The following is a 139,406-nucleotide window of genomic DNA, read 5'->3' as shown; positions in this document are numbered from 1 at the left end:
GAGGAAATATATTAATTGTATATACATACATATATAAAATATTTTTTTGATAAATTAAATAATGAAATAAATTACATTTAAAGAAATTTAATTGTATATATATTAATTAGAGAGAGAGTGGTGAGTGGTGAGTCGGGGATAGAGAGGGGTGGATATGATGATGATCAAATAAAAGTATCGATTCTTTTTCTAAATTGAGGAAGGAAGAAACTAGAAAGTGGGGTTCACCATTAAATTTCTAAGCAAAACGCCAATCCAAAAATAGCGACATTAAAATCAGCTCAGAGCTCAAGTTTTGCTATTGTCAGAAATTAAGCTCATGCATTATTTTATATAAATGATGTCATATTTTCATTTTTTATGCATATATAGTAAGATAATTAGCCAATTCAACTACCAAAGTAAAAAATATAATATTATGCTACTATTAACTATCGAACTAGCTGGACACCGCTAGGGGTGGGAAGATAGGGTTCGGATATCGGGTACCCGATTATTCGACCCGAAAAAATCGGGTATAGGTGTACCCGATACCTGAAAAATTAGGGTATCGGATCAGGTTCGGGTATTAGGGTGGTCAAAAAATCGGGTATCGGGTATCAGGTATACCCGAATACCCGAATTTATTATTATTATTATTATTATTATTATTATTATTATTATTATATATATATATATATATATTTTATTTTATTAATTATATTATTTAAAGTTAATTACTAATTACCTTTGACTTTGACTTGAGTCTTTGAGAATCAAGTCCAGACCCTCACGCCCCAGCCCTAGACTTCCGCCCCCCACTCCCACAGCCCACTCCCTGGCCCTCCCGCGTCCAGCTCCCTCCCGCCTCCGGCCTACTGCCCAGGCCCAGCGGCGCACCGGCGCCCCTCGCCCGCCCACCGTCGCCCTCCTGCGCCTCCACTCGGCCTCCTCCCTGTTCGGTTGTCCCTCCGCGCGCCTCCCCCTTCTCGTCGCCGTTTTCCATCAAATCCACCCACAGGCGACGGCGCGCCGCACCGCGCAGCAACCAGCATCACTCCAGGCGACACCGCCTCCGAGCTCCGACAGCAGAGCAAGTATGCTTCTTCTTCTTCTTCTTCTCCTTCTTCTTCTTCTTTTGTTTTTTGTTTTTACAGACCTCAAGCACCGGCCTTTCCTGCTCCGAATGGAAATTGGAACAATGAGTTTCCACAATACCAGCAACAAAATGCAAACCTTCTTGCTGGGCTGCCGCCAAGGTTTTCAGCAGTGCACACAAACAATTGGAAATTACCATTTTGACTGGGTAATTTAGGGTACCCGAGTCGGGTATTAGGGTACCCGATTAAGAAATCGGGTTCGGGTCGGGTATTAGTTTCCGACTTTATTCGGGGTCGGGTACCCGATTTTTTCGGGTAGGGTACCCGATCCCGACCCGATTCCCAGCCCTAGACACCTCAATGATCATATATATATGTTACTAATATTTTATGAGTTTTTTTTTTTTGAAAAATATGTAATTCACAGAGTAAATATATATAGTTATATAGAATATAGTTATTTTCTGGCATTAAAAAAATATTATTAAGGTCTCTCTTAGTAATATATCTAGCTAGTTTGTTCTTAGAGATTTTAGCGGTGAGTGTGTTCGAATCTAAGTAGTAAAGTGTTGTGGGAGACATTAGATAAAAAGTAAACGCTAAATGATCTTAATACTAAGAAGTTTGTAGTTAACCGTTGCATGAACTACAAGATGGTGGATTCAAGACCCGTCATCAATCAATTATAAGAGTTTCACCTCATATTGCACGATGTCCTTGTCGAAGGACATATGGTGTCAGGTTATTTCATGGTGTCAGTCGTGAGTGGTAAGTGGGACTTCAACCTCATGCACAAACAAAAGATGATGACGTTCGAGAATCTGATCGTCAAGCTACGCATCGAGTCGACGGTGAGGAGGAAAGATTCCAAGAGGAATGGCCAAATTGAGGCTAAGGCAAACTTGTTGGAGAAAGATGGCCCATCCAACTCCGACAAGCGTGGACGTCCAAATGCAAAAGACAAAGGCAAGGGCAAAGCACCGACCCGAAAGTATGATAACGATTGCTACAACTGTGGTAAATCAGGCCACTTGACGAAGGACTATCGTAAGCCAAAGAAGAAGAAAGCAAAGTGAGGCACCAATGTCGTCAAGAAGGACTTCGGCGAGTGGGACCAAGATGACTTGGTGGAGGTTATCATTGAGGAAGTCAACCTCGTTGAAAATTAAGGTGCTTAATTCTTCTATACGGGCGCAGTTGTGCACATGTGCTTCGATAAATAAGCGCTTCTCAATGTATAAGCCCGTTGAGGGGAAGAAGCTCAACATGGGCAATCAAGCTTCATCGGAGGTTGCCGCAATTGGTGGTGTGGTGCTTAAAATGTCATCCAGCAAACAAATAACCTTAAAGCATGTGCTGCATGTCTCGGACATCCGCAAGAACTTAATCCCGAGGTTCTATACTAGTTAATAAGGTTTTTAGTCTAGTGCTTAAGTTCGAGAAATTTGTATTGACCAAATTTGGAAAGTACCTTGGAGGAGTTTTCTCATTAATGGGCTTTGCAAACTCAATGTTCAGCTCGTGAGGCGTGTAATCGGAAAACCTATGAATGAGAATGCATTGTATTCATCTTACTTGATTAAGTGTTCCGATTTATGGCATTGTAAACTATGACATGTAAATTTAAATGCTATAAAAAGATTAGTAAACATGGATTTAATAAAATTAAACGAATTTAACACTCAAAATAAATGTTAAACTTGTGTTGATTCAATTTTGTGCTCACAGTCAGCCTCCTCAATCCAACGTTGTTGTCACCACCGGATAAAACTCGCTTGAGCCCTATATTATTCGAGAAAGTGACGAATGTTCCATACATTCTGTCCAGAGCACCAACTACCATTGAAAACATCAATGCTAAAAACCACCAGACATTGATGTAACAAAAATCAACGGATTAAAAGAAAACGATAAATGACACGAAGATTTACGTGGTTCGATCGTGAGATCTACATCCACGAGTGGGTTTTGGAGGTTTTTCACTATACGTGAGAGTTTACATTTTACAAGTTGGTGAATGAATAGAAGATTGTCACTAATCTAATAACCAAACTCCTATTTATAAGCATTAAAGTAAACCTAAGGCCCTTAGGCCCATCAATTCAAGTAGATAGGTTCAAACCCGTATTACATTAGTCTTTGTCTCCGAGATGAATAGTCAGTGCTGGGAGCCAAGGTTGGACTATCCGAGTCGAAGTAGAGACGAATCGTCGAGGCTGGGAGCCAAGGCGAGAACATGGTTAAGCTACTAAGATAATTATCGATTAAAAAAGTTAGCCATGTCAAGTCAGCGCTGCACCAAATATTCAAGATAACAATAACAATAACATTGAATAATAATAATAATAATTAAAAGAAATATTCCAGCACTGTTAAGCACAGCGCTAGTGCATAATTTTGTCCTAATCAATATTTATGGTTCAGATCTAAGATCTACCAAAAAAAATATGTAACGAACTGAGTTAATAAATTCTACGAATAAGTCAATAAAAATGTGCGAACAAATCAATTATAACACACAAACAGTCGTATTAAATTAATGTGGTAAAATTTCGCCCCATTGAGAATATTCAAACCCAGGATCAAATATTGTTCATGTATTTTATTATTAACTTGTTCGTTAATCTCAATTCACCCAAATAATCCCAGCAATAGGATTTGAATATTTCACATTAAAATTTAATCTTTCTTTCACTTTAAGGATCATTTTCAGTTGATTCATTATATATATATATATATATAGGGGCGCGGTCCAGTGAGACCCCCTATTTTTCGTGTAACATGAGTACAATGAATAAGACATATAATACTAATGAACAAAACGTATATCTAATGAACAAGATGTATATACTGATGAAAAATAAAAATTAAAAAATTCGTAATGAATAAGACATATATATTGATGAACAGAGCCGTATATACTGATGAACAATGCAGTATATACTGATGAATAACAAAATTTAAAATATTCTGCTCCCTCCAGGATTCGAATCTTGCGAAAAAAAAATCACCCTCCAGATACAATATCAGCCATAGAATTGATAAAATAAACGCACCAGATCGTGCCCTAGATCTCACTAAAATTAGGGGGTCTCATTGGAGCGGCCCCTATATATATATATATATATATATATATATATATATATATATAGGGAGAGGTTCAAATAAGAACCACTAATAAAATAAGAACAGAGAACCATTTTAAGCCATTCGATCATCAAGATCTACGGTGGATGCATCATCTTGGTGGATGGATGTAGATGCTGGGTTCGAATCCTGAAGGGAGCAAAAAAATTATTTTTTTTGGATGCATTAAATTTAATAGCGGATGCATTAATTTGTATAGCAGATGCAGTAATTTTATTGGTTCTTATGTTCTCACGATAATTGTGGTTCTCACTATAACCGCACCCTATATATATATATATATAGGGGAGGGATCCATGGAGAATCCCTTCAATCCGACGGTTTAAACAAAATAAATATCTAAATCTTAAATGTATTTATCAAAATCCGAAATTACATTTTATTTCCAATTAAGGGTATTGATCAAGTAAATTGGCAATAGTTGAAAAATGGTATACCTAAAAAAACTCCTCATTCACCCACTTTCACTCCCCCATTGCCGACTCTTTCTCTCTCTCTAATCTATCATTCTATTTCTTCTTCGGTGGACGGCGAGAACTTGACGCCTGAGTCGTAGAAGAGGACCATGGCCACAGTCGGCGCGGAGGGAGGCGTCTTCGGCCTTGCAGGTGAAGGAGGTCGGGGTCTGCTCGCACATCTCAAAAAATCAGACGCAGCCATGGCGCAACGCCAGCTTGGTGGCGGCGTGGATCTGGTACAGTAATTAGTTGACTCAGTTTGTTCTTCAACGTTTTTCAGCCGCTATTCGAACTATTTTTTCGATTGGACAGAGCAGGAAGCCGACACCAAGATCTGCTACAGTAATTAGTTGATTCTATGGAAATCGTTCGTAGATTTGTGCATGGTTTGCCATTTTCTTAGTTTGAATTTCTCCTTCTATTTGTTTCTAATTTCGTTGGTTCTAGTATTTGTCTTTCAATGTTCAAGGATTTATCATTTTTCTGTAATTCATTTGTTTGCAGAGGATCTTCATTCTGCATTTTCTGTTATTGTGTATTCATATGCAATTTGCTCCTACCGAAGTGGGGATGAATTGTATTATGTTAATATGAAGTATTGGATTTGTATAATATTTATTTTTTATTCAGAAAATTTGTATTTTTATTCGGCATCTTATAGTGACATGTTCACTATAATATACATAGCTATACTGTATTCATTGTATTAGTTAATTTATTCAGTTTCTTGTTTTACTTATTCAATTAATGACACAGTGGTATTTGATGAATTTTCAATATTATTCACTATAATTTTAGTGAATAATACAATTAGCTTATGTGTTATTCAGTATATATATATTGTAGTTTATTTGTTAAATTTATATATTTATTCAGTATAATATATAATTGTATTTGCAAAATTTATTATACATCATTTTGCACCAAAATATATATATATATATATATATATATATTATTATCAGGATATTATTTCATTTTATAAGATTAATCTTACTGAATGCATCTGTATTAACATATGATATTTATAAACTGAATAAACTATTAATGTTTGAGAATAAAGTGAAAAATATACTACTAAATATGTTACAAAATATGAAATACAAACTCTGCTGAATGGACATTTAACTGATCTGAATAATATAAAATATTGCATTTATAAACTGAATAAACTTTCAAGTTATGCGAATAATGTGAACAATCTACTGAATATGTTTCAAAACGTGAACTAAACTGAAATAATAATATAATTTACAGAAAAATGATACAAAAAAATGATTAAACTAAATATTTTCGAATAAATATTATAAAATTATGAGTATTATATTAATGAAGTCTGAACATTGATATGATAGAGAATTATGAAGAAAAAAAAAACATAAATAACGTAAAACATATTGGGAATAGGAATAGGGATGGTGTGATATTTTATGGATTAATTACCATGCTCAAACGTAATAAAGGAAAATATAATTTGATATACAGATTGGACACTAAAAAAAAGTCAACGAAAAAAAGGGTACAAAATAAAGTATAAAAAAATACCAAAATCATGAGGATACATGTACATGATAAGTTTCCAAAATAATTTGATTATAGTTGCCTTAATTGCAGAAGTGATCGGTTATAAAAAAAATAGAATATTACTAATATGTCCTTATGCATATAATCAAATGAATGGATTGAAATACATCATGAACCGTTAGATTGGAAAAATCAATGCTCCCTATTTATTCTCTATTCTCTCTACATTTAGCATTCTTTTTTGATCCCTTCCCTATATATATATATATATATATATATCCATCTTGGTTGAATTATTTCTCTAATGAATATATATATTTCGTATCCTTAATTTAGATTAGACACATTAATTAATAACATGATACATGTACATATGTAGTACACATAATTTTAGTTGGAACATCTTAATCAACTCATGTTTAACATTCTTATATCATGATTACCAATCACCCTCTTGGGATGAAGTTGAACCAACGAAGTAAGTTGGTGCACATTAATGGCATCATAAATTTATGTAACAGATGTGTTAATCCCCCACCCCACCTCACCCCACCCAACCCCCTCTCTCTCCAAATATATATGTATTCAAGATGATCACATCTCCCACATCTCACGCTTCTCTCTCTACCAAAAATAAAGGCAACTTAGTAGGCAGCCATTTTAGTTGTTGATGGCTAGAAGAGAGAGAAACTACTGCTTCCTCACCGCCATTGCAGCACTCAGCTTGCTGCTGCACACCAACATAGCAAGTGGTATTAATGAAGAAGAAGAAGCAGATAGAATCGTAGCTCTTCCCGGCCAGCCCAAGGTCGGATTTCAGCAGTTTTCCGGCTACGTCACCGTCAACGCCGCCGCCGGCCGCGCCCTCTTCTACTGGCTCACGGAGGCTGTTCAAAACCCCTCATCAAAGCCACTTGTTGTTTGGCTCAATGGAGGTACCTTCTCTCTCTCTCTCTCTCTCATCACACACCAAGGCTTGCATGGAGAGTGTGAGATTAATCAATAATTAATCATGCATTTAAGAAGGTAGGCCAACTTTTTGTGCGTGCTTTTTACTCTTAATTACTGTAGGGTTGCATGTATTACATTTTTTTTTTTGAGGCGAAAGAAAAGCTTGTATTATTGTAAATCAGAGAGAGCAATATCTTGAAGCCAGGTTGGAAATCCCCACTTCCACATGTATTACATTTTTAATTACTCTTTTTCTTTTAAAAAAAATAGTAGTAATAAATTTAGCTGACAAATTGGTTGAGGATTTGAAGAAAATCAAAGAAATCTTAGCTCTCTTTTCTTTTCGCATTCATGGTAAACTACCAAATCTTTTGTATGTTCTCTTCATATTTCACTGACATTTAAGTTTGACTGGAATTATTTGATTTATATATATAATATTTGTGTCATCGAAAACAAGCATGAAATTTAGGGTGATATAATAGATTCAAAGTTGTCCTTAACCGATCTATTTATTATGGTTTTTTTAAAAATGTTTCATTGGATAGTTTTATCTCATTTTTTTTTCTAGTTCGGTGCATTATATTAATTGATCGTTTTAATATATACTAAAAATACCAGATAAAACAAATAATGCAGTGAATTCGGGAAAAACAAAGACTACATTAATTTATTTGACTTCAAAGCTAGATTTAACTTTTAAAAGGGGAAAAAAAAACAATTTTTTGCATGGAGTAAAATTTAATTAGAGTGAATAAATAAGGTGGAAAAGTCTTCATTTATTGGTGTCATCTGCCTATTACAGTTCTGCAGAATATTAAATTTGTCAGCATGCTTCCTGCACCAGGAAAGGATTAGGTTAGGTCATTCATAATTCATAGTAATTCATAAAACACACTCTCACACACACACACACACAGATACTAAAGTGACATTTTGCTAAAAACTTGGGATTTTTTAGAGTAATGAAATTTTTTAATTTGCTATAAGTTTGGACTCTTTTAGCAAAGTTGGTGTGCAAAATATTGGCCACAGAATAAGGATGGAACTATTTAGTTATCATGACCTAATTCGTGCAAACAGCAATTCAGATTTTTAGGTGCTTCACTAGCCTAGGCTACTGTTTAAATTTATTCCTATTCTCTATGGCTAGTGTTATTTTGAGCGAAAATTTAAAACTCATACTATAATCATAGCTCTCCCTTTTTTTCCCAGCAAAACCGACACTAAATTTTCTACTAATAAACAACTAGAAAAAATAATAGTATGATGTCTTTTTTTTTTCTTTTTTTTTTCACTTTTGCCTGAAATCTCAAAGAAACAAAGTGCTAGATCTTGAAAAAAAATTATCACATATTTTTTCTATAGTTGTAAAACTTAGGGTATGTCTATTTAAAACAAAAAATTAGTAAATTTTTGCAATTAATCCTTTATACGATCCCAATTAAGTCCCAACGTACACTAGATACATATGAATATATTATAAGTTAGGTAATTTTGATTACAAAAATATATGTAAAAAATTAATGAATCCATTAAGGGTGCATTTGCTTTGATGGAAAATGAGATAAAAATTATATTTTCACTCTTTTTCTACCATTTTTCGAGCAGCTCATTTTCACTCATTTTATCTCCATCGTTAATGGTGTGAAAATATCTCTAGTAAACACATGATAAAAAGGGAGGAAAATATACTATTTTTAATATTTTCTTATCTATCATTTTCCAATGAAAATTTTACGACCAAAGTAAATACACCCTAACCGGTAAGCTTGGTGTTGTATGTAGGGGTGTAAATGAGCCGAGTCGAGTCGAGTATTGACATACTCGAGCTCGAGCTCGGTCTATATGTATCAAGCTCGAGCTCGAGCTCGACTCGCTCGAGTTTGAGATTTTTGAGCTCGAGCTCGACTCGATTGCATATTCGATGAGCTCGAGCTCGACTCGGTCCGGCTCGATTATTGAATCTTAATCGAACTCGAGCTCGTTTAGGCTCGGTGAGCTCGAGCTCGTTTAAGCTCGTCTCATACATGCTTCAACAAATTGTATATATTATGAGCTATATTAGTAATTAAGCTATAATATAGGGATAAAATCGTAATTTGTTTGAAAGCTCGATTAGGCTCGCGAGCCTAACGAGTCGAGTATGATGAAACTCGAACTCGGGCTCGACACCTAGTCGAGTAGCTCGAGCTCGAGCTCGACTCGACTTATACCGAGTCGATTTCGCGTAATTTTCGAGTCGATCTCGAGTAGCTCGCGAGCTAGCTCGACTCACTTACACCCCTAGTTGTATGTTGAAAAGGTCCGGGATGTTCTTCGGTGGGGTACGGTGCGTCGGAGGAAATCGGACCGTTCAGAATCAGCAAAACTTCATCCGGTTTATATCTCAACAAGTTTTCATGGAACAACTTAGCAAACCTACTCTTTTTAGAAACTCCAGCTGGCGTCGGTTTCTCTTACACCAACAGATCCTCCGACCTCTTCGACACCGGCGACCGCCGCACTGGTGATTAAATTACTCTAATTAACAACAACATATTACATATGCATGCTATAATTAATGCTGAGAAATTAAATGAATTTGAATTTGAGTGCAGCCAAGGATTCGTTGCAATTTCTGGTGCGGTGGCTGGATCGCTTCCCCCGCTACAAGAATCGCGAGATTTATTTGAGCGGCGAGAGCTACGCCGGCCACTACGTTCCTCAATTGGCTAAACAAATCGTCGACTACAACGCCAACACTAACCACAAGATTAATCTCAAGGGTTTTATGGTATGATTTATATATTCAATTTCGTAGTTAATTAACTAAGAATTCTAATTAAACTACTTGATTAAATTAATCGAAAATGAACTAATTAATCTCAGGTGGGAAACGCGGTGACCGACAACCACTACGACAACCTGGGCACGGTGAATTACTGGTGGAGCCACGCCATGATCTCCGACAAGACCTACCGGCAGCTGATGAGCACGTGCGACTTCCAGCGGCAGAAGGAATCCAACGAGTGCGAGTCGCTCTACTACTACGCTATGGATCAGGAATTCGGCAACATCGATCAGTACAACATCTACGCGCCGCCCTGCTCCAACAATTCCGACTCCGCCTCCGCCACCCGCCGCGCCATGCGTCTGCCGCACCGCCCTCTCTCGGTAATTCTAATTTAAGTACTCTCTCCTTCCATGAAAATTGTGATTTTATTGTATCGGGACGTCTCTGAAAAATTGCGACATTTCCTTATCTAGAAATGATCTCACAAGCTTTCGCTCTCATTATTCACAAAAAGGTGTTGGGCCCAATCTCCACTCAAACAGTATATTTTTTCTTAAAATTCATATCATTTTATTTGGGTCACCGTTTTTAGGAACGGAGATAGAGTATTATTTTTACAATAATGAAAAAAAATAGTAAGTAATTAAGAAGTAAATTAATGAATTTGTCAGGGTTTGGTCGGACAGCTGTCGGGATACGACCCGTGCACGGAGAAATATGCTGAAATTTACTATAATAGGGCCGACGTGCAAAAGGCTCTTCATGCAAACATAAGTGGCCGGATTCCCTATAGATGGACTGCTTGCAGGTGAAGTAATTAATTTTCTACTACTTTAATTACTGTATTTTTTATTCATGATTTTTTTTATTTCAATTAATATCCAAATAATTGTTGCAGCGAGACTTTGAATCGCAATTGGAATGACTCGGATGCCTCAATTCTCCCCATATACAGACAACTAATTGCAGCTGGATTGAGAATTTGGGTGTTTAGGTATAATTTTTTAAAAATACAAAATTTTAATTTTAAATCAATTTTCAAATTGAATAGTAATTTTGTGATTAGAATAAAATTAAAAATTTATTTATAAATTATACTATTTTTTTTCTTTATCTTTTTTTTTTCTTTCTACAATTGTGAAATTTGGTTAATTATAAAATATTTTATATATACACATATCAAATTAAAAATTACATTAAAAACTTTAATTTTTTTTTATATATATTTTATGGAAATATCGGATTTAAAATATGAAAGTTATAATTATTTAAATATTAAAAATATTCTCTCTTCTCTCATCTTCTTTTTGAATAAATTTATCATTCACTTTTTTTCTTTTAATTTATTTTATTTTCTTATTTTTTTATGTTTTTATAATATCAATTTTTATTATTATAAATTCTTCTTTATTTTTTTTCTATATTTAATTAAAATTATATATTTTTTATATCAACTACATATATTTATTATATATATATAAAGAAATATAACTTGTAATATACGGGTGCAAATGCTAGTTTCTAATAAAAATCAAAGAATATATATTTTTTAGTTGATGAATTTGATTTATTTTGAATTGGTATTTTGTGTTGTAGCGGGGATGTGGACTCGGTTGTGCCAGTGACTGCAACAAGATATTCGTTAGCACAACTTAAGTTAGACACCAAAATCCCTTGGTACCCTTGGTATGTCAAGAAACAGGTGAGTAACAAATTGAAATTTTATTTGATGAAACATAGATATTGGAGTAAATTTATGTGAAATATTATTATTATTATTGAATTAGGTGGGAGGGTGGAGTGAAGTGTACAAAGGGGTCACTTTTGCAACCGTGCGAGGGGCCGGCCACGAAGTGCCCATGTTCAAACCGCGAGCTGCCCTTCAGTTATTCGGATCTTTTTTGCAGGGGAAGCCCCTCCCTAAATCCTAATTTTCATTTTCGCCCCTCTCTCCTTTTCTTTGGCAAAATTTGCCTACCTGTGTTGTGTGTTCAATACTTCTAGAATCTTCGTCTTCATTTAGGTCTTATTTTTCTCAGTTTTTTTTTCCCTTTCGTTCATCAATTTCAAACTCGAATTTATGAACCATCAATTTGTCATGTGCTGTCAAGCACTAAAATCGAATTTATAGACCGTCAAAAATCGCTCACACACCTAAATTATGGTGACCAATTCACAGAATTCTTTGAGTTAAATTGTACCATTTCGTCCTTTTTTCTACTGTGTTTGCTTTTGAATGATCCAAACTTTTAGGGCGCCTTTACTTCGGTTGTAAAAATTTTATTGAAAAATGGCAGATAAAAAAAAAAAAATAAGAAAATGCTATCTTTTTATTTTTATCATATGTTTATTAAAGATGAAAAGATGAGAAAATATTTTCACACTCCTACCTTAGGAAGAGAAAATGAGTGAAAAGGTGTTGTCCCATAAAATATTCCACTCTGTTCGGATCGGAATGCGCTCTCTTTGGTTGTAAATTTATCATGGAAAAATGAAGGATAAACAAAATTTCACCCTTTAAATCCTTATTTTCTTTTCCCACATTTCCTACTTGATCCTTACTCATTCCTCATTTACACTACAAAGGAGGGATAATATTATCCCTCCTTTGTAGTGTTATCCCTCATTTGTAGTGTAAATGAGGAATGAGTAAGAGTCAAGTAGGAAATGTGGGAAAAGAAATGAAGGATTTAAAGGGTGAAATTTTGTTTATCCTTCATTTTCTCATGATAAATTTACAACCAAAGAAAACACACCCTAATAGTAAATATGTGAAAATGATGAAAATAGGAATGGAAAAATATACATTTTCTCCCATTTTTCATCAAAGTAAACGCACCTTACTAGTTCTACAATTACTTTTTTTTCTTGATATGTATACATTATGTTCAATCATTGTCTTTGAGATAATCACTCGTATTGAACTGTGAATTTAGAAATCCTAATTTCAAACGATTTCGAGGAGCTTGAATTCTAAGCTAAAAGCTTCGTGAGCTTGAATTATATATACAGTATGATTTGTTTTCACGTCTATTTAGTCTTATCTATTATCAATCAATTGGGATGTGGGAGGCGGCGCTTATCTTCCTCTCAATGATTAGGTTTAAGTAGTATCATCTCTTTAGATAATATGTAGTATTTGGATCATATATTGTGTATGCGTGAATTCTTTAGATTGTGTTATGTGACATCACATATTTTTATTTTAATTATTTTAGATAAACAACAAATTAGTAGTAATTTAGAAATTTTCTTAATCTATTATCCTATGGTTCATCTTCATGCTCTCTGTCGCCGGAATTGTTCCAAATGGTCGCCAATGGCGCGCTAGGTTCTAGCCCTCGTTGTCACTCTAATGGCGAGGGTGCTAGACAAGGACGCCATTATTTTACTTCTTCTAGTCACCACTATCGCTGAAGTTGTTGTTCAAAATCGTCGTCGGTAGCGTATTAGGCCCTGCCCCACCCCTAGCTACACGTCTCTCATTTTCATGTATCTCATTCAAAATCCAACCAAATAAATGCCTACGATAATTTCTATCATTTTTAAGTTTTAACTCATATTCAACGGAATAAGTGAGAATACAAATATCTTAATAATGATGATAAAAAAAAAAAAAAACTATATCATATAGTAATTAAATGCACGCTTAGAGAATTCTACGTGCATATATGTATCTAGATATAGCTACCAACAAGAGTTTTATATTGCTTTCATACATGGACGTTGCTTCTAGAAAACTGCAACTAATAGGTGATAGTTACGTTCATTTTAAAAAATTATTAGGAGACGACCAATTCTGCTGACATTCCATTAATTAATTTCCTCCCTTTTTAACCATCTCATGTTGTTAGTGAATAACTAATCAGCTTTCCATATCGGATAATTAACTTGGTACGTTAATCACGTTTTGGGCTTGTTTATTAGGGGCAGATATCATAAGATTTTGTTTTTGATTTAAAAGAGAAATTTTATTGTGAACACGAACATGAAATATAGAGATGATCCTTGACAAATAACTGGGGTTCGCTCCAAACTTGAAGTGCATCAACATCTCTCGCAGATCTCGCTAATTAAACAATGAGTTAATTAATTTTAATTCCTCCCAACATGTTTCAACTTCGTTCCTGATAGTGATTTTAATTAGCTCTGATCATTTAATTTGCAGCTCAAAGCAAGAGCTCCGAACTCTATGATACCCACCTCTCTTGAGCTAATTATCACATCGTGTTCTACGCTGAGGAGGAACATTTAAATAAACATATATAAACACTAAAGTAGTGAATTAACACAAGAGAATTTGATGGTCTAGTTTGGTGAACCACTTACATCTGGAGGACCTGACTCGGAGAAAACACTTCATTATCTGGAGATAAGTTACAAAACGCCCTACACAATTAGACTCGTCCCCTTATTAGGCCTAATAACTTTTCAAACCTCCACTCACGATGAAATGCTAGAAATGAATGCGCGTGCACAACACCTTAGGCATGAGCCACTTTCACCACCTAACCCCTAAATAAACAAAGAGTCTGCAACTCTTTTACAAATTGCGCTCAATACTATTTCAGCACAACATATGCTATCTATATAATGACAAACTATTATTGAGTATAGAACATACTATACCAGAGGATTTGACATATTCATACGAATTATCATGAAATTATTATTGCAAAACGAATTAATAATTTGAAAATTAAGTAGCCTATTTAATTTGACATACAAAAGATAAGAAAGTAGCCACATTGTATCAGCATTTATTACGCTTATCTCAACAAGGTCCAGTCCATGTCTTTCTTGACGTATTCCTATACTTCAAAATTTTAATGTGCCATCTTTTTCTTTAAATTTTGATTTTAATGTCATCGATCATAATCCGAAAGATCTTGAAGATCTCATGATCTTGGATCGACTTTTTTGCCTTTATAAGAATGAATGCATTTGGATTTAATTCGAAGTTCGAATTAATTTGGTTGATTTATATTAATGATTGCCAGAGGCGGACCGAGAGTAGGGTGGTGGCCAGTTGTACCCCAAATTTTTTTCTTTTTTTAAATAGTATTATGTATATTATATATTAAAATATTTTATAATGAGTGTTCTGTAACCCCAAAAAACTGCATTTTCTTTTGCTTGAGGCTTCAGTTCTTACTTTTGGGTTTTGGTTTTTTCTTATTCAATTCAATTTTAAAAAGATTGCATGTATATATTATGTGTTTAATTTTTTTTTTTAAACTAATAAACAGATTTGAGAGAGGACAAGATTCCGAAGATTAAGAAAAAAGGAAAGAAATGACTGCCTACCATAACTTGAGACTTGAGATTTTGAGCTTCGAGTTAGGAAAAACAATACTCTTTTTATTTTAATTTGTCGTACTTCAAATTCAAAATCTTAAATTTGCCACTGATTGCATGGTTTGCGAATACTGGAGAAATTAATAAAGTAGTCGTGCTTTTTTCTATTTTCAGTTTCTAAATAAAATAGCAATTAAATTGTTGTTATACTATTAAAATTTCCATTGACTTGACTTCAAGTTGGATTAATTGAAGACTTATTACAGTACCTGAAATTTGGTCAAATATTTAAAAGCCAGCCAGCCAACCAACATTGAGAAATAGTAATCAACTAATTAATTAATTACCCTTGTAGCTAGGAGACATTCATGACCACTTGCTATTAAGAAATCAGCCATTTAATTTCATAAATAAATTAGTCTCGACTTTAATTGGTCCATTTTCAGAATTTGATAATTTCAAGCAACAAACTTGTGATAATTTGATTTGTCTTTTCGAGTCATATTTGGCAACTTTAATTAAAAACTACAACCACTTTGGAAAATCACCATTGTCTTTTCTTGCTATTTGGGGAAAGTGAAAAATATTCAATCGTGGATGCTTCTTGATATATATTCGTTAAAACCTGACATTTTTTTCTCCAATAAAGAGAGGAATATTATTTATAAATTCAGCCAAAATACATAATTTTGAGTATTGCTAGGAAGGATCGGATGAAAAGTCTGGTGGCGAGGGGCTTGTAGCCTTTGTATCCTAATTCCTAATACTCATATTTAATACACATATTTAATGTATTTATAGCTATTAAAGCGACATTAATTTTTTGAGAAATATCAATTGTAAGTTGTAACAATAACAAAAACATTCATAAATTGTGTGTGACTACCTAGCATGACGTTCGAGTGTTTGGCTGAGCTTATAAATCCTTTAATTAAAATAATTTATAAATTATTTAAGAGCTTATAAGCTCATTCAAAATGTTCGATAAAATAAATTTTTAAATAGCTTATAAGTTCTGAAAGTAAATTTCAAGAGTTTATAAACTCCCCAAAAAATAAATTTATCTATTCTAACTTATTTTTTCAAAACCTTATATTTAACAAATATTCTATAGATATTAATCAACTAGTATAATTTATTACTTTCATCATATATCCTATCAAATTTATCTCTTTACGATTTTTTCTCTCTAACAAAATTTTTCTTTTTCTAACTTATAAGCTCAGTTATCCAAAAATACTTTAACAACTTCTTTATTTTATATACTTCAAGAACTTATAATTTTTTTTAAATAAGTTTAGCCAACACCCTCATAGAACTAACTTCGAGGCACTGAAGCATGTGTTACAAACGGTCGACTGAATACAAAATCAAACTTAATTAGAAAAAACATACTAATGACTAAATAATTCAAAATTAAAATCAAACCGAATCAAAATTAGTTAAGTTTAAAAACTCCAAATCAAATGAAGCAAATGTTTTTCTAAGACATTTGAATCTAGTTTGATTTTGTAGCAGCCGACCAAATTTATTATGTGTGTAACACACAACATAGCCATAGACCTCCTCCATTGAATAAACCTCCTCCAGTTCCCATTTCAAAGCTAGTATTTTTATGGTGATAATAATTATCTTGAAATATATGCACACAGACAAGATTCAACGAATCCAAGATCCACATGCGTATTTGTAGGAAATGTCAGTTGAGGTTAAATACATAAACTAGAAAGTTCTAACCCAATCATCGATTCACTCGACTGTAAAACTCTAACTAATCTCGCTGTAAACCATTGTCTCTATCTCAAAATCTCTGCCGAGAAAAGCCAAACAAACTTTAGCCACCAAGAATTGAAATTGACTTTTTTCTTTTTCTTGAATCAAGTTGCACTCCCCTTTTAAATATAGTTTCCACGAAGAAGGGGACAGTCAAAAACAACTCAAAAGGCCAGGAAACAGTGGCCACGAGGAAGCTGCAGATAATTGTAAAGTATAGTATTCAACAACAAAGATTTTGGGGTTATTTTGCCTTTTTCAGCTTCAGATTTAATACAACGGAGATCCATTGATTAGCCACTAATTACTGCCCTTTTCAGCTTCATCGATTGTTTAGCCGTAAAGGGTCAGCCGGCTCTCTCTCTCTCTCCTAAAGCTGCTGCAAGATTCATCCTTTGAGACTTGAGTTGTTTGCTTTTCTTGTTTCTTGCTGGAAAGATTTTGTGAGAATCTTGGGCTTCTTATTTGGGAACATATTTGAGGTAGTACATATATATGTTGCTACTTTGTTAAAAATTTGATCTTTGTGAATATTTGCAGCCAGCTTTTTGTATGCTGTGGGGTGGGAGTTGTAGATCCTTATGATTGTTGCATAGTTTCCTGTAATTTCAGGATCCATGCTGAATTGGATTTTGTAATTTTTGGGTGAAATTTTTGGGATTGGATATTTTTGGGGGTATTATTGTCATCAAAATAACTTTATTGATTGGAATGAGAGTATTGGTGGTGGAGACTTGATTGGTTGTTTGTAGCATCAAAAACAGTGGTGGGATTTGTGTGATTTCTTTTAGGGTTGTTGTTTTGTTATGAGAGATTGCTCAGTTACAACAACAACAAAAACGATGATGGAAGCAGAAGAGGACTTGATTGCTGCGGCGCAGCTAATCATGAGAGCATTGGAATCAAACATGAAGCTGAGTGATGATGCTAGAAAAGTTTTGGCAAATCTTGGCTCACAGTTGAGCAGCATAGCTAGAGCTAGCGAGAGCCGGGATGAGGAGTTCGAGGAGGAGGAGGAGGAAGAGGAAGAGGGGATTAGTGAGATCGAGCAGCAGCTCGATAAGATTCAAGATAAGGTCATGAGTTGGGAGAATGATCAGTCTACTATGATATGGGATTGTAGCAATGAAGAAGCTTATGATTATGTGAGAGCTGTTGATGAAGCTCGAAGGTTGGTTGAGGTTTTGGAGAAGAGGAGCTCGAGTAATAGTGGCAGTGACGACGATGTTTCGCTGCGCAGGGCTCACGACATTCTTCAGACAGCAATGGCTAGACTGGAGGAGGAGTTCAAGCACTTGCTGGTGCAGAACAGGCAGCCCTTTGAGCCGGAGCACATGTCGTTTCGTTCCACTGAGGACGATCTGATTGAGGCCGGCTCTGTGATCTCGTCCGGGGATGATTCCCTCGAGGATGTTAGGGATAGCATGGGCCGGCCCTCGGAGGAGTACGCGGTGGAGCTGGTGAATCAGGATGTGGTGCAAGACTTGAAGAGCATTGCTGGTTTGATGTTCGACTCCGGTTATGGGAGGGAATGCTCTCAAGTGTTTGTGAATGTGCAGAAGGATGCCCTAGATGACTGCCTCTTCATTCTTGAAGTGGAGAAGCTGAGCATTGAGGATGTGCTGAGGATGGAGTGGAACGCGTTGAACTCGAAGATCCGGCGGTGGATCCGGGTGATGAAGGTGTTCGTGCGCGTCTACCTCGCCAGCGAGAAGCTGCTCACGGATCAGATATTCGGGTCCGTGAGCTCTGTCTGCTTCGCGGACTCGTCAAAGTCCGCGATGCTGCAGCTTCTCAACTTCGGCGAGGCCATATCCATCGGGCCGCACCAGCCGGAGAAGCTGATCCGGATCCTCGACATGTACGAGGTGCTCGCGGATCTCACGCCGGACATAATGGCCCTGTACTCGGACGAGGCAGGGGGGTCCTGCGTTAGGGCCGAGTGCCGGGACGTGCTGGAGAGGCTGGGGGAGTGCGCGAAGACGACCTTCGTCGAGTTTGAGAACGCCGTGGCGTCCAACGTGTCGAGCAACGCCTTCCCCGGCGGCGGGGTCCACCCCCTCACGAGATACGTGATGAACTACATCAAGGCCCTGATGGACTACAGGGGAACCCTAGACAATGTGTTGAGGGAGAGGGGGGACGATGATCCGGCTCCGGCCCCGGCCTCCCCCGACACCAGTCCATCCGGTGAGGAGGAGGATGGAGCCTCGTGCGCCTCCTCCGCCATGGCCGTGCATTTCAGGTCGCTGATCTCGATTCTCGAAGCCAACCTCGACGGCAAGGCCAAGCTGTACAAGGAGGAGTCGCTCCAACACCTCTTCTTGATGAACAACATCCACTACATGGCCGAGAAGGTGAAAGGATCCGATCTCCGCACCGTGCTGGGCGACGATTGGATCCGAAAACACAACTGGAAGTTCCAGCAGCACGCGATGAACTACGAGAGGGCGACGTGGAGCTTGATTCTCGCCCTGTTGAGGGAGGAGGGCTTCCAAAACCCGGGCGCCAACTCCGTGTCATCGAGGACTCTCAAGGAGAGGCTGCAGAGCTTCTACGTCTCGTTCGAGGAGGTCTACAAGAGCCAGACGGGGTGGTCGATCCCGGACCCTCAGCTCCGGGACGACCTCCGGATCTCGACGTCCCTCAAGGTCATCCAAGCTTACCGGACTTATGTGGGAAGACATAGCAATCACATCAGTGAGAAACACATCAAATACAGTGCTGATGACTTGGAGGATTACCTTATGGATCTCTTTGAAGGATCACAAAAATCTTTGCATGGAAGCCATAGGACAAGATGATGTAACATAATTTTTTCTTTTGCTTTTGAGTTTGGTGGAATCCATATATCTAAGAGTTTTGTGTCTCTCATTTTACAAGAGATGGATTGTTTTGTTGTTACCTACTTTTTTGTGATACGAGGTTGCAGTTTTGGATAGTGGCTTTGATTGATTTTTCAGAATTTTGTTCTGTATTGAATGTTTTGAGATTCATTTCTTGAGAGGTTTTTGATGTTATCACAATTGCCATTTTATTTGTATGTGTTGGTATTGTAAAATGAACTTCGCAGAAAAATCTTATGTTTGCAATTGGATTATACTCCGTCCAGAAAAAATAGTCAATTTTTTGACATTTTGGACGTCCACAAAAATTAGTCTATTTTCACTTTTGGCAACTTTCTATCATATGGTGGGCCTTATCTCCACTCACAATGCATTTAATTATCATTATTAATATTACCTTTTTAGTGGGATTTTTTTGGGTAAATATCATCAAAACTCCTGAATTATACTCACTTTATAAAAAATACCCTGAAACTTTTGAAATGTTATCTAAACCCTCAAACTATCAGGTTTTTATCAAATATATCCTGCATCTATTTTTCGGTTATTAGAAACGTGATGTGGCTCGCCGGATGCCACGATGTAATTTATATTCTATTTTTTTAAATGACATGGAAAAAATGACTTCGTTACGTACCATATTCTATCGTATTTATCCATAATTCTAGGTTATTAGCGTAAATTTCAAACACGATAGCAGTGAATTTTAAATTTCAGAGTGGATTTTTTAAATTGATATGGTACGAAACGACGTTGTTTTTGCCATTGCATTTTTAAAAAATAGAATATAAATTATATTGTGGCATCCGACGAGCCATATCACGTTTTTGGTGATCGAAAAATATATGCGAGATATATTTGATAAAAATCTGATAGTTAGAAGGTTTAGAGGATATTTTGAAAGTTTCAGGGTATTTTTGATAAAACGGGTATATTTCAAGGGTTTTCATGATATTTACCCATTTTTTTGCACTCAAAATAAACTCAATCATTTTCATTAAAATTCGTATTTGTAGTATTATTTTTCTGTAGACGGATGAAATAATTTTGTAAATATCTATCACACTATTATTTCACGAGTAAACGAGCCCTAAATATACAAGGTGATATTTAGAACATCACCAACGCTTGCACCCATAGTGGGTGCAATAGAAGGGGTCCCACTTCTATTGCACCCACTCCAACAATGATATTGCACTCACTTGGGTGCAATAGATTTTATTTTATTTTTGAATTAGTTTTATTCTAGTTTTCATTTTAAATTTACAATAATTGATAAATTAAAATTTCATTGAATTAAAATTCAAATCCTACATTGATTGAAATAAAGTTGCAATACAAGAAATTAAAATCCTAAATTACTTAAATTAAAACAAACATAAAATAAAAAATCCTAAAAATCTACGGGATGTTGTTTCGTTGTTTGATCTCCGCCACCTTGCACATGTGAAACGCCAATTCGTCGGGATTCATTTGAGAGGTGTCCCGGCTCATCAACATACTATCGGCGAGGTCACGTTGAACTTGGGAGAACGTTTCCATTGCATTCACCATATTCGCCATGTACCCGAGAGCTTTTTGGTTATCCTCCGACGTCTCTTCGGCCTTTTTCTTGCCTTTCCGTTTGTCTCTCTTGGCCGCCTTTTGCCCTTGGGGTCGGGTGGAGATACTCGCGTCGCTAGAAGTCGTTGTGGGAAGACCGTCGGACCCCTTTGATCGTTTGTCCGAATGGACATCGGAGTGAACATCCTCGCTGAGACTTGCAAATTTCTTGGGACTCGCGCAAGATCTTCCATGCATGCGAATACCGGAACGAAACACGGTACTCGGCTAGCCACATTGCCTCTGCTTGCTCCAGGATTTGACCATCACTCATGCCTGATTTCCATTCATCGTGACATTTTTTGTGCATGGCCTCAAACCTCTTCGAATCCTTCGCCACCTGTTGAAAGTGAGATTTGATTTGCGTGACGTCGCGTGAAATAGATGCTCGGGGCTTTTCAGCGTTGTATTGGGTGCAGAGGGCGCCCCAAAACTTCGCCCCTTTTTGGTCGACACCCACCACAGAGTCGTGGGTGTGCTCGCAATACAAACGGCAAATTAGCACCGTTTCTGGCGGATAATAGTTGCTACGTTTGGCCGCCGGCATAGAAGCAATCTCCTCCACGTCGGGCTCGGGGTCGGCAACGGCGGCAAAGCGGGGGTTCAAATTGGTGGCCGCCGCTTGAAAGGCATTCGATTCTTGCGTGAACGGCGAGAATCCTTGCCTGGAAGCATTTGATTCGCCGGGGGATGGATTTTGAGGGTGTTCACGCCAATAGTTGCTCCAATCGCCTTCCATTGCTATTTGTTGAAATAATGTAGAAGATGAAGAAGAAAATGAGGAGAATGATGAATGTTTGAGGATGAAGAAGAAAATGAGGTATTTGTAGATGTATATATAGAGGTGCTATAGAATTTAAAAAAAAAAAAAAAGCCAACGGGAAAAAAAAACGGATAGAAAAAACGGCTACTGCCGATTTTAAATTTTGTTTTTTAATTTTCCTTTTTTTTTTTTGGTTTGAAAAGGGGCGCGTGTAAACACGCCCCCTCCTTCGCTCCCACAAACGCCGAGTGCGATCCATCGCCCCCCCTCACACCCGGGTGCAGCAACGGCGCTGGGTGCGATAGGCCGGGTTCGATCCGGTCTTCGCACCCAGCGTCGGTGATGCTCTTAGTGTGATTATTATTTTGATTTTGTAAAGTTCATTCTCTTCTTTTAGTTCCTATATACTCCCAAAAATTATTAGTGCTGTGAATTTATTTATTTTTGAGGCATTTTCTAAATTTGTTACTCCAATTTTGTGTATGATTCCATTAAAATTCAGGCCACAAAAATCAAATGAAGCAAATATCTCTCTGTCCACACCGCCACCTATCTAAAAAAATAAAAATCTCTACTGCATTTCTTCAAATGAGATTTTTAAGGTTGAAATCTCATCGTACTTCAATTCTCAACCAAAAAAATAAAAAGAGAAAACGAAATTGGATGCTTATTTCAAAATGCTACTCACTTCATTAACTATGATCCACAAATAAGATTTTGTTAATTAATAATGGTATCGGAGTATATTTTCTTAACTGAAAAATTAACATTTACTTTGAATATATACATATTTTTACAAAACTTTTTTTTCTAAACGAGATAAACATTTGAAAAATTAAACTTTCAAGAGTCGAGAGCATATGTTGACTAATCGAACGGCCAAATCCAAACGGCATATTCTATCTGTGTACACTCACCCACACACGATTACCGCTCTCCAAGTCTAAAACCCTTGCGATTTGCGAAGGCTCAGAAATCCCAACACACTCGAAGCTGTTCTTCATTTTTCTGTGTCTCTCTCCTGGTAAAACCCTAAACCCCCTTTTCATGTTTTTTTTTCTTCTCATTTTGCCGTCTTTTTATGATTCATTGACGATTTGCGTCTCGATTCTTCGTTTCTTTTGCGGACGACGTTTTAGGGTTTACGGATTTTGTAAGATTTTTTTCTGATCATTAAAAATTGGGAGTTTTGAAAATTGCCAATCTGGGGCTATTTTTATTGCATTTCATGTTTTACATGTGTGGTAAATTTAGGATTTTGTAAGTGGAGTGCATTTTTATGCAATTTTCTTTGCTATGGCAGTGTGTGCATGTATTGTAGACTAGTTTTAAGAATACTGTATTTTTACGGTTAGTTTTGGAATTTTTTTTGCATCTTTTGGACAGTGAGTTATAAACACAATAAAACAAGACATGCTTCTTGGTCTCTCCCTTTTTCTTCTTCTTTTTGTTCCTGAAAAAGAACCCAAATCTATTCTGTATAAACTTGAAATACAGTTTAAGTTGGATATTCAACTCTAGATTGCCTGAGTAAGGAACCCAATGACTAATTTTCTAGTACTTGAGGAGATTTAATTTCAATGTATTTGGTAAGTCGAAGAAAATGGTATGATTATATGAAATTGTGAAGGTACTTTTGTTGATTGACTCACTGTCCACTCTGTTAATGATGTCTTCTATTAAATCATGCTGTTCCGCCAATGCAGAGTATATAACATTAACCCAAAAAAAAAACATAAGTTTTCTTTTGGTCACACTTCTTAGCGAATAGCTAAAAATGAGCATATATTTCATATGTCCGCCAATGCAGTGTTCTTTTGTTTACTTATTCTTTTCTGTTCCTGTTCTTCCTTTTGTTAGGTTCAACCATGGCATTTCTGAACAGAGTGGGTAATATTCTAAAACAAACTGTCAGCAAGCATGCTAGTTCACAATTTCTGGCTCCGAATGCCTCGATTTTTCAGGCAATGAGGAGCATGTCGTCTTCTGCAAAGCTCTTTGTTGGAGGTACAATAATCGTATTTTCTATGATGAACTTATTTCATGTCTTCTTTTACAAAATATCATTATATCATTGCAGGCCTCTCGTATAGCACGGATGAGGTGAGTTTGAGGGAAGCATTTTCCCAGTATGGAGAAGTGGTTGAAGGTACTGTCTTCCTAGTAATCTTGATTTACATATTTCTTTTACTTGGTAGATTATTATGAATATTTTGTGAAATTACTAAATAAGAAGACTTGTGGTGGTGATTAGTATTGATTAAAAAAATGTCAATAGAATGTAATCTCAGTGCGATAGACTCATGTGTTTTTATTGGATGCAGAAGCTCTTACGGTGTGGCATGACATCTTAGCATTTTTTTTCTTCCAAAAATTCAACTTGTGTTAATCCTTTTTGTTTACTATTGCAGCTAGAGTTATTTTGGACCGTGAGACTGGTAGATCTCGAGGATTCGGCTTTATTACCTTCACTTCAACTGAGGCTGCGAGTAGTGCTATCCAGGCATTTGACGGCCAGGTACTTAGTTATGTTTGAGTTTTTTTAACCTTTCACTAAGATATATTGCATTCTCAATAATTCTTAGTAGTTATCTGCATTGAATTAATGGTAACATTTTTTTACTAGAAAGTTGATAGCTATATTTAGTTTGATGAAGATTTTTACCTTCACATTATTTTTAGTAAGTGATATTTCTTATATCAGTTTTCTAGCTGCTACTCCTTATATACTAGTAAAGCACTCGTGTGGATATTGAGAAACATTTCCGAATATCTTTTCTGTAATTTTCTTTTTAAAAAATTTTCTCTACCATTTGGAAAACTTAGTCCAAGCATATCTGTAGTTTAGAGAATCCAGTCTTCTGGAAATATTTACCACTTCTCACTTCACTATATACTATTTATTATTTATTTTGTTCATGGGTCTTTTTTATACAACAGTTATTAAGTACATGATATTTCTTACATTTGTTTTAAATGTATATTATCAGCTTGTGTAATTAGTTATGTCTCATATCATCTTTAAATTTTTGATGAATTAAAACTAGCTTGGACTCGAAAGTCTCTTACTTATTGAATACAAATTATAGTTCTTTGAAATCTTTGGTTATTTTTCAGATCTCGTGATTAATATTAACCCTTTTATAATGAAATGATATTTTTGTGACTGATCAGGTTGGAAAAGTGTTATAGATACACTGTTCTAAAAACTTGACTTCGGATTGTAGAGTTCAACACATGCGCTCACAAAATATGGTTGGAAATCTTTTAGGCGCTGCTCTAGCATGAGATTAGTTTTTTCCTGGAAATTCACTCTAAAGATAAATCTATGTTTTAACTTTTCAAGATCTTAAAAAAATAAATTGTAATATCAAATGATTTAGTTGTCCTTAACATCAACTATGCCTAAGGGTTGTTTTGGTTCTACATGTGTTCAAGAAGCTGGATGTAATATTTATAAGTTCAGGAGTAACATGGATAAACTTGAGCAAATTTGATTTTATGTGCATGGATTTGTGATTTCTGATGGTGAACTTTTCAGGATCTACATGGGCGAAGGGTTAGGGTGAATTATGCTACTGAAAAACCTCGTGGTGGTGGTTTTGGAGGTGGCGGTGGTTTTGGAGGTGGATATGGTGCTGGTGGTGGGGGTTATGGTTCTGCCGGTGGGGGTTATGGAGGTGGGGGATATGGAGGTGGGGGATATGGTTCTGGTGGTGGGGGTTATGGAGGTGGACAGGGTGGTAACTATGGGGGCGGAGGTGGATATGGTGGTGGCAACCAATATCCGAGTCAAGGTGGTGGATTTGGTGGTTCTGGTAACTACCCTAGTGGAGGAGAAGGTGCCTTTGGTGGTGGTGGCGACGCTGTACAAGCTGATGGAAACTACAGCTCTAGTGGACAAACTGGCTTTTCTTCCTACTCAAATCTTGGGACACCTGGAGGGATTGGTGAAAGCTCCGGAGCAGTGGGTGGTCAAACGGAAGCTGGAGATGAAGGTTTTGGGGCGGACAGTTTTGATAAGGATGAGGGTGAGGAGCCCAGTGATTATGCCAACACCAGGAACTGAAGACAGCCACCAATAATTGTAAGAGTTGTCTCGAAATGTGAAAATAAGTTGGAAATTTTCTCTTTCTTGTGTCCCCAGTATTTGGGTGCTATCATATTCTCGTTCATCCCCATTCTGTCAGACTCGTTGCAAGATGTTTCATGACATTTTTTAGTTTTGAGTGCTTTATTATTTTTCTGAAGGTGTAGGTCTTTGTTCTCATCTTGAGGAGATGTCTTCTTCAGTTATACTATCTTATATTTTCAGATGATGTCAAGAATGATTTTTAGCATATGTAATTGGCCCCCCATGGATGTCTATATTTTCGGATAAAGGGAACCAGCTTGCTTATCGCTTTGACAGCTATGGATTAAGAGAGTCTTGAGTTTAGATTTGTAAGATTGTATTTTTCCAGATAAAATTATAAATATTGAGACATCTACATATGATTCCTCATCACAAGATGATTTCACTCAAATATTTCTACTATGATTTCTGTTCGGTTTATATAGTGAAATGGAGATGAGCTGTGAACAGCAGATAGCATCGATGTTTCTATTCATTGCTCAATTCAATTCCGTTAATTTATTTTACAAAATTATACGGAACTTGGTGCATTTCTCTATGAAATAGTATTCATTTTATTTTCTCTTAAACTAACAAAAATGGTAAAAGCTGTCCAAAAAAAAAAGATTCTATTCATTGCTCAATTCAATTCCGTTAATTTATTTTACAAAATTATACGGAACTTGGTGCATTTCTCTATGAAATAGTATTCATTTTATTTTCTCTTAAACTAACAAAAATGGTAAAAGCTGTCCAAAAAAAAAAGATATTGATACAAGGCACTTTTACTAAAAAAAACAAACAAAATAGCGTCTCTGCAGATTATCCGTAAGGCCGAAGTCTATTTTCTCGTTACGAGATGCTTCTATAATTTGTACATTTAAAAAGATAAATATGTAGAGAGGCCAAAACAAGACAAAATCGCACTAAAGAGACAGCATCTTAACAAGACTGTGGCAACCTCAAACACCGAGTTTCACAAGATTTTCTGCTGAGGGCAAGGCAAGGATGCGAACCATCATACTTCAAACAGCCCAGAAAGGTTTTGGGTTGGCCGAGGAACTAGAACATTTATCGAACGGCTCTCGGGCCGTCTCTCCCAGATCTTCATTATCGTCGTCATCGTCATCTCCATATTCCATTAACTTGATTAGAGTATCTAACATAGCATAATGTTTCCAGTAAGAAAAATAATAAAAACATATGTAGTGAAAGAAATACAATCTTGGAAATATTATAACAGGATAACTAAACTGATAAAGGCAAAAGCCAATATAAGTTACCTGGCACAATATAAGGTTTTGATCTGTGGGTCCCATTGTTATTTACATGCACTTTTGGTGTTGAGTCGAACTTTGGTGGGGGAGGAGGAGGCAGTGAACGCTTAGGAGGAGGAGGAGGCATTTGAGAAGATGAAGGCTTGACAAACTTCTTAGCATCTTGAACAACTGAAATATCTCTTACACCTACATGTGAAGTTAGTTCACGTGGCATGGGAAATTCGGATCCCTGCATATTCTTCTGGGAAAGCATATAACAAATCCCTCAAGTTAGCAAATATATGGCGCCATAAATTGCATATGTAATTAGCACAAAACAATGCAAGTAGTGCTCAGAATTTCTGCCTCTAAAATATGAATATGAATATGAATATGAATATAGGGAACAGGAAAAATCACTTCTAAACTAACGAAGGAAGGAACTCACTATATGCACACAATAAAAAGATATAAATGAGGACATGTAATGGAAATCATGCCAATGCCCAGTTGGAGAGGTGCGGGTTTGAGACAAGTAAGATGGCTTTCTGCTAAGGACCTAACTTGGTGACGAAAGGCCTAGAAGAAAGACCAGCACCATCCTGGCTTACTATTTACTTATGGTTCAATTTCTGCAGCTTCTACTTAAATAAAAAATAAAAAATAAGTACGCAGCATCGAGATCTAGGCCACCCCGAAAGCCTTCCACAGTATCCGCTCTTCCGAGCATCATCCTCATCCCCTTGCTCTTCTCTCTGTAACCTCAATCTTAACTGTGTTTCTGTATCATTTATTTCATAACCTCTTCAAGCTAGATGGATATGGTATGTACAGGGCTTTGATTGGTCTGGCTCTCAGCAATGAAACACAAGGATAACATCCTGGAATTCAAGGATGTTCCAAGGGTCTGGTTCCTTGAGGAAGTTTTTCTACCCTGGATACTCCAAGCTTGGTTTTCCAACATGAAGTAAAGCCAGAGAACCCCGCTTCAAGATATGTTATTTATGGATAGTTTTATTTCCAAGCAACTACAGAAAATGATATAGAACTTAACTTCCAATATGATTTTCGTAAACTGTTGCTGGAAGCTGTGAAGCTGAGCATTTTGCTCATATATACCATAAATAGATAAATGAAGCAATAAAGCAGAATTTTGACCAGCACCAGAAAGACGCAATGGAACAGCAAGAAACTATCTCATGCCATGTGAATATAGCACCCTGTGAAACATATACAAATGTCCAGTATAGAGGTCCAGTATCAGCTTGTTAGCTTCATAGAAGATCAGTGAAAATACCTGGAACAAGAAGCAATAAACATTAGAAGAAAATAATACTCATTCGGGGCCACATTCAAGAATAAGTTAAGTTTTATTCCAAATCCTGTATTTACATATTTGACTTGAAAGTCGAGAGTTGAGACACAACACACAATCTAGAAAAGCTACCGACCAAAGACAGTGGTGGAATGTAAATACAGTGATTGATATTATCAAATTATTACATTATAGCTTTCGACAAGTATATGCCGTTTATTATCCCTATATTACCCTAATTTGCAGAGAAAGAGATACCTGGTTTAGATTTGCAGCAGGCAACTCCTGAAACTTTCGTCTTTGGGAACGCTTATCATTTGCAAGGGAGGGCACCTCACTCTGTGGGTGTGTGTCTGTGCTTGCTGTTGTGATAGCAGGAGAAATTGTAGCTGTAACTGGAGAAGTCGACTGCCTAAGGGCAAAAGCAACTTGTTGCAAAGGCGTCACCTGGGGATATATTCCACCATAACCGATATAGCTTGTTCCAGTTGCCAACCCGTGAGGATAACAAGTGTTTGCTTGAGGTAGTGCAGAATTTGGCAGTCCAGATTGAGATACTGGACCCTGAGAGGCAACAATGCTCAAACCAGGAGTAGTTGACATGAAAGCAGGTATATCATTGACTTTTAATGCATTTCCAGGACTGTTGATCCCAGCTTGCAATTGAGGTGGAGGTGGAACAGCACCATACACCTTACATGAAGATATCCTTTTATCATAGAAACCATGACAAGCCAATTAGTAATTGTCAACAATCACAATGAAAAATACTCTTCCAGTTATTTTTTCATAATCTTCAACAATATAAATAAGAGGCACACTTTGGTGTATCTGTCCTAATTAAATCCTAATTGAGGATTAATAAACCCTAGTTGGGGATTGAAAAACCCTAATTCAGGAGTGATGAACCCTAATTGGAGCGGATGCGTCATTGCCTAAAAGTAAAATACTCTTCTTCCAGTTGATTTTTCATAACATTCAGGATTTACAGGATGCACATGTAACATGGTTTGTGTGATACTTATCTATGTACCAGAGACCCAACAGTACTGAACCTTTCTATGTTTATTAATTTTTCTGTTTTGTGTGTGTGTGTGTTGGGGGGGGGGGGGGGCGTTTATATATGAAAAATTTGTGAATCAACAATGATAAGCATGAATGAAGGATATAAATGAAGCTTAATTTCATCTTGACATGGAACAAGGCACTGCAGACACTAGCAATATCTCAGACACGACCAAATGGAGGAGGAGATTGTAGACAGCTGCGCAAAATGTATGTCTGATAAAAACTTATGCAGCTGGAATCTTATATACAAGCATCACTTGAATCTGATTACCTAGACGAACCAAACTCGGCACAAATTGTATCCAAAAGATTTTCTGCCAAGAGCTTAGCACGTTCAAAACTTTTTGCATCACTGCTTGACAAGAACAAATGTAATGGTTGTTGCATTTCTGCGGGCAGGGAAAAACATAAGAACGATTACCAATGGACTTGGAAATGGTAATAGAAATGCCAACAAATTAGATTACAATAAAAACCTTCAGTCTGCCCATTTTCAGCAAACCCAGAACGCTGTCCTCTTAGTGAGACAGTTGCTCCTGTTTCATTCGTAATGTGGTTTACATACTGGTCCTGCATATACAAAACCCAACCAGCAGCAACAAAAAAGAATCTCTCCAGATTTGATGGAGATGTCAGAGAAAGCTTCAGACATTAGAATCTTTTATTTTGAAAAAACAAGTCATTGAACAAATCTAGCTAAAAACATGCATGCGATGTAGCAGCGCTATATGCATAACTGCTTAAGAGATCGAGGCACAAAACAATCCAATATAACCATACACGAAGCACAGACACACACAAATATATATTAAACCTAATTATAACCCCCCCCCCCCCCAAAAAAAAAAATGTAGACAAAAACCCCTTGCTTGGAAGTTGAATAATTAGGTAATTACCAGAAGAGGAAACAAACAAGAGACGGAAGATTGAGGAAACTGGAAATTACTGTTGAACATTTTCCACAAACAAATGACATCATCCATTTTCCTCTAACTGTGTTAGGGGAACTGACTGCTAACACTTACTTACAGAAGAAGAAAAAGGGGGAAAAACATAAAGAATGGAGGAAAACAAACAAAGAGACTAAATAAAACATAGAAGATTAGACAAAGAAAATCAGTGTAAATGAATGAATGAAAATCTCACATTTGGGCCACGGATACGAGAAGCAATGTCCACTGATGGGTCTACCTCAAATCCCAAAAAGATACAGGTACTTAATAAATGATCAACCTGACACACAGTAATCATTAAGTCAGCCACAGGATTCTAAACCATAGAGCTCGCATATCACTGAGAAGCAGACTTACCTTAACTCCACTGTTTAATGTTGGCTGTTTAAGCATTTCTTCCACCATGGCAGCGGCATAATCAACTGCTTTAATTCGTTCTGCTGTTGTTTCTAACTGAAGCCACATTATATAACATGTCATCATAAAAGTACACCGAAAGGAAGAGAGAACAGGAAATCAAGTATTTGAAAGAAGGGCAATGCTTAACAATCACTAGTGATGCTGACAAATCTAGAGCAAGTTACCACAAATCTAGAGCAAGTTACCCAAAATGTCATAAGAGATCAGGTCTAATGGTTGCACTTGAAATCAAGGATGAGATTTGTTTAATAAGATAAACTTACTTCAGTATTTAGGAATTCATAGATTAATTAACTTCATGTTAAGAAACAGATCTTCAATGAACATAGTCTTACAAATAGCATTGGCGAAAAGCTTATACAAAGTGTTCATAACTCCGAGCCAAATGGGGATTCAGGAAGCATGTTAAGTATTCTAACAATACCAGACCCTCACATAGCTTATAAGGTCCTTGGTCCTCCAACCAATAAGATATAGACTTGATAAAAAAACTAACCATGTGCAAATGAAAATAGTTCAGCCTAATAATAATTAGGCTTTAAAAGCAGAATATCAATTTATAGGGCCGAATGGTGAGCAATTCTTTAGTTAGTTTGATGATTAGCACGCAGTGACAGCCAATTTGACAATGTCTCCAAAATAAAATGTGAAGCTTGTATGGAACTGACAGTGTCATCCCAAGAAACTGACATGTGGCGTATCTCCAACTTCTAGAACCAAATTCCTCTAGTATTCGAGATAATTGATGCAAAAATGAAAACATTTTGGTGTCCAGGATTTTTCTTGCGCTGATCAAAACCGTTCAGATATGATTTCGTGACAGCACCAAAACTTCATCACTTATCTTATCTTCAATGAATTCATAGATCATGCAAAAAACTGAAGTACTTACATGTGAGGCTGCAGAAATGTGGAGATATAAAGGTCTCTCACCATCAGGTGGTGCATTTGGAGGATGATATTTCCCCCTATATTCAATCCAAAAATGAATCATACAGAATAGGCAAAGTAAATGAAAATAGAATTACTTGTAGGCCTATTTACCGAGTGATTACGACAGCCCCCGTGCTCTTCTGAATCTGAAAATTGTATATAAATTATCAACTCCCAATCAAGAAAAAAACAATCATGTGCATCTTTAAATCCTGTTAATTGTTTAATGTGTTGTTCTTCAGATGTCCTAGGTTACTAAACCAAAACATTGATAGTTACCTCTTCCTGAGTTTGGCGCTTTGTAAGCTTGTACCGAACAGCCGAGTCAGCATCATTTATGACAATTTCTCTTGCTATTAGTTCATCTTGGATCTTCGGCTATAATGAAGAAGCCATACTATTGTGAGCAATCATGCCACATCCAATGGAACTCCAGATATATAGCATGAAATATTTCAAGCAAATGACAACAAAATAATGAGTTTGTTTTACAAAAACAATTAGTTGAAACGAAAAATGGATGAGAATGAGAAACAACAAGAGTTCTGTCGCGCTTGCAAGGACCACTAACATAATGTCTTCACGAAAACTTAACATAAACTTACTTGGACTAGCTTTTGGACGATGGCAGCAGCATGTTGCTGTAAAGGCACCTGAATAACTTGTAGTGGGTTGGCGTTAGAAGTGGAAAAAGGGATTGCAATAGGAGCACCAGCCACTATGGAGACAGCAGGCATGGGCAAATATCCCATGTTTGCCAGTGGAAATATCCCTGGAACTGCTACACCACCAGAAAGCAATGATTCGTCAGGCTGATCCCACTTTCTCTTTTTTCTACAAAACAACCGACTATTGTTAAAACCTCAGCTGCGCTATTGTGTATATTTATTACCGTGGATACAAATACAATCTTATGTTTGTAGGTTAATCAATGGCCTATTACTGGGATAAGAATATTCTATGAAATCATAACCTCAAACGAGGTACAAAACCAAGAAATACTCAACAGAGTGGAAATTCCATCTTATAGATTTCATCAAGTTTACAATGTCCCACTCTAGAGAAATTCCCCCCCACGAAATGCTCTTTCAGATCTTAAAATTCTAAAATATGAATATAATGCACAAATAACATAAACATCTCTCTCGGATGAGTTAACTGTGAATATAATGCACAAATGCACAAATAACATAAACATCTTAAAATTCTAAAATATGAATATAATGCACAAAATTCTTAATCACCAAATTTTGGTGCTGGGACAACGAACTTCTTAGAAATCAATTGAACCAGATAGCATAAGTAAAAAAAATCTTAACTTCTTCTTGTTGATTCATTAGGGCTTCCAATCTATTTGCTCGATCCCCACAACGGAACGAAATGCAATATATATTTTGAAGAAAGTGCTATAAGAGTCAAAATCCAAACAAAGGAATGTACATGCATATATAGCTGTCAGTATATGATGAGCAAATTAGGTCCACGGACCAAAAAAAAATCAAAACGCCGGACCTTTGTTTGGTCACTGATGAATCAGATTCCGCTGATGATGAAACCCTAGGGCAACTGTCTTCCGTCATTGATTTAATCCGTTACCTTCTTCCACAATTTTTCGCCATAATAGATTGTGTTGTTTCCGTTTTAGATTGAAATTGCGCGATAATTAGTCTGTACCAATCTGCGTCAGTGTGCGGGCTTTATGAGCTTGCAGAAAGAAGAACCTGAACGATACTACCCGAGTATTCGTATGGTTTGAATCTTTGCCCAATTCGAAAACGACTTTTAAAACTTCGAATTTTGAAGAAAAATAAATCAGTGTTATTCGAGAATTCGAATATAAAAAATTTATGATCAAATTCGATTGGAACAAAAAAAAATCCAAAGATAACAAAATCAGAATAGTATAATATATTATTATATTTATAAGAATAAATATTCGATTTTGTCTCATCGTATTAACGTTTTAACAAAAATGTCGGATAAGTGCATACAAAAGTACCCATCGTTTCAAAGTTTAGTAATTTATGTCCCGAGAAAAAATTCCGACATCTGAAAACTTATGTAGAACATCGAAATTTCACATTCGCAATTTACGTGTGACACATTCATCACACCAATAAAATATGTCACATAAGTTGCGAATGTGGAATTTCGGCATTCCGCGTCAATTTTCAGATGTCGAATTTAAAAATGATTGCATAAGTAAATCGACACTGTTTTGATGAAATGGTGGCACGTCAATTGCCAAATTAGATTCAATTTAGAATTTTGTTTAATTTTTTGTATTCAACAAATCAAAATCTTATATTTTTTTCAATATAGTTTCATTTTTTATATTTCTATTTCCCAATAAATATGGTTTTCACTCCAACTCCAAACCATTTAAAATTATTTAAAATAAAAATTAATTCTATTAGTTCGAAAACTTAAATTACTCTTTTAAGCGAAGATTAGCTGAGAGCTTAAAAGTGGAACTCCCTCTTTTTAAAAATCTCAAATTTATAGCGCCATTAGCCACAGCTCATCTCTCTCATTCAAAAACCCTATAGCAAAAACCTCTCGCCGGTTTCCGATTCCTTTATCGTCGGCGATGGCGGTCGTTTCCAAGCCGCCGGCGAGCTTCGCCGTCACCCCGCACAAGCTCTCCATTTGCATATTGGTTCAAGTTTACGCGCCGCCTTCTCAAATTTCCATCCCCTTCCCTTTCTCCTCAGTTTCGCAGCACAATCGTCTCGGAATTTTCCTCAGATCCCTCACCAAGGTTTGATCCGCGTCGAAAATATTACCATTGTTATTGTAATAACATTTTGATCAGCAAACTGGCAGTTCAATCGATTTCGTTTTGTATTATGTAGGACTGTGGTGGCATTTTCGAGCCTACGTTGGATGAGTTGATTGCTCAGCTGAAGGAGATTGGTGGCTTGCTCAATCACTGGTTGAGTGACCACTTAATGAGGAGGCTCTCGTCGCTGGCCTCACCGGATGACTTGTTTAATTTATTTGCTGATTTAAGAGGTAGCTCTTGCTTTCTTCTCTTGATAAAAGTTGAACTGAGATTTTGAATCAGCGGTGCAAGTTTGATGCACAATGTATGTAGTTATCATCAAATGCTGAAGCTCGTGCAGCATTTGCTTTGTTTTAGATGGTTGTAGCTGGGTATATGACACATTTGATAGTGTTTCCGTAGAAACAAATCAGAAAGTGCTTTTGATTAGTGTTTCCCCCCCCCCCCCCCATAATCATCAGGGATCATTGGGGGCTCGGACTCTAATGTTATGGATGATGATCAAATTATGCTGGATCCTAACAGTATCATTGGCATGTTTATACGACGTTGCTTGCTTACCTTTAATCAGATGTCATTCGAGGTAATTATATGCAGCATTCCATCTATTGAACGATGTTTTACTTCGGAAGTGATCTATCCAAAATTATTTTCTCGTTTCAGGGTATTTGCCATCTCTTAACAAGTATAGGGTCATATTGCAAGGAATCCTTCTCAGGGTACCCACCACCTTACGAGTCATCACATATGGATGAGTCCACTAGTTATCCAAATGCCCCATCAGAATATGAGAATATGGACATGGAGAATTTTTACGAGAAATCTCGTGAAGACTTTGAAGAAAGTAAAACGGAGATTGGAAGAATCCCTTTCTACGGACAGTCATCAAAGACATATTCTGAATTTAGTGATGGTATTCTTGTGAGAGATCTATGATTTTTTTAGTATGGTTTTATCATGGATCCTATGAGAATGAACCCTTTGGATGTTTTAAACTTCATATCACTTTTGCAAACTTCTATTGTCACTGTTGATTTGATAAATATCTCCTCATTGAGCCAATATAATACCTCCACATTTGAACTCAAGCTTAATTTCCACCTGCTTTTCAGTATTTCAACTTTCAAACTTTCAACAGTTTTTACATTATATAAGATGATACTTGTCGTATCTTATGATTAGCACTGTTTTTGGTGATTCAGTTTAGGTTCTAGATACATGTTTCAGATTATACTTCATTTGAACTCTCTAAAAGTCCATGCTGTGAGCTTTGACATCTTGATTTTACTGGTCACAGATTGTGGTATCTCTTCGAGCCACAGGCTGGAACATATCGATAAGAATGCAGAAGTTAAGTCTTGTGTATTGTCTTTAACTGATATGTCAAGGGATATTGGCTCTGTTAGTGGGACTTTCCTGCACACAAATTGGCAGGTACAAGGTTACCTATCAGAGCAAGCCAATGTTATTGAAAAGTAAGTGTTTTTTATTTTATTTTATTCTCTTTTATATAGTTTAGATGTATCAAGATACTGCAGAATATTTGGAGCTAGTGAAGCTGGATAAACTATATATCCATTTCTAAAAAAAAAAGTGAGTTGGATGTGAAGACGTGGAAAGATAAGTTGGGTGACAAATTGATGTAATCCAAAATCCTTTAAATTGATGAGCCCAAACCAAACACGGAACGAGTTCCAGTCCACAAACAAAATCTTAATAAAAAAAATTATACAATATGTAAAATTAATTATTTCCATAATAGTTTACGAGATATTAAATTCAGAATAAATATATGATTTTTTTTAAATGGTTAAAATGAACTAATCATGAGCTTATTTTCCCATATTTGAATTCCTTAAAAAAAAATGATTTATCCCCACCCCACCACGAACTGTATTAAAAATACATTTTGAACGTGTGCGTATATTAATGGTTAAGGTCAAAGGTCTTAAGTTCAAGTCCATGTGGCGTGGCCTTTTTATTTAATATTGTTAATTTATTTTTTAAAAAAATACATTTTGGACCACTGTACTTGCAATAAAACCAATTTTGTACCCTGCATCATTTTGAAAAAGGCCAACTTTTTTGTGGCCTTCTTTAAATCTAAATTACATAGTTAAATATGAGCGGAAGAACAGTCTAGAATTGATGTTCAAATCAACATATTGAAGGGACAAGATATATATCTCTAGTCGAGCTCAGACAATCTAACGAGTCAAGATCAACAGAAAGTCGAAAACGCAAAAAGACTAGATAAAATCATCCCTGAATAAGTAACTCTAGTCCCCATATTGTACAAAATTTATTAGTGTCCCGCACGGAACCTACAAGCGCATCTTTGTGATTGAAGACGTCTTTTCTTAATTAAAAGATAAATATAAAAATTAATAGAAAATTATTAATATATACTCCCTCCGTCCCTGAAGTAAGTTCCTATTTTTCCTTTTTGAGACGTCCCCCAAATAAGTTCATCTTTCTTTCTTTTTATTTTTGGACAGCTACCCCACCACTAATGATACTTTATTTAATCTTACTCTTCACTTTTTCACTACTCTCAATACTAATTATAACACTTTTTCACTTTTTCATCACTCCTAATACTAATTATAACACATTTTTCTCCACTATCAATACACTTTACCACTTTTTCTTAAAACCTGTGTCGTCCCCAAAGAGGAACTTATTTCAGGGACAGAGAGAGTATATATATATATATATATATATATATATAGTGGAATGATCAAGTGTAAACTCTATCTTACGGTGAAAACTAGATCCTATGAACAAACACATAAAATACGTGAACAAGTGATAATCAAGTTGTGATCACTATATATATATATATATAAAGTGAAGGAAAGGAACCACCAGAATTATGTGGAAAAAGACTTATCAAAATTGATGCATTAAATGTGAATTAAGTTTAAAATACAAGGGAAAGTTTTCAAAAAAGAAAAAAGACTACAATTTTCGAGAAACGATGTGCTTAAGATGCACACTGTACACTAAAAACAGAGTCATAGAAATATAGAACTAAATATGACATTGTCCAGTGAGACCAATACTACTACTATTGATACACACAACAGGAATAGTTAATATGCAGCAAAGGTTTATTTCATTTATACATATATATATATAGGGGCGCGCTCCAGTGAGACCCCCTATTTTTCGTGTAACATGAGTACAATGAATAAGACATATAATACTAATGAACAAAACGCATATCTAATGAACAAGATGTATATACTGATGAAAAATAAAATTTAAAAAATTCGTAATGAATAAGACATATATACTGATGAACAGGGCCGTATATACTGATGAACAATGCAGTATATACTGATGAATAACAAAATTTAAAATATTCTGCTCCCTCTAGGATTCGAACCCTGCGAAAAAAAATCACCCTCCAAATACAATATCAGCCATAGGATTGATAAAATAAACGCACCAGATCGTGCCCTAGATCTCATTAAAATTAGGGGGTCTCATTGGAGCGGCCCCCTATATATATATATATATATATATATATATATATATATATAAATATATACGCACATCAGTAATCTGATTAAAACTTACTGAAGAGAGAATCGTCCATTTCTTCTGGATTCTCAAATGCAGTAATGTGCTTCCTAAACGAAGACGCGGCTTCTTCCCTGTCATCAAACCGCCCGAGCTTGTCGTATACAATGGCCATCAAGTAGAAAGCTTCTGATGCTAATTCATGATACTGTGAAGAAGCAAATATCATCTTAGTAGTCGAAAAATATTGGTATTTCAATATCATCTTCTTCAGCGCAGGTGCTTGAAGCATGGACATGTTGTCATAGTTTTGCAGTGAGAAAACAGAACCATTCCCACACGATCTCGTGATTAAAAGTTGTATGGGAAATAAAGAAGCACTAGACATCTTCAACAGGCGTATACGGACAAGATACACGGAACAATTCAGGAGATTAACTAACCTCCAATAGTTGAAGTTCTTCCGAAGCTTGTGTTAAAGGTTCTAGCACCATCTCTGGATTGTCTGAAACTATTGAAAGAAATAAAAAGTTCTCAAACAATTTACTCCATCCGCGAGGTACAACAAACCCTGATTCACTTGAAGATGGAAGAGAATAAAGGAAGGATATAGCAGTAAAATACCTTAAAAGTCTGGGTCAGCCAAATAGCATTTTGCTTCCACAATAAGTGCCCGAGAACGTAGCTCCAAACCACCATGTCCAAGAAGCATGGGGAAACAGCTATGTAAAAGGCCACGCCACATGGACTTGAACTTAAGACCTTTGACCTTAAGCATTAATATACGCACACGTTCAAAATGTATTTTTAATATAGTTCGTGGTGGGGTGGGGGTAAATCATTTTTGTTTAGGAATTCAAATATGGGAAAATAAGCTCATGATTAGCTCATTTTAACCATTTAAAAAAAAAATCATATATTTATTCTGAATTTAATATCTCGTAAACTATTATGGAAATAATTAATTTTACATATTGTATAATTTTTTTTATTAAGATTTTGTTTGTGGACTGGAACTCGTTCCGTGTTTGGTTTGGGCTCATCAATTTAAAGGATTTTGGATTACATCAATTTGTCACCCAACTTATCTTTCCACGTCTTCACATCCAACTCACTTTTTTTTTTTTTACTTTTTAATCTTAATCTTTTTTCTTCTCGAAATGATTTCTCATTTCGAATTTTTATGGACAATTAGTACGCCATTGGTGCGATTCACAAAGGTAATTGACTAGAAGTCATGTTATAGTTAGTAAATTTGTCATTTGTTTTTTGAATTAAAACTCACGATAAGTCTCAAATTTGCCATTTTTATAGCAAGCTAGATTTTCTGCTTAAGATATATATCGACTTTGAATAGGTTTTCTGTTTCCACTTTATCCTATAACCACGAGTAAATAATCTATAAATAACTATTTTGCTATATGAGTAGTAGGGCTGGGAATCGGGTCGGGTTCGGGTACCCTACCCAAAAAAATCGGGTACCCGAACCCGAAAATCCCCTAAATCCTATACCCGACCCCGACCCCGAAAACGAAATCGGGTACCCTAATACCCGACTCGGGTACCCGAGTCGGGTATTCGGGTACCCTAATACCCGATAGTTTTTAGGGCGATGAATTCAGCAAATTCAAATGAATTCAAATGACAGCAAATTCATATGGTACCCTAATACCCAAATTCATATGACAGCAAATTCAGCAAATGAGTTCAAATGACAGCAAATTCAAATGACAGAAAATTTGTATTTAAAAAAAAAAAAAAAGAAGAAGAAGAAGAAGATTCGAAGAAGAAGAAGAAGAAGAAGAGAAGGCTGGGCGGCATGGCTCCTCGCCGGCGACTGACTCTGGTCTGGGCGATGACGGGCGGCGAGGGGCGCCGACTCAGCGGAGACGGAAGACCGGGAGGGATTTATTCCCTGGAGTGGGGGCGGCGGCAGCAGGGGAGGGATTACTTAGGGCTGAGATTGGGACTTCAATTACAGCAGGGGAGCGATGACGGGCTGGCGAGGAGCGAGGGGCGACGGCGAGTGGGGCGGCCGGAAGGGAAGGCCGGGCGGGGAATTGAAGGGAAATAGGGAAACTGGGAAAGGAAGGAGAAAGACGGGAAATAGGGAAAGGAAGGAATTAGGGGAATTGAAGAATCGGCTATTTAATTATATAATTTATTATACATTTAATTAGGGGAAATAATTATATAATTTAAATACATTTAATTAAAAAATCGGGTATTTCCGGTATACCCGATACCCGATCGGGTATACCCGATACCCGATTTTTTAACACCCTAAATACCCGAACCCGACCCCTAATTTATCGGGTATAGGGTACCCGATACCCGATTTTTTCGGGTCGGGTATCGGGTACCCGATTACCCGATCCCGAAATTCCCACCCCTAATGAGTAGTGGCAAAACGGGAAATTCCGTTGCTATAAATAAACAGAAAGAAACGAACACGTATATAAACCCATTAACATAAAAATATTTGTGGCTATCAGCTGCATTCATATGACAAGTATACGTCTCTCTCTCTCCTCATTTCTCTCTCTAAAAGCTCCACCTCTCCGCCGCCGCCACCACCACCGCAGACTCACTCTCACTCTAAAACTCGAAGCATCTAGCTCCTCCACCCAAACAATGGGCCAAGAATCTGCCGCCACCATCGCCGTGGAGCCCGCTGTGGTGCACGGCCGATTCAAGCCGGCGGCGCGCAAGAATTTGGTCGTCCGGGCCAACCCCAGGTCCGACCACTTCCCCGTCCACCGTTTCCACCACGTGGAGTTCTGGTGCGGCGACGCCACCAACGCCGCCCGCCGCTTCTCGTGGGGCCTCGGCATGCCCCTCGCCGCGAAATCCGACCTCTCCACCGGCAACTCCGCCCACGCCTCCTACCTCCTCCGCTCCGGCGAGCTCTCCTTCCTCTTCACCGCCCCTTACTCCCCCTCCATCGCCGACCCCTCCTCCGCCTCCATCCCCACCTTCGCCCCCTCCGCCCACCTCGCCTTCACCTCCTCCCACGGGCTCGCCGTCCGCGCCGTCGCAATTCAGGTCGACTCCGCCTCCTCCGCCTACGCCGCCTCCGTTGCTCGCGGCGCCATTCCCGTGTCCCCGCCGGCCCTCCTCTCCGACGGCAAGACCTCCATCGCCGAGGTGCACTTGTACGGCGACTCCGTTCTCCGCTACATCAGCACCGCCGGCGGCGCCAACGAGTGGCTCCTCCCCGGCTTCGAGCCGGTGTTAAACGACCAAGAACTGGATTATGGGATTAGAAGACTCGATCACGCTGTCGGCAATGTGCCGAAGCTCGAACCGGCCGCCGAATACTTAAAGAAATTCACCGGTTTCCACGAGTTCGCCGAGTTCACGGCTGCCGATGTCGGGACGGCCGAGAGCGGGCTGAATTCGGTGGTGCTGGCGAACAACAATGAAAATGTGCTTTTCCCTTTGAATGAGCCGGTTTTTGGGATGAAGAGGAAGAGCCAAATCCAGACTTATTTGGAGCACAATGAGGGGGCTGGGGTGCAGCATTTGGCGTTGGTGAGTGAGGACATTTTCAAGACTTTGATGGAGATGAGGAAGAGGAGCTCCGTGGGCGGGTTCGACTTCATGCCGTTGCCACCGCCTACTTACTACCGGAATCTCAAGAGCAGGGCGGGGGATGTGCTCAGTGATGAGCAGATTGAGGAGTGTGAGAGGCTGGGGATCTTGGTGGATAGGGATGATCAAGGGACTTTGCTGCAGATTTTCACCAAACCAGTTGGTGATAGGTAATCAATCACCTTGATCATTGCAGTTGTTGTGCTTTTGGTTTGAGCTTTGATTTGGTAGTTGCAGTTTTGATCTGTTTTTGAGTTGGGATTTCAAAGTTAGTTGTTGTTCTGATCACTAGTAGTTTAGAATGTGATCATCAGATACTGATTGAGCTGAATTCTGGAGTTTGATTGTTAGTTTAGGAGATGTAGTTTTATTTAGGGGTAATTGCACCATTTTTTTAACTCATATATGATGCGATTTTTAAATCTTGACACCAAAAACATGACCTTTACAATTTGTGTTGTTTACAACATGATTGTAGTTGTGGTTTTGGTTTGAGCTTTGATTTGGGATGATTTAGATTGGGTAGTTGCAGTTTTGATCTGTTTTTGAGTTGGTATTTCAAAGTTAGTTGCTTTTGCTTTCTGCTGTTTTTGATCACTAGTATTTTAGAATGTGATTGTGAGATACTGATTGAGCTTAATTTTGGAGTTTGATTGTTAGTTTAGGAGATTTTATTTTATTTAGGGGTAATTGTACTACCTTATAACTCATATACGATGCGACTTTTAAATATTGACACCAAAAACATGACCTTTACAATTTGTGTTGTATGCAACATCGATCAAATTTTTGTTGCGTTTGAATTCTGCTGTTCTTGATGAGTAGTAGTTTAGAATGTTATCATGGGATATTAATTAAGCTGAATTCTGGACTTTGATTGTTAATTTAGGAGATATAGTTTTATTAAGAGGTAACGGCATATAATAACAATGCTTTAACTGATTCGGTGGTGTATGACATGACTATTAAATAGACCGTGTTGTAAACCACACAAATTGTAGAGGTCGTGTTATAAGAAATGTTAGGTGAATGTGTCTGAGTGAAAAGGAGTCCCACTTTGTTGTGAGTTGAGTTATGTCCAAAATAGAAAGTGAATATATTTGGGAGACATCCCAAAACGATAAATTGCGCATGTTTTTGGAGATGAAGGGAGTAGTAAATTTTGAGACTAGGAAATGCAAGGATAACTTGAATTTTAGATCATTCCCTATTTCTATACTAAAAGTTTGTTGACATGTGCTATTTTTTCTCCTCTGTGATTAATATGTCGTTTTACTTGCTATCGCTTCTCTCGTCTCCTCCACCCACCACGAACTACATATGATGAGATTAGTTCTTCATCTGAGTTTCCTGTTTACACTATCCAAATCTGAGCTTTTTTTGCAAATTACATAGTTCACATTATTATGGATTCATACCATATTAGTGCTTCCAAATTCTTTAAATCGTAGCACGTTCTGATCATATAACTTCTTTTGTAACTAACTGCAGTGTCTCGTTTTTGCAGGCCGACCATCTTCATAGAGATAATTCAGAGAATAGGGTGCATGATGAAAGACGAAGAAGGGAAGATCTACCAAAAGGGCGCATGTGGAGGATTCGGGAAGGGGAACTTCTCGGAGCTCTTCAGGTCTATCGAAGAATATGAGAAAATGCTCGAAGCAAAAATGGGCACGAGAGCAGCAGCGTCGTGACTGCCCCAACGGCTAAAATAGCAGGTAGATATGAACACTCTTGATATGTACAAAAATGATTTGTTCATGTTATATAATGTGACAGCAGTTACTGTATGATACTATAAATTTATCATACTAAATGAAAATACCTCCTTGGGCTTCGAAGCATGCCTTCGTGTTCGCTCGTATTTGTGTTTTGTTTAGAGGATTTCTTTGATTTTATTTGTTTTTGTTGCTTCGTCTGTTCGTGTTTGTGTTCATGCTCGTGTATTCGGCCGATCATGTTTTTGGATTTTGTTTGCTTGCCGTAGGTGGAAATCGAATTCATAACCTTTGTGTTTGTTCGAATTCGTGTTTTATTTGAAGGGTGGGTTTCTTTTGAGTTTATTTGTTTTCGTTGCATCGTCTATTCGTGTTCGTATTTGTGTTTGTGATCTTGGATCTTAGTTTCTTTTACAAACGTTGTGGCCACTGTCGTAGGTGCTTACATTCTAGAGATATTGGTATTTGACATGTTTATTTGTTGCTTCTGTTCCCTCGTCTATGAAAAAGTTATCACATCGTGGACAATACAAGTTTTAATAAAATGTGATCGAAGTTATTAGTGAAGTAAATAATTCATTTTAAATGCGAGTGAAGTTGTGCAGACTTTACTACTATAAATAATGGTGGCAATTTTTTTCATGGACAAACTAAAATCAAAATTACTGTGAATTTTTTGTGGATGAAGAGAGCACGAACCTTTTAATTTTGATCAAATTCATAAAGCGATCTAAACTACAATTTAATTGCAAATTTAAAGTTTATATCTTTTTTTGACAATGTAGAGAAAGTAAATAAAGCAACAAAATAGAAAGGGACTGCCGTATATCGAAATTAAAATGTACACGCAAAATTATTTATATGGAACAAATTTTACGATGTGAATATATATTAATAAGTTTTAATAGTATTGTATACCATCATTATTTACATAAAATCAAATATAAAATACTCTAAACACTACGACAACATTATAAATTTTGATTAAAATTTCGATGATTATACGAAAAATTTCATACAATTCGTATAACAATATAAGAATTATATGAATTTTTTTGTATAATTATCAATTTTGTGTAAGAACATTAAATCACTCAACTAAAAAGATTAAATTGTAATTAATGACGAAAAGTGGGGGACCGATGCGAAAATTATGATCCCTCTTGGAAGTGGAGGAACCGTAGGCAGCCCCACCGCAGACGGAAGTGGTACAACATCTAAAGCGAAACGTCCAAAAACCGCATCTCCGAGCGAGACGTATCATTCCCCAAACATTCCGACAGCTAGAGAGAGAAGCACCCGCCGGCCATGGTTTTAGAGAGAGAGATGGAGGAGGAGGACGACGAGGAGGAGGCAATGCTGAAGAAGGCAGAGGAGGAGAGCGAGAGTAACAGCAGTAGTAACGACGCTTCGTCGTGGAGCCGGAAGATGATGGTGGAGGAGGCGGCGCGGAGGCTCAAGGGCGGAGATCTCAGAGCGAAAATCGAGGCGGCGAGGGATGTGAGGAAGCTTGTCAGGAAGTCGTCCAGCTCCAATTCCAAGTCCGCTGTGCGCTGCCGCTTCGCCGCCGCCGGAGCTATCGAGCCGCTCGTTTCGATGCTCCACGGCTCGCTTCCCCTCGCAGCTCGGGAGGCCGCGCTCCTCGCGCTCCTCAACCTCGCTGCTCGGAATCAGAGGTCATTTCTCTCTCTCTCTCTCCCGCGCTCGCGCGCGCTTTATTCACTTTTTATTTTTATTTCTGAAATTGCTGAAACATGTACTATATTTTTATTCCGTGAATCAATTGATGATTAGAATCGTTTCTGGTGAATGTTATATCTGAAATAGAGATCGAGTTTGAGATTGCTGGATATGTAATTTGATGTGTGTTCGTGCTCATTGGTTTCAACCACATATTTACTCATTGTTTGGTTAAGAATTTCTGAGTGTATGCATATATGTGTTTTGAAGTGAAGTGTTGTGCTTTGGTTTCAGCTCGATTAATTCTTTTCCAGATTCTTGAGAAAATAGAGGTATTGCTCGACTCTGGTTTCGTTTGCAAGAGTGTGGATTTGTAGCTTATTGTGAAATAGGGTGTCGTAGAGATTATATGCTTCGAGGACCTGAAATACGAGTATCTTTTGGTTTCATCACGATTCGGATTCCTGAGTACTCAAATGTGTTATAGTTTTTGTTGATTCCTTTTGTGCAAATGGAGGTATTGTACGGCTGTGTTTTGCGTTTGCAAAGGTTTTTGTTCGTAAAATCCGGTGAAATAGGGTGTAGGAAAGGTGATATGCTTTGAGGACATGAAATACAAATGTCTTTGTTGGGAAATATACACAAATAATTCCACCCATTATCAAATCGAAAGCAATATCAAAGATATAAATTATCTAAGACGGGAAAAATAATGACACCGATATTTAACGTGGTTCGGCCAAACTGCCTACGTCCACGGACCCACCCCAATATTTTAGAGAATCTCACAGAATGAGGAGTACAACAATACCACACTGTATTTTGTATCTTGCCTACACAGAGGCTATCTCTCGACTCACTTTTATCACTCGTGTTTAACTTCCACACTGAAGTTTTCTCTCACAATATTTTCTCACTCTCTAGCACTTATTTCAAAATACTTCTTTTGTGAATTTTGGGATACCCTTCAAGTTGCTGCGATGCACATATTTATAGCCTCCATTTGTTGATTCCACCTCACATCCTAACTTTCTCAAAGTTAATGGGGCTGCACTTTCCTCTTTGGTGGTGGCAAAGTTGTGGTGGTGGCAAACAACTTTCTCAAAGTTGTGGTGGTGGAGCCTCCATGTTTTGGCTAACAATCTCCCACTTGAAGACTGATTTTAATCTGTCTTCACACCTTGATCATCGCAGCAGCCTTACTGTCTTCACTGTAGAAGACCAACTGAAGTTGAGCACAACTCCAGTTTCTCTTTGCCAACTGTCTTGGTTAACATATCGGCTGAGTTCTTGCTTCCCTGGATCTTCTCAAGTTGTAAGATCTTCATCTCCAGCAGGTGACGGATGTAGTGATACTTCAACTCAATGTGCTTTGTCCTTGAGTGAAACGCTGGATTCTTAGCCAAGAAAATAGCACTTTGACTGTCACTAAAGAGTGTACTATTCTCATGCTTCTTCCCAAGTTCTCCCAAGAAATTCTGCAACCATACCATCTCCTTGCTTGCTTCCGTCACGGCTACATACTCAGCTTCCGTAGTAGACAACGTGACAATCTTCTGCAACTTAGAAGACCAAGAAATAGCAGTACCACCAAAAGTAAATACATACCCGGTTGTACTCTTCCGACCTTCCAGGTCATTTGATGCCAAATCTGCATCAACATAGCCAACCAACTTGGCACTCTTGCCATCAAAACATAAAGCCTTGTCCGTGGTACCTCTTAAGTAACGAAAAATCCACTTGACTGCTTCCCAATGTTGCTTGCCCGGATCACCCATGAATCGGCTTACTACTCCCACTGCATGTGCAATATCTGGCCTTGTACACACCATGGCGTACATAATGCTGCCTATTGCCGATGCATAAGGAACTTTTATCATCTCGGCACGTTCCTCCTTTGTACATGGCGACTCCTTCTTCGACAGCTTGAAGTGACAACCCAACGGGATGTTCACCGGCTTCGAATTCTGCATGTTAAATCTTTTCAATACCTTCTCAATGTAGTTGGCTTGTGAAAGATACAACTTTCCTGCCGCCTTGTCTCTTTTGATCCTCATGCCAAGAATCTGATTGGCCTCTCCAAGATCTTTCATGGAGAATCGTTCAGACAATTGCTTCTTCAACTTATCCATTTCCTTTGCATCAGCTCCTGCGATCAACATATCGTCAACGTATAGCAAAAGGATAAGATAACTTTTGTCGAACCTCTTGTAGTAGCAACAATGATCAGCGTGGCATCTCGCGTAGCCAATCTCCAACATAAAACTGTCAAACTTCTTATACCACTGCTTCGGAGCTTGCTTCAGGCCATACAAGCTCTTTTTCAACTTGCTCACAAGATTTTCTTTTCCTTTCACCACGAATCCCTCGGGTTGTGTCATGTACAAGTTTTCCTCCAAATCACCATGAAGGAACGCTGTCTTTACATCCATCTGATGTAACAACAAGTTTTCTGCAACTACCATGCTCAACACTAAACGAATAGTGGTCAGTTTCACAACAGAAGTAAACACATCGGTATAATCAATACCGTATCGTTGCTCAAACCCTTTGACAACCAGCCTTGCCTTGTAGCGTTTGCTACCATCAGCTTCAATCTTAATTCGATAGATCCACTTGCAATGCAATGCCTTCTTCCCCTTCGGGAGCTCTACAAGTTCCCAAGTGCCGTTTAGGATAAGAGATGCAATCTCATCATCCATAGCAACTCTCCACATCCGCTTATTACTACCAGTATCTGCCTCTGCATAGCATTCAGGCTCACCACCATCAGTAAGTAGTAAATAAAAGTTAGAGGGCGAGTACCTATCAGGTGCACGTCGCTCTCTAACCGGTCTTGGCAGCGGATTGCTTGGTGGTGGGGTTCTTGGCTCCTCATCTGGAACCTCTTCAAAATTTTGGCTCTCCTTGCTCCCACTCGAGTTTGAGATGTCTAACTCGACTACTTGGGAATCAGAATTGCCAGGGCTAGATGCTTTCACTCTTTCCTTGTACAACACCTGTTCATTGAAAACCACATCTCTACTTCGAATAACCTTTCGGTTCTGCTCATCCCAGAGCCTATAACCGAACTCGTCTCCACCATAACCAATGAATGTACACTTAAGAGATTTAGCATCTAACTTGCTTCTATTAACATGATCAATATGAGCATAAGCAACACATCCAAAGATGCGTAGAAAAGATAGGTTTACCTCTTTTCCTGTCCATTCTTCCTCAGGTATCTGAAACTCCAATGGAACTGATGGACCTCTATTGATTAGGTATGCAGCTGTGTTAACTGCATCTGCCCAAAACATCTTAGGCAACCCACTTTTCAGCCTCATGCATCTTGCTCGCTCATTTAGTGTTCTGTTCATCCGTTCTGCTACACCATTCTGCTGGGGAGTTCCTCTCACGGTTTTCTCCATGCGAATCCCATTCTTAGCACAGTAGTCTTTGAACTCCTTAAGTTCATATTCTCCTCCATTGTCGGATCGTAGACACTTTACTTTCAGCCCTGTTTCAGTTTCTACAAGGGCTTTCCACTTCCTGAAAGTATCAAATGCATCGGATTTATTTTTAAGAAAATAAACCCATACCTTTCGAGTGGAATCATCAATGAAGGTTATGTAGTATTCCGAGCCACCAAGGGATTTTACAGGCGCCGGTCCCCATAGATCACTATGGACCAGCTCCAGCTTCTGCGTCTTCAAGGTTCTGCCGCCTCTCGAGAAGCTTACCCTTTTCTGCTTTCCGAACACGCAATCCTCGCACAGGCCAACTTCAACAGTTTCCAGGCCAGGCAGCCTACCCTTCGAACACATTATCTTCATCCCCTTTTCGCTCATGTGGCCAAGCCGACAATGCCACAAATCTGCATTGTTCACTCCTCCTGCAAGATCAATGCAATCTTTGGAGTTAGTTGTCATATACAACGTGCCCTCCTTCTTTCCACGAGCTATAATCATAGCTCCCTTGATTATCTTCCAATTACTGCAGCCAAATGTCACTGTGTAGACCTCTGCATCAAGCTGCCCAATTGAAAGTAAGTTCATTTTCAGTCCAGGAATATGTCTGACTTGATTCAGCTTCAACTCGGATCCGTTGGATGTCACAACTCGCACGTCTCCCTTTCCCACGATTTTCAAGGGCTCATCATCAGCAAGATACACCTGTCCAAAATCGCCAGAGACATAATTTTCAATTATATCTTCATTACTGCATGAATGGAAAGACGCTCCAGAATCCAGCACCCACGACTCCATCGGACTGGTCACGCTCAGGACCAACGCCTCGCCTACATCTTCTGTTGTGGCTGCGTTCGCTGTCTTTTTGTGATCCTTTTTCTTCGGTGGCGCTTTACACTGATTCTTAAAGTGCCCGAACTCTTCACAGTTCCAGCACTGGATTGAACCCTTATCCGTCCTGGATTGGCTCTTTCCTCTGGACTTTGACCTTCCCCTGTTCTGCCTTCCTTTCGATCTTCCTCGATATTCCGTGTTCAGTGCAGTCCCTGACCCTGAAGTAGATGGAGATTCTTTCCTGCGAATCTCCTCGCTGATCATCAGATCTCTTACTTCGTCAAAGTGCAACTTTGCCTTTGCCGATGAAGCGCTAACTGCTGTCACTGTTCCGGCCCAACTTTCTGGCAAAGAAGATAGCAATATTAGGGCACGAACTTCATCATCACACTCGATCTCCACCGAGCTCAGCTGTGTGGTGATCATATTGAACTCGTTCAAATGATTCTGCACTGGTGTGCTCTCGGACTTTTTTAGATTGAACAATCGTCTCATCAAATGTACTTTGTTTGCAGTTGATGGTTTCTGGTACATCTCCGCCAGAATCGCCAACATCTCCTTTGTTGACTTTGCTCCAGTCGTGTGGTAGGCAACGTTCCTGGACAGCGATAAACGTATTGCACTCATCGCCTTTCTGTCCAGCAGCTCCCACTCGTCCGGATCCATCTCATCTGGTTTTTCTTTGAGGGGCTGATGTAGATCTTTTCCATAAAGATAATCCTCGATCTGCATCTTCCAGAAATCGAAATCCGTACCATCGAACTTCTCAATCGTAATCTTTCCGTCGCCCATCGTAACTGCTCCCAATTGATAAACAAGATAATTTTCTCAAAGTAATTCTTTTCTGATGTGGAGGTTCAGTAATTACTGCAACCACAGAGCATACTAAGAATTACAAAAGAACAATCACTGTTCACAACGAAATCACTATTCACGATGAATAGTAACAGCACAAGAAAATTATCAGACCGCCACAAACGTGGCTCTGATACCAGTTGTTGGGAAATATACACAAATAATTCCACCCATTATCAAATCGAAAGCAATATCAAAGATATAAATTATCTAAGACGGGAAAAATAATGACACCGATATTTAACGTGGTTCGGCCAAACTGCCTACGTCCACGGACCCACCCCAATATTTTAGAGAATCTCACAAAATGAGGAGTACAACAATACCACACTGTATTTTGTATCTTGCCTACACAGAGGCTATCTCTCGACTCACTTTTATCACTCGTGTTTAACTTCCACACTGAAGTTTTCTCTCACAATATTTTCTCACTCTCTAGCACTTCTTTCACAAGACTTCTTTTGTGAATTTTGGGATACCCTTCAAGTTGCTGCGATGCACATATTTATAGCCTCCATTTGTTGATTCCACCTCACATCCCAACTTTCTCAAAGTTGATTCCACCTCACATCCCAACTTTCTCAAAGTTAATGTGGCTGCACTTTCCTCTTTGGTGGTGGCAAAGTTGTGGTGGTGGCAAACAAATTTCTCAAAGTTGTGGTGGTGGAGCCTCCATGTTTTGGCTAACAGTCTTTTGGTTTCAGCATGATTAGTTCTTGTCCGGATTCGTGAACACTCAAAGTGTATTCTAGTATTGTTGATTTTGGAAGCATTTGCAAAGGTTTTTGTTCATAAATTGTGGTGAAATAGGGTGTAGGAAAGATGATATGCTTTGAGAACCTGAAATACAGGTGTCTTTTGGTTTCAGCATGATTAATTCTTGTCCAGATTCTGTTAGCCAAAACATGGAGGCTCCACCACCACAACTTTGAGAAAGTTGTTTGCCACCACCACAACTTTGCCACCACCAAAGAGGAAAGTGCAGCCCCATTAACTTTGAGAAAGTTGGGATGTGAGGTGGAATCAACTTTGAGAAAGTTGGGATGTGAGGTGGAATCAACAAATGGAGGCTATAAATATGTGCATCGCAGCAACTTGAAGAGTATCCCAAAATTCACAAAAGAAGTCTTGTGAAAGAAGTGCTAGAGAGTGAGAAAATATTGTGAGAGAAAACTTCAGTGTGGAAGTTAAACACGAGTGATAAAAGTGAGTCGAGAGATAGCCTCTGTGTAGGCAAGATACAAAATACAGTGTGGTATTGTTGTACTCCTCATTTTGTGAGATTCTCTAATATATTGGGGTGGGTCCGTGGACGTAGGCACTTTGGCCGAACCACGTTAAATATCGGTGTCATTATTTTTCCCGTCTTAGATAATTTATATCTTTGATATTGCTTTCGATTTGATAATGGGTGGAATTATTTGTGTATATTTCCCAACAACTGGTATCAAAGCCACGTTTGTGGCGGTCTGATAATTTTCTTGTGCTGTTACGATGGGCGACGAAAAGATTACGATTGAGAAGTTCGATGGTACGGATTTCGGTTTCTGGAAGATGCAGATCGAGAATTATCTTTATGGAAAAGATCTACATCAGCCCCTCAAAGAAAAACCAGATAAGATGGATCCGGACGAGTGGGAGCTGCTGGACAGAAAGGCGATGAGTGCAATACGTTTATCGCTGTCCAGGAACGTTGCCTACCACTAGGGTTGTAATCGAATCGAATCGAAGCGAATATCAACATATTCGATTCGTATTCGTGAAATGAAACTATTATTCGATTCGTGATTCGATTCGAGTTCGAATATTAAATTTGATTCGTGATTCGATTCGTTGATATTTTCGAGTTATTCGATTCGATTCGAGTATTCGATTCGTTGTATAATAGTTCCTTAAATTGTTTTTCCGAATATTCGATTCGAGTATTCGAATGGTATTCGATATGATTCGATTCGAAAATATTCGATTCGAAAATCTGAAGTGAAAAAAATCTGGGTTCGTAATATGCCTCCAATTTCACAAAACTTCCATGGATCACCATTAAACTAAAATCTGCAGCTTCCTTCAGCAAAAGCAACAGTAGAAAGATGGAACGGCAAAGTTCACACAATTTTTGGATACAAACATTAACATAAAATCGAAATTGGAAAACAAAAATCAAACCCAATTTGATGCAGGCGGCGACACGGCGCGGTGCAGATGCAGGCGCGGCGACGCGGTGCAGGCGCAGATCTTCGGCGGGGGCGCGGCGACGCGGTACAGGTGGTGCGGCGACACTGTGCAAGCTCTGGAGCAGGGCGGCGAGCAGACCTGCGACGCGGTGCAATCTCTGGAGTAGGCGGCGATGCAGATGCAGGTGGCGACACGGCGCGGTGCAGATGCAGGCGCGACGAGCGCCGTGGCGCGGCGACGCAGTGCAGGCGCTGCGGCGGCGCGGTGCAGGCGCAGATCTTCGGCGGGGGTGGGGCAGAGAGCGATGGAGGCGACGATCGACAGGGCGGCGCGGCGACTTACGTGGGGAAGAAGAGGCGGCGTAGCAATTTTTTCAAACCCTCAATTGCAATTTTGAAATGGGGAAGAAGAGGCTTCACGGCAGGCTGCTAATTAGATTTAGGGCTACACTATTTTTTTACTAGTATTTTTTTTAAAGAGAGGGTTAAAAAATGAGATATTACAAAAATAATAATTTAAATATTGATATTCTATATATATAGTATATATACACAATAAGGGTCAGAATTAAACATTAAAAATTTTTAATTAAAATTATATATATATATATATATATATATATATATATATATATATATATAGGGAAAGGTTCAAAAAAGAACCATAAATAAAAGAAGACCAGAGAATCATTTTCAGCCATTCGATCATCAAGATCTACGGTGGATGCATCATCTTGTTGGATGAATGCAGATCCTGAGTTCGAATCCTGAAGGGAGCATTTTTTTTAAATTTTTTTAGTGCATTAATTTTAACAGCGAATGTATTAATTTTTACAGTGGATGCATTAGATTTGATGGTTCTCCCGTTCTCACAAATAATGTAGTTCTCTCTACAACCACACCCTATATATATATATATCGAATCGAATATCTACGAATATCGAATCGAATATCAAAATTTCATATAAGTATTTGAATAATAATCGAATCGAATCGAATATTTATTATCGAATACGAATCGAATAATTTCGAATACGAATCAGGCAATTTCGAATCGAATCTCGAATCGAGCAAAATTATTCGATTCATTTACAACCCTACCTACCACACGACTGGAGCAAAGTCAACAAAGGAGATGTTGGCGATTCTGGCGGAGATGTACCAGAAACCATCAACTGCAAACAAAGTACATTTGATGAGACGATTGTTCAATCTAAAAATGTCCGAGAGCACACCAGTGCAGAATCATTTGAACGAGTTCAATATGATCACCACACAGCTGAGCTCGGTGGAGATCGAGTTTGATGATGAAGTTCGTGCCCTAATATTGCTATCTTCTTTGCCAGAAAGTTGGGCCGGAACAGTGACAGCAGTTAGCGCTTCATCGGCAAAGGCAAAGTTGCGCTTTGACGAAGTAAGAGATCTGATGATCAGCGAGGAGATTCGCAGGAAAGAATCTCCATCTATTTCAGGGTCAGGGACTGCACTGAACACGGAATATCGAGGAAGATCGAAAGGAAGGCAGAACAGGGGAAGGTCAAAGTCCAGAGGAAAGAGCCAATCCAGGACGGATAAGGGTTCAATCCAGTGCTGGAACTGTGAAGAGTTCGGGCACTTTAAGAATCAGTGTAAAGCGCCACCGAAGAAAAAGGATCACAAAAAGACAGCGAACGCAGCCACAACAGAAGATGTAGGCGAGGCGTTGGTCCTGAGCGTGACCAGTCCGATGGAGTCGTGGGTGCTGGATTCTGGAGCGTCTTTCCATTCATGCAGTAATGAAGATATAATTGAAAATTATGTCTCTGGCGATTTTGGACAGGTGTATCTTGCTGCTGATGAGCCCTTGAAAATCGTGGGAAAGGGAGACGTGCGAGTTGTGACATCCAACGGATCCGAGTTGAAGCTGAATCAAGTCAGACATATTCCTGGACTGAAAATGAACTTACTTTCAATTGGGCAGCTTGATGCAGAGGTCTACACAGTGACATTTGGCTGCAGTAATTGGAAGATAATCAAGGGAGCTATGATTATAGCTCGTGGAAAGAAGGAGGGCACGTTGTATATGACAACTAACTCCAAAGATTGCATTGATCTTGCAGGAGGAGTGAACAATGCAGATTTGTGGCATTGTCGGCTTGGCCACATGAGCGAAAAGGGGATGAAGATAATGTGTTCGAAGGGTAGGCTGCCTGGCCTGGAAACTGTTGAAGTTGGCCTGTGCGAGGATTGCGTGTTCGGAAAGCAGAAAAGGGTAAGCTTCTCGAGAGGCGGCAGAACCTTGAAGACGCAGAAGCTGGAGCTGGTCCATAGTGATCTATGGGGACCGGCGCCTGTAAAATCCCTTGGTGGCTCGGAATACTACATAACCTTCATTGATGATTCCACTCGAAAGGTATGGGTTTATTTTCTTAAAAATAAATCCGATGCATTTGATACTTTCAGGAAGTGGAAAGCCCTTGTAGAAACTGAAACAGGGCTGAAAGTAAAGTGTCTACGATCCGACAATGGAGGAGAATATGAACTTAAGGAGTTCAAAGACTACTGTGCTAAGAATGGGATTCGCATGGAGAAAACCGTGAGAGGAACTCCCCAGCAGAATGGTGTAGCAGAACGGATGAACAGAACACTAAATGAGCGAGCAAGATGCATGAGGCTGAAAAGTGGGTTGCCTAAGATGTTTTGGGCAGATGCAGTTAACACAGCTGCATACCTAATCAATAGAGGTCCATCAGTTCCATTGGAGTTTCGGATACCTGAGGAAGAATGGACAGGAAAAGAGGTAAACCTATCTTTTCTACGCATCTTTGGATGTGTTGCTTATGCTCATATTGATCATGTTAATAGAAGCAAGTTAGATGCTAAATCTCTTAAGTGTACGTTCATTGGTTATGGTGGAGACGAGTTCGGTTATAGGCTCTGGGATGAGCAGAACCGAAAGGTTATTCGAAGTAGAGATGTGGTTTTCAATGAACAGGTGTTGTACAAGGAAAGAGTGAAAGCATCTAGCCCTGGCAATTCTGATTCCCAAGTAGTCGAGTTATACATCTCAAACTCGAGTGGGAGCAAGGAGAGCCAGAATTTTGAAGAGGTTCCAGATGAGGAGCCAAGAACCCCACCACCAAGCAATCCGCTGCCAAGACCGGTTAGAGAGCGACGTGCACCTGATAGGTACTCGCCCTCTAACTTTTATTTACTACTTACTGATGGTGGTGAGCCTGAATGCTATGCAGAGGCAGATACTGGTAGTAATAAGCGGATGTGGAGAGTTGCTATGGATGATGAGATTGCATCTCTTATCCTAAACGGCACTTGGGAACTTGTAGAGCTTCCGAAGGGGAAGAAGGCATTGCATTGCAAGTGGATCTATCGAATCAAGATTGAAGCTGATGGTAGCAAACGCTACAAGGCAAGACTGGTTGTCAAAGGGTTTGACCAACGATACGGTATTGATTATACCGATGTGTTTACTCCTGTTGTGAAACTGACCACTATTCGTTTAGTGTTGAGCATGGTAGTTGCAGAAAACTTGTTGTTACATCAGATGGATGTAAAGACAGCGTTCCTTCATGGTGATTTGGAGGAAAACTTGTACATGACACAACCCGAGGGATTCGTGGTGAAAGGAAAAGAAAATCTTGTGTGCAAGTTGAAAAAGAGCTTGTATGGCCTGAAGCAAGCTCCGAAGCAGTGGTATAAGAAGTTTGACAGTTTTATGTTGGAGATTGGCTACGCGAGATGCCACGCTGATCATTGTTGCTACTACAAGAGGTTCGACAAAAGTTATCTTATCCTTTTGCTATACGTTGACGATATGTTGATCGCAGGAGCTGATGCAAAGGAAATGGATAAGTTGAAGAAGCAATTGTCTGAACGATTCTCCATGAAAGATCTTGGAGAGGCCAATCAGATTCTTGGCATGAGGATCAAAAGAGACAAGGCGGCAGGAAAGTTGTATCTTTCACAAGCCAACTACATTGAGAAGGTATTGAAAAGATTTAACATGCAGAATTCGAAGCCGGTGAACATCCCGTTGGGTTGTCACTTCAAGCTGTCGAAAAAGGAGTCGCCATGTACAAAGGAGGAACGTGCCGAGATGATAAAAGTTCCTTATGCATCGGCAATAGGCAGCATTATGTACGTCATGGTGTGTACAAGGCCAGATATTGCACATGCAGTGGGAGTAGTAAGCCGATTCATGGGTGATCCGGGCAAGCAACATTGGGAAGCAGTCAAGTGGATTTTTCGTTACTTAAGAGGTACCACGGACAAGGCTTTATGTTTTGATGGCAAGAGTGCCAAGTTGGTTGGCTATGTTGATGCAGATTTGGCATCAAATGACCTGGAAGGTCGGAAGAGTACAACCGGGTATGTATTTACTTTTGGTGGTACTGCTATTTCTTGGTCTTCTAAGTTGCAGAAGATTGTCACGTTGTCTACTACGGAAGCTGAGTATGTAGCCGTGACGGAAGCAAGCAAGGAGATGGTATGGTTGCAGAATTTCTTGGGAGAACTTGGGAAGAAGCATGAGAATAGTACACTCTTTAGTGACAGTCAAAGTGCTATTTTCTTGGCTAAGAATCCAGCGTTTCACTCAAGGACAAAGCACATTGTGTTGAAGTATCACTACATCCGTCACCTGCTGGAGATGAAGATCTTACAACTTGAGAAGATCCAGGGAAGCAAGAACTCAGCCGATATGTTAACCAAGACAGTTGGCAAAGAGAAACTGGAGTTGTGCTCAACTTCAGTTGGTCTTCTACAGTGAAGACAGTAAGGCTGCTGCGATGATCAAGGTGTGAAGACAGATTAAAATCAGTCTTCAAGTGGGAGATTGTTAGCCAAAACATGGAGGCTCCACCACCACAACTTTGAGAAAGTTGTTTGCCACCACCACAACTTTGCCACCACCAAAGAGGAAAGTGCAGCCCCATTAACTTTGAGAAAGTTGGGATGTGAGGTGGAATCAACAAATGGAGGCTATAAATATGTGCATCGCAGCAACTTGAAGGGTATCCCAAAATTCACAAAAGAAGTCTTTTGAAAGAAGTGCTAGAGAGTGAGAAAATATTGTGAGAGAAAACTTCAGTGTGGAAGTTAAACACGAGTGATAAAAGTGAGTCGAGAGATAGCCTCTGTGTAGGCAAGATACAAAATACAGTGTGGTATTGTTGTACTCCCCATTTTGTGAGATTCTCTAAAATATTGGGGTGGGTCCGTGGACGTAGGCAGTTTGGCCGAACCACGTTAAATATCGGTGTCATTATTTTTCCCGTCTTAGATAATTTATATCTTTGATATTGCTTTCGATTTGATAATGGGTGGAATTATTTGTGTATATTTCCCAACAGATTCGTGAACAGTCAAAATCTAATCTGGTATTGTTGATTCTTGTTGTGTAAATGGAGGTGTTTTGCGATTTTGGAAGCATTTGCAAAGGTTTTTGTTCATAAATTGTGGTGAAATAGGGTGTAGGAAAGATGATATGCTTTGAGAATCTGAAATACAAGTGTCTTTTGGTTTCAGCATGATTAGTTCTTGTCCGGATTCGTGAACACTCAAAGTGTGTTATAGAATTGTTGATTCTTGTTGTGCAAATGGAGGCATTTTGCGATTTTGTTTGCATTTGTAATGGGATTTTGTTTGTATAGAGGAAATGCGCAATCATGATCTCCTGGTACAAATCTTTGCATCGATTTGGTATAATCATCTGGACTGTGAGGCTAAAATTTTACTTTAGTTGTCTGCACACCTAAGCATCAATGTTCATGATGTGAAAGTGCTCTTTTTGTGTATCATAACACCTATTCAGGCTCCTGTTTGCAGAAACTTGCCCTCAAATATCTTAACTACTTGAAGGGTCATGCACTGGGATATATTTTCAGTTGTCTTTTCCATATATGGAGTTTCTTCTTGTGTTTGTCCTCAAGGAACCAATTTGCAACTGTTTTTTTTGTTCTCCCTTTTCCCCCTTTTTTCTTTCCTTCCTTTTCTTGTGAATGTAAGTAGTCAAATTAGTTCTTGTTAGTATCTATCTATTTTAGACTCTGATTTTTCTTTGCTTAAAAGTTGACTCTCTTGTGCTGTATTCATCTGCTTCAATAATACACTGTTCTTGTGTGATCTATGTGTTTAGAAAAATCTAAATTACCCGTGAAGTGGGAATGCGTACTGCTCAACATCTCATGATATATTTATTGTAACTAGTTCTTGTGAATAAATATCTTATTTTCTTGTATGTGCATGATCATGTCATGTTTCCATTGCTGCAGACCCTGGGAGACGTTGTACTGAATCACCGATGTGCTCAGAAGCAGGTACTTTATTCTCATAGATAATTTCTCCTGTTGCTTCACACGACATCCTTGACCATCTCTCTCATGTCTGTTTGTGTCAATTTCCGATTGTTAGATTTTGAGATCTACGTCCAAGTTATTAATTCGATGCCACTAATGAACAGATGATTGTATGATGTTCAGACTGCCACTTCAATTTTGAGAATAAAACTATATGCAGGCACAACAAACCCACTTTGTTTCCATAATTAGACATTGAGGAAGGATTATGGTATATTGAGAGCAAACAAGCATCACATTGCATAGCACTCTCTTGTAACTCAACATAAATTTGCCCATTTAGCGAAACGTTTATTGCCTATATATAACATAGGGTTGAGATTATCATTATGTAATATAGTTCGTAGTTTATACTATAAGGGGGGTTTGTAATATATTCAAAAAATGACTTACCTGTACCAATCAAGGAATTATTCAGATTATAAGAGGTTTGTCTCTGCCAAACCTTTTGGTTCCTTATATTACTACAAGCAGTCATATTCTCATAGTATCTGTGTTACAAATTCCGAGTTCAGATGCACTGCTTATGGAAACTGCCTTTCACTTACTTCTATCTTTTTCTTCTTCTTTTTTTTTTTTGGGGGGGGGGGACATCTTGTCTTATCATTCATATGTCCCTGTAGGTGGACATTGTAACCGTTGTCGTCACATCCCACAGCCTTGCTTCCCATTGTAGCCCAGCCAAGACTTACTATTACTATTTTTTATATATATATTTTAAACCTCATATTTAGGTTATCATTTATCAATGTATTTACGCTTGTTGCTCAAGGTGTATAAGGCTATAAGCCTTGAAGTCTTTGTTTTGGTCTATGAAAAACTGGTCAACTCTCAGTTGAAGGTTCTAAAACCTATAATATGATTTGCAGAGTCCTAATGGAGTGTGGAATATATTTGGAGGCAAGCTTGCCTGGGGGCCCGAAGCAATTGTATGCGATGACCCAAATTTCCAAGGGCGTGGCAATCCTTCTAGTGGTATGACTACTATGACCATTGTTATCTTTGAAAAGCATCACAGAAACATCTAAAGTGTAATCAGCATTATGCTTTATGCATCCGTACCGAGATTCGTCCATCCGTCCCTCAAGCATCTTCCTTTCTTTCCATGTTGGTCCATCCCCAAAATATCTTCCTAATTTATTTTTGGAAACAATTCCACTAACAATTACCCTTACAATCTTCACTTTTTGTGGGACCCATTTTCTACTCATCAAATACATAACTAACTTTTATTAAAACCCGTGCCACCCTCCCTTAGGAAAATGTTTGAGTGACAGAGGGAGTATATCTTAGTGCATTCCGCTAAAATATGTATGACACCAAAGCAGCTGCATATACATTACATGTCCTGTCACCCACGACAATGCTTGACAAACTCACAAAGACAATATAGCATCGTTGCCATAGGTCATTAGTGTAGTTGGTTGGCCTCTGGATGTTCTTATTTTTGCTACTCAACTCCTACTACAGTTTGGCATTATCATTGATATCTTAACTGTGAACTTGTATAGTTTAGCACAGAGGTGCAATTAAGTCTTGTTCATCTTATAATGCTGGCTACCAATTTTTTATCATTAATTTTAGTTTTTATCAATGCTTGCTCTACAGTGGCAATAGCAAGTGTAAGCGACATATTGGTGGAACTGCTTATGATCATCATTAGTATGCCCTTGAAGTATTATCATTTACGGGTGTCTACATTCTACAAGAATGAACTCACATTCTAATATAAGGCTCATTCTGAAACTAATCTGATGTTAATAAATTTGTTATTTTCTATATCATCTTAAGTTCTACTGTCATTGCTAGTGGTTTTCCTGCTATCTAACAAAGATTGATTAATCTGAGATGATAATCAGTGACAGTAGCTTCATCAATGTTCACTACATTTTGCTTCTGGTAAAACAGGTGATATTTTTCATGCGGCACCAAATATTGATCATTCACAGGATTTTGTACGGAGAGACATAAAAGAGTGGCTAAACTGGCTCCGAAATGATATTGGGTTTGACGGATGGCGCCTGGATTTTGCCAGGTGAAGAATTTCTTTTAATTGTTTCAATGTGACTGAATCTGCCACATGCCAGCTCAGTTTCTGTAGTTTAGGGGTAATTACAAAACCCCATCATTACTATATGAACTTTTCTTCTCAACACTTTGCCACCTATGCACTTGAAAGTCTACATTTGTTAAAAATTTGAGCAGATTCCCTCATGTGCATCGAATGAATTACCTTTCTAACCTTAATTCTTTAAAAAGTGCAAGGATGTTAGCAAATTTCATAGGAAATTTCAGAAAATACATGCTTGTAGCCTGTGTGAACCAAAGTTCAAGTGGAAAACTGTTGAGAAAATAGTTTGTATAATGAAGTGTCAAATCTAACAAAATAATGCAGACATCTCTCTCTCTCTCTCTCTCTCTCTCTCTCTCTCTCTCTCTCTCTTTCTCTCTCTCTCACACACACACACACACATTTGAATAATGGATGAAATTACAGGAAAATGTGTTCTAGGAGGGTGGATGATCAGATTCTTACATGAATATGCCTAAAATCTTAAAGCCTACTTGGCTACTTTCTAAATTTGGCTAAATATTTTTATGTGCTTGACATTGAACCATGAATTTGGCAAACATAATTTTCCTTTTAACTGTTTTTACCAAATATAGATCTTCTCTGGGTGGTCATAGTCTGATAATAACATGTATCTTATTCCACAGTTACTGATATTCAAATAGTGGAACTTTAGTTCACCATAGTGAGTTATTGCTAACATTACTCACTTTCCTGGCAGGGGTTTCTCTGGTGCTTACGTAAAAGAATATATTGAAGCTTCAAATCCTGCATTTGCTATTGGAGAATACTGGGATAGTCTGGCTTATGAAGGTGGTAATTTGTGTTATAATCAAGGTAACTAAGACTCAGCTGACCAGTTGTGAGCTCTTTGGTTTAATGTTGGTTGCTTTGAAGCAAATGTGTCCATTTGTACATGGACTTGACTTTTTAAAATAGAATGAGTTTTAATCCAGTTATCTATCAAAGTCAAGAAAACAATTGCACACCTCATTTCAACACTCTGCTCCAAGTGATAGTAACACTTAGAGCCAAAATTTATGGCCTGAAACATAGCAGCACTATAAGTCTATAATTCTACATAGGGGGTCCCAACTCCTAATAGTAGTTTGTATCAGCAATGGAGCTTAAGCTTTAGCTATGTGCATTTTCATGGTGAATCTTTCTGGCTGACGCCTTTTTTATGTACAATCTAGTTTCACCACATCCATTTCTTCGATGTTTCATGTGCCTGCAGATGCTCATCGACAGCGCATTGTTAACTGGATTAATGCTACTGACGGTACCTCTTCAGCATTTGATGTTACAACAAAGGTTATCTTTGGACATTACTATTTATCTTGGCTGACTTTATTAATCTTCAGCATCTTAAAATGCAGTAAGATTTCTAAATATTATTCATACTAAGCAATCAAAGAAAATTTGTATATCAAAATCTGAGCTCGAATACTTCTGTTTTTCCGCTTTTCTTGTTCCATTTTGGCATTAGTATTCTCACACTATTAGTTAGAGCGTAATTACTGAAGCAAGTCACATATCTCCCAAGGTGATACTGAAAATGTCTAGTTAGTGGTGATATGTACCAATTCGGCACTCAGAAAGCATTGTTTCTTCAAATTTGTCTTTGGAAAGAGGTCATGGGAAAGTATTCCTCTAATGAATTGATTTACAAAGGAAAAACCAATAAACATGACTATAATATAAGCACCTAAAAACGACTTAGAACCTTACCTTACCTCTCCAGTAAATATTCTTGGACTATTAACTATCAGAAAAGCAAGAATGCTTTCTAGTTGGATCTAAATCCTGTCTTCACCTTATTCTGTAAATGGAAGTTATGATCTTCCAGCAAATGGCACCACAGACATTGCGTGGCTTCAAAGCTTATGCTCTGAATTGGGAATTCAGCTTGCTCCTCCTCACAAATTCTGGAGTGATAATCAAAGTGCCATTGCCATAGCTAGTAACCCTGTGTTTCACACTCGCACCAAACATATCGAAGTTGATGTTCATTATATTCGGGATAAAGTTTTGGATGGCACTGTTGATGTTGATGTTGGTTTTGTTCCTTCTACTGATCAAATAGCCGATGTGTTTACCAAGCCTTTTAAATCTCGCCGATGTGTTTTGGATGGCACTGTTGAAGTTGGTAAGAATCAAGCTTTTGCATGCTCCGATACCGTTTAAATCTTGCCGAGGTGGAACCAGATTAGATTGTTGGGGTGTATTAGCTTATTTAATTTGTTTCAACAGTTTAGTTAGCAGTTAGTTAAGTTGTTATGAGTAGTTAGTTAGATAGATACATAAACTGTATCTACAGCTAAGCAGTTAAGCTGTGTGTATATATATCTCTCAAATGTAACTCATTTCGGTAGTTTTCAATTCTCTCAAATTCTGTCATTCTCTGTAGCCTTCCCTTAGCTCAGATTACAGTTTAACAGGCACACATATTACATATATTTAGAGATGAATGGTTGCATCTCATAATTCAACTTTGGATTTTTTTTATGAATAGATGATTAAATTAATGAGTGGTGAGAGAGAAAAAGTTGAGGGTGGCTTCATATCTCATCAAACTGCACATACCTTTTACTTTAGTGATGGATCTCGTGAGTTCGATGATCTGACTTTGGAACTCACGTTCAGCTTTTACTTATTCTAATCTATGATGCTATTACAAGTTAGAGAGTGTTTGGCTGAGCTTATAAGCTCCTCAAAACAGCTTATAAGCTGTTTAAGAGCTTATAAGCTCATTCAAAGTGTTTGACAAAATAAGCTCCTCAATAGCTTATAAGCTCCAAAAAATAAGCTCAAATAGCTTATAAGCTCCCCAAAAAATAAGTTCCTCTACCCCAACTTATTTTTTTATAATCTCATATGCAACAATCTTTTTATAAATATTTTTCAACTATAATTTATTATTTTCATCATATATCATTTAAGTTCATTTTTCTTCGATTTTCTCTCTCTAAAAAAATATTTTCTCTTTCTAGCAAAAAATTCTCTCTCTAGCTTATAAGCTTAATTATCCAAACACTTTGACAATTTATAAGCTCTTAAAAATATCATCTTATAAGCTCTTGAAACATCTTATAAGCTCCAAAAGCTTATAAGCTCTTTAAAATAAGCTTAGCCATCCAGGATTGCTTCCAATACAATAATCTCCTCTTTCTATGCATTTCAGTTTTTGTTAATCAAAAGCATTTGAGCTTTTCTCATTTGTGAAGTCTATAACAATATAGGACAATCATAAACAAAGACTTCGGAATATCTCATCTTTATTATTATTATTATTATTATTATTATTATGTGCATTTGATCAACAATATTATTATTATTATTATTATTGAAAAGAGGAATAATCCATGTCAAGCTTGTCATTCTAGTGATTCGATTCCAAAAAATCAACTCAAGACATTTTTTTTACTTTAATTTTTAGCTTTAGGCAAATGTTGGGTACATAACTACAACTTTTAAAGCGTAAGAACATTTTTGTGACTTTAGCCAAACATTTGAGATATTTTAGACTATTATCCCGAAAAAAAGAGGTAAAATTTAAAAACACTCATTTTGTTTAGTTATATACGTATACTATCTATTTTTACACCGAATGAATAAAAAAGAGTTTGGATAATGATAAAATTTGTGTGGAAATTAGTGACACCAACTGCCTAAGCAAATGAATTTGTCGGCTTACAGTCCCTTAACGATCAATTGATTTTTTTGTATAAATAATTAATGTCAAAAGTATCCTTAGTTTTTTACATAAATTTTGTCACATCCAAGAGCTTTTATGCACATTAACTTAAATATAGAAATATTTTACAATTTTTTTTATAAAAATAAAGTAATTTCCTAACTTTGAGTTATAAAAAGAAGTCGAGAAGGGGCAGTGAGGTCTTTTCACACGAAATTCAACTTTGTCGAGAACAAGATCAACTTCCGGTCCCACTCGCGCAGGCTCTGCTTATCAGAAAGCGCAGAGCCTTTTTCAGTTTTCCCTCCCCGCCATTTGTCTGCTTCTCCTTCTCCACTTTTTCGACTCACAATCACTCATTCCATGCATTTCGCAGCGTTATAAAGTGGCGTAAGAGCTGCTGTTTTCCATTCATTAATGAACTGAAGCTCTTCTGTATCTTCTCTTCAAATCAGGTCGGAATTTCATTTCTGCTTAATTTTGCTTCGCGATTGACGGTTTCAGCTTCCGAGATGTTTTTGAATAGACGAATTGAATATATCTGATTGCTATGACGAAGTTTTCGCAGTATGCTGATGCTCTAATTTGTGTTGGATGATTTAGAAATTTTCAGTTTTAGTAGTTATCCAGATGTTGTGATTTTCTTAAACAGTTATATTGTTGTTGTTGTAGGGTAGAAATATGAGTGCAGCTACGCTGCCTGATGCTGCCGTGTTTAGTACTTTCTTATGCAACCGGCATGTTTTGTGCGGCGCGCAATATCGCCGCGGTTTCCGTTTCGAGCTCAAACGGCAGCCAGTTATTGGAAGAAGATTTCATGACAAAAGGAGGTGACAGTTTATTGCTGTTTATGATAGCTTACGAATATTCTGGGAATTATGCTGATTTGTGTCAGTTTCTGAACTCTTCCAGAAAACTATTAGATGCGAATGTTTGGCTCCATAGATCAAGATCTGTTGTTTGTTCAAGTACGGTATGCATTACTACGACATAGTTTACTTTTCTGTTTGATCAATCTGGAACAGCTGATGCTGCGTGAGTTGCATTTCATTAAATTTCACTGTAACTGCCACATAACCGTCTCTAAGGGCTGTATTGGGGAAGGTATGTGGATAAATGTCTGTCACAGTGAAGTCTCTTTTGTTAAAGGAATGTCACCGAACCCCTGCTCATCACTTTACTTGTCATTATTTGGATTAGCTCATATGAAGATTTGTTAGAACCGGGTACACGATCGAGATATTACAATATAAATATTTTGAGAAATTACAACTCAAAATAATTGAAATATTATAAAGTAAATAATTTGAGAAATTACAACTCAAATAATTTGATACAACTGAAATACACTGTATAAATAAATTATACGTATAAACAAAGTCGAGTCGAGATGAAACTCTTCCCGCAAGAAGATTATCGCCCCGGTAGTGCTCTTCGGTTTGGCGTATCTTCCCCAAAGGTAAAACGACTACGTCTCGGCGGATGTAGCACCACAATCCGGCGAGCTCCGGCGAACTTAATAGGATCAAGAACTGAGCACAAGTGTTTGCAGAGAGTTGCAGAGAGAATGGCAGAATGCAGAAATTTGTTGGTGTTGTTCGTGTGTCTATTTCTGCATGCTCTCCACAAGCCTATTTATAGACATGTGGTAAGTATGAATTCAATACATTGAATTCCACTCCTACGGCTGGAAGGTTGAAGATGTGGCCGGTGGGCGCAGAAGTCGTACTGGCGTGCTGAAGTTGCCATGCAGAAGTCGTACTGGCGTGCTTCTGCTGCTGTGCTGCTGCTGACAACTGTTGCTGTTATGGGCTGGGCTTAGGAAATAATTTAGTTGGGCCAAGAAAATAATTCTGTTGGGCCAAAAATTAAAAGCCCAATGGAGTTGGTCCAAAAAATAGTTTGGGCCCCAAACACCAATTGCCAAGATCCAAGTCCTTGGCCGCGGCCCGTACCCGACCCGCCCGTCCGGCGGCGGCGACGACGTCGTCGTCCGTCCGTCCGATCGATCGATCGTCGGCGGCGCGCGTGTGTGTGTGCGCGCGAGGCTAGTACTTAGATCAAGCCCACTAGCAAGCCCACAAGTCAATTTATTAACTCCATGTGCTTTGCTATTCTTATACATGAAAAACATCTCTATGTTTTCCAATGTGGGATAACATAACAAATGTTATTTTTCCTCTTCAACATCCAAACTTTGACATACAATATCTCACTCATCGGAAATCGGTTTTGAGACTTCAAGTATATCACGTTGATCTACTCAAGATGTAGATTAACATCCAATCATTATTTTAATTAAATAATAAATATTTAATTAAATAATATTTTCCAGATATGGCTTTAAAACCATATTTCCAAAACCATATTTCCAACAATCCCCCACATGAGTGAGAAATCAGTATGCGAAAGTATGCAAACACTTAGCTCAGTCCTCTTAAGATACAACATTGCATTTGGAAAGGTAGCTTGTGGCTTTGAACCTGCCATAGTCAATATTATCGAGTATACCGGCGGCCTAGTGGATTGTGTTCTTTGAACTAGTCCTCCTCGGTGTATACTGAGTCAACAATATTGACACAATATTGCTTCAATCCTTATTCGTTCTCACGTTTGTGTCCATTACTGGCCTTGGAACACCTCTTTGGATTCATAAGTGTTTCAATCGAAGCGGCCCCACTTCACACTTACATAGGTGACTCTTAACTCAAGTATCCTGCTATACTTGTCCTCTTCGAGGAGTTCTAGAGTCATTAAAAGTCAAAGACTTACCCTCACCACGTGCAGGTTTCCGAACACTCACTGTTCTACAAGGAATAGGCAATTCGAGTGTTCAACACACGGATTTTCATAGCTTAGTTGTCCCATTGAACCAAGTTCTTGGGATCCTCCAGTCATCATGGTTGGGTTGCCACTATAATTATCCTTAATTTGTGGACTTCAAACCCATTCCCCCTAACAGTTTATACATCTGATATCGATGGATACTTTTTGTCAAAGGATCCGCTATGTTATCAATTGATCTTATATAATCAATTGTGATAACTCCACTAGTGATCAGATGTCTCACGGTATTATGACGTCGACGAATATGTCTCGACTTACCGTTATACAAATGATTTTGTGCTCGTCCGATAGCAGCTTGACTATCACAATGAATTATCACGGACGACACAGGTTTCGACCAACATGGAATATCCTCGAGGAAATTTTTAAGCCACTCGGCTTCTTCACCAGCTTTATCCAAAGCTATGAATTCTGATTCCATGGTCGATCTAGCAATACATGTTTGCTTCTTGGATTTCCAAGACACAGCACCACCCCCCACAGTGAATACATAATCGCTCGTTGAAAACGAGTCTTTGGCATCAGATATCCAATTTGCATCACAGTACCCTTCAAGTACAGAGGGTTCCCTAGTATAATGAATCGCATAGTTTTGAGTATATTTCAAATATCTCAAAACCCTTTCAAGAGCTTTCCAATGTTCATTACTAGGGTTAGCTGTAAAGCTGCCCAACTTGTTGACCGAGCATGCTATATCGGGACGAGTGCAATTTGTTAGATACAACAAGCTCCCAATAATCTTCGCATATTCTATCGCGTCAACAGGTTCTCCCTTGTGTACACTCAAATGCACACTAGGTTCCCATGGTGTCTTAGCTATTGGCTTGTCAAAAGCGTTGAATTTCTTTAACACTTTCTCAACGTAGTGAGATTGTGATATAGTAATACCATCAGGTCTTCTTAAAATTTTAATTCCAAGGATAACATCAGCTAAGCCCATATCTTTCATGCTAAAATTTTTACTTAGCATGCCTTTGGTTTCTTGAATCACTCGGGAATTACTTCCCATGATGAGCATGTCATCTACATAAAGACAAACAATAACATATCCGTTATTAGAATTCTTAATGTAGACACATTTATCGCACTCATTGATTCTGAATCCATTTGACAACATTACACTGTCAAATTTTAAATGCCATTGAAGCGGTGCTTGCTTCAACCCATATAAAGACCTTTGAAGTTTGCATACTTTGTGCTCTTGCCCAGGTACTACAAACCCTTCAGGTTGCTTCATATATATTTCATCTTCCAACTCGCCATACAAGAACGCAGTTTTCACATCCATTTGGTGAATCTCGAGATTGTGCAAGGCAGCAATAGCGAGAAGCATCCGAATAGATGTTAGTCTGGTCACAGGTGAAAAGGTATCGAAGAAATCGTACCCTTCTTTCTGCCTGAAACCTTGAACGACAAGTCGGGCTTTGTACTTATCTATAGTACCATCAGATTTGTACTTCTTCTTTAGGATCCATTTGCATCCTAAAGCTTTACTTCCAGGTGGTAGATCCACTAACACCCAAGTATGATTCTGCATAATGGAATCAATCTCAATATCGATGGCTTCTTTCCAGAGAGCTGCATCTGAGCCAGACATAGCTTCTTTAATCGTCACCGGTTCGCCATCTAGCATCAAGACAACATAATCCGGTCCATAGACATTAGCTTTTCTAACTCGTTCCCCACGTCTCGGTTCTACATCCATAGGTTTAGACCTTGGTCTTTTCCTATTAGGTGGTACATGATTAGAACCCGTGGCATCATCTACTTGAGTAGAATTACTAGCTACTTCCATAGGTTTAGAACCTGTAGCATCACCATCAACTCCATCATTAGAGTTCGATGTACCTTTATCCTTGTTAGGATAGATATTTTCAAAGAATATAGCATTCCTTGATTCTATCGTTATCCCAACATGTATATCAGGTATCTCCGATCTGTGCACTATAAAACGATAGGCACTGCTATTAAGTGCATGACCAATGAAGATACAATCCACCGTTTTAGGTCCTATTGTAACTTGCTTTGGTAAAGGCACTTCTACCTTGGCTAAACACCCCCACACTTTGAGGTATTTATACGAAGGTTTCCTTTCTTTCCATAGCTCATAGGGAGTTACATCTTTCCCTTTGAGTGGAATCTTGTTCAAGATATAGTTGGCCGTTAAGACAGCTTCCCCCCACATGTTCTGGGGTAATCCTGAACTAATCAACAAGGCATTCATCATCTCCTTAAGAGTTCGATTCTTGCGTTCAGCAACGCCGTTAGATTGTGGTGAATAAGGAGTCGTCGTTTGATGGATTATACCACTTTCGTTGCATAATTCAGCAAACGGAGCTACATACTCTCCACCTCTATCACTTCGAACCATCTTAATTCGACATCCAAGTTGATTCTCGGCTTCATTTTTGAAGTTTATAAAAGCTTCAATAGCCTCATCTTTACTTTTCAATAAGTAAAGGTAACAATACTTTGTGCAATCGTCTATAAAGGTGATAAAGTACTTCTTGCCACCTCTAGTTTGCACGAACTTTAAATCACAAACATCTGTGTGAATAAGTTCCAATGGTTGAGTGCTCCTTTTTACCGATTTAAACGGTAACTTAGCCATTTTGGCTTCAACACAAACTTCACATTTTTCTTGTGAGTTGTATACATCAACTTTTAGTAAATTCATTTTTACTAATCTCTTTATAGCATTTAGATTAACATGTCCAAGTCTACAATGCCATAAATCAGAACACTCAATCAAGTAAGCAGAAGAGGTTGATGCATCTTTATTGATTTTAGCCTTGGCAGGCTTACAAGCTCTTACACCAAGTTTGAAAAGTCCTTCGGAGGCATAGCCTTTCCCTAGGAACTTTCCCCACTTGCGTATTACAACATAGTCAGATTTGAAAAACAATTCAAAATCCTTATTCGTAAGCCTAAAGCCCGAAATTAAATTCTTTCGGACAGTTGGAACGTGTAATACGTCTTTCAATGTGATCTCCACGCCCGACGTGAGTTGAAGAATCACATCTCTCATGCCAAGGACTTGGGATGTCCGCTCGCTAGCCTCCATTATCGTTTTGTTTTCCACTTCTTTGTAGTTGTGGAACAACTCACGATTTATGCATATATGGACGGTAGCGCCGGTGTCCACGAACCAAGCGTTCGGGTTGTCCACATGATTCACCTCGGAGATCATGGCAGCAAAGTCATCGTGGTTCCAATCGTCGAAGTCCTTCTCGACGTTGTTCACGTTGCTCTTTGCCTTCTTCCGCTTTGGCTTGCGGCAATCCTTAGCCATGTGACCTTGTTTGTCACAATTAAAGCATACACCATCAAACTTTGATGGTTGATTACCGCCTTGCTTCCCTTTACCCTTATTATTAGGGTTAGGGCGACCACGTTTGTTGAAGGGACCGCCTTTCTCGGCGAGATTGGCCTTTGCCTCCAACGGAGCTTTTCCCTTTTGATCACGACTTCTCACGTGATCCTCCATTTGAAGCTTGGATAACAATATCGGCACGGACATCTCCGAGCGCTCATGCTTCAAAAGGTTTTGAAATTTCCTCCAACTAGGAGGTAATTTCTCTATGATGATTGCAACGAGCAATGCATCCGCCAAGGGCATCCCTTCGGCTTGAACCTCATGTGAAAGATTTTGGAACTCTTCCACTTGGTCCATCAATGGTCGGGAGTCAACCATTTTATATTCCAACCATTTGGCAACGACATACTTGGTAGTATTCGCCTTGTCCACTTGATACTTTAGATCAAGGGCCTCCCACAATTGTTTCGCGGTTTCATGAACCTTGAAAACACGGTAGAGCCGTTCGTCCAGAGACATGAGAACGGTGTTACGGCACAAGTAGTCGCCGCGGCACCAGTTCAAATATCCGGCACGAATTTCTTTGCTTGTCTCCCCTTCCCCTTCACTCGGGGTTGGAGGTTTATCCTCCATTAAGAATCCGGCAAACCCCACGGTTGTGAGGTAGAATAACATCTTCTCTTGCCAATATTTGAAGTTCTTGCCTGAGAACGTTGATGGTTTCTCGGCAAGACCAATAGTTCTAGATGTTGACGATGAAGCCCCCGTTGATGCAAACGAGGAAAATATTGACGACGTGGTTGAACCGATGGTTGCAGAGGTGGTGGAGCCATCCATATTGACGTCGGTGTGAGCCATTTCTCGAACGTGTATCAACGGCAGAGAAATAATCTTCTTGCGATTGTTAGAACCGGGTACACGATCGAGATATTACAATATAAATATTTTGAGAAATTACAACTCAAAATAATTGAAATATTATAAAGTAAATAATTTGAGAAATTACAACTCAAATAATTTGATACAACTGAAATACACTGTATAAATAAATTATACGTATAAACAAAGTCGAGTCGAGATGAAACTCTTCCCGCAAGAAGATTATCGCCCCGGTAGTGCTCTTCGGTTTGGCGTATCTTCCCCAAAGGTAAAACGACTACGTCTCGGCGGATGTAGCACCACAATCCGGCGAGCTCCGGCGAACTTAATAGGATCAAGAACTGAGCACAAGTGTTTGCAGAGAGTTGCAGAGAGAATGGCAGAATGCAGAAATTTGTTGGTGTTGTTCGTGTGTCTATTTCTGCATGCTCTCCACAAGCCTATTTATAGACATGTGGTAAGTATGAATTCAATACATTGAATTCCACTCCTACGGCTGGAAGGTTGAAGATGTGGCCGGTGGGCGCAGAAGTCGTACTGGCGTGCTGAAGTTGCCATGCTGAAGTCGTACTGGCGTGCTGCTGCTGACAACTGTTGCTGTTATGGGCTGGGCTTAGGAAATAATTCAGTTGGGCCAAAAATTAAAAGCCCAATGGAGTTGGTCCAAAAAATAGTTTGGGCCCCAAACACCACCCAAAGCACCAAGATCCAAGATCCAAGATCCAAGTCCTTGGCCGCGGCCCGCCCGTCCGATCGATCGTCGGCGGCGCGCGTGTGTGTGCGCGCGAGGCTAGTACTTAGATCAAGCCCACTAGCAAGCCCACAAGTCAATTTATTAACTCCATGTGCTTTGCTATTCTTATACATGAAAAACATCTCTATGTTTTCCAATGTGGGATAACATAACAAATGTTATTTTTCCTCTTCAACATCCAAACTTTGACATACAATATCTCACTCATCGGAAATCGGTTTTGAGACTTCAAGTATATCACGTTGATCTACTCAAGATGTAGATTAACATCCAATCATTATTTTAATTAAATAATAAATATTTAATTAAATAATATTTTCCAGATATGGCTTTAAAACCATATTTCCAAAACCATATTTCCAACAAGATTTACGTTTTCTGTTGAATGTAAGGTCCAATACAGAAGGATGAACAGTGATATTATAAGTAGTTACTTGATGACACTCAGCTGTAAGTTGTGATATTATTGAAATTGCAGAGTGATTCTGGAGATATTCAACCAACTTTTATTGATGAGGAGAATAGCAATATATCAGAGAGTAGTGAGTTCCAACAGACTCACGAAGATGAACTTTTGGCAACTCAGATAGCACTAGCTGATGCCCGAGCCCGTGAACAAGAATTTGAAAAGGAGAGGGGTATATTGCTTGAGAAATTGGCTCAAGCCAAAGCTAAACAACACGAGTATGAAGCTGCTATAATGCATGAAAAGGAACTGGTCATTGCAGAACTCGAGGCTGCAAAAGACCTGTTTCATAAGAAGCTACAGGAGTCTGTAGATGAGAAATTCGACTTGGAGTCCAAGCTTATCCTCGCAAAACAAGATGCTGTCAAACTTGCAGTTCAAGTCGAGAAGTTAGCAGAGATTGCTTTCCAGCAGGCTACATCTCACATTTTAGAGGACACCAAACTGAGAGTTTCAGCTGCTGAAACTTCTGCGGCAGATGCTACTTACCAGATTGAGGAACAAATACGAAGTGCAACTGAAGGCACCATACTTTCCATGGTTGATCAGTCCAAATCTGCCATAGCTAAGGCTTTAGCTGTTGCCAAAGCAGCTGATGACCGTGCAAAGAAGTATGCAGCAGCTCCTGCAGATGATTCGAAATTAATTGATGAGATTTCGTCTATCAAGTTTCAGAATGTTAAGTTACAACAACAAATGTATGATTTAGAATCTCAACTACTGGTTTCTGAAAATGAGTTGAACAAGTTGAAGGTAGAATTAGATCACAGCCGCCAGCAAGCGACTACTTACGAACTCCGGGCTCGTGATGCTGAAAAGAAACTAGTTGAGATTCAGGAGTCAAGCAGGAAATCAGCCCTTAAGCAGGAGGAGGAACTCAAATTGTTGTTGGATAAAATAAAAGAGGATGCGCTGGAAAGAGGGAATGCAACTTCAAAGGCTTTCAAGGCGGAGTTAGAAACTCTCAAGGCTGCTGTTGAAGCAGCAAAAGAAACAGCTCGGTCCAAAGATGAGGCGTATTTAAGAAGATGTGAAGCGCTGCAGAGATCTCTGAGAGCATCCGAATCTGCCTCAATAATGTGGAGGCAAAGAGCAGAATTGGCAGAAACATTGTTGTTGAAGCAAGTCCCACTTGGAGAAAGGGATGAAGATTCAACTTATGTGATTAATGGTGGGCGAGTACATCTCCTAATGGATGATAATTCAAAAAAATTGAAACTACTGACTGATGGTCCTCGTAGAGAGATACCTGAGTGGATGTTGAGAAGGATTCAATCCATCTGTCCCAGGTTCCCCCCTAGGAAGACCAGTTTATCCGAAGCCAAAATATCAAGCTTCAAATCTTTAGAGTTACCCAAACCTGATGAAGTCTGGTCCATCGCACTAGAAAAGCCTAGGGAAGGAGATACACTGGTTGAGCATGTGATGGAGAAAGAAGTTATTGAAAAGAAACGGAAGGCTTTGGAGCGTGCTCTTCAAAGAAAAACTATCCAGTGGCAGAGAACTGCTGAAGAGACAAAACTAGGTATTGGTTTATTGATGTATTCCCACATGAATTTATATTTTTAAGCATGTCTTTTCTTAGATTTTCCTGCCTTGCTACAGAGCCGGGAACTGGTACCGGGCGTGAGATAGTGGTTAGTATACTTCTTGCTGATTATTCATTTATAATTTTATGGTTCGTGCTCCTTAAGTCACTTCGCCTATCTGGATAAGTTTGTATGTTAAACCAATGTAATATTCAAATTTTCCTTCTAAAGTTCCAAGGTTTTAACTGGGAGAGCTGGAGAAGACAGTGGTACCTCGAGCTGGCTCCTAAGGCTGCTGATTTGTCACGCTCTGGCATAACAGCAGTATGGTTCCCACCTCCCACAGAATCTGTTGCACCACAAGGTCTCCTCCTAGCCAGACCCTGATTATATTTGTCTCTTATCAAATGGGCACCCCTTTTGAAATATTTCTTAGACTCTTGACTTTAGTAATTGCTTTTGTAATTAGATAACTGTTGTCTTTTCCTGGACATGTGAAAAGCCACTTCGTTGAGAAACATGAAGCCACTGCTATACACCATTCTTTAATGATTCCGAGAGTTAGCTGTTGCTCTTCTTGCATTGTTTACGTACAAAGATGACATATTTGTGTAATATAAGCTCCGATTGTTATTTTCAGCTTTGCTAAAGTTCCATTGAATGAACTTCTGAAAGTACAGAATTAACTGCAGGTTATATGCCATCTGACCTGTACAACCTCGAGTCAGCTTATGGTACTAAGGAAGAGTTAAAGTATTGTATAGAGGAAATGCGTAATCATGATCTCCTGGTACAAATCTTTGCATTGACTTGGTATAATCATCTGGACTGTGAGGCTAAAATTTTACTTTAGTTGCCTGCACACCTAAGCATCAATGTTCATGATGTGAAAGTGCTCTTTTTGTGTATCATAACACCTATTCAGGCTCCTGTTTGCAGAAACTTGCACTCAAATATCTTAACTACTTGAAGGGTTATGCACTGGGATTTATTTTCAGTTGTCTTTTCCATGTATGGAGTTTCTTCTTGTGTTTGTCCTCAAGGAACCAATTTGCAACTGTTTTTTTTGTTCTCCCTTTTCCCCCTTTTTTCTTTCCTTCCTTTTCTTGTGAATGTAAGTAGTCAAATTAGTTCTTGTCAGTATCTATCTATTTTAGACTCTGATTTTTCTTTGCTTAAAAGTTGACTCTCTTGTGCCGTATTCATCTGCTTCAATAATACACTGTTCTTGTGTGATCTGTGTGTTTGGAAAAATCTAAACTAAAAATTTAAATTATTTTAACCCGTGAAGTGGGAATGCGTACTGCTCAACATCTCATGATATATTTATTGCAACTAGTTCTTGTGAATAAATATCTTATTTTCTTATATGTGCATGATCATGTCATGTTTCCATTGCTGCAGACCCTGGGAGACGTTGTACTGAATCACCGATGTGCTCAGAAGCAGGTACTTTATTCTCGTAGATAATTTCTCCTGTTGCTTCACACGACATCCTTGACCATCTCTCTCATGTCTGTTTGTGTCAATTTCCGATTGTTAGATTTTGAGATCTACGTCCAAGTTATTAATTCGATGCCACTAATGAACAGATGATTGTATGATGTTCAGACTGCCACTTCAATTTTGAGAATAAAACTATATGCAGGCACGACAAACCCACTTTGTTTCCATAATTAGACATTGAGGAAGGATTGTGGTATATCCAGAGCAAACAAGCATCACATTGCATAGCACTCTCTTGTAACTCAACATAAATTTGCCCATTTAGCGAAATGTTTATTGCCTATATAACATATGGTTGAGATCCAGTGAGAATGACGATAGCGAAATCGTCATTTTTACAACGAATTTATTTATCATTATGTAATATAGTTCGTAGTTTATACTATAAGGGGGGTTTGTAATATATTCAAAAAATGACGTACCTGTACCAATCAAGGAATTATTCAGATTATAAGAGGTTTGTCTCTGCCAAACCTTTTGGTTCCTTATATTACTACAAGCAGTCATATTGTCATAGTATCTGTGTTACAAATTCCGAGTTCAGATGCACTGCTTATGGAAACTGCCTTTCACTTACTTCTATCTTTTTCTTCTTCTTTTTTTTTGGGAGGGGGGGCATCTTGTCTTATCATTCATATGTCCCTGTAGGTGGACATTGTAACCGTTGTCGTCACATCCCACAGCCTTGCTTCCCATTGTAGCCCAGCCAAGACTTACTATTACTATTTTTTATATATATATTTTAAACCTCATATTTAGGTTATCATTTATCAATGTATTTACGCTTGTTGCTCAAGGTGTATAAGGCTATAAGCCTTGAAGTCTTTGTTTTGGTCTATGAAAAACTGGTCAACTCTCAGTTGAAGGTTCTAAAACCTATAATATGATTTGCAGAGTCCTAATGGAGTGTGGAATATATTTGGAGGCAAGCTTGCCTGGGGGCCCGAAGCAATTGTATGCGATGACCCAAATTTCCAAGGGCGTGGCAATCCTTCTAGTGGTATGACTACTATGACCATTGTTATCTTTGAAAAGCATCACAGAAACATCTAAAGTGTAATCAGCATTATGCTTTATGCATCCGTACCGAGATCCCTCCATCCGTCCCTCAAGCATCTTCCTTTCTTTCCATGTTGGTCCATCCCCAAAATATCTTCCTAATTTATTTTTGGAAACAATTCCACTAACAATTACCCTTACAATCTTCACTTTTTGTGGGACCCATTTTCTACTCATCAAATACATAACTAACTTTTATTAAAACCCGTGCCACCCTCCCTTAGGAAAATGTTTGAGTGACAGAGGGAGTATATCTTAGTGCATTCCGCTAAAATATGTATGACACCAAAGCAGCTGCATATACATTACATGTCCTGTCACCCACGACAATGCTTGACAAACTCACAAAGACAATATAGCATCGTTGCCATAGGTCATTAGTGTAGTTGGTTGGCCTCTGGATGTTCTTATTTTTGCTACTCAACTCCTACTACAGTTTGGCATTATCATTGATATCTTAACTGTGAACTTGTATAGTTTAGCACAGAGGTGCAATTAAGTCTTGTTCATCTTATAATGCTGGCTACCAATTTTTTATCATTAATTTTAGTTTTTATCAATGCTTGCTCTACAGTGGCAATAGCAAGTGTAAGCGACATATTGGTGGAACTGCTTATGATCATCATTAGTATGCCCTTGAAGTATTATCATTTACGGGTGTCTACATTCTACAAGAATGAACTCACATTCTAATATAAGGCTCATTCTGAAACTAATCTGATGTTAATAAATTTGTTATTTTCTATATCATCTTAAGTTCTACTGTCATTGCTAGTGGTTTTCCTGCTATCTAACAAAGATTGATTAATCTGAGATGATAATCAGTGACAGTAGCTTCATCAATGTTCACTACATTTTGCTTCTGGTAAAACAGGTGATATTTTTCATGCGGCACCAAATATTGATCATTCACAGGATTTTGTACGGAGAGACATAAAAGAGTGGCTAAACTGGCTCCGAAATGATATTGGGTTTGACGGATGGCGCCTGGATTTTGCCAGGTGAAGAATTTCTTTTAATTGTTTCAATGTGACTGAATCTGCCACATGCCAGCTCAGTTTCTGTAGTTTAGGGGTAATTACAAAACCCCATCATTACTATATGAACTTTTCTTCTTAACACTTTGCCACCTATGCACTTGGAAGTCTACATTTGTTAAAATTCCCTCATGTGCATCGAATGAATTACCTTTCTAACCTTAATTCTTTAAAAAGTGCAAGGATGTTAGCAAATTTCATAGGAAATTTCAGAAAATACATGCTTGTAGCCTGTGTGAACCAAAGTCCAAATTTCACAAGTTCAAGTGGAAAACTGGTGAGAAAAATAGTTTGTATAATGAAGTGTCAAATCTAACAAAATAATGCAGACATCTCCCTCTCTCTCTCTCTCTCTCTCTCTCTCACACACACACACACACACACATTTGAATAATGGATGAAATTACAGGAAAATGTGTTCCTAGGAGGGTGGATGATCAGATTCTTACACGAATATGCCTAAAATCTGAAAGCCTACTTTCTAAATTTGGCTAAATATTTTTATGAGCTTGACATTGAACCATGAATTTGGCAAACATAATTTTCCTTTTAACTGTTTTTACCAAATATAGATCTTCTCTGGGTGGTCATAGTCTGATAATAACATGTATCTTATTCCACAGTTACTGATATTCAAATAGTGGAACTTTAGTTCACCATAGTGAGTTATTGCTAACATTACTCACTTTCCTGGCAGGGGTTTCTCTGGTGCTTACGTAAAAGAATATATTGAAGCTTCAAATCCTGCATTTGCTATTGGAGAATACTGGGATAGTCTGGCTTATGAAGGTGGTAATTTGTGTTATAATCAAGGTAACTAAGACTCAGCTGACCAGTTGTGAGCTCTTTGATTTAATGTTGGTTGCTTTGAAGCAAATGTGTCCATTTGTACATGGACTTGACTTTTTAAAATAGAATGAGTTTTAATCCAGTTATCTATCAAAGTCAAGAAAACAATTGCACACCTCATTTCAACACTCTGCTCCAAGTGATAGTAACACTTAGAGCCAAAATTTATGGCCTGAAACATAGCAGCACTATAAGTCTATAATTCTACATAGGGGGTCCCAACTCCTAATAGTAGTTTGTATCAGCAATGGAGCTTAAGCTTTAGCTATGTGCATTTTCATGGTGAATCTTTCTGGCTGACGCCTTTTTTATGTACAATCTAGTTTCACCACATCCATTTCTTCGATGTTTCATGTGCCTGCAGATGCTCATCGACAGCGCATTGTTAACTGGATTAATGCTACTGACGGTACCTCTTCAGCATTTGATGTTACAACAAAGGTTATCTTTGGACATTACTATTTATCTTGGCTGACTTTATTAATCTTCAGCATCTTAAAATGCAGTAAGATTTCTAAATATTATTCATACTAAGCAATCAAAGAAAATTTGTATATCAAAATCTGAGCTCGAATACTTCTGTTTTTCCGCTTTTCTTGTTCCATTTTGGCATTAGTATTCTCACACTATTAGTTAGAGCGTAATTACTGAAGCAAGTCACATATCTCCCAAGGTGATACTGAAAATGTCTAGTTAGTGGTGATATGTACCAATTCGGCACTCAGAAAGCATTGTTTCTTCAAATTTGTCTTTGGAAAGAGGTCATGGGAAAGTATTCCTCTAATGAATTGATTTACAAAGGAAAAACCAATAAACATGACTATAATATAAGCACCTAAAAACGACTTAGAACCTTACCTTACCTCTCCAGTAAATATTCTTGGACTATTAACTATCAGAAAAGCAAGAATGCTTTCTAGTTGGATCTAAATCCTGTCTTCACCTTATTCTGTAAATGGAAGTTATGATCTTCCAGCAAATGGCACCACAGACATTGCGTGGCTTCAAAGCTTATGCTCTGAATTGGGAATTCAGCTTGCTCCTCCTCACAAATTCTGGAGTGATAATCAAAGTGCCATTGCCATAGCTAGTAACCCTGTGTTTCACACTCGCACCAAACATATCGAAGTTGATGTTCATTATATTCGGGATAAAGTTTTGGATGGCACTGTTGATGTTGATGTTGGTTTTGTTCCTTCTACTGATCAAATAGCCGATGTGTTTACCAAGCCTTTTAAATCTCGCCGATGTGTTTTGGATGGCACTGTTGAAGTTGGTAAGAATCAAGCTTTTGCATGCTCCGATACCGTTTAAATCTTGCCGAGGTGGAACCAGATTAGATTGTTGGGGTGTATTAGCTTATTTAATTTGTTTCAACAGTTTAGTTAGCAGTTAGTTAAGTTGTTATGAGTAGTTAGTTAGATAGATACATAAACTGTATCTACAGCTTGTTGAAAGTAACACTACAGAAGTCAAGATTTGCATTCTACAGAAGTCAAGATTAGCAAGCAGCAAAAGTCAGAAAGAGGAGAAGCGTGCCTTTATTTATCTGTCAAAGATTTACCACGGATCCCTTAATCAAAGGGATCCTGGTATGACTTTAATATCATGTAATACATTATAAAGGATGATAGAATTCTTCAGAATCCTAGGAACTCAGAAACAAATCATCATCGTTCATAATCCAAAACCAAAACCGTTCCTAGCCAATTCACCAAATCAAGGCAGCCCCTGTTCTTCATTTCCTGAAAAAATGCCAGGAGAGATTGAAACCATAAACCAAACAGATTCAAATAACCCAAATCCAAACAGAATCCACAGAATGGGTCGAAGAGACCCAAATCCAATCAACTGCAATGAAGAAGGGATTAATAAGCACCGAAAACTGATCGGAAATCACCGATTATTTCAGTTCCTCCCTGGATTAGATGGGAGATACGACAAACTTTGTCGGGACATTCTCAAGAAAGTTCCCGTTCTCTCAGTCAAGTCGGCGTTCTCAAAAGTGAGAAGGGAGGCCGCCCGACTACAAAACTTGCAGCCGGCAACCAACCGCTCCGACATCGACGTCTCATCATCGAGAGGGGTCGGAGCCGGACTCGCCGCCACCCACCGCCCTACTCAGCGGCCTGAGGTCCGACCGCCACACACCGCCGCCGGTCCAGGCAACGCCACCAAACCCAAGCCCTCCTCTCTCTTCAAGCCCCTTCCCGCCACCGACAAGATCCTCCCCAGACCCAACCTCAAAAAGCAATCTTTGCAGCTGGTGAGCTCAGTGGCCAACGATTTCGACCTCATACCTGTAAAGATCGACGACCAACCGGACGGCGTCGTTTTCGCGGAGAGGGAAGCCGATCCCGCGGAGGTCGGGGGTTTCGGGACCGAGAGGCTGTCATTCGAGGGCGCGGCAGGGTTCTTATCCGCTGCTTCCGGCGATGGGAGTAGCGAGGAGGAAATGGAGAGGCTGAGGGCGGTTGCTATGGACCGGTCGCCGGAGTCTGGGCAGAATGGAGGAGGCCGATTTGAGGGGGAGGCGACTGGAGAGGAGAAGAAAAGGAACGAAAATGGGGAAGGAGCGGCGCATGATTGTGGAGGAAAAGGAAAAATAGGTATAGGGTTTGGTGGCTTGCCACTAAACCCTTCAACTTTTGCTAAATTATTAAATAGACCCCACTCTATGCAAAGTGACCTCCCTACTATTGTTAAATATCAGATTGGCCCCCATTTGCTACCTAGTCCTCCATTATCTAGAGATTTATACAAAATACCCCATAAATTACAAAACCACCCCAAACCTCTACATAATACTAAAAACACCTCTCAATTATGTAGAAATTCCCTAAATACTTCCGCTGCATATCAAACATCTTGTGATAATAGGAATAGAGATAAAGGGTGGATTTTTGATTGTGGAGCCACTGATACAATGACTTTTGATAAAACTGATATTATTAAGTCATCAACATCACATCGTACGCATGTTCAGACTGCAAACGGTGATTTGACTCGTGTTAAAGGAGCCGGAACTATAGAAATTTCCCCTACTTTACATCTCTCAAATTGTCTTTATGTCCCGTCTCTTTCACACAAACTCTTATCTATTAGTCATGTTACTAAAGAGCTCAATTGTACCATGCTTATGCATCCTCACTTCTGTTTACTTCAGGATATCAGGACGGGGGAGATTATTGGGCGTGGCACTGAGCGGGATGGACTGTACTATGTGGATGAGATAGCTCAACAAGGCAAGGTGATGCTAGCTCATGGAACTGCAGACCGGGAAGCCTGGCTTTGGCACCGACGGTTAGGGCATCCATCCATAGGGTATCTTAAGCTTTTATTTCCTAAATTAATAAAAAATGATGAGACTTTATCTTGTGAAACTTGTGTTTTAGCTAAAAGCCACCGAAAATCTTTTAAGCCTAATGACACACAAGTTAACTCCATATTTTCTCTTGTTCATTCTGATGTTTGGGGTCCTTCACCTGTTGTGGGGGGTCAAAGTTTTAGATATTTTTTGCTCTTTATTGATGATTGCACTAGGATGACGTGGGTGTATTTTCTAAAACACAAATCTGAAGTTTTTGAAAAGTTTACTCATTTCTATACCATGGTGCAAACTCAATTTCAGAAAAATATTCAAACCCTTAGAACGGATAATGGGGGGGAGTTTATTAATCATTCCATGAAACATTTTTGTCAACAAAAAGGTTTAATCCATCAAACTACATGCCCCCATACTCCTGAACAAAACGGTGTTGCTGAACGAAAAAATAGAATTCTCCTTGAAATGACCCGTGCTATGATGCTTGAGTCTAAGGTACCCACCCACTTCTGGCCTGAAGCTGTCGCCACCTCTGCTTACCTTATAAATCGCCTTCCCACTAGAACCCTCCAGCTTCAAACTCCTTTACAGAAATTATCCACTCTTTCTGATATACCTCTCGCTCTTAATCTTCAACCTCGAGTTTTCGGTAGTTCCGTATTCGTTCATATTCCCAAGCATGAACGGACTAAACTCTCTCCTTGTGCCATTAAGTGTGTGTTTGTCGGGTATGGTGTTAACCAAAAAGGGTATAGATGTTACAATCCTAAAACCCGTCAAATCATAACTACCATGAACTGCGACTTTCTTGAAACTGAGTATTTTTACAGTACCCACCTTAACAGTCAGGGGGAGAGTGAGATCGACCTGTTAAGTTGGTTACCAATGCCAGGCTCGGAAGCAGACCCAACAGAAAAAGTTAGCCTTGCCACCGAGCATGTTTCATCCACTCCAGAACAATCTAGTCCGCTGCATGAGCCTATATCTTCTCCGCCACTGATATCTGAGGTAAGAGCTTCTGAACCTACTATTGTGGCTTCTGATTCTGCTGATAATATTTCTCAAGTCATTGAAGAAGAACAGGAGGATAATACAGTAGATGGAGATACTGGGAGATATGTGCTACCACCCAGGAGTAATCGAGGTGTACCTCCTAAACGGTATACCCCAGAGAAAGTTGTGAGGAATTCACGATACTCCGTTGGGAATATCGCCAAGGGAAACTTGTCCAAAAATGCAACAGCCTATGAAGCAGCCTTATATGATGAGGAGATTCCACAAACAGCGGAGCAAGCCCTGAAGATCGAGCATTGGAGAAATGCTATGAAGAAAGAGATAGGGGCCCTAAACCGGAATCATACATGGGAAAAGTGTCGGTTGCCGAAAGGGAAGAAAACTGTGGGATGCAGATGGGTTTTCACAATCAAACGAAAACCCGATGGATCTATTGAGCGATACAAAGCTCGGCTGGTTGCAAAAGGCTACACACAAACATATGGGATCGACTATGCAGAAACTTTCTCGCCTGTGGCGAAGATGAACACTGTCAGGGTGCTCCTCTCCATTGCTGCAAACAAGGATTGGGATCTTCATCAGTTTGATGTTACAAATGCCTTCCTTCATGGTGAGCTTGAAGAAGAACGGGAGGTATACATGGATGCACCCCAAGGTTTTTCAGATGAGTTCGAGGAAGGGAAGGTATGCAGATTGAAAAAGACTTTATATGGGCTCAAACAGTCTCCCAGAGCTTGGTTTGGAAGATTCACCACAGCTATGAAGAAGTTCGGGTACCAGCAAAGCAATTCAGACCACACCTTATTCTTGAAGAAACGAGGTGATCTTATTTCTTGCTTAGTCATTTACGTTGATGACATGATCATAACAGGGGATGACTTAGAAGAAATCCAGAAGTTGAAAGCAAATCTTTTCAAGGAGTTCGAAATGAAGGACCTTGGGAGACTAAAGTACTTCCTCGGAATCGAAGTACTCAGATCGAGGAAAGGGATTTTTATCAATCAGAAGAAGTATACTCTTGACCTTCTTGCAGAAACTGGGATGCTAGATTGCAAGCCAGCTGAGACGCCTATGACTGTCAATCATGGGCTACAGATTGTGAATGGAGCTGAATTGGCGGATCGAGGAAAATACCAACGTTTGGTAGGGAAACTCATCTATCTTTCCCATACTCGGCCTGATATTGCGTATGCTGTTGGAGTTGTGAGTCAGTTTATGCACCAACCACAAGCCGAGCATATGGAAGCTGCGCTCAGAATTGTGAGATACTTGAAAGGAACCTTTGACTATGGAGTACTGTTCAGGAAAACTGGACATCTCGAGATACAAGCCTACACTGATGCTGACTGGGCTGGAAACCCAGTGGACAGGAAGTCAACAGCCGGATACTTTGCATTCATCGGAGGGAATCTTGTCTCATGGAGGAGTAAGAAGCAAAAGGTGGTAGCTCTCTCAAGTGCAGAAGCAGAGTTCAGAGGGATCAAGAGTGGGTTGACTGAAGTCCTTTGGTTAAAAAGACTGTTAACTGAGTTGGGCCTTCAACCAACACAAACATGTCAGATGTTCTGCGACAACAAAGCTGCAATTAGCATCTCAGAAAATCCTGTTCAACACGACAGAACAAAACATGTAGAAGTTGATAGGCACTTTATCAAAGAAAAAATTGAAGGAGGTATTGTGACGCTCCCATTCGTAAGATCTGAAGACCAACTCGCAGACATCCTTACCAAAGCTGTGAATCCTAAGAATTTTTCAGAGGTTCTTGGCAAGTTGAGCATCGGGAATCCCGTTACTCAACTTGAGGGGGAGTGTTGAAAGTAACACTACAGAAGTCAAGATTTGCATTCTACAGAAGTCAAGATTAGCAAGCAGCAAAAGTCAGAAAGAGGAGAAGCGTGCCTTTATTTATCTGTCAAAGATTTACCACGGATCCCTTAATCAAAGGGATCCTGGTATGACTTTAATATCATGTAATACATTATAAAGGATGATAGAATTCTTCAGAAAACATCAAGCAATAAAATAACAATCATTTTCTCTACCTTTATCTTTCTCTATGCATTATGATAATACCTTGTTCTAACACAGCTAAGCAGTTAAGCTGTGTGTATATATATCTCTCAAATGTAACTCATTTCGGTAGTTTTCAATTCTCTCAAATTCTGTCATTCTCTGTAGCCTTCCCTTAGCTCAGATTACAGTTTAACAGGCACACATATTACATATATTTAGAGATGAATGGTTGCATCTCATAATTCAACTTTGGATTTTTTTTATGAATAGATGATTAAATTAATGAGTGGTGTGAGAGAAAAAGTTGAGGGTGGCTTCATATCTCATCAAACTGCACATACCTTTTACTTTAGTGATGGATCTCGTGAGTTCGATGATCTGATTTTGGAACTCACGTTCAGCTTTTACTTATTCTAATCTATGATGCTATTACAAGTTAGAGAGTGTTTGGCTGAGCTTATAAGCTCCTCAAAACAGCTTATAAGCTATTTAAGAGCTTATAAGCTCATTCAAAGTGTTTGGCAAAATAAGCTCCTCAATAGCTTATAAGCTCCAAAAATAAGCTCAAAAAGCTTATAAGCTCCCCAAAAAATAAGTTCCTCTACCCCAACTTATTTTTTTATAATCTCATATGCAACAATCTTTTTATAAATATTTTTCAACTATAATTTATTATTTTCATCATATATCATTTAAGTTCATTTTTCTTCGATTTTCTCTCTCTAAAAAAATATTTTCTCTTTCTAGCAAAAAATTTTCTCTCTAGCTTATAAGCTTAATTATCCAAACACTTTGACAACTTATAAGCTCTTAAAAATATCATCTTATAAGCTCTTGAAACATCTTATAAGCTCCAAGAGCTTATAAGCTCTTTAAAATAAGCTTAACCATCCAGGATTGCTTCCAATACAATAATCTCCTCTTTCTATGCATTTCAGTTTTTGTTAATCAAAAGCATTTGAGCTTTTCTCATTTGTGAAGTCTATAACAATATAGGACAATCATAAACAAAGACTTCGGAATATCTCATCTTTATTATTATTATTATTATTATTATTATTATTATTATTATTATTATTATTATTATTATTATTATTATTATTATTACTATTACTATTACTATTATTATTATTGAAAAGAGGAATAATCCATGTCAAGCTTGTCATTCTAGTGATTCGATTCCAAAAAATCAACTCAAGACATTTTTTTTACTTTAATTTTTAGCTTTAGGCAAATGTTGGGTACATAACTACAACTTTTAAAGCGTAAGAACATTTTTGTGACTTTAGCCAAACATTTGAGATATTTTAGACTATTATCCCGAAAAAAAGAGGTAAAATTTAAAAACACTCATTTTGTTTAGTTATATACGTATACTATCTATTTTTACACCGAATGAATAAAAAAGAGTTTGGATAATGATAAAATTTGTGTGGAAATTAGTGACACCAACTGCCTAAGCAAATGAATTTGTCGGCTTACAGTCCCTTAACGATCAATTGATTTTTTTGTATAAATAATTAATGTCAAAAGTATCCTTAGTTTTTTACATAAATTTTGTCACATCCAAGAGCTTTTATGCACATTAACTTAAATATAGAAATATTTTACAATTTTTTTTATAAAAATAAAGTAATTTCCTAACTTTGAGTTATAAAAAGAAGTCGAGAAGGGGCAGTGAGGTCTTTTCACACGAAATTCAACTTTGTCGAGAACAAGATCAACTTCCGGTCCCACTCGCGCAGGCTCTGCTTATCAGAAAGCGCAGAGCCTTTTTCAGTTTTCCCTCCCCGCCATTTGTCTGCTTCTCCTTCTCCACTTTTTCGACTCACAATCACTCATTCCATGCATTTCGCAGCGTTATAAAGTGGCGTAAGAGCTGCTGTTTTCCATTCATTAATGAACTGAAGCTCTTCTGTATCTTCTCTTCAAATCAGGTCGGAATTTCATTTCTGCTTAATTTTGCTTCGCGATTGACGGTTTCAGCTTCCGAGATGTTTTTGAATAGACGAATTGAATATATCTGATTGCTATGACGAAGTTTTCGCAGTATGCTGATGCTCTAATTTGTGTTGGATGATTTAGAAATTTTCAGTTTTAGTAGTTATCCAGATGTTGTGATTTTCTTAAACAGTTATATTGTTGTTGTTGTAGGGTAGAAATATGAGTGCAGCTACGCTGCCTGATGCTGCCGTGTTTAGTACTTTCTTATGCAACCGGCATGTTTTGTGCGGCGCGCAATATCGCCGCGGTTTCCGTTTCGAGCTCAAACGGCAGCCAGTTATTGGAAGAAGATTTCATGACAAAAGGAGGTGACAGTTTATTGCTGTTTATGATAGCTTACGAATATTCTGGGAATTATGCTGATTTGTGTCAGTTTCTGAACTCTTCCAGAAAACTATTAGATGCGAATGTTTGGCTCCATAGATCAAGATCTGTTGTTTGTTCAAGTACGGTATGCATTACTACGACATAGTTTACTTTTCTGTTTGATCTATCTGGAACAGCTGATGCTGCGTGAGTTGCATTTCATTAAATTTCACTGTAACTGCCACATAACCGTCTCTAAGGGCTGTATTGGGGAAGGTATGTGGATAAATGTCTTGTCACAGTGAAGTCTCTTTTGTTAAAGGAATGTCACCGAACCCCTGCTCATCACTTTACTTGTCATTATTTGGATTAGCTCATATGAAGATTTACGTTTTCTGTTGAATGTAAGGTCCAATACAGAAGGATGAACAGTGATATTATAAGTAGTTACTTGATGAGACTCAGCTGTAAGTTGTGATATTATTGAAATTGCAGAGTGATTCTGGAGAGATTCAACCAACTTTTATTGATGAGGAGAATAGCAATATATCAGAGAGTAGTGAGTTCCAACAGACTCACGAAGATGAACTTTTGGCAACTCAGATAGCACTAGCTGATGCCCGAGCCCGTGAACAAGAATTTGAAAAGGAGAGGGGTATATTGCTTGAGAAATTGGCTCAAGCCAAAGCTAAACAACACGAGTATGAAGCTGCTATAATGCATGAAAAGGAACTGGTCATTGCAGAACTCGAGGCTGCAAAAGACCTGTTTCATAAGAAGCTACAGGAGTCTGTAGATGAGAAATTCGACTTGGAGTCCAAGCTTATCCTCGCAAAACAAGATGCTGTCAAACTTGCAGTTCAAGTCGAGAAGTTAGCAGAGATTGCTTTCCAGCAGGCTACATCTCACATTTTAGAGGACACCAAACTGAGAGTTTCAGCTGCTGAAACTTCTGCGGCAGATGCTACTTACCAGATTGAGGAACAAATACGAAGTGCAACTGAAGGCACCATACTTTCCATGGTTGATCAGTCCAAATCTGCCATAGCTAAGGCTTTAGCTGTTGCCAAAGCAGCTGATGACCGTGCAAAGAAGTATGCAGCAGCTCCTGCAGATGATTCGAAATTAATTGATGAGATTTCGTCTATCAAGTTTCAGAATGTTAAGTTACAACAACAAATGTATGATTTAGAATCTCAACTACTGGTTTCTGAAAATGAGTTGAACAAGTTGAAGGTAGAATTAGATCACAGCCGCCAGCAAGCGACTACTTACGAACTCCGGGCTCGTGACGCTGAAAAGAAACTAGTTGAGATTCAGGAGTCAAGCAGGAAATCAGCCCTTAAGCAGGAGGAGGAACTCAAATTGTTGTTGGATAAAATAAAAGAGGATGCGCTGGAAAGAGGGAATGCAACTTCAAAGGCTTTCAAGGCGGAGTTAGAAACTCTCAAGGCTGCGGTTGAAGCAGCAAAAGAAACAGCTCGGTCCAAAGATGAGGCGTATTTAAGAAGATGTGAAGCGCTGCAGAGATCTCTGAGAGCATCCGAATCTGCCTCAATAATGTGGAGGCAAAGAGCAGAATTGGCAGAAACATTGTTGTTGAAGCAAGTCCCACTTGGAGAAAGGGATGAAGATTCAACTTATGTGATTAATGGTGGGCGAGTACACCTCCTAATGGATGATAATTCAAAAAAATTGAAACTACTGACTGATGGTCCTCGTAGAGAGATACCTGAGTGGATGTTGAGAAGGATTCAATCCATCTGTCCCAGGTTCCCCCCTAGGAAGACCAGTTTATCCGAAGCCAAAATATCAAGCTTCAAATCTTTAGAGTTACCCAAACCTGATGAAGTCTGGTCCATCGCACTAGAAAAGCCTAGGGAAGGAGATACACTGGTTGAGCATGTGATGGAGAAAGAAGTTATTGAAAAGAAACGGAAGGCTTTGGAGCGTGCTCTTCAAAGAAAAACTATCCAGTGGCAGAGAACTGCTGAAGAGACAAAACTAGGTATTGGTTTATTGATGTATTCCCACATGAATTTATATTTTTAAGCATGTCTTTTCTTAGATTTTCCTGCCTTGCTACAGAGCCGGGAACTGGTACCGGGCGTGAGATAGTGGTTAGTATACTTCTTGCTGATTATTCATTTATAATTTTATGGTTCTTGCTCCTTAAGTCACTTCGCCTATCTGGATAAGTTTGTATGTTAAACCAATGTAATATTCAAATTTTCCTTCTAAAGTTCCAAGGTTTTAACTGGGAGAGCTGGAGAAGACAGTGGTACCTCGAGCTGGCTCCTAAGGCTGCTGATTTGTCACGCTCTGGCATAACAGCAGTATGGTTCCCACCTCCCACAGAATCTGTTGCACCACAAGGTCTCCTCCTAGCCAGACCCTGATTATATTTGTCTCTTATCAAATGGGCACCCCTTTTGAAATATTTCTTAGACTCTTGACTTAAGTAATTGCTTTTGTAATTAGATAACTGTTGTCTTTTCCTGGACATGTGAAAAGCCACTTCGTTGAGAAACATGAAGCCACTGCTATACACCATTCTTTAATGATTCCGAGAGTTAGCTGTTGCTCTTCTTGCATTGTTTACGTACAAAGATGACATATTTGTGTAATATAAGCTCCGATTGTTATTTTCAGCTTTGCTAAAGTTCCATTGAATGAACTTCTGAAAGTACAGAATTAACTGCAGGTTATATGCCATCTGACCTGTACAACCTCGAGTCAGCTTATGGTACTAAGGAAGAGTTAAAGTATTGTATAGAGGAAATGCGTAATCATGATCTCCTGGTACAAATCTTTGCATTGACTTGGTATAATCATCTGGACTGTGAGGCTAAAATTTTACTTTAGTTGCCTGCACACCTAAGCATCAATGTTCATGATGTGAAAGTGCTCTTTTTGTGTATCATAACACCTATTCAGGCTCCTGTTTGCAGAAACTTGCACTCAAATATCTTAACTACTTGAAGGGTTATGCACTGGGATTTATTTTCAGTTGTCTTTTCCATGTATGGAGTTTCTTCTTGTGTTTGTCCTCAAGGAACCAATTTGCAACTGTTTTTTTTGTTCTCCCTTTTCCCCCTTTTTTCTTTCCTTCCTTTTCTTGTGAATGTAAGTAGTCAAATTAGTTCTTGTCAGTATCTATCTATTTTAGACTCTGATTTTTCTTTGCTTAAAAGTTGACTCTCTTGTGCCGTATTCATCTGCTTCAATAATACACTGTTCTTGTGTGATCTGTGTGTTTGGAAAAATCTAAATTAAAAATCTAAATTATTTTAACCCGTGAAGTGGGAATGCGTACTGCTCAACATCTCATGATATATTTATTGCAACTAGTTCTTGTGAATAAATATCTTATTTTCTTATATGTGCATGATCATGTCATGTTTCCATTGCTGCAGACCCTGGGAGACGTTGTACTGAATCACCGATGTGCTCAGAAGCAGGTACTTTATTCTCGTAGATAATTTCTCCTGTTGCTTCACACGACATCCTTGACCATCTCTCTCATGTCTGTTTGTGTCAATTTCCGATTGTTAGATTTTGAGATCTACGTCCAAGTTATTAATTCGATGCCACTAATGAACAGATGATTGTATGATGTTCAGACTGCCACTTCAATTTTGAGAATAAAACTATATGCAGGCACGACAAACCCACTTTGTTTCCATATATCCAGAGCAAACAAGCATCACATTGCATAGCACTCTCTTGTAACTCAACATAAATTTGCCCATTTAGCGAAATGTTTATTGCCTATATAACATATGGTTGAGATCCAGTGACAATGACGATAGCGAAATCATCATTTTTACAATGAATTTATCATTATGTAATATAGTTCATAGTTTATACTATAAGGGGGGTTTGTAATATATTCAAAAAATGACTTACCTGTACCAATCAAGGAATTATTCAGATTATAAGAGGTTTGTCTCTGCCAAACCTTTTGGTTCCTTATATTACTACAAGCAGTCATATTCTCATAGTATCTGTGTTACAAATTCCGAGTTCAGATGCACTGCTTATGGAAACTGCCTTTCGCTTCCTTCTATCTTTTTCTTCCTTCTTTTTTTTTGGGGGGGGGGGGGGGACATCTTGTCTTATCATTCATATGTCCCTGTAGGTGGACATTGTAACCGTTGTCGTCACATCCCACAGCCTTGCTTCCCATTGTAGCCCAGCCAAGACTTACTATTACTATTTTTTTTATATATATTTTTAAACCTCACATTTAGGTTATCATTTATCAATGTATTTACGCTTGTTGCTCAAGGTGTATAAGGCTATAAGCCTTGAAGTTTTTGTTTTGGTCTATGAAAAACTGGTCAACTCTCAGTTGAAGGTTCTAAAACCTATAATATGATTTGCAGAGTCCTAATGGAGTGTGGAATATATTTGGAGGCAAGCTTGCCTGGGGGCCCGAAGCAATTGTATGCGATGACCCAAATTTCCAAGGGCGTGGCAATCCTTCTAGTGGTATGACTACTATGACCATTGATATCTTTGAAAAGCATCACAGAAACATCTAAAGTGTAATCAGCATTATGCTTTATGCATCCGTACCGAGATCCCTCCATCCGTCCCTCAAGCATCTTCCTTTCTTTCCATGTTGGTCCATCCCCAAAATATCTTCCTAATCTATTTTTGGAAATAATTCCACTAACAATTACCCTTACAATCTTCACTTTTTGTGGGACCCATTTTCCACTCATCAAATACATAATTAACTTTTATTAAAACCCGTGCCACCCTCCCTTAGGAAAATGTTTGAGTGACGGAGGGAGTATATCTTAGTGCATTCCGCTAAAATATGTATGACACCAAAGCAGCTGCATATACATTACATGTCCTGTCACCCACGAAAATGCTTGACAGACTCACAAAGACAATATAGCATCGTTACCACAGGTCATTAGTGTAGTTGGTTGGCCTCTGGATGTTCTTATTTTTGCTACTCAACTCCTACTACAGTTTGGCATTATCATTGATATCTTAACTGTGAACTTGTGTAGTTTAGCACAGAGGTGCAATTAAGTCTTGTTCATCTTATAATGCTGGCTACCAATTTTTTATCATTAATTTTAGTTTTTATCAATGCTTGCTCTACTGTGGCAATAGCAAGTGTAAGCAACATATTGGTGGATCTGCTTATGATCATCATTAGTATGCCCTTGAAGTATTATCATTACGGGTGTCTACATTCTACAAGAATGAACTCACATTCTAATATAAGGCTCATTCTGAAACTAATCTGATGTTAATAAATTCGTTATTTTCTATATCATCTTAAGTTCTACTGTCATTGCTAGTGGTTTTCCTGCTATCTAACAAAGATTGATTAATCTGAGATGATAATCAGTAGCTTCATCAATGTTAACTACATTTTGCTTCTGGTAAAACAGGTGATATTTTTCATGCGGCACCAAATATTGATCATTCACAGGATTTTGTAAGGAGGGACATAAAAGAGTGGCTAAACTGGCTCCGAAATGATATTGGGTTTGACGGATGGCGCCTGGATTTTGCCAGGTGAAGAATTTCTTTTAATTGTTTCAATGTGACTGAATCTGCCACATGCCAGCTCAGTTTCTGTAGTTTAGGGGTAATTACAAAACCCCATCATTACTATATGAACTTTTCTTCTTAACACTTTGCCACCTATGCACTTGGAAGTCTACATTTGTTAAAATTCCCTCATGTGCATCGAATGAATTACCTTTCTAACCTTAATTCTTTAAAAAGTGCAAGGATGTTAGCAAATTTCATAGGAAATTTCAGAAAATACATGCTTGTAGCCTGTGTGAACCAAAGTCCAAATTTCACAAGTTCAAGTGGAAAACTGGTGAGAAAAATAGTTTGTATAATGAAGTGTCAAATCTAACAAAATAATGCAGACATCTCCCTCTCTCTCTCTCTCTCTCTCTCTCTCTCTCTCTCTCTCTCTCTCTCTCTCACACACACACACACACACATTTGAATAATGGATGAAATTACAGGAAAATGTGTTCCTAGGAGGGTGGATGATCAGATTCTTACACGAATATGCCTAAAATCTGAAAGCCTACTTTCTAAATTTGGCTAAATATTTTTATGAGCTTGACATTGAACCATGAATTTGGCAAACATAATTTTCCTTTTAACTGTTTTTACCAAATATAGATCTTCTCTGGGTGGTCATATTCTGATAATAACATATATCTTATTCCACAGTTACTGATATTCAAACAGTGGAACTTTAGTTCACCATAGTGAGTTATTGCTAACATTACTCACTTTCCTGGCAGGGGTTTCTCTGGTGCTTACGTAAAAGAATATATTGAAGCTTCAAATCCTGCATTTGCTATTGGAGAATACTGGGATAGTCTGGCTTATGAAGGTGGTAATTTGTGTTATAATCAAGGTAACTAAGACTCAGCTGACCAGTTGTGAGCTCTTTGATTTAATGTTGGTTGCTTTGAAGCAAATGTGTCCATTTGTACATGGACTTGACTATTTAAAATAGAATGAGTTTTTAATTCAGTTATCTATCAAAGTCAAGAAAACAATTGCACACCTCATTTCAACACTCTGCTCCAAGTGATGGTAACACTTAGAGCCAAAATTTATGGCCTGAAACATAGCAGCACTATAAGTCTATAATTCTACATAGGGGGTCCTAACTCCTAATAGTAGTTTGTATCAGCAATGGAGCTTAAGCTTTAGCTATGTGCATTTTCATGGTGAATCTTTCTGGCTGACGCCTTTTTTATGTACAATCTAGTTTCACCACGTCCATTTCTTCGATGTTTCATGTGCCTGCAGATGCTCATCGACAGCGCATTGTTAACTGGATTAATGCTACTGACGGTGCCTCTTCAGCATTTGATGTTACAACAAAGGTTATCTTTGGACACACTATTTATCTTGGCTGACTTTATTAATCTTCAGCATCTTAAAATGTAGTAAGATTTCTAAATATTATTCATACTAAGCAATCAAAGAAAATTTGTATATCAAAATCTGAGCTCGAATACTTCTGTTTTTCCGCTTTTCTTGTTCCATTTTGGCATTAGTATTCTCACACTATTAGTTAGAGCCTAATTACTGAAATAACTTTGCAAAGCAAGTCACATATCTCCCAAGGTGATACTGAAAATGTCTAGTAGTGGTGATATGTACCAATTCGGCACTCAGAAAGCATTGTTTCTTCAAATTTGTCATCTTTGGAAAGAGGTCATGGGAAAGTATTCCTCTAATGAATTGATTTACGAAGGAATAACCAATAAACATGACTATAATATAAGCACCTAAAAACGACTTAGAACCTTACCTTACCTCTCCAGTAAATATTCTTGGACTATTAACTATCAGAAAAGCAAGAATGCTTTCTAGTTGGATCTAAATCCTGTCTTCACCTTATTCTGTAAATGGAAGTTATGATCTTCTTGCTCTCAACTGCATCATGATGATGACTTTTAAACTATTGTTTTAGGGTATCCTCCATTTGGCACTGCATAATCAGTATTGGCGATTAATCGATCCTCAAGGGAAACCTACAGGAGTAATGGGATGGTGGCCTTCTCGTGCTGTCACGTTCTTGGAGAATCATGATACTGGGTCAACACAGGTTCTCTCTCTATATATGTGTATTCATGTTTCACAATTTGCTCATATTCAGACATAACTTACATTAAACAAGCGTGAGACTCTATTTCATCACACAGCATATTATCTTCTACTATCTTCTGTTGGCAGAGATATTATCCCTGAGAAGGTTGAAATAACAAGTCGTTTTTCGCAGTGACTGAGATTTCTTAAATTTTGTTTGCAGGGTCATTGGCCATTCCCGAGGGATAAGCTTATGCAAGGATACGCATACATTTTAACGCATCCTGGGACTGTAAGTGGAGCTAGTTTTAAAGAAAATATAGTTCTCTTACGTTTTACATTGCATTACTATGAACACTATAAGTAACATAAGGAGCAAGGTTATATCATCAAATCATCTACATGGGAACAAAACCGTTTCTATTTCTCCCCATTGTTTCCTAGTTGGTGGTGTAGTCACTTCCACGTTGTGCTCGTCTCTCAGTAACAGCAGTTCCTCTCTATGGTCGAGTCGGTTTTCATACGTTTAGAAGAGCATTTCAATTTCTATGGTTAATGGCCTTGTGTTTATTTGCAGCCTGTCGTATTCTATGACCACTTCTACGATTTTGGAATCCGGGACATAATAACAGAACTGATTGAAGCTCGGAGGCGGGGTGGAATCCACTGCCGCAGCCCACTGAAAATATTCCATGCAAACAACGATGGCTATGTTGCTAAAGTTGGAGAAACACTGGTGGTGAAGCTCGGGCATTTTGATTGGAACCCTTCCAAAGAAGTTCACTTGGATGGGAGCTGGCACAAGTTTGTGGACAAAGGCTCAGACTATCAACTGTGGTTGAGGCAATAATCACATGATTTCATCATCCTTTTCTGATTCAAATATACAAGTATGATTCCATTCCATTCTTGAGGGTAAATTACCTTCGCTTATCCAACAATCCAAACTTATGTTCGAATCCAATTATAAATTTCTATGCTTGTGAGCTCATCAGCCCAAATTTAAAAGAATTGTTGCAGTGTAGTTAAAATTTGAAGGCAAAAAAAAAATAATCGCAGTTTGCTATAAATAGACAGGAATGGAGATGCGGGGGATCGAACCCCGTGCCTCTCGCATGCAAAGCGAGCGCTCTACCATTTGAGCTACATCCCCTGTTGATTAGTTAGTTGCTTCATGCTCTATATCATCTTGTTTTGAGTTTTGAATAACTACTTATAAAGGTTAAGTTACCTCTCTGCCCAAATTTTGATTTTTACAATAATGTTTCAATATTTTTTTTGACTAATGAATGGTGCCCCAAATTCCGGCATAAAAAGTCCACGTGCCATGCCACATCAATACAACATTTCAACAAATTTTTAAGTATTGTTGGATCATCATCATCATCGATAATATGAGTCATGTGTATAACATACTTATACTTTGAAATATATTAGTATAACTTTTATAAACATACTATATGCAGTATGCCATTGAAACTTGAAAGACATCTGGAAAAAAAAAATCAAACAAACAAGATGATACTACTTTTCGAGTTTTAGTTTTTCTTACACCTTTTGGAAGCTCAAAACTTTTGAATCTAAAATGTGTGAGAATCTGCGTCAAACTTTTCTTCAATACAAAAGTCCTTTTGCAGAGCTTGATTCCTTTTCCGAAAAACTGGTCACATGCTTCAACTTTAGCCTTTACCTCCATATTTTGTTATACATATGTTAAAAATAGGAAAGTTACGTGCATTTCAGACCTCAACATATTCATTAACATGTTAATGACTTCAACTCTTAGATCGGTTCCTAAAGAGACATTCAAACGGTGCACACTTTTATACGTGGATAGTGAGGTCTAAAGTTTAAATTCCATCCATCGATAAATTATTATTAATTCTCTTTTTGAAGAGAAAAAGGAACATATTCATTGAGATGCAATTGTTTAAAAGTTCGCAAAAACTTGTGTGAGGTTAACCTCATCGTATGAGGCGGGTTCACCCGACCCGCGCTCCGACCCGTTCGCCCAGACCCGCACTCCATCACCCTTAAACTCTAATCTTCCTCCTTTTTTCTCTCTCTCAAGTATCGGTCACTCTCTCTTTCTCAATCTCACCGCCGACAACAGACACACACACGCAGGGCTCATCTCTCTCTATATCTCCCATATCTGCCGCCGCCGCCTAAGACCGACGAAGGTCCGGCACGTGCCGCCGCCGTCCACCTCTACGTGGGCGTCGCTCCGCCTGATGCCGCCGTTGCTGTGTGTGTCTTTGAAACCATCAATTACGCCGCGGCAGAGGTCCACGATCGGGCCCTAGATCTCGCCGGCAACTGTCTTTAAAAGTAAATATTCCTATTATGATTCATGATTTAATATTTAGAGTTTAATGTTCATGGTTTAGGTTTAGTTTTCAGGGTTTAGAGTTTAAATAATATAATACTTTATATTGAATGAAAGGTAAATTATATTAACATAAATATACATTGTAGTAACAAATGTATATATTTTATATTAAAAGTAAATATTCCTATTAGAGTTTAGGATTTAGTGTTTAGAGTTTAGTGTTCAGGGTTTAAGGTTTAGAAAATATAATATTTTATATTAAATGAAGATAAATACTTATATTAACATAAATCTACATTTGCGCTAACAAATGTATATTTTATACTTATATTTAAATAAGTATACATTTGTGCGAACAAATGTATATCTTATGCTTATTAAAAGTAAATATTTCTATTAAAGTTTAGTGTACATGGTTTAGGGTTTAGAAAATATAATACTTTATATTAAATGAAGGTAAAATACTTACATTAATTAACATAAGTCTATATTTGTGCTAACAAATGTATATTTTATACTTATATTAATATAACTATATAAGTATACATTTGTGCGAACAAATGTATATCTTATATATGCTTATTAAAAGTAAATATTTCCATTAGGGTTATTAAAAGTTTGTGCTAAGTGCTAATAAATGTATATTTTATACTTATTAAAAATAACTATTGTCTTAATAAAAAGTAATTATTCATATGAAGAAATGTAACATTTCAAAATTATTACTTTTTTTCACAAAAAATGTTATTTACACTTACGAAAACTTGTAATTTTAATGTCTTGGTCAAGTAATTATAGTTGTTAGAAAAAATAACCATTGATATGAATAAATGTAATTTTTTTAAAAATAAAATAAATGAAAAAGAAAAAATATATAAAAAAATTTGAAAATAAAAAATTAAACGAAAAAATAAAAGAAAATAAATAAAACACTTTAGTAAAGTAATTATTATTGTAATAAAAAGTAACCATTGATATGACAAAAATGAAAAAAAAATACAGTATAAACGTAATTATAGAAGAAGAAAAAAAGAGGAAACAAAATGCAATAAGAAACACAAAAAACGTAATGAAAAAAGGAAAACGGAAACAATGAAAAAAATATGCAAAAAAAAAAAACAAATAGAAAAAAAGAAAAAATAACGCAAAAAGAGAGAAAAAAACAAAAAAAAAACAGAACAAAAGGGAAAAAACAAAAAATGTTATAGACAAGATTCGAACTCTGATGGTTGATAAATGGGAACTTTCTCCAACCACTGCACCAAACTCTATTTTATACTCCCTCTGTCCCAGCTGAAATGTCTTGTTTCTTTTCGGCACGGAGATTAAGAAATGTGTATAAAGTAGATAAAGTGGGTTGGTGGAAATTATTTAAATATTAAGTATAGAGAGAGAGTGTATTGCCAAAAAAGGAAACAGGACATTTCAAGTGGGACAACCCAAAAATAAAAGCAGGACATTTCAGCTGGGACAGAGGGAGTAGTTAACAAAGAAACAGTTACTCCGTCCCTAAAATAAGTTCATCTTTTTCCTTTTTGGGACGTCCCCAAATAAATTCCTCTTTCTTTCTTTCTATTTTTGGACAACTACCCCACCACTAATAATACTTTATTTATTCTTACTTTTCACTTTTTCACCACTCCCAATACTAATTATATCACTTTTTCACCTTTTCACCACTCACAATACTAATTATAACATATTTTTCTTCACTATCAATACACTTTACCATTTTTCCTTGAAACCCGTGCCGTCCCCAAAGAGGAACTTATTTTGAAGACGGATGGAGTATTAACATGCAATTCCAGATCAGCCCATCCCACACCCTGACCCGCCAGACCCGCGCCCAAACCCACCCGACCCACGCCCCGACCCGTCTCATGGGGTGAGGTTGACCTCACCCAAGACCAACTCTTAAAAGTTGAAAGGTTTGTTGGAGCCTCTTCCATCGTATGCGCACATCATCATTAGATTTTAAATTTAAATTAACACATGAAAAACTCAACTAAAACATGATTGCAAGTTTGCAACATTAATATTGGTAGACCAAATAATAAAATGTTAAATATTGAATACTCATTACATCTCATTCGACTGTCTATTTTTTTAGCACTGTTAATTAAAAAAGTGAGGAAGTTGTGAAGTTTGGATTCGGGTTATTACATTGGATTTTTGAAAGAGGTAGTCTTGGGTATATTCGGGTGTACCTTATATCCGAATTAATCCGTACCCAAATACTGACCCGTATCTCGATCCAAACCCGCATCCTAAATTAAATCGTGTAAATGATATTATTCAGTTATACAAATGACACTGTTTGTAATTGACACTATTCTGTTATACAAATGACACTGCGTATAAATGACACTGTAATATAGTAAATGACACTGTGTATAATTGACACTATTCAGAAATATAAATGATATTTTCTGTAATTGATACTATAATATTTTAAATAACACTATAAGATTGAAAATGACACTATAACATTTTAAAATGTTACAGTGCCATTTACATAATTGAATAATGTCAATTATAAGCAGTATCATTTGTATAACTGAATAGTATCATTTACACGATTTGAGTTAAAATACGGATTTACGTGAACTAAAATTTGAATACGGGTCAATTCGGGTGTACGATACATCCCAATGTACAGGAGATTCTGTGTTTCCGAAATCACTTATCAATTTTGAAATTCAACGTCCAATCGAAATCAAAATATAGGTAAAGAAAATATTTTGAGTTAATATATGAAATTGGCCACTTTCATATAGTAAACTTAAAAATTGGCCAGTCAAATAAAAACTTTAAAATTTGGCCATTTTTTGTGTAAAAGTACAAAATTACCCCTACAATAAAAATTAAAAAATTAGCCACAAATTCATTCCCCACACATTCATAATTTTTTACTGTCTCTCTCTCCTCACTCTCTCTCTACGTTTTCTCTCTCTCTCTCGCTGTTCTCTCCCTCTCTCTCTCTCTCTCTCTCTCTCTCGTCCTCGCCGCCCGTCCGCCGCGCTGCTCCGCCCCCACTCAATGGCCGCTCGCTCAGCCGCGCAGGAAGGTCCTGCACCGTCGCTCCTCCTCCTCCGCCGGCTTCGGCCAAGCGCGACGAACTGGCCGCCGCGCTCGGTGCGATGGACTCGACGCCGTTCAAGGTGAGCTGCCTGCGGAGGCTGGGGTCGATCGTGGGATTGGGGACGAGGTGAAGGAGGATTTCAAGCGATTGGGCGGAGTCGCGGTGCTGGTGAGGATAATGGAGCAGGTTTTGGGGGAAACTCCGATTTCGCGGCGTTTAGGGCTTGCGAGGAGGCGGTGCTGCGTCAGATCCCGGTCTCCGACGACGACGAGCAGATCCTGCAGCTGTTGATGAGCTCCGACTGTATGAAATCGATGGCGATCGTGCTCCAGAGAGGGAGCGGCGAGGCCAGATTCGGCGTGCTTGTGTCGGCGCTCATGGTCGGCCTCGCCATTGTCTTCGCGCACGGTGCTTTTAGGGTTCCGGAAGATCTCTTCCTCGACGAGGCGGAGCCACTGGCTAGGGTTCCCAGCCTCCTCTCCTTCCTCGCCGGCGGCGCTCCCGCTCCTCAGCCGCCCATCGCCGCTAGGGCTTGAGAATATCCCCAAATCAGGAACGTTCGATTATAATTTTTTGGATTAGATCAATTATGTATACGAATTCTTTGATTTTCCCACCAGTATATTTTAGTTGAGTTTTACTGGCTGTAAATTTTCAGCTTAGTATTGCTATCTATTGAAGAAACTCCTTTATTTCGACAAGGGGAGATTTAGCATTTTACGAAATCTCATCCAACTTGCAACCATCTAGTTTGGTGGAATGGACAAGCTCGACATTGATTATGAATTATATTTGGACTATTGGATTTCCGTTTTTTTTTTTAGCATGAGTTAGATGCTTATTTGTGTATAGTACACAAATAAGGTTTGATATATTAGAGGATATACGTATGAATTCACAATTTAATGTTCTTGAATTCACGACCACATTTATGAATTCACAACTAGATTTAAAAATACATTTATGAATTCACAACTAGATTTAAGAATTCACAGAATTCACAACCAAGTCGATGAATTCACAACTTAATGTTCTTGAATTCACAACTAGCTCGATGAATTCACAACTTAATATTCTTAAATTTACAAACAAATCTATAAATTCACAATCAAAATAAATTACAGTTTTAATTGTGAATTCAAACTTTAAAAACTCAAATTCACAACTACTTGAATTCACAACCAAAATAAATTCTAGTTGTGAATTAAATTCAGATTGTGAATTCGACTGATTGTGAATTCACAACCAACATAAATCTGGTTGTGAATTAAATTTTGGTTGTGAATTCGTTTGGTTGTGAATTCACAACCAAAAATTTATAGCTGTGAATTAAATTTTGGTTGTGAATTCGACTGGTTGTGAATTAAATTTTGGCTGTGAATTCGACTAGTTGTGAATTCACAAACAAAAAATTCTGGTTGTGAATTCGACTGATTGTGAATTCTCAATTCACAACCAGTGTGAATTCACAACCAAAAAATTTTGGTTGTGAATTCACACTGGTTGTGAATTGCGGGATTTTTTAAAGGGGTGATGTAAAGTGGCCATTTTTTTAATTTTTAATGTGGAAGGGTATTTTGGTAACAGTGGCCATTTTTTTATATTTTTATTTTAGTGGACAATTTTTAATTTTACAATATGAAAGTGGCTATTTTCAAAATCCACTCAAATATTTTTCCTAAAAATATTAGACAAAACATTGGGCTCAATTTCGTATAAACAACACCGAAAAAGTAAGTATGAAATCACCGCCCACGCGCTCGCGTCCACGCGTGACGACACCTCCAGACTCCCTCTTTATATTATTGTTATTCCCTTTCACCCCAATAAATACGCTGGTGCGTGAGATTCCACCCTTCATCACTAACCGTCCATCACAGTTAAATATCTCAACCAACGGCTCAGATTTACGCATGCCACAACTCGCCGACGTCCCTCAGCTCCGGAGATACACGACCACAGTCCAAGCCTGAGGCTCGGGACCGTACCTAACGACAGTTTACCAATTACTTTATTTCTTCTTTTTCTTTAATTTTCTGTAAACAAATTTTCGATGTCTTTTATTTTCAAAGTATTTGTCTGAGAAAACAAAAACCAACCTTCTCACTGTTTAGAGAAAGAGAGCAAGCAGCAGGCAGTGTGCAGTGAGGGACGTATACGTACATGCTTTGTGTATGTATATGCAGAGAGAGAAAGTAGAAGCTAATTGCACTGTTTGATCTCCATTTCAAGAATTACTTCACATTACAAAGTAAGTTCAATAATTACATTTGCAACGTGCAGTTTTATGCAAATTCAATTATTTTTACTCAGATCAAACTCTGAATTTGCACAAGTTTCGTTTCTTTGCTGTTCTTCTTGCTTGTACGTTTATCAAAGATTGAATTTTTTTTCCAGCTTTCCTTGAATTCTTGACTTGTACCATCAGCTGGGATCAAATTCTTTCTCTCTTAATTTACTTGAAATGCTACTGAAGTTGAAATTGCTGAGGTTTTAATTGTGTTTTCTGAAGAATTCATGTGTAGTTTCGTGGCATGCAAGTGCTCTTAGGTTGTCTGAATTTGGCTGATAGGATTCTTTTGGGTTAAGCTGTGCCCTAAATTTTCGTTTATGCATGGTTAATTTGTGGTAAAATTGCTTCTAAAAAATTGTTGCAGCTAAATTTAGTTGCAGTTTGGTGGTGGTGGTGGTGATGGTGGTTGGCTTTCTCTTTGGTATTAATTCGACATAAGAAGTATAGTTATTATAGTTGTTTCTAGTTAATCAGTTAGGAAACTTCATTTTGGCACTTCAGTTGACCTTTTGGACCTCTGCATTTTTGTTTATGTATCTGTTGACGCTTATATACTCTTCGATTTTGACAGGGATTTCCATCCTTTGGAACATGGTTTGGTTATGCGAGGGACTGGGTTGCTCGATAAGTGAGCATGGTTACACGGAAGTGAAGTCTGGAAAGATTTTTGTTTGGACGAGCTAGGCAGTAGATTTAACACTGTTAACAGTTTTCCGTAGGTCATCAATTGCTCGTTTATTTCTGCGTTTCCTCTTTGGGCGCAGTACCTATAACTTGCCTTAGCACAAATTTGGGTCAGCAGTTGAAGCTTGTGGATGTAAAGATGTTGCAACGCCAAATTATGTTCAAACAGCTCCAGGAGATGCAGCGAAGGCAGCAGCTTCAGGAACTTGGTGGTGCTAGTAATCATGATTATGTGGATCAACTGACGTCTTCAAAGAAACCTTCAGCGGTTCAGCTTTCATCTACAGTAAACAGGGCACCTATTCGTGATCCACGAATGCTAATGTATGATAATATGCAAATGGTACAGCAAGGCGAATCCGGCATTTTTCAAGGGTTCCCTAGTGGATTGGTTCCTTCACAAGGCATGTCGCCTCCACAATTTGACATGTCTATATATGGTAATCCCGGTCCAAATGCTGATATGAATTTAAATCAATATCCTTATGCCCAAGATCCATCTAACTTTTCTGCTAATCTGTCGACCAAGAGTAATAGCATCCCTTTAGGCATGTCTCCTGTGCATCCATCCGCCACAGCTAGTTCATTTATGAATCTGCAAGGGAGTTTCTCTGCTGACCAGAGCACCGTGTCAGATGGCTCATTGTTATCATGTCAAGTGTTTCAGGAGAAGAATTTGTTTGGGCAAGTTCCTTTTCACAATTCTAGTAGCAACCCTTTTCCTGTGAACTATTCCCCACAAGGAATCACAACACAGAGGAGTACAACTGAGGGGAGGCTTGAAGTTGAAGATACGGGTTGGCCTGCTTATTCTCCAGGAGAGGTATCGAAAGTTGACATGTCTGAGGCTTCTGCTACTCTGGATCCATTGGAACAAAAGATATTGTACGGTTCGGATGACCGTGGCTGGTTATCATCATTTGGCGCTAGTGACGAAAAGGGTGCTGGAGATTTTGAGTGTACAGTGGAGAACCCATCATTTGGAGATACATTGCCGTCTATTCAATGCGGTAGCTGGAGTGCTCTGATGCAGTCTGCTGTGACTGAAACTTCTAGCAGTGATACTGTAGTGCAAGAGGAGTGGAGTGAGTTGAGCTTCCAGAATCCAGAACCATCAAGCGATAATCAGCCCTCGAATCTCAGTAATGGCGAAAATCTGCAAGATAATTGGGTCGATAGAAACTTACAGAATGTCTCCTCTCCAAGCTCAGAGCCCGAGCAATTGTTCCCTAGGCTGGATATGAAGGGTAGTTTCCCCGGTTTTCAGCACTCTGGAAAGCAATTTCGTAAACAGAAAGATGAATCTCAATGTGAGAGCTCCCACATCTCAGGCCAGTGCTCGACTGACTATAACTCTCAGCTGAAGCATCCTACAGGAAGGAATCAGCTGGTTCAAACTTCTTTCCTTTCAGAAAATACTCGAACTCCTCGATATGAGGAGAATTCGAAAACTGGTTAGCCTAACCTTTTGTTGTGCATATATGAAGAAAGGCCCTGCATTACCTTCTCTGGTGGTAACATTGCACCATATCTCCCATCCTTTATGTTTCACATTTTGCCTGCTAAAAATATACAGATCGCGATTTCTGAGAATCCCATAAGTGTGCATAAAATATTTCCGAAAAGGTTCTGAAGGAAAATTCTGTGACAATGACAATCTATAGAATTGAAATATTAAGAAGTATCCTACTTCCTTTTTCTAGACCGTCATGAAGATTTAGGGTATCGATTACAAGGGAAGATAATAATAAAGATTTTGATCTTATGCAGGTCATGAATTGCAGGACACCTTATGGCATTCAAATCCCGTGTCTGGTGGTTTTCAAATGCCCTTCGGTCAGGTTGTTTGGAGATGTCTTACCCTTGCAACATTTGTCTATTTTTAATACATTTAATTTGATAAGGGTTCTCTATAAACTGATGGTCAATGGCCATGGTAAAAGAATAGAAGTATTCAGTTCAAGATACCTTTAGTCGGAAGTTGGAAACTAAACCCTTTTCAAAAGTTATGAACACATCGCCAAAGATGATTGTGTTTCTTTATCCATAATGGGTCAGTAATCGGAGATTATATTGTTCTCTTATTACAGTTGAACCAGCCCAACTACAATAGATATTCGGTAGAGTCAGAGAAGATGGGTCCTAAAGATAATGTTGACCCCTTATCAGTAGGTGCTTCAGATCTTTATAGTCAAAATACGGCTGCTCAAAGGTACGTATAATGTACAAGATGTTGAAATATGTTATGATATCTTTACACGGACACTTACATAAAAGTCTTGGATTGTTAACAAGTAAATCAGATTATGTTCCATTTTTGAGGGGTTGGTAACATTATAATCGATCTTAATTCAGTATTTTTTTGGTTAAATTATATTGCATCAAGCTTTAGCTATTTAACAAGCACGACATATCTCATGATATGTCGCTAACTGAAACTTCTGTTTTCTAAACAATGCAGCATTCTTACTAATTCACAAGAATTTGGCTTTAGACTGGGGCCTGCAGATTCAAGACCTCCACAGTCGTACTCACTTTTTCCATCTTCGCCGATGGTGGGTAGAATTGATTTTTCATGTAAATCCTAAGAAAGGTCGTCTATGACAATGAGAATATATATATCTATATATAAATGATTTATCACCATATCAGTGTAATCCTTCACTTGTCCTGGATGACGAGTTCCAGCCTTCTTCCTGCAGGGGAACTTAAATGTCAAATCTCTTCCAAATAGTTACGAGAAGGATTATATCAAGAATCAACATCCCACTCCATCAGTACCAAGTTTCATGTCAAGAATCAACGCCTCTCCCTCTGGTCCTAGATTCTCCCTTTCGGAGAATGTTGCAGTCACTCAACCATCTGGAACATCAGTTTCGTCTCAGCGTGCTGGATTTCTAACAGGGTTTCCGTCTCCTGGGGCAGATGTTACCACTCAGCAAGACACGTCTTCTCCAAGAGCCAACAAGTTCTCGTCCAGTTTGTTTCGTACCCCTGGTTCAGCTTCTAGCAGTTTGGAGACTACTTCCCGTGCTCCAGAGCAATCCAGTCTCGACTGGTCAAAACACAAATATAATGTAGGATATGATGAACAGAAGAAAGCAAGTTTCCTCCCCGAAAGCTCAACCGAGATACACAATCCAACTCCACTAAGCAGCAACACTGATTCAAAACAGTCTTTGAGAAAATACTCAGAAGTAGACGGAGTGGCATCTGGTTCATATATGAGGCATACATCTCCTCAGCCCTATGATCAAGTAGAGAAGAAAGACATTGAATCACCGATTTTCTCAATTAGTGACAGCAGAGCCTTTGGCCATCCTTTGCAGAAAAATTTATCCCTGCTCCACCAATTTCATAGGCCCAGTCCCAGAGATGGTCAAACAGACCCTGGTAAGAGGTTTCCGTTTAATTATCAGTCGACAACTGCCAATTCTAGAGAGCTATTGTTGAGTGGGCTGAGTGTTTCCGTCAAAGATAAAGCTGTTGCATTTTCACCTGGTAATGTTATGGGGACCTTCACAAAAGAGGCTGATGATCAGCCAGCAAAAGCTTCATCGACAGATTACCTTCGGAGCTCCCAACAGACGGAGATGATTCGTCAAAATGAATCCCAGGGTCAGTCCATCGACAAGGAAGCTTCGGCCGTAGCATATCAATCCCAGATCAGTTTGCAAATGGCACCATCCTGGATTAAGCAACATGGAAACTTGAAGAATTTCGAGGCCATACCAGCATATAACCAGAAAGCTGCAACTACTGCAATGCCACCATTCTCTGAATTAAGTACTGGTAATTTACCAGAAAATAGATTGGATTTGCAGGTTGATTCTACCAACGCTGCTCAAGGAAGTGGTACTAGGCCATCTTCAGCTGGCACCTTGATAGCGAGTAAACCTTTATCACCGCCTAGTATGTTGCCTTCGGATCTCAGTTACCAGCATTTGTCTGTTTCAAAACTGGGGAAACGTAAAATTGTTGCATTGGACTTGGAACCATGGCACAAAGAAGTAAATTCTGAAGCACCGAGGCCTCAAAACATCAGGTAAGGCCATGTAAAGCTAAATCAGATAGGAATTTCTGCTGTTTCGATGCCAGCTTTTTTCTTGTTTCTGCCTCATGGTTGGTGTGTGAATTAGCACGAGCCTAGGTGAAGCTTTATTTTCTGCTATTGATCTATCGTGGTTATCTGATTTTCCCTCTGCTAAATCTCGTGTTATTGGCAGCATGGCTGAGTTTGAATGGGCACAAGCTTTAAATAGAAGGCAAGAAGAGGTGAGACCGGTCACCTTATGTAATGCAATACTTAAATAATTTCATACTTTTTATGACTGAAAAACCTGTTCACCTGATACTTCCTTATTGGCAGGCGAGAAATGAAGCTGACATTGTTGCTAATGTGCTCCCTGTGGTACGAGCAAAAAGACGACTTATCGTTACGACACAGCTTATGCAGCAAGTCTTCAGACCTGCAGTAAAAGGTATTATCTTTGGAGATGCCAGTTCAAACTGTGATTATTTGGCGTATTCCGCTGCAAGAACCACACTAGGAGACGCATGCAACCTGAATAGTAAAACGCCATCAGATAGCAATGACGTGTAAGAATTGCTATTTTCAAGTTTGATCATTCTCTATTTAGTTGAACACAACTTTCATTTGTTAGCGTAAAAATTAACCAATATCAGCTTCATTCGCTTTTAATACCTTTGTTATTATAATATGTTCAGGTCACCCGACAAGTTAAACACTTCGAAGAGAACCATTCCGTCCGATTTCTCAAAAATCGTCGAATGCTTAATTAGTCAGGCAGAGAAGCTTGAAGGTGATCTGTCAAGGTAAGGATATGCATGTTTTGGTCATGAAAGGATATGTGCAAATAAGATTGACATTAATATGGATTAAAGAAGCAATATTTTGTTTGCCTATGACGAGATCAAATTTTTACGATTATTGTACCGTATCATAAGCATGCAGGCTGTGGTAGTAGTACTAATTCAGTAATGATCCCTTATCTTTTAGCCAAGCTATATCTTTTTTTTCTTTTCTTTTTTTTTTTTTTAAAAAAATTTATTTATATTTTTCGAGTAAAACAAATCATGGTTTTTGATGATGCAGACTTGATCGAAGTTTATCAGTAGTGGACATCAAAGTGGAAAGCCAGGAGCTTGAAAAGTTTTCTACACTCAACCGTTTTGCAAAGTTCCACTTCAAGGCGCACGTTGATCCTACATCGTCTTCTGGCCCATCAACCGTGCAGAAAACCACCCCCCAGCGATATGTCACAGCATCTCCGATGCCTAAAATATTACCAGAAGATACAGAATGTATTTCCTTGTGATTGTAGAACTTGATCTACCATTTTCTCCTTCACGACTAGTCTGCAGTACGTGTATCCGGTGTTCCTTTTTTCGTTTCCACGACACATGAAAAATCGGCATGGGAGATGAGATTAATGCAAGTGAGGTTAGTGATCTTCTTGAATTAGAAGGAACCTTTCTTTTTTCCATTATAGAGGCAGGATATATATCAGTGAAGTTTTAATCTTATTAATCATGCCATTTGTTTTTGAGTTGATCTTTCACTTTTGGGAAGCATACTACTAAATAATGTATTACAGATTTGCTATAGCAGATGATTTTAGAGACATACAAGAGATTTCTAAACATTAAAGATATCTATGGTTAGAATATTTGAGGCAAAATTATTATACCTAAATTTTTATTTTTATGTGAAATACTATTATTCAAATATTGTTAGTTTTTCCCCCCTTCTTGTGTAATCATGAAAATTTAGGAGAAGTTAGAAGCAGGTTACATTACAAATTAATCTAGAATAAAAATCTTTAGATTCATTCTAGTACATGGTTGATCAATTTAACCTTAGCCTATGTAAATATGCATCTTTTTAGCCCACGTGTGATCTTTCTAGCTCTTGTAGCAAATGAATATCGTAAAGTGCTTTCTAGAAGCTTCTGATTCCCTTTATAGTATATTCTATCAAGTACGAGGTTGTTGCTATTCAGAACTGGTAAAGCAAGATTTTGTCGGCAAAAAGAGAAGGGCCGTCTAGAATGTCAAGCGCAAAAAAAATTGTCTTTTTTTAGTTGGATTTCTGTGTTGGCATCTTATTTCGTTTTGGACGACACGTCAGCAAATAAAAATATCCTGATGCTAAATAACAACCAACTAAAAGTAAAAGAATACGACAAAAAAAAAAAAAAAAAAACTGCACTGATGGGAAAGAGTAACAGCATCTGATTCAATCATGTGAGAGAAAGTGATGCGAGAGAAGTAAAAGACAAGTGCTTTTGGCTGTTGGAAACAGTTACTTTGTTTTGAAGATGCAGCTGGAAACATTTATATACTTGTGTCCGAAAATACAATACTAGCAATGATATTTTTGATGAAATGGGACTCCTTATAGACTATAAAAATGTCTTAACAATGATATATGTGTAATACGTGTAACAAAAAGTAACACCAAATAACGCTGGGACTGAGACTGTATATGTTGATCTAATGATAAAGTGATTAATGTCCAAAGCTAAAAAAGTCAAAAGTTTGAACTTATTGTTATATGATCTTTAAAATTATTTGTTCAACTACTAAAATAAAAATAATGAGACTATATCTTTCGGACGCGCTAGATATATTGGAGTTGGGATGACTATCGTTATTTAGGCCCGGCAGAATTTCCCACCAGTCCAACGTAACGAATGTGCCAAAGTTAAATACGGAGTTAAACCATCATCATATGTCAAAGTTAAATACGAAGTTAAATCATCATCATATCGCGTCGTATATATGATCGTATCGTTGTCGTGGTGAGCACGGTGTCGATCTTGGAGCAATGGGAGCACATGAAATGAAGCATGGCTTGGGCTCTGGAAGCCGCAGCCCTTTTGGCTTTTGTCTATCAAAACAAATTTGGTGTCTGATATGTTTGTACCACCTTCTTCAATTTTGTTAGTTTTTCTTTCTCTCCTTTCTTCATTTTTGATGCTTGTGTTTTAGTTTGATTCTCTAATTGTTAATTAGAGTATATTATAATTTTTTCAGTTCAATTTTAAACTTTTAGTTAATAATTCATAATTAAAATGGATTATATTTAATAATTTTATATTTTATACTCACCCCGTTCACGATAAGTGTGGTGTGAATGAGAAGACACAAGTTTTAATAAAATATTGAGAGATGCGTATAAAGTGGAGAAATGATCCCACTAAAATTGATTTGTTAGTAATATGGTTTGTGAGCAGGGCCGGCCCTTCGGCCAAAGCGGCAAGGGCCTAGCGCCCCTAGATTTAGGGGGCCACAAAAAAGTAAAGCCCAATAATATTAACTTTGTTAATTTTTTTTAAATCTAAATTGCTACTTAGCATTCTAATGCCTTTCTCCAAAAAAAAATATATTATAAGGTCTCTATCTTTCTCTCTGACTCGCGTCTTTATTTAGAAGATCTAAATTATTTGACCATTATTTTCTAGTTTATTACACTTTATAGTTAATGTTATAATTGTACAACTATCTCAAGTTTGCTACAAATTCTCGAAGCTTCATTTTTAGGGGGGGGGGGTTCTTTTCCTTTCGCCTAGAGCCCCCCGAATATCAGGGCCGGCCCTGTCTGTGAGATGAGTCTTTTGTAAATATTGTGTGTGAATGAGATGATCGAATTTCATGTTCCATAATATTGGTGTTTCACCTTAAATTTAATATTTTGATGATATAATAAGTCATTGATGTTACACACAATGACACATCTCTTACAAAAGATTAAATCACAAGATTAATGATCAGTCATAATCATTCATGAAGTGGTCAAAGAATCTTTGGAGATTTAGATTCTTACTAGAATCCAAGATTCCTCAACACTCAAAAGCCAGCAAAATTTAACTCTTCTCTTGTTTGTCAGCAGCAAAAACTACCAACAACATATGACAACAGAGGCTGTTGAACTCTTCAAACTCTTCCCCTACATAAACTAAGATAAAAAAATAAACAGATTTTCAAAAAACTTTCTAGAGGTGAAAATGGGAAGGCCACATGTAATAGCTGTGCCATATCCAGCACAAGGCCATGTGATCCCATTGCTGGAGCTTGCACAATGCCTCGCAGACAACGGCATCAAAGTCACATTCGTCAACACTGACTTCAACCACACGCGGATCCTCAACTCGCTGCCTCGCACCCGGGGCATAAACGAGCTGATCATCCTGGCCTCTGTCCCCGACGGCCTGGAGCCGTGGGAGGACAGAAACGACCTCGGGAAGCTAGAGGTGTCGCTGCCTAAGGCCGTCCCTCGAGCACTCGAGGCTCTCATCGAAAAGATCAATGCAACAGAGAGTGATAAAGTCACTTGCTTGATCACTGACTATGGCCTAATATGGGCATTGGCACTGGCTGAGAAACTGGGAATCAAGAAATCGGCTTTCTTGCCTGCACCGGTCGCCCTCCTGGCTCTCGCCAACCATGCCAAGAGCCTCCTCGATGAAGGCATCGTCGACAGTGATGGTAAGCCTTGATTCTTTTTCCTTTCCAAAAAGGTTCATTTTCTTTTGTTAACTAGTTTTTCTCTCATGCGATGCACCTTAATAATCTCTAGGAACACCCATGAAGGTGGAACACGTGACTCACCTGTCCCCGGAGATGCCTCCAATGAAGATTCAAGAGACAGTGTGGCTGCAGATGGGCGACTTCGCATCACAACAACGCGTGTTCCAATCCATGGCACGGGGCACACAAGCAGAGGCGCCCCCGGATTGGATAGTCTGCAACACATCACACGAATTGGAGGCCGGAGCGCTCAAGCTGCTTCCAAACTTGGTCCCCTTAGGCCCTCTGCTGCCAAGCACCCGTCTCGGGCATTCAGCAGGTTTTTTCTGGCCGGAGGACTCGGCCAGCATGTCGTGGCTGGATCAGCAGCCAGCAAACTCCACAATTTATGTTGCATTTGGGAGCTTCACCATGTTAGATGAGAAACAGTTTCAAGAACTGGCTCTTGGCCTAGAACATTCCAGAAGGCCATTCCTGTGGGTTGTGAGGCAGGACATGGCTCAAGATTACCCCAAGGGATTCAGAGAGAGGGTGAGGAATCAAGGGAAGATGGTGGGGTGGGCTCCTCAACAGAAGGTGCTGTCTCACCCTTCTCTGGCTTGCTTCCTCAGCCATTGCGGCTGGAACTCGACCGTGGAGGGCGTGTGCGGTGGAGTGCCCTTCCTGTGCTGGCCTTACTTTGCAGACCAGTTTCTCAACCAGAGCTACATTGCTGAGTACTGGAGGGTGGGGTTGAGTTTGGACAAGGATGAGTTTGGGATTGTTACAAGTGGAGAGATTGTGAAGAAGGTGGAGATTCTGCTTAGTGATGAGAGCTACAAGGCTAGAGTGATGAGTCTTGGATCTAAGACTGTGTCCAGTGTCACACAGGAAGGAGGTTCTTCTCACAAGAATCTCAATAGTTTTGTTGATTGGATCAAGGAGAAGTGAGGTTGTTTAGAGAGTTATTATCACTCAAGTTCATGCTATGATCAAATTTTGAAATTGGAATAAGTGGCAGCTGGAATAAATATAGGAAAGTAACTATGGATTCATTCTTGTGTTTTCATACTTCTATTGAGCAATACAAACAATGGAAAATTTATACATTTTCCTGATATATGTTTCAATGATGGTAGGGAAAATGATAAATGTTGGTTATTGGTTGATAAGGGCGGGGAGATTGCACTTCGTAGAGCTGCTTAGATACCATTTGAAGGGATCAAGCTCAAATGTAATTCTGACCTACATAAAAAGGTGACTGATCATGCAATAGATTGAGTGGGTCTCGGGAGACCTAATAAAATATGGGACCTCCTTTACACTAAAAAAAATACATCTCTCAACTATTTTATTATAACTCGTGCACTGCATTTCACACTATAATTTTGATGGACTGATAAGGAATTATTGGTTTTCAAAAGTCTTTAGCTGAGTACTGATTGTTAAGAGAAAAACAAGAATATGCCACAAAACTTGAATATAAATGACAAGAACAAGATTTCGCAGTATCTCCACATAAAGAAAAAGAGTGTCGATATCTCTCAGTGGCGGAGCCACATTCAAGGATGGTGGGGCAATTTTTTGTATGCATACTTCATATATTTCTACTTATACGTGATATTACAAAAATACTTAATTATTATCCCACCAAAAATAAAAAGAAGGGGCAAAGGTAAAATTTAATTAAGATTGATTAATTGTTACATACTTTACTTTTATACTTTATATTTGTTAATATATATAATAGCAAAACACAATACACACACCACCTTAATTCTAGATTGATGAAGATAGAATTGTATAATATATTATATCTTCTATCTTCATCATTGTATAATATATTATATCTTTAATTGTATAATATATTATATATTATATCTTTAATTGTATGATGAAGATAGAATTGTATAATATATTATATCTTTAATTATTGATTTGTCTTGTTGGTCAAGTTAGTTTGTTTCCTTTTAGATGTTTAGGGTTGTATTATAAATAGGAGTTTTATTTATGTTTTAGTAGAGTCGAATTGAGAGTTAAAATGTAGAGGGTGGAATTGTTCCCTTCTCGCGGTGTTCTTCCGGTATTCATGAGTGAATCAACGGATTAACCCTTATTGTACGTATTCCGGCATACAATGGTTATCAATACGGAGTTCGTATATTTATCAATATCAAATATATTTCACGCTTCTACCTGCATCATAGATCCTATGTGACATTTTTTTATATTTTTATTCTTATTTTATAAATCCATCCATAATTCATGCTTTCATTAATTCTCTAAATTTAAGTTACTTGGTTTCTAAGTCAATGATTTGTTAAAGAATTAGAATCAATCAATCGATCGATCAATTCATCCACCAATCAATAGGCAACATTGATATAAAATTATTCAAATATATTATATTAGATACATATATATATATATATATATAGGGTCAAATTCTATGGAGACACAATATTAGATGGAGAATGGAGACGCAATCTGGTTCGTTAGATCAATCTTGATCAAAGGCTGAGATTAAAAGTCAATATAGTTAAAATTGGTAAGATTCATAATATCCCTTAATTTACTCCCTTCTCTCTCCTCTCTCCTCTCTCTATCTCCCGTCACCCCTCACCTCTCTACTCTCTCTCTCTCTCTCTCTCTCTCTCTCTCTCTTAAAATCAAAATACATAATTAAGTTCATGAAACTATATCTGAAAGTACGTAAAACTGTATTTGCAAGTTCATAAAACTATATCTGCAAGTTCAATCCTACTCTCCCATCTACCTCTTTCTCTATCACGATTTTCCCCCATTAAACACCAGAAAACTTCAACACCATTCAAGACAAGTTCAACACAAGTTCAACACAAGTTCATAAGTTCAATACCACAAATTCAAAGGTTCACAGAATTATACGTATAAGTTCAATAAAATTATTTACAAAATCTGCCTCCCCCTTCCTCTTCTCCGACGAATGTTCAATGCACGGACAAGGGGGCGGCGGCCGGAGTTCAGAAGGCGGCGGTGGTGGCTGAACTTGGGGCGTTCGAAGGCGGCGGTGGTTGAACTTGAGGGGTTCGAAGGCGGCGGTGGCTCTGAACTTGAGGCGGCGGTGGTGGCTGAACTTGGGCGGCGGTGGCTCTGAACTTGGGCGGCGGTGGCTCTGAACTTGAGGCGGCGGTGGCTATGAACTTGGGCGCGGTGGCTCTGAACTTGGGGGCTGAACTTGGGCGGCGGTGGCTCTGAACAGAGAGAGGACGAAGGGAGGCGGCGGTCGAAGGCGGCGGTGGTGGTGTGGAGAACAAAGAGATGACGGAGGAAGGCGGCGGTCGAGGCGGCGCCGCGCTGAGGGATTCGAACTTGGGCGGCGGTGGCTCTGAACAGAGAGAGGACGAAAGGAGGCGGCGGTTCCAAGGCGGCGGTGGTGGTGTGGAGAACAAAGAGATGACGGAGGAAGGCGGCGGTCGAGGCGGCGCCGCGCTGAGGGATTCGAACCCTAGGCGGCGCAGGTTGGGGCGTTCACAGTGACAGGGGGCGACAGAGAGGGAGAAGAAGAGATATTGGAAAAGGCAGCGGCGCGGGTTTGGGGTTCACGGTGACAGGGAAGGAGAGAGAGAGAAAGAGAGAGGAGAGAGTAGAGAGTGGACGAGAGAGAGAGGTGAGGGGTGACAGGAGATAGAGAGAGGAGAGAGGAGAGAGAAGGGAGTAAATTAAGGGATATTATGAATCTTACCAATTTTAATTATATTGACTTTTAATCTCAGCCTTTGATCAAGATTGATCTAACGAACCAGATTGCGTCTCCTTTCTCCATCTAACTTTGTGTTTCCATAGAACTTTCCCCATATGTATATATATATGTGTGGGTGTGTATTTCATTTTATAAAATGAATGCGACCTCCTGTGTATGAACAATGAGGTCACGGGTTTAAACCCCACTGCCAGCTCCTCCAAATCAAAAAAAAAATGAAAAAAATTACATTAATATATTTTATTTCTAAATAATTAAATTCAAATTCGATCAACTAATAACAAATTTCATAAACTAATTACACATGTATACAAGATACGAGCATGCATTTGCATGTGTGTATATAAAATGGAGATGTATATTTGTATATATTTTTGAATTGTTTATGCGTATATATTTATAGTAAATCCATATTTATGAAGTTTTTTTTTTTTTTTTGAAGGGGATAGTTTTAACTTTTTCTTATTATATGATTGGTAACGATTTATATGATTGATAACAATTTTACACTTGTTTTAAACTTATTTACCCACAATTTACTTAACAATACACTTAATGTGTACCATTTTTTTCACTATCAGTACTCTAACAACTTTTCATTAAAATTGGTGTCAGAAGCACCTATGCATATTTATGGGGGATGAAGAAAATATCTCTTATATTTTAATCATCATTTACATTTAGTATTTACAAAAATATAATCCCTTAAGTTTTTATTTTGGTGAGCCCAACACCACTAAATACAAAAATGACTACCTTTTATGGGACTCTTTTTACACTAAAAAACACATCTATATGACTATATGTGCGTGTATTGGTTAAGCGATAAAGTAGTTAATGCTTAAAGGTCAAAGGTCTTGATTTGAGTTTATCATGATGCCGTCTTTAAATTCTTTTTCTTTAATATTGTTAATAGAAATTATTGTTTTTCAAAATTTCTTTTAGTCCAGTGCCTGATTATTAATCTGCACAAGTAGATATACTTCCTACCCCTTTTTTAGTAGATCCTAACAGTTAATTTTAAGAAGTACAGAAAATTTCATGAAAAAACTATGGAAAACATATTATTAGGCAATTTATTGAAGTTACAGTGGCCGCATCCAAAATCCCATAGGAGGCTCAAATAACAGTTCTGGCCCATTCAGCCCACAATACATTTGAATAGCCCAAAATTAGCAAATTAGTATACGCAAATACTCCCTCTGTCTCATAACAAGTGTTCTATTTTTCTTTTGGAGTTGTCCCACAATAAATGTTCTCTTTTTAAATTTAAAAAATGGGCTCTACCATTTTTTACCTTTGTACCTTTTAATCATCTCCACTCTTATTCTATTCATCTCACAAAATAAAAGTGAGCTCCACCACTTTTTATTTTTTTTATTCTTTAATTGTATCACCTAAATTTTCGTGTTGAAACAAACTAGGACATTTGTTATGGGATAGAGAGAGTATACAACTTCCTGTTCTCCACATTTTAATTAACCCTAGTACGAAGGATGCAAGAGATTATGATAAGAGGCTCCTCCTTCCAACCAATTAAGTTGGGGAGTTTGAGCCACCACGGAGAAAATTGAAAAATCATTATTGATCATCTTAAAAAAATGCAAGAAGTTATCACATAAATCAAATAAACCCTCCTTAGGTAGAATTACTTAATGCATTGCAAGCATAAAAGGAAAGAAGACAAATAAGAGAAGATTGTAGGTACAATTTGTTGATGGAGCCAAACACAACATTGCTATTAGACAAGAAAGAACAACAAGAAATATTTTGATGGAATTAATGCAAGCTCATTTTTAGCCAACATTTTGTAGCCATGATGACAAAAAGAATACACCATATTCTTTAGTACTACAAATCCACAATAATTAAATTTTGTTAACATATAGAGATCGAAATCAAGAAACATATTGTCACATTCAATTGGTTGCCGGCCTCACCACAAGAAGAAAGTAAGCATAGACTAGACATACATAAAACGAGCACAGGGGCAGAAAAAAACAAGAAGTATGCCACAAAACTTGCATATAAGTGACAAGAACAAGCTGATTTCGCAATAGGGGCAAAATGATATATATTAATATACCCATTCTAAAAGATAAAATCTAAAAAATACTCACTTTTTATAAAACATATAAATATATTCATTTTGGATATTTTAATTTATCCTTATGTCGAGCATTAGTGTATTTTGCACCGATGTTCGATTTGTACTTGACAAAAGTCGAGCATTAGTATATTTCCTAAGAATGCTGTTGGATTTTGTGGAAGAAGAGAAACGACAAAAGGTTCGAAGGAAAGGAGTGGACGGTTGAAGAAGTTATCTTAGAGATTAAAGCTAGGACTTGGTGTTGGTATAAAATTTTTGGTTGTTTTGATAAGGAGATGAACTTTTCTGTTTGGAGCTCCGAGGATTTGATCTCACGAGTGTTGTATAATTTTCGGTACTGCTGGTACCTTGATTTGCTTAATAAATTGCTTGAACAAAAAAAAAATGTTCAACCATTGCGAGTTGTGGAGATATTGCGAGTTGAGAAATCGAGCATTATTGTATTTACCACTAATGCTCGATATGCATTAGTCGACAATTTCAGCAAATTTTGTGAATTAAGTAAGGGGAACTTTGTCCTTTCAAATTCAAAATGAATAGTTTTTATAATTTTCTTTTATAGTGGATATTTTTTATTTTCTGTTCTTGAGAATGGGTAAAAGCAACCATTAACGCATTCGCAATATCTCGACAACTCCACCTATAAAATATAGTCGAAACGCAAGCCATAATCAACAAAGATATAGCAAGAAAAAGGAGAATGGGGAGAGCTCACGTGGTGGCGATTCCGTATCCAGCGCAAGGGCACGTGATTCCGATGATGGAGCTCGCGCAGTGCCTAGCGAAGAACGGCGTGAGAGTGACGTTCGTGAACACGGAGTCGAACCACCGGCGGGTGGTGGAGGCGCTGCCGATGCAGATGGAAGAGCTGCTGGATTTGGTTTCGGTGCCGGACGGTCTGGATTGCTGGGAAGATCGCATGGATTTCGCCAAGTCGGTGGAGGCGCTGGGCAGGGTGCTGCCGCCGGAGCTGCAGGCGCTCATCCAATCCATAAACGCCACGCAGACCGACGCCGTCACCTGCATCGTCACTGACGTTTTCATGGCCGGGATCACGCAGGCCTACGAGAGCTTCCGACTGATCAAGCGAGCAGCGTTCCTCCCCGCGGCAGCCGCGCTGCTCGCCTTAACCACCAGCGCCGACAAACTCGTCGACGATGGAATCATTGACACCAACGGTTTGTTACACTTTCGTTCCTTAAATTAACAATCAAATAAGTAAAATGGGGTTATATAGCCAAAAAAAAAAAATGCACCAACTTCGGAAAATATGTATAATTTTCACTTGAACTCTCAATTAAACCAAAAAATATATGAATTTATATTTTGATTGCAATTTTCATTTAGTTTGATTTTCGACGAAATTAAAACTTAGTTGACAGTCGGAAGTTCATCTGATGTTGGTCTAACTTCTGATGATGAAAAGTATTTAGAAGCTCGGATGTCTAAAAAGGCAAAAATTAATATATTTGACTTAATTTCGATTGTCAATTAAGTTCTAATTTCGTTGAAAGTCAAACTTAGGTGAAAATTACAATAAAAATATAAATTCATGCATTTTTGGCTTAATTGAAAATTTATTAGAAAATTGCAATTTTCTTCAAAGCCAGTATATTTTTTGACCTAATCATTAACCACTTTACCGTTAAATTTACACACACAAACACGATTGGTGTGATTTTCTTGTTTGTGGTTTGGATGCTAGCTAACAGCTGTGAACTCCTAATTAATTAAACTCTCTTGATCCTTTCTCCATCATAATATTATGTTCCTCTAAAATGAAAACTTTTAATTTCATTCGAAAACAAATGGATAGTAGTAGTAGATAACGGACCATTAATCTATAAAAAGAATTTGAGAAATAGTGCATACAATTAGTAACAAAAACTTGCATGCATGTTTAAAAAAAACATGAAAAACATTTTCCAACATGTGGTTTGCATCCTACTCGAACAGGAACTCCGCTGCAGAGCGAGCCAATCCGGCTGTCTCCCTCCATGCCGGCTGTGAACCCAAACCACTTCGCCTGGCTATGCCTCCCCGACTTAGCCTCTCGCAAACTCATCTTCCAATCCGTAGTCGACAACAACAAATCAGCGAAGCTCGCCGACTTCCTAATCTGCAACTCCTCCTCCGCGCTGGAGCCCGCCGCCCTCGGCTTCCTCGGCAACTGCCGCCCCATCGGCCCCCTCCTCGGCAGGCAGGCGGGCCACTTCTGGCCCGAAAACCCCACCTGCCTATCCTGGCTCGACCGGCAGCCGCCCAGCTCCGTCGTCTACGTAGCCTTCGGCAGCTTCACGCTCCTGGACCCGGTCCAGTTCCGGGAGCTGGCCCTCGGCCTCGAGCTCACCGGCATGCCCTTCCTCTGGGTGGTGAGGCAGGACGTAGGCGAGGCCGAGGGCCCCTACCCGGACGGGTTCGAGGAGCGGGTCCGGGGGCGGGGGAAGACGGTGGGGTGGGCCCCGCAGCAGCGGGTGCTGGCCCACCCGGCCGTGGCCTGCTTCGTGACGCACTGTGGATGGAACTCGACCGTGGAGAGCATCAGCAGCGGCGTGCCCGTGCTGTGCTGGCCTTACTTCGCGGACCAGTTCCTCAACGAGACGTACGTCGTTGACGAGTGGGGGGTGGGGGTGAGGCTGGAGAGGGACGGCGGCGGAGTGATTGGGAGGGAGGAGATAAGGAGGAAGGTGGAGGTGGTTTTGGGAGATGGAGGCTATAAGAAACGGATGGTGGAGCTTCAAGGCAAGACGTTGGCTACTAGTGCTGAAGGTGGCTCCTCTCATGCTAATTTATGTGATTTCATAGATTGGATTAAGGAAGAGTAGATATAGATAGTAGTGTATGGTATCTCCATCTTTGGATGATGAGAGCATAGAATTTTAGTTATTGTGTTTTCATTAATTCATCTGTAAATTAGTGCACATGCGTGGTTGGCACTCTATTGGACACGACCGAAATTCTGCAGTTTTTGGTTTCCTATCGTCTCCACGGTGAGCTGATTGTAAAAATAGAACTGTAATTTTTAGTGTTTTGAAAAAGAGGAATATATGTTATGGAATTTGAAAATGGTGACTAGAAGTTACAAAATTAGAAAATAAGAACTACAGTTTCTGTTTTATATATTCACGCTCCTATTTTGGATCATGATGGAAGCTATAGTCCTCATTTTGATGTGTTTTTTTTTTCTTTAAGAAATTATTTTGATATGTTAAATAGGCGTGTAAAATGTAAAAAATGAAAGCTATAATCCTCATTTTCAAATTTATATATTTTAGTACTAATTTTAAGGTAATTAACTAGGGTTCATTTATCCAATTAAAGTTTATAATTATTTTTTTATATTTATTTAAATTAATAATAGATTATTTTGATTAATTAGTTCAAAATTAGGATATACTATAATTTTTTTAAATTTTAATTTTTAGATATTTTATTTTTATAAAAAATACTTATAAAATAGAGAAATTAAGAGTGAGACACGTTGGACAGATGATTCTATCCGAACAAACGCACACAGAACATAATAATAATAATAATAATAATAATAATAATAATAATAATAATAATAATAATAATAATAATAATAATAATAATAATAATAATACTCCCTCCGTCCCACGAATCTTGACATGTTTTGCTTTTTGGGTCGTCCCACGAATCTTGACACGTTTCCTTTTTGGGCAATAATTATTACCTTCTCTCTCCTACTTTATCACCTTTATTATATTCTCTCTCATACTTTATCAATTTTATACTTTACTAATTACACACTTAAAACACTAATTTACAACTTCTTAATTCTCGTGCCGAATCCAAACGTGTCAAGACTCGCGGGACGGAGGGAGTAATAATAATAATGTTCTCACCCTTTCTCCAAAACCCGGCCTGAACCCATATGTGGATCAGAAAAACTGGGCTGGGCTAAGTTGGGTTATCTTTCTTATTGAGGTCCATAAAAACATAGTCTAGCCCAATCCAAAATAGGATAGGACAGACAGACCATCCTCTAATCATAATTCTTAAATTCTCTCAAAAAAAAAAAATCATAATTCTTATAGCTCCTTAACGAAATTAAGAAATACTCTATTTATCTTAAACTTTTTATAGAAAAAAGTAGGGGAAAAAAAAAAAGTTTTCATATTGTTGAAACAATGGTCCTCACCTCAGAATCAGATTAGTGAGATATGCACATATAAGACAAAACAATAAAGAATCGATCAACCACACATTACTTTGGTGCCCTAAGACGGTGATGGTCTGGGATGATTTACAGAGATGGCTTGGGCTGACCTCGGTACGTCCCCAACGTATTTTTTCCCACTTCGATTCTTTTACAAATCTCGGAAAAGGGAAGAAGCTCCGGAGATTTTTGACAGCGCTTTGGATGTGCACAACATGGCAACTTTGGAAGGGACGCAATGCTAGCAGATTCGAAGACAAGTCGTGGGAGGTGAAGAAAGTGATTAACGAGATAAAAGCACGAATGTGGAGCTGGAATAAGCTGTTCAATTTACTTGATGTCGAACCCAGTTCTTCTTCCTGGTACTCTGGAGACATTTCGTCTCTCTTTCTGTAATTTTGGTTTTTGGTATTTCTGGTACCAAGTAGTCTTAATATTAAATTCTTTTCCTGATCAAAAAAAAAAAAGGAAAAGCATTAATGGAATGCTAAAGAGCAAAAGTCATATCGTCGCACGCTACAAAACAGGTTGCCCCCACACAAATTGAGTATATGTTTTTTTTCCGGAATAACAATAATAATAATATAACAAAAATAAATTGATCAAATAAAAAAACAATAATTCAGTTCTTTGTATTTTCTTTTTTTAATCTGAAATATTAACACAATAATCCGAACTAAATATAACCTTTAATAACTGAATATTCTGATTCAATTTTCAATTATTTCGGTTAAACCGTGTCAAATCTAAAAGCTAATTTTGTGATAGTAAGTAGTCAGTAAAATTGGTGTGATTCGGTTTTAACAGCTTTTGAGATGATAGTTTGGTTTGTTAGGTTTTCTACTATGAAAAATTGAAAAACCAACAAATTTAGTTAAATTTCAAAAATCAAGATGACAAACAATCGAAATAGAATTAATTCGGTTCGATTTCTAGTCTTCTGCTCACTCTTGCCAACTAGCTGCAATTATGATTAAAAGTTAATGACTGAAATTTAGAGACATAAACCTTCGTAATCTCGAGTTTAAAATCTTTAGTTTGTGGAATGGATAATTTGTAATTGAAAAGTTATTACTCCCTCCGTCCCACTCCAACAGGCTCATTTCTTTTGGGCGCGGAGATTAAGAAAACTTACTTTTTAGTAGGAAAATGGTAAAAAAGTGGTGTGGTCCACACCAATTAAATACACATTTTTTACTCAAAATGAAAAACGAGCCTATTAGAATGTGACATCTCAAAAAGGAAAACGAGCCTATTGGAGTGGGACGAAAGGAGTATAAGTTTGAATTTTGTTTACACCCTTTAAGTTTAAATATTATACAAAGCATACAAGAAAATAACAACTGCAAGTAGTTTTAGATAAATGAACCTAGAAAGTTTAGATAGTTGATAGTTTGTTACATACGTAGTTAAAAATGTTTTGTCATCTAATTTAAATTCATCATATAGTTTAGATCGAATTGCTGAAATTAAAAATGGGCTTATTCCATAATTGAAATTTAAGTTCAAATTAAAACTTATTTTGGCTCATCAAATATATATACATGAGTGAAATTTGAGGTGCAACTTTTGGACAAGGGCCGACAGAAAAACAAAAGGAATAAATTAAAGCATACGTCAAATTAAAGGACGAAATTTTATTGGGCGGCATTGTACTGCAAAATATTTGGTGGATGTGTCGAAAAATATCGATCTTATGTAAAGCTACAAATGTAAGAAAATTCTAGATGCTATGTACATATTACATATTTTATTTTAAGTTTCCATTTTGAATTGTAATTTGTAAGTCACATAAATGTAATTTCTTTCATTTGTACTCTTTATGTAATAGTATATGATTTTACTATAAGGTCATGTTTGTTTGGTATGAAAATAATTGAGAATGTTATCTCTAAGAAAACAATTCTGCAGAAAATGAATCATGACATATTCCTTATTCCGTGTTAGGAATACAAAAAAATTGTTAGGATTCTGAATTTAAATTAATTAATTAATTAAATATAATGAATCAATAAATATAATACTGTAACTAATATGTATAAAATTTTTCCTATATAATCACTTTTCTAGTAACAATGATGTACATTATTAATGTATATACCACATGAATCATAATTCTAAAATTAAACTAAGATTTCTTAATAATATTAATAATAATATCTTAATGGCGTTCCAGTAAATAATAGTAAGTATGAATTCCAAGAATGTGGAAAAATAACATATAAGAAAAGTTGGGAAATAAGAATTTTAGAAAGTTTGCACTATTTTTTTTAAAGATTTTTATTATTTTTCTTATTTGATAAAAAAGCAACCAATTAAATACATAATTTTAAAATTTTAGAATCAATTATTTTTTTTAAGATAGAATCCGTGCCAAACAAACACGCCCTAAGTTATTTATATTTAGGATATCTCTAGTTAACAGTTATTTCTCATTCTCACTTTGTGCGGAATAGAATCACATTTTCGACATTTTTTTATATATGCATCTTATTTTATCTTTGAAAGGAAAAGGTCGAATTTTATGGAAAAAAAAAATAAAGAAATGGAACAGTTTTGGAGTACGTAAAGAGGAGGGCAGTGCCGACTAATATTTATACTTTTGTTTTTTATTTTAATTTGGATCCATGATTTGGTGTACTAGTCTAGGGCCATCAATAGTTTTATTTTAATGCGTTCGTAAATGATTATTGGGTTTTTTTATTTTGAAATAATTGAAAGCGAAATCCTCATTCATATATCAATCGTTGTCGAATTTGACACTTGTATTTTTCTTGATTTTATAGATAGAAACAAAAAATCACATTTTATGCACCGAGAGAAATTTGACCGAGTTGTGCGTACAATTCAAATGTTGAAATATAATTTGAATATTTGTTTGAGTTTTAAGAAAATATAAAAAATGTATACATAAACTTACTCATTAAGTCCAATGAGGATATATCATATTGCTTTCTTAATCAATAATGCTATCTGGGCAAAATATGATTAAATATTTTATATAATAAATTTATTTAAAGTTTTTTATTCAAAATAAAATGGAATTTAGCTACTTTTATTGTTTTCTCTATATTGTAATTTTTCTGTAATATTTTAATAATCTTTTTAATTTTTTTATTTTTAAAGTACAAAAACTATAAAAATAATAACAGAAAACAAAAAAAAATTGTTAAAAAATTACAAAAAACTACAATATGGAGAAAACAATAAAACTAACTAAATATTTTTAAAACTTGAACCAAAATTTATAAATAAATTGATTTTTTAAAAGTTTTTAAGCTTTTTTTTGTCCTGACATTTGTCCAAACAAAAATAAGGTTAAATTTTTTTAAAAATCAATTTATTATAAATTTGGTTCAAGTTTTAAAAAGATTTAGTTAGTTTTATTGTTTTCTCCATATTGTAGTTTTTTCGTAATTTTTTAATAATTTTTTTTGTTATTTTATTTGTAGTTTGTATACTTTAAAAATAATAATTAAAAAGGTTTCTAAAAAATTACAATATAAAGAAAACAATAAAACTAGCTAAATCCTATTTTATTTTGAACCAAAATTTTTAAATAAATTTATTTTATAAAATATTTAATTATATTTTTTCCGGACAAATTTTATCCAAATAGCATTATTATTTTGAATATTGTTTGAATCGGAATTTCAGAATTCCAATTTCCAAACATATATTCTCCAAAGTGCAAAAGCATGCATCCATTATTTCATATTAACCAATCATTTGTGTATAATATAATTTCCGACATACATAACTAACAAGTACAAAGCCACTTACAAAATGTTACTATTATTTTAATATTATATAGATAGTATGTTTATGGGGAAATTAAGTTATTAAACAATTAATTGTGAATCTCAATATTTGGATGGGTGATCGAATGAGTAGGAAAGATAACTTTCGCGAATTTTGACAAATGCAGATTACGTTACAATTATTTAATTATATTAATGCAGTCACGTGCATCAGCCGCACTGGCTCACATGATTATTATTTTAATTCAAATAACCACATGCAAACATGTGACATAATTGAATTCCAACCCTAATTAGCTAAACAATTTGTGATCACAGATTAATGACAGTTTATTAGGGGCAAAGATTTTTCATGCACCCATTTGTTCTACTTTATGTAATTAGACTAAATACTTTAATGAAGGATGCTTCCACAAATTGAATTTAGTTATAGATTTCGATTAACTCATCGCATCGTTATATTATATTCGTATATTCCTTTTTATTTGATATTTGTATTTTTTAAAGCAAATAGTAACACTTGTGTTATTTTAGTTAATAACATGAAAAAAATTTACATATACACGTAGATTATTACTCCCTCCGTCCACGAAATGAGTACTCATATTTCCTTTTTCGTCCGTCCACGAAATGAGTACTCATTTCCTTTTTTGGCAAGTGTACCCCACACATCTCTTTAATTAATACACTAAAAAAAGTGGGACCCTTAAAATATTCACACTATACTCCATATATTTCTTAAAACCCGTGCCGTCCACAAATGGATACTCATTTCGTGGACGGAGGGAGTATATTTTTAGGGGCGTTTACTTTGCATTGATTGATAAGATGCATGATTAAATTTTTTAGGGTTAAATGTATGTAAAAGTTACAAACTTTGGTCAAAATAGGTTTTGCTCATAAACTTTGAAAATTTCAATTTTTTTATTAAAAACTTTCATAGTTCTTCAGTTTTACCACCGATTTCATTTCTGATGAACTTAAAATTGACGTGACATCGATGTAGATTTAATTCTAAATGATGGACAAGTAGGCCACACTTTTTTTAGTCGGTTTGTCGTATAACTTCTAGGGTTTTTGTGCGTCCATGTGGTAGAATTAGGGTTTTATGTTTGAGGATAAAAAAATATGGCATTTTGCTGGTTCTTATTTGAATTATTGTAGTGGTTTGAACTTTTTTTAATTTTTTTAGTGACCTATTTGGATCATGGCGGTCAATTTGTAAAATTAGGAAAATCTAGAAAATATGTTAAGGGTTGATGAGGACAATATTATGCAAATCTCTTTGGATCAGGTTTATTGAATAAAAAATATGAATAAGGGCCAAGAGTCAAATTTCAGCGATGTAAAAAGCATAGCTAAATTGTGGCATTATAATTATCTTCATGACGGAGACACAGGTCGATTTATTTTTATTATTATTATTATTATTATTATTATTATTATTATTATTATTATTATTATTATTATTATTATTTGGTGCAACATTGACTTGACATGGCTGACTTTATCAATCAGAAATTATCTTGGCAGCTTAACCTAACTCTCGCCTTGGCAGCTCCACTCTGCCTTGGCCCTAATATTCCAACTATGTCAAGTGCTATGACAATTCAATTCTAAGACGCAGATCATTGTAACAACAAGACTTGAGCCTAATTGCTTGAGTTAATGGGTTCAAGTGCTAGGTTTACTTTGATGATTAGAAATAAAACTTTCATTATTAAATTGAGGACTCTCTTTTAGACACTATTTCATCTCGTAAATATAATCCCTTATTAAATATAGTGAAAACTCTGACAACCTCTCGTGGATGTAGATTTTTATGATCGAACCACGTAAATATTAGTGTTCTTTGTTGTTTTCGTTTAATCCGTTGATATTAGTGGGTGAGATTGCGGTTTGATTATTTAAGGTGTTGATCCTTGTTTCACCACAAACCAAAATTGACAAAAAAAAAAAAAAACTCAGTGTGAAACAAATCAAGCTCAGCAATAAGAATAAAGAAGAATATATATATAATAAAAAAATAAAAACACACAAATAACTTCACATACAACTCGTAAAGAAAAATAGTAGAAAAAACACACCCATGATTCTTTGTTGTTTTTGAAGCTCCAGTCTTGGGGCTTTATTTATTTTATTTTTTTGTGGGAAATAGAATTTTTATTTACCATTTTTCAATACAAACCACCTCCTTACACCACCGAATCGCAAAAACCCATTAGTTCAAAAACAACTTTTGAACTTTAACATTCTTGCTACCTCTCACTACCATCATCAACTGACATTGCTTCACTATCCTATCTACATCACTTTCCTTACTATTGAATCTTCTATCATTTCTCTCTCACCATAGATGATAAACAGCAGTAGCTACCAATAATTTGTACATGAGTTGTTTCCCTGTATTGGATGTTACTTGGCTTTCCAAATAATCCACGTCAACATCCCAAGCTAAAGCCCGTTGCCTAGCTCCACATCAAGTAGCCAACTTCCTCCACACTCTAGAAGTGACAAGTAAAGAATAGGTGGTTGAGGAATTCATTTTCTTGCTTGCACGAACAACACAGTTGCTCACATTGTATACCAAACCTTAACAATCTATCACATGTTGCCATTCTTTTCAGTATAGCAAGCCACATGATAAAAAGGCATTTAGGTGCCGCTAAACTTTTACTGATCATAAGATACCACTTCATCTTCTCTGGTGTTCCTCGCATAGCCACATAGATTTTTCTGATGGAGAAAGTCTCTTGCTGCAACAGATCCATGCCATTAGGGATTGAAGCCATGTAAGCCCGAGCTCCAAAAATCTTTTGCACCACCCAAGCAGCCTGATTGGGGATTGGCATGGTCTTCCAGTCTCTTTGGGGCCTTATTACACCTATAAACAATGATTTCTGGATTTGAGCCTATGGAAAAAGAAGAAGAAGATATCTTATGTTCTTCTTGCCTGGACCAAGATGAAGCAGCTTAATTGTATTGCTCGGTCGGAGCTCAGAAGAAGAAAAGCAAAATAGGTTTTTCCTGGTTATAGAGAAGCACAATGCGACGATGAAGAAGAAGAAAATGAGAGATTAGGGTTTTGATTTTTTTATTAATTTTATGGATTTAATCATAAATATGTACAAAACGACGTAGTTTTATATTGTTACAAAATATTGCGTTTAAGTTATTAGACAGAAAAAAATTGTGGTGTGTGCTGACAAGCCACATCCCTACCACGTCATTTTCAAATTGGGGGAATTGAAAATCGATGGTAAAACTAAATAAATGTGAAAGTTATATATATATATATATATATGTATATATATATAGGGGAGGGCTAGAATAAAAACACTCTTAAGTGTATAAAATATAAATGATTTTTAGCCCTTAGATCATCAAGATCTACGGTTGATTCGTAACCCTGTTGGATGAATTCGTGGTCTTGAGTTCGAATCCCAAAGGTAACAAAAATTTATTTTTCGCAATTCGTAACTCTGTTGGATAAATTCATACGTGTTCTACATAAAATTCGTACATTAAGAAACGTTTATATTTTATACACTTAAGAGTGTTTTTATTCTAGCCCACCCCTATATATATATATATATATATATATATATATATATATATATATAGGGGAGGGCTAGAATAAAAATACTCTTAAGTGTATAAAATATAAATGATTTTCAGCCCTTAGATCATCAAGATCTACGGTTGATTCGTAACCCTGTTGGATGAATTCGTGGTCCAGGGTTCGAATCCCAAAGGTAGCAAAAAATTATTTTTCATAATTCGTAACTATGTTTGATGAATTCGTAACCTTGTTGGATAAAATTCGTACATTAAAAAACGTTTATATTTATATTTTAAGAAGTGTTTTTACCGTAGCCCTCCCCTATATATATATATATATATATATATATATATATATATATATATATATATATATATATATATATCTATATATATAGATCCACCCCCTTATTCTAGTATATATATAGGCAATGTGTGAAGAAGTGCTATATAGGAGCGCGCCACATAGCAGCAGCCTTCCGGGCCAAAAATCCGGAAGGGTAAAATTGTCATTTCGGATTTTTTTTAAAAAAAAATTTACCGATTTTTTTTCCTTGGGACCGTCGTCAAAATTATGCATATAATTGAACACCAATATGCATAAAGGTAAACACAAATATGCATGACGCTGGATAGAAATATGCATGAGAAAGTATCAACGTGTGACCCGTCAAGTGACCAGCGGCGAAAGCTACCTGACGGTGTCGCATAGTATTATGCATATAGTTCAACACGAATATGCATAAAGAAAAACATAAATATGCATAACATTTTTCGACTGCGAGAGACACCAGATGATTTGCATACTGATACTTTCTCATGCATATTTCTATCCAGCGTCATGATATTTGGGTTTATGTTTATGCATATTGGTGTACAATCATATGCATAATTTTGACGATAGCCGCAGAAAAAAAAATGATTTTTTGGTGAAAAAATAAAAATAAATAAATAAATAATTCAAAATGAACATTTTACCCCTCCGTGTTTTTGGCCTTGGAAGGCTTTGGAAGCCCTTGGGTGGTGCGCTCCTAGCTAGCTCGCCACGTGCCCCCATTGTGTGGTCCAAATTTGGACCTATATACTATGAGGAGAGTGGATACTATAGGATCCCACCCCTATATATATATATATAAACAAAGTTCGTAGACAAAACATATTTTTACCAAAGTTTGTGATTTTACATGCATTTAATCCTATTTTTTTTTTATCCTGAAGAGTAGGATTTCTCTAATCTCACTATTTTAATGGAATATGAGTCTAGCAAACTAGCTTTAAGGACATAAATAATCAAGGGTCTTGTGATATATATCTCAATATTTCAATTTATCTAAATAAATAAGGAATTAACTAGTTTTACTATTTTTATCAATCAAGATTAATTCTAAAAAATAAACGCCCCCATAATTAATTCTAATTTTACAGATGAAGTTCATCTGCTCACAAATTGATGCTGACATGGGATGCCGTATCTCCCACCCAATTCATGCAGCAAGACCCATCTAATTTAATTTGTCGATGTTTAATAAATTGTGAGAAAGCATATAGAGTGCAAAATCGAACTCAATTAAAAGTATAATAATTTACGAGCATGATCACTTTTTAGTATGCAAAACTATAATTTGACCAAAATTTGATCATTTACAAACTATTGTCTATTTTTAGTTAAGACGACGTCATGAAAATTTGAAGGTCATCGACATTATTTTTGTACTTAACATAAGTAATATATTATAGTTAGCTAATAACATAGGGAATTACGTACTAGTTTGAAATATTACTCGTCCAAACAGTTTCATGATCACGTTTAATTTTGGATGATAAATGAAGTCATGGGATTTGACTTAAAGTAATTAATCTGAATATATATATTTATTGAGTTTTCAAAAATTAATGAGTGGGATAATTAATTGTCTTAAAAGGGAAAGATGAAGGAAGGAGGTGGTAGCATGCAGGGAATGTGCAGAACATGGAATACAATTCATGCTGCTTCACTGTCTCTAATTTCTCACATGCAATCTCTCTCAAAGGTACACTCCTCTTTCCCTACTGCATGTGCTCTCCATGTGCACCCTCTCTCTCTCTCTCTAAAATTTTACTACACCTTTGGTGGCCCATCTCACACTTGCATGTGCCCTTTTGGGAGGCCACCACAACCCCCTAAACAACAACTGGTTCACAAAGGCACAAGACCCTTTAGTGGGGGAAATGGCATTAATGCCCTTGATTTGTTCCTCCAAATATAATTGGATGGCATTTGTCACCACCCAAAAAGATGTCTCACTAATTCCATGTATAATCTCATGAAGTTGCTTTTCTTTTTTGGCTTTCTTTGCCTTTTGACATGAGAATTTCAACTCATATGTTTAATATAACTGTTTAGAGTTTTGTTATGTTGTCAAAAAAGTGTATATTGATTGGGATTGATTAGATACAGAGAGTGGTAGATTTGGGGGGAATTATTAGGTGGAAGGGTTGTAAAATAGTCTTATGTTGGGTGGGGAAATAGATAAAAATCAAATATATATGCAATGTGTGAATCAAGACTAATTAATTGCAGAAAAGGTTCGTATTGAACTTCCTTCTCATATATAATATTTGAGCTAGTCTTGTTTTTTCCATCCAGCTAATTATAAGATATTTAATTAATGCTAATTTCAATTAGAAAAGAGAGATCGAATTTGAGATAGCTTATTATGCTTGCTTACTAGATCTTGACTCGTGTAATATTTCATATTTGAGTCCCCTTGTAAAACTTTTTCAAAGGCAATTGATTAACAATTAACTTAAGGTAAAATATACTTTTAGCACTATAATTCTTAATTAACTTGTACTATTAAATAATAATATCCTTATATATTTTTATGCATGTAACCTCCATCGACATACGTATTACGTACCCTATTATATTGTTCAAATTGTTACACTTACATGCAAATTGGGTATAAGGAAAAAATTGGTAAATATTAGCGTAAAGTAGAGCTTCTGCATTATAATATCAATTGAATAAAGTTTGGATTCGGAATAAAAATGAAACAATATTGGTTTTTAGTTTATAACAAAAATGCTCCCCAAATCTATTTCCAAAGATCAAAACTTCCAAAAGAAAATAGAATTGCATCAAATGTGTTCCAAGATGTATCTAGTTCCCAGATAAACCAAATTACATTGCATGCAGGCACTATTTAGACTAGGGGTGTTTGCGATTTGAGTTGGTACAATTTGGCAATAGAACTAAATCAAATCATAAAATACGACTTTTTTTTATTTTAACAAACGAAATCAAATTGTATATATATTAATATCATCAAATCAAACTAAATCGTATTAATACTATTTGTTGTGGTTTGATTTGCAGTGTACGTATATTTTTTATTTTTCTATTTTAATCACTCTTTTTTTTTTGTTAACTACCCCCAAAAATAAGGAATCATACTTAGTGGGATGGAGAGAGTAATATTCTTGATTCAATAATAATAATAATAATAATAATAATAATAATAATAATAATAATAATAATAATAATAATAATAATAATAATACAGTTTGCGGTTTGATTTGATTTATATTTTTCTGAAAAACCAAACCTAAAACCTAAATCATAATTTTTTTTAAATATAAATTAAACCGTAAATCAAACTAAATTGCATAAATATGATTTGTTCCGATTTAATTTACGATTTAAACTAAATTATGAACCTAATAATTTAAACATGTTTTGAGTAATCCGAACTCTTATTATTTAATAATCGCAGTCGCAGAGCACTAACCAGTGGTAAACATCACTAAATGAACAAATAAATGAGATCCGATACGGATTATAAATAACATAAATTATTACTCCCTCCATCCCGCGAAGCGTGACCCACTTTCCTTTTTGGGTTGTCCCACGAAGCTTGACCTGTTTCTAAAAATAGTAAAAAATTTACCCTTTATTCACCTTTTCACTTTTTCACCTACCACACTTAACACACAAAATATCAATTTCTTAATTCCCGTGCCGAAAAGAAATGAGTCACGCTTCATGGGACGGAGGGAGTACTAATGAATTATGTTGGCTCAATATTAGATGTGCAACAGTTCAAGGGTATTTTAGGAATTTCGAGCGGTGAGTCGCATGCATGTGGCATTGCAGATAGGGGCAGGCTTTCACTGCTTATATTTCGTAGTAGTGGTCGCAACTTGTGCCGTCTTCCCGCGCTAACCATATTTCCAATTGAGATAATAGTAGTACACCAAATTACCGAAACACCCCTTCCTCAAATATCTCTTGCGTGGCGTGGCCCCCACCAATCATTCATTGCCACATGGACTTAATTCGGTAGCACTCAATGACTTGGGCCAATCAATTCGTGGCACATGATCTAATTTAATTTAACTATAATTATTCGGAATTGTCCATTTCACATGTATGTCCCCTATAAATATGCATAGTAAATCACGATGCGAATTTTAATAAAAAGTTGTTTGTACTATTGATAATGAAGAAAATGTCTCACATTGAGAATATTGTTAAGTAGATTATGAATAATAGTATAAGTTATGAGGATAAAATTGTGAAGATTATGTGTGGGATAGTGTCCATAAAAAGATTATGCGTAAATATGGGGAATAGAGAGAGTAATATTTTTTATAGAATGTAACGCCCACAACTACTTCATTCGTCCACAATAAGTGTGGTTTTGGATGAGAGGACACGAGATTTTAAAAAAAATATTGAAAGATGTGTATAAAGTGGAGAAAGAGTCCCATCAAAGTTACTTATTTGTGAGATGAGTTTTTGTAAATATTGTGTATGAATGTGATAAAAGTATAAAAATAGATGTCTTAAAATGGAAAGACCACATTTATTGTGGACGAACAAAAATGGTAAAAGAACACCACATTTATTGTATACGGAGTGGGTATTTGTTAATTTTTCCTCCTTTTGGGCATATTTTTCTCGGGCTCGAGTTTAATTTGAAGACTTTTAAAGGATATTTATTTTGCATCATTTATAAAATACATGATTAAATATTTTTATTTTTAGTAGTAGAATTTTTTTCAATCTCACTATTTTCAATGGAATATGAATCAAGAAAAATTAGTTTAAATAATAGAAATAATCAAACTTCTTGGGATATCCCAAAATTTCAATTCGTCCAAATAAACACTAAAATAAAGAATTAACCTTACAATTTTCAATTGTCTTTCAAGACTAATCATCGAAAGTAAAAACTTATTAATGGATATTTATCAATAAAACATGTGAGCTTTAGTTTATTTACAAGGGTACTTCTATTTGATTGGGTGTTTTGTAGTTAGTAAAGGAGGATATTTTAGGGTAAATGACACGTTCTCATTCAAATACATTTTTTAGAAATATCTTATACTTTGAATAATAATATGTACCTAATAAATTGAGTTTTCAAATGTAGGACAAGTTCACAGTTCACTTCTTTTTATACTAAAACTTAAAAGTCATATTAGAAACTATAAATATGCAAGAAGGCAATTGAAATTTATTTACATTAAACTTTCCACATAGATTTTTAGTTGTCAAAAAAATCATAATCAATTTATGTATACAAATCACTCATTATCAGAAGTGCGAGGCAATTCTGAAAAACTGCGCATCTTTTGAACTAGAAAATGATGTTTACATCTTTCTAAGTGGTCGTCTTTTGGCATCAATTAAACTACGTCATATATAATTCGTCCCACCATTACTATTACGCAAATTCTTCTGTGCTACATGGAGCACCGTGCTCCATAACACTAACAATTGCATTAAATGACATTAATATAATAGTGTTATTTGCGACAATCTTATTTATATAACATGATAGTGTCATTTGTAAAATAAAATAGTGTTAGTGTCATTTCAAGCAGTGTTATTTATACATGATAGTGTCATTTGTAAAACAAAATAGTGTTAGTGTCATTTCAAGCAGTATTATTTATACATGATAGTGTCATTTGTAAAACAAAATAGTGTTAGTGTCATTTCAAGATAATGTTAGTGTTAGTGTCATTTAATACAAGTGTTAGTGTCATGGAGTACACAAGATTGCCTCTTACTATTATTATTAATCAAATTAGGAAACCCTTTTATTCAAATTATACATATTATATGCGTGACAATCCAAGTCAGCACATTTTTTAAATTTATATGAGTGTGAGCAACATCATAGAGCAAGTGTGTCATCTCATCCCTCAATTTAATAATCGAACCCTACACATGTTAATTTCCCCTTTATTTATTTATAAGAGAAAGTGGGAAAAGGGCTTTTTTGTAATTTCCGAAACAATCGACACCGCCCCTACTTATATACCCCCATAACGCCATTCCTCCCGTCCCGTTACACCGTATCCCCTTCGCCAACTCCGCCACCCACCGCCGCCATGGGCTCGAAGCCGAGAATCCCCGCCCCCACCGCCGTCGGAAGGCTGAAGAGAAGGCTCTCAAACTCCAGCAGACGACTCAGGAAGCGCCAGCTCTGTCCGCGTAGCTCCACGCACATTGGAGGCGCCGCTGCCGCTGCCGCCGCCTCGTCCGTCTCCGGCAAGCTCGCGGCTCTCAGGAACCTCATCCCCTCCGCAATCGCGGATACGAAGCCCGACCAGCTGTTCCGGGAAACCGCCGACTACATCGTGCTCCTCGAGACTCAGGTGCTTGTTTTGCAGAAATTGGTGGATTTTTACGGATCGCAATCTCAGGAAAATCGCGACGGTGTGTAGCTGCGAGGGTTTTGTAATTGTAGATGCGATACAATCGGCGTAATCTATCGTTTGTTTGCTGATATACGTAGGATCTGTTGCGTATATGATTATGTGCAAATGAACGGTAGAGATTCCATCAAACAATCGGTGGAATTTTGCAGCCAAGTGTTGCAGATATTATACATCTTTCCTCATCGATGAAGCCGAAGAAAGAGGAAAGAAGAAAAGAAAGAGAAATATTTACAACCAAAAAAAAAATATGAGAAAGGGAGGAAAGGTTGCACTTCTTTTCCCTGGCTATTAGTATGAATTAATTTAATTAGTAGTTTTCCGTGCCAACAATGTGCTAATTAGATGATAAACGAATAGATTTATTTAGTTTATATCTTTGTTTTCATGAATTATTGTCATTACTTAGATCAGTTTTTTCATCTCCTTCTCTAATGAGAAATTTTCTTCATCATATATGAATCATGAAGTGTATGTCTCTATTTCTTGTGACAAGATATATATATATACATATATATAAAAGTGACCACTTGAAGATTCATTGGGGCATAATTTCTTGTTCTCATATTTAGAATTGTAATTTCACATTTCTGTGAATCCAATGAAGGGAGCATAGAAATGTGTTCCCATATTGCATGACAAATGCCTCTCTTTCACAGCCTGCAAGCAGCAGATGACAGCATGCAGCTGCCACCAGGTTGTACAGCAAAATTCCATTTTTCCATAAATATCAATTCTTGTAAAATACTTGTTGTATTATCTTTTTAATTATTTGATGAATATATGTAATAATACTTGCCCATAATTGATCGCAAATCGCAATGGAAAGTTGATGGTTCATATTATTACATCTCTTATAAGTTGGAACTACTTTCTTCTTTTAATTCAATTTTTTAGTTACATACATACACGGGTTGGTTATTATAAGAAGTTAAAGAACTATATTTATCGTGAGAATGTGATAACACTGTATTGGACGAACAAAGTTAATGTGTTTATAATGAAATTTACTGTACTCGAAAAAAAATAAGATTTTTCGTTCCATCAAAGATTCGAATTCAAATGCTATATTTATCAATCAAAATCATTGCATCCATAGTAGATCATCATGATTGAAGGGTTAAGAATGATCCTCCATTTTCATTTTAAATAAGGATTTTTATTTGAACCTTTATCTATCTGTCTATACATAGATAGATGGCTAGATAGAGTGATAGAGTGGTGGCATCTAGTGAGAATATCTATTTTTTTAATGAGAAATGAGAATATATAATAGGTTAATATAAATTTTTGAATAAATTACTTGTAATGTACAAATAAGCGTATTCAATTAAGGGGTTATTGCCGTAAAATACATCAAGTTTGCTAATTTTCTGGTTTATATCATCACCTTTTTTTTTTGCCAAAAAATACATGAATTTATAATTTGTTCTTAATTGTCCCATCATTTATAATTTTGCCCAAATTAATATGAGGTGGCAGTCGAATTGCCAACGTGGCTGTCGGAATTTCCAAATCACACATACACACATTTTTCTCTCTCTCACAGACACACACACACAAACACGCGCACACACACACGCATACACACAAGCACAGCCCCTCCCCATTCTTCATTCTCCGGCGACGGTAGCATCGCCGCCGCTGCCGTCCTCTCATCCCTTAAACATCCCTTGTCTCTCTCTCTCTCACAACCTCTCTCTCTCTCTCAACACCCGCAGAAATCGTAAAAACGAGCTCAAATCAACAGCTATGGCTTCATCCTCTTCAATTCAACGCGCCGCCGCGCAGGCACCAGCGGCCACCTCTCGCTCCACCAACAGAGCCCTCCCTCCGCCGCAGACCCAACAACGCCACCGCCTCCGCCACCGCAACAGCAGCCTCCGCGGTCCTCGTTCAGCTGCGACCGCCCCTCCTCCGCGAACAGAGTCCCCTCTCCGTCACAGACCCAACAGCGCCACCGCCTCCGCCACCGCCGCCCCCAAAATCCACCACATTTATCCCCGAAACCCTTGAATTTCGCCGCCCCCGAAACCCTCGATATCCGCCGCAGCTATCATATCCCTCTTCTCCGCTTCCAAAAACGAAGTTGTAGGGCTATCGTTTGAGGAAATAAAATCCTGCGCCGATTTTGGGGAAATCGAAATTGAGGATTGTAGAGAACAGCCAGTTGTAGAGGATGGGGGGGGCGTGGTTGCAGCAGGGTTGGGGGAAGGGGAAGGCTCCGCCGGGCTGGAGAAAGGGTGGCGGCGGGGGTTGGGGGTGGTGGAGGAAGAGGAGGACGGTCTGTTGGTGGGGTGGGGGGAGGGAGGAGGGGGACTATCGAGTGGGTTGGGGGAGGGAGACAGTCTTGGGGTGCGGGTGGGGGTGGGGGTGGGGGTGGTGGGGGGATATGTGGCAACACATCATCACTCTTAAATGCCACGTTGGTGCCATATAAGCCACGTAAATGACACATAAGTTTTGATTTCGTCGGAGTTACTCATCGTGGGATTTTTGCAAACAAATAATAAATTCATGTATTTTTTGGCCAAAAAAAAAGGTGATGATATAAACCAGAAAATTAGCAAACTTGATGTATTTTACGGCAATAACCCCTTCAATTAATATGGTGCAATTTTCACTTCCTCTAAAATTTGAACTAAAGCGAAATTTTTACCCCGCAAATATCAATCATAGATATGAAAATCTCACATTTTAAAATCATTCTCATTTTCATTATATTTGATAATTTAAAATTTTCACTTTTCAAATTTATTACTCCCTCCGTTCCACTTAAAGTGGCCAAAATGTCCCATTATAAGTGGGACGTTTTCATAAATAGAAAATTTTAACCCTTAGAAAAGATATATGTTCTACCACTTTGAATCCATTATTTACACATTTTTCTTAAAT

The 139,406-nt window shown here is 37.6% G+C and overlaps 14 protein-coding genes, 2 long non-coding RNA genes and 1 other non-coding gene across 26 annotated transcripts; 13 read left to right on the top strand and 4 right to left on the bottom strand.

Moving 5' to 3' along the window:
- Positions 1-4,634: 4,634 nt before the first annotated feature.
- On the top strand, positions 4,635-5,215 carry LOC130989675 (uncharacterized). Its single transcript, XR_009090716.1, has 2 exons — positions 4,635-4,920; positions 4,997-5,215. It is a non-coding gene; the product is annotated as an uncharacterized LOC130989675 (long non-coding RNA).
- Positions 5,216-6,753: 1,538 nt separating this feature from the next.
- On the top strand, positions 6,754-12,107 carry LOC130989674 (serine carboxypeptidase-like 25). Its single transcript, XM_057913724.1, has 8 exons — positions 6,754-7,143; positions 9,465-9,668; positions 9,760-9,935; positions 10,031-10,315; positions 10,607-10,743; positions 10,834-10,929; positions 11,532-11,637; positions 11,723-12,107. Exons 1-8 carry the CDS (start codon positions 6,879-6,881, stop codon positions 11,864-11,866), a joined length of 1,413 nt encoding a protein of 470 aa, XP_057769707.1. The 5' UTR covers positions 6,754-6,878; the 3' UTR covers positions 11,867-12,107.
- A 4,870-nt stretch (positions 12,108-16,977) lies between these two features.
- Positions 16,978-19,947, top strand: LOC130989673 (exocyst complex component EXO70E2). The gene has a single exon (XM_057913722.1). It carries the CDS (start codon positions 17,813-17,815, stop codon positions 19,808-19,810), a length of 1,998 nt encoding a protein of 665 aa, XP_057769705.1. The 5' UTR covers positions 16,978-17,812; the 3' UTR covers positions 19,811-19,947.
- Positions 19,948-21,530: 1,583 nt separating this feature from the next.
- Positions 21,531-22,001, bottom strand: LOC130990975 (uncharacterized). The gene has a single exon (XM_057915184.1). It carries the CDS (start codon positions 21,999-22,001, stop codon positions 21,531-21,533), a length of 471 nt encoding a protein of 156 aa, XP_057771167.1.
- A 1,079-nt stretch (positions 22,002-23,080) lies between these two features.
- On the top strand, positions 23,081-26,467 carry LOC130989672 (glycine-rich RNA-binding protein 2, mitochondrial-like). Of its 2 annotated transcripts, none has more exons than XM_057913721.1 (5): positions 23,081-23,241; positions 24,078-24,224; positions 24,298-24,366; positions 24,629-24,735; positions 25,759-26,467. In XM_057913721.1, exons 2-5 carry the CDS (start codon positions 24,086-24,088, stop codon positions 26,284-26,286), a joined length of 843 nt encoding a protein of 280 aa, XP_057769704.1. In that variant the 5' UTR covers positions 23,081-23,241; positions 24,078-24,085; the 3' UTR covers positions 26,287-26,467. The 2 variants fall into 2 exon arrangements, with proteins under 2 accessions (XP_057769704.1, XP_057769703.1); XM_057913720.1 differs by lacking the exon at positions 23,081-23,241 and adding an exon at positions 23,281-23,370.
- Positions 26,468-27,100: 633 nt separating this feature from the next.
- On the bottom strand, positions 27,101-34,053 carry LOC130989671 (protein RIK). 6 transcript variants are annotated; one of them, XM_057913714.1, is made up of 12 exons: positions 33,792-34,044; positions 32,885-33,128; positions 32,559-32,657; positions 32,391-32,425; positions 32,239-32,314; positions 31,284-31,379; positions 31,120-31,206; positions 30,450-30,543; positions 30,245-30,362; positions 29,164-29,614; positions 27,615-27,852; positions 27,101-27,490 (listed from the first exon to the last, which is right to left on the bottom strand). In XM_057913714.1, the coding sequence occupies exons 1-12, from the start codon at positions 33,857-33,859 to the stop codon at positions 27,357-27,359; spliced, it is 1,740 nt and encodes a 579-aa protein (XP_057769697.1). In that variant the 5' UTR covers positions 33,860-34,044; the 3' UTR covers positions 27,101-27,356. The 6 variants fall into 6 exon arrangements, with proteins under 6 accessions (XP_057769697.1, XP_057769698.1, XP_057769701.1 ...); XM_057913715.1 differs by having other exon boundaries at positions 32,885-33,113; XM_057913718.1 differs by having other exon boundaries at positions 32,885-33,060.
- Positions 34,054-34,759: 706 nt separating this feature from the next.
- On the top strand, positions 34,760-36,558 carry LOC130989669 (anaphase-promoting complex subunit 5-like). Its single transcript, XM_057913712.1, has 5 exons — positions 34,760-35,040; positions 35,135-35,294; positions 35,526-35,647; positions 35,728-35,977; positions 36,362-36,558. Exons 1-5 carry the CDS (start codon positions 34,870-34,872, stop codon positions 36,541-36,543), a joined length of 885 nt encoding a protein of 294 aa, XP_057769695.1. The 5' UTR covers positions 34,760-34,869; the 3' UTR covers positions 36,544-36,558.
- On the bottom strand, positions 36,341-39,204 carry LOC130989670 (uncharacterized). Its single transcript, XR_009090715.1, has 3 exons — positions 39,036-39,204; positions 38,650-38,800; positions 36,341-36,480 (listed from the first exon to the last, which is right to left on the bottom strand). It is a non-coding gene; the product is annotated as an uncharacterized LOC130989670 (long non-coding RNA).
- A 1,849-nt stretch (positions 39,205-41,053) lies between these two features.
- On the top strand, positions 41,054-45,782 carry LOC130989668 (4-hydroxyphenylpyruvate dioxygenase-like). Its single transcript, XM_057913711.1, has 2 exons — positions 41,054-42,356; positions 43,694-45,782. Exons 1-2 carry the CDS (start codon positions 41,098-41,100, stop codon positions 43,878-43,880), a joined length of 1,446 nt encoding a protein of 481 aa, XP_057769694.1. The 5' UTR covers positions 41,054-41,097; the 3' UTR covers positions 43,881-45,782.
- Positions 45,783-65,072: 19,290 nt separating this feature from the next.
- On the top strand, positions 65,073-79,818 carry LOC130989667 (uncharacterized). Of its 2 annotated transcripts, none has more exons than XM_057913709.1 (12): positions 65,073-65,469; positions 65,692-65,844; positions 65,927-65,987; positions 73,289-74,801; positions 74,882-74,913; positions 75,037-75,169; positions 75,498-75,595; positions 76,210-76,254; positions 77,206-77,311; positions 78,245-78,371; positions 79,105-79,220; positions 79,621-79,818. In XM_057913709.1, exons 2-12 carry the CDS (start codon positions 65,696-65,698, stop codon positions 79,788-79,790), a joined length of 2,550 nt encoding a protein of 849 aa, XP_057769692.1. In that variant the 5' UTR covers positions 65,073-65,469; positions 65,692-65,695; the 3' UTR covers positions 79,791-79,818. The 2 variants fall into 2 exon arrangements, with proteins under 2 accessions (XP_057769692.1, XP_057769693.1); XM_057913710.1 differs by having other exon boundaries at positions 65,194-65,469; positions 65,687-65,844.
- Positions 79,819-87,269: 7,451 nt separating this feature from the next.
- LOC130989666 (alpha-amylase 3, chloroplastic-like) lies at positions 87,270-96,534 on the top strand. 3 transcript variants are annotated; one of them, XM_057913708.1, is made up of 15 exons: positions 87,270-87,545; positions 87,763-87,920; positions 88,003-88,063; positions 88,414-89,926; positions 90,007-90,038; positions 90,162-90,294; positions 90,623-90,720; positions 91,335-91,379; positions 92,307-92,412; positions 93,339-93,465; positions 94,221-94,336; positions 94,738-94,814; positions 95,408-95,542; positions 95,747-95,815; positions 96,101-96,534. In XM_057913708.1, exons 2-15 carry the CDS (start codon positions 87,772-87,774, stop codon positions 96,371-96,373), a joined length of 2,934 nt encoding a protein of 977 aa, XP_057769691.1. In that variant the 5' UTR covers positions 87,270-87,545; positions 87,763-87,771; the 3' UTR covers positions 96,374-96,534. The 3 variants fall into 3 exon arrangements, with proteins under 3 accessions (XP_057769691.1, XP_057769688.1, XP_057769690.1); XM_057913705.1 differs by having other exon boundaries at positions 87,306-87,545; positions 87,768-87,920; XM_057913707.1 differs by lacking the exon at positions 87,270-87,545 and having other exon boundaries at positions 87,827-87,920; positions 88,003-88,058.
- Positions 96,535-96,603: 69 nt separating this feature from the next.
- TRNAA-UGC (transfer RNA alanine (anticodon UGC)) lies at positions 96,604-96,676 on the bottom strand. The gene has a single exon. It is a non-coding gene; the product is annotated as a tRNA-Ala (tRNA).
- Positions 96,677-100,894: 4,218 nt separating this feature from the next.
- LOC130990974 (PRA1 family protein B1-like) lies at positions 100,895-101,473 on the top strand. The gene is made up of 2 exons (XM_057915182.1): positions 100,895-100,922; positions 101,124-101,473. Exons 1-2 carry the CDS (start codon positions 100,895-100,897, stop codon positions 101,471-101,473), a joined length of 378 nt encoding a protein of 125 aa, XP_057771165.1.
- A 1,494-nt stretch (positions 101,474-102,967) lies between these two features.
- LOC130989665 (uncharacterized) lies at positions 102,968-109,616 on the top strand. Its single transcript, XM_057913704.1, has 10 exons — positions 102,968-103,188; positions 103,802-105,368; positions 105,685-105,755; positions 106,005-106,126; positions 106,376-106,469; positions 106,617-107,959; positions 108,141-108,189; positions 108,284-108,513; positions 108,643-108,750; positions 109,031-109,616. Exons 2-10 carry the CDS (start codon positions 104,054-104,056, stop codon positions 109,251-109,253), a joined length of 3,555 nt encoding a protein of 1,184 aa, XP_057769687.1. The 5' UTR covers positions 102,968-103,188; positions 103,802-104,053; the 3' UTR covers positions 109,254-109,616.
- A 2,324-nt stretch (positions 109,617-111,940) lies between these two features.
- Positions 111,941-113,532, top strand: LOC130989663 (UDP-glycosyltransferase 83A1-like). Its single transcript, XM_057913702.1, has 2 exons — positions 111,941-112,425; positions 112,517-113,532. The coding sequence occupies exons 1-2, from the start codon at positions 111,945-111,947 to the stop codon at positions 113,395-113,397; spliced, it is 1,362 nt and encodes a 453-aa protein (XP_057769685.1). The 5' UTR covers positions 111,941-111,944; the 3' UTR covers positions 113,398-113,532.
- Positions 113,533-118,973: 5,441 nt separating this feature from the next.
- LOC130989664 (UDP-glycosyltransferase 83A1-like) lies at positions 118,974-121,288 on the top strand. Its single transcript, XM_057913703.1, has 2 exons — positions 118,974-119,476; positions 120,255-121,288. Exons 1-2 carry the CDS (start codon positions 118,999-119,001, stop codon positions 121,121-121,123), a joined length of 1,347 nt encoding a protein of 448 aa, XP_057769686.1. The 5' UTR covers positions 118,974-118,998; the 3' UTR covers positions 121,124-121,288.
- Positions 121,289-136,184: 14,896 nt separating this feature from the next.
- Positions 136,185-136,520, top strand: LOC130990973 (transcription factor UPBEAT1). Its single transcript, XM_057915181.1, has one exon. It carries the CDS (start codon positions 136,185-136,187, stop codon positions 136,518-136,520), a length of 336 nt encoding a protein of 111 aa, XP_057771164.1.
- The last annotated feature ends 2,886 nt before the right edge of the window (positions 136,521-139,406 follow it).

This window comes from Salvia miltiorrhiza, chromosome 6 (assembly GCF_028751815.1).
Source record: "Salvia miltiorrhiza cultivar Shanhuang (shh) chromosome 6, IMPLAD_Smil_shh, whole genome shotgun sequence".
Classification (NCBI taxonomy): domain Eukaryota; kingdom Viridiplantae; phylum Streptophyta; class Magnoliopsida; order Lamiales; family Lamiaceae; genus Salvia; species Salvia miltiorrhiza.
Note: the sequence above shows the minus strand (reverse complement) of the source record. Positions and strands in the feature narration are given on the sequence as shown.

Bases quoted from the DNA above. Each gene is read 5' to 3' on its own strand.
- LOC130989674 (XM_057913724.1), top strand. From the start codon at position 6,879: ATGGCTAGAAGAGAGAGAAACTACTGCTTCCTCACCGCCATTGCAGCA. The intron at 10,930-11,531 runs GTATAATTTTTT...TTTGTGTTGTAG, and splicing joins TTGAGAATTTGGGTGTTTAG to CGGGGATGTGGACTCGGTTG. The intron at 11,638-11,722 runs GTGAGTAACAAA...TTATTGAATTAG, and splicing joins CTTGGTATGTCAAGAAACAG to GTGGGAGGGTGGAGTGAAGT.
- LOC130989673 (XM_057913722.1), top strand. From the start codon at position 17,813: ATGAGAGATTGCTCAGTTACAACAACAACAAAAACGATGATGGAAGCA.
- LOC130990975 (XM_057915184.1), bottom strand. From the start codon at position 22,001: ATGCCGGCGGCCAAACGTAGCAACTATTATCCGCCAGAAACGGTGCTA.
- LOC130989672 (XM_057913721.1), top strand. From the start codon at position 24,086: ATGGCATTTCTGAACAGAGTGGGTAATATTCTAAAACAAACTGTCAGC. The intron at 24,367-24,628 runs GTACTGTCTTCC...TTACTATTGCAG, and splicing joins GTATGGAGAAGTGGTTGAAG to CTAGAGTTATTTTGGACCGT. The intron at 24,736-25,758 runs GTACTTAGTTAT...TGAACTTTTCAG, and splicing joins TCCAGGCATTTGACGGCCAG to GATCTACATGGGCGAAGGGT.
- LOC130989671 (XM_057913714.1), bottom strand. From the start codon at position 33,859: ATGACGGAAGACAGTTGCCCTAGGGTTTCATCATCAGCGGAATCTGAT. The intron at 32,658-32,884 runs GTAAGTTTATGT...TCTTCATTATAG, and splicing joins TCGTCCAAAAGCTAGTCCAA to CCGAAGATCCAAGATGAACT. The intron at 30,544-31,119 runs GTGAGATTTTCA...TTGTATATGCAG, and splicing joins CTCGTATCCGTGGCCCAAAT to GACCAGTATGTAAACCACAT.
- LOC130989669 (XM_057913712.1), top strand. From the start codon at position 34,870: ATGGCGGTCGTTTCCAAGCCGCCGGCGAGCTTCGCCGTCACCCCGCAC. The intron at 35,041-35,134 runs GTTTGATCCGCG...TGTATTATGTAG, and splicing joins TCCTCAGATCCCTCACCAAG to GACTGTGGTGGCATTTTCGA. The intron at 35,295-35,525 runs GTAGCTCTTGCT...CATAATCATCAG, and splicing joins TTTATTTGCTGATTTAAGAG to GGATCATTGGGGGCTCGGAC.
- LOC130989668 (XM_057913711.1), top strand. From the start codon at position 41,098: ATGACAAGTATACGTCTCTCTCTCTCCTCATTTCTCTCTCTAAAAGCT. The intron at 42,357-43,693 runs GTAATCAATCAC...TCGTTTTTGCAG, and splicing joins ACCAAACCAGTTGGTGATAG to GCCGACCATCTTCATAGAGA.
- LOC130989667 (XM_057913709.1), top strand. From the start codon at position 65,696: ATGAGTGCAGCTACGCTGCCTGATGCTGCCGTGTTTAGTACTTTCTTA. The intron at 65,988-73,288 runs GTATGCATTACT...TTGAAATTGCAG, and splicing joins CTGTTGTTTGTTCAAGTACG to AGTGATTCTGGAGATATTCA. The intron at 74,914-75,036 runs GTTAGTATACTT...TTCCTTCTAAAG, and splicing joins GTACCGGGCGTGAGATAGTG to TTCCAAGGTTTTAACTGGGA.
- LOC130989666 (XM_057913708.1), top strand. From the start codon at position 87,772: ATGAGTGCAGCTACGCTGCCTGATGCTGCCGTGTTTAGTACTTTCTTA. The intron at 90,039-90,161 runs GTTAGTATACTT...TTCCTTCTAAAG, and splicing joins GTACCGGGCGTGAGATAGTG to TTCCAAGGTTTTAACTGGGA. The intron at 95,543-95,746 runs GTTCTCTCTCTA...TTTTGTTTGCAG, and splicing joins ATGATACTGGGTCAACACAG to GGTCATTGGCCATTCCCGAG.
- LOC130990974 (XM_057915182.1), top strand. From the start codon at position 100,895: ATGGCCGCTCGCTCAGCCGCGCAGGAAG. The intron at 100,923-101,123 runs GTCCTGCACCGT...ATAATGGAGCAG, and splicing joins TCGCTCAGCCGCGCAGGAAG to GTTTTGGGGGAAACTCCGAT.
- LOC130989665 (XM_057913704.1), top strand. From the start codon at position 104,054: ATGTTGCAACGCCAAATTATGTTCAAACAGCTCCAGGAGATGCAGCGA. The intron at 106,127-106,375 runs GTACGTATAATG...TAAACAATGCAG, and splicing joins CAAAATACGGCTGCTCAAAG to CATTCTTACTAATTCACAAG. The intron at 108,190-108,283 runs GTGAGACCGGTC...CCTTATTGGCAG, and splicing joins TAAATAGAAGGCAAGAAGAG to GCGAGAAATGAAGCTGACAT.
- LOC130989663 (XM_057913702.1), top strand. From the start codon at position 111,945: ATGGGAAGGCCACATGTAATAGCTGTGCCATATCCAGCACAAGGCCAT. The intron at 112,426-112,516 runs GTAAGCCTTGAT...AATAATCTCTAG, and splicing joins AGGCATCGTCGACAGTGATG to GAACACCCATGAAGGTGGAA.
- LOC130989664 (XM_057913703.1), top strand. From the start codon at position 118,999: ATGGGGAGAGCTCACGTGGTGGCGATTCCGTATCCAGCGCAAGGGCAC. The intron at 119,477-120,254 runs GTTTGTTACACT...CTACTCGAACAG, and splicing joins TGGAATCATTGACACCAACG to GAACTCCGCTGCAGAGCGAG.
- LOC130990973 (XM_057915181.1), top strand. From the start codon at position 136,185: ATGGGCTCGAAGCCGAGAATCCCCGCCCCCACCGCCGTCGGAAGGCTG.